At 39.4% G+C, this 144,179-nt stretch overlaps 2 protein-coding genes and 1 long non-coding RNA gene across 10 annotated transcripts in view; 2 read left to right on the top strand and 1 right to left on the bottom strand.

Annotated features, from left to right (window-relative positions):
- The window catches only part of DGKH (diacylglycerol kinase eta), a 265,194-nt gene extending 217,413 nt beyond the window's left edge, over positions 1–47,781 (top strand). For 2 of the 4 annotated variants that reach the window (XM_075128734.1, XM_048851305.2), the window contains exons 18-31: positions 3,213–3,347; positions 4,989–5,106; positions 5,886–5,996; positions 6,157–6,253; positions 9,239–9,346; positions 13,543–13,656; positions 13,943–14,077; positions 15,755–15,921; positions 23,844–23,949; positions 25,579–25,671; positions 29,915–30,034; positions 30,162–30,270; positions 31,737–31,867; positions 41,528–47,781. In XM_075128734.1, coding sequence (XP_074984835.1) covers positions 3,213–3,347; positions 4,989–5,106; positions 5,886–5,996; positions 6,157–6,253; positions 9,239–9,346; positions 13,543–13,656; positions 13,943–14,077; positions 15,755–15,921; positions 23,844–23,949; positions 25,579–25,671; positions 29,915–30,034; positions 30,162–30,270; positions 31,737–31,867; positions 41,528–41,617 — 1,634 coding nt within the window. In that variant the 3' untranslated portion in view covers positions 41,618–47,781. The remainder of the gene's footprint in view (positions 1–3,212; positions 3,348–4,988; positions 5,107–5,885; positions 5,997–6,156; positions 6,254–9,238; positions 9,347–13,542; positions 13,657–13,942; positions 14,078–15,754; positions 15,922–23,843; positions 23,950–25,578; positions 25,672–29,914; positions 30,035–30,161; positions 30,271–31,736; positions 31,868–41,527) is intronic. The other 2 variants (XM_075128731.1, XM_075128739.1) reach the window with 2 other exon arrangements.
- A 22,000-nt stretch (positions 47,782–69,781) lies between these two features.
- Positions 69,782–71,811, bottom strand: LOC125637147 (uncharacterized). Its single transcript, XR_007356842.2, has 2 exons — positions 71,246–71,811; positions 69,782–70,359 (listed from the first exon to the last, which is right to left on the bottom strand). It is a non-coding gene; the product is annotated as an uncharacterized LOC125637147 (long non-coding RNA).
- A 108-nt stretch (positions 71,812–71,919) lies between these two features.
- AKAP11 (A-kinase anchoring protein 11) lies at positions 71,920–137,288 on the top strand. Of its 5 annotated transcripts, XM_048851205.2 has the most exons (13): positions 71,923–72,008; positions 75,574–75,634; positions 77,302–77,409; positions 88,485–88,601; positions 96,342–96,389; positions 98,442–98,576; positions 100,348–100,612; positions 101,235–105,921; positions 108,717–108,872; positions 118,864–118,977; positions 119,697–119,743; positions 126,782–126,942; positions 132,854–137,288. In XM_048851205.2, exons 3-13 carry the CDS (start codon positions 77,350–77,352, stop codon positions 132,998–133,000), a joined length of 5,937 nt encoding a protein of 1,978 aa, XP_048707162.2. In that variant the 5' UTR covers positions 71,923–72,008; positions 75,574–75,634; positions 77,302–77,349; the 3' UTR covers positions 133,001–137,288. The 5 variants fall into 5 exon arrangements, 4 of the variants coding, with proteins under 4 accessions (XP_048707152.2, XP_048707193.2, XP_048707184.2 ...); XM_048851195.2 differs by lacking the exon at positions 75,574–75,634 and having other exon boundaries at positions 71,921–72,008; XM_048851227.2 differs by lacking the exon at positions 75,574–75,634 and having other exon boundaries at positions 71,922–72,008; positions 118,894–118,977.
- Positions 137,289–144,179: the final 6,891 nt, after the last annotated feature.

Genomic DNA, 144,179 nt, shown 5'->3' with positions numbered 1-144,179 from the left:
CGGCTGTGGGGCTCCATTATTATAATTCCCTCCTGGTATGATTTCCAGCAGTGGGCTTTTGTCATAGCTTACTAGTACAGAATGCTGCAGCGTGTTTCCTTAGTGATTTAAGAAGCCGTCACTGTGTAATACTCCCACCCTGCGTTCTTTATTTATACACTGACTGCCTGTAACGTTGTGGATGAATTTTAAACTGTCACTGTTAGAGCCTTTAATGTGAATTTCTACTCTGAAAATGACTATCTAAAATGGTATCTCTTTACTTATCTTTATCCCTTCTCTGTGGCATAGTGAGTATATCTGCTCACTTTAGCGACAATAATACATTTTTACTGCTGTTGCTCCTGCAGACACAACACAGCTGAGAGAGTCTGAGCTGGATTCTGTTTCCAGTTTGTGCATCATTAACAAAATTGTTTACTGAAGTCCAACTACCTGGCTAATCAGTCAGACCTATGTAATTCCATTGACGTTAAGAGGTTGCACAAGCATCACTGAAAGTATAGTCTGAAGACAGTGTGGTTACGCTGCTGATGAGCTTAGCTTTCAGATCCCATGCTGACTTTGCAAAGCTAGTAATTAGAAAACACCTTCCCCCATCTCTTTTACTTGTAAGTGGATCATGTTTGACCTAGATGTCATGTAGAGACAATAAATATAGACCCCCTACAAAGCCATTTTATTGAGTTGCTTGTCAGAGCAGGACCATATTTTTGACTGTAAGCCCAGCTAAGTTTGATCTCCCCTTTGAGTCTGCACCTAGAGCTGATGTCATGATCATGTGTTAGGTCCCAGTTCAGGAAAACACTTTAACTTTTAAGCACACGCTTCTGTCCCATTGAAGTTAATGGACATAAACACATACGTATATATTTTTGCTTAAATTCTTTCCTGAACCAGGGCCTCATGTTGACAGATAATCTGTCTCGAACTGTAGTCGGTTCTATGGTGTTTCCTCTTTCCGTTTGCCACAGCTCCTCCACTCCCTTCCTTTAAACACCAAGTAAAGACTTGCATTTATTCCCAGTTTTTTAAAAATGTGAAGTACTCTTACCCCTAATTATAGATTACTTGTTACCCCAACTATTAGAATGTTTTCCTTTCTCCTCCATTTTTCTTTAGTTTTATTAGGGCAGTTTTTATTAGATTTGTTTATAATTTATTATGAAATTATTATATAGCACTCCAAGAACTTTGGATGTGGGTTAGTGGCCTTATACATAATTCATATTACAGCAAATCTTTTAAACTTAGAATTAATTTTGCCTTTTTTTCCTTCTTAATTCTGCATTTTTTTTCAATGGGACATCCTATTACATTTATCAGAAATGAAGTGCAGTATTTAAGGTAATATTAAATTAGTGTTTTCCCTAATGAATTGAAGTGGAAGTTGGGAAGTCCAGAGGTCGTCTTCTATGTATCTTTGAGGATTTTCATTTGGGCAAATCACTTGAACTTCCTGCATCTGAGTTTCTCCATGAGTAAAATAAATGAAATAAATAAACAAATAAATGGGGATATTTCTGGTTAGAGACAATGCTTAGGCTGACCCTTTTGAGATCCTTTTCCAGTTCCACGCACCCTTGCAAGGCATGATTGTGCCTCCACTTCTCTTTGGGGTGGATATCCATGATCCAATCACCCCCGCTGATTGCCAGTTTGGACATCTAGCAGGCTCCATCGGCGTGGCACCTATCAGAGTTTCCCTTCGGCAGCCTGTGGACAGTAATAATATGCAGTGACACAGAAGCAGTTTCTTTAAAACAAGTTGTGATTTATTTGCCAAAGGTGCACAGCACTCCAAGAAGTGGATTTAAAATAACACATCTATATGCTGACTGTCTTAACTACGCTTGGCATTCCTTCTCAGCCCCTCAGTAGACATGACTTAGCTGTGGTGTCCTGCAGTCTCTTGGGGACCAAGTTACATTGTGCTTTCAGCAGACCCAGACTCTGTCAGTCTGTAGCAGCTGACAACCTTTTCTCCCCACTCCCTTTCTGCAGGGCAGATCTTTTAACAGATGTGTGTCTTTTGATCTCTAGATTCTCAGCCTTGGCAAAACAGCTACATCTTCACAGCTATATTCCTGGTTATTGTGTTTGAACATTTCCTGGGATGCTTCTTATCTAGGGCATTATTTCATCTTTCCTGCTTGGTTTCTTTAACAACTCCTTTTGATCTAACTCCATAGCAAGTAACCCATCACAAGCAAACACACAGAGGGACACACAATATTCATACAAAACAATACAGATATTTGCCGGTTCTCCAGAGATCTCAAAGAGAGTTAATAGGTTAGATCAGGGGTTCTCAAACTGGAGGTCGGGACCCCTCAGGGGGGTCAGGAGGTTATTACATGCGGGGGGTCGCGAGCTGTCAGCCTTCACCCCAAACCCCGCTTTGCCTTCAGCATTTATAATGGTGTTAAATATATAAAGAAAAGGAGTACTTGTGGCACCTTAGAGACTAACCAATTTATTTGAGCATAAGCTTTCGTGAGCTACAGCTCACTTCATCGGATGCATACTGTGGAAGCTGCAGAAGACATTATATACACAGAGACCATGAAACAATACCTCCTCCCGCCCCACTCTCCTGCTGGTAATATCTTATCTAAAGTGATCACTCTCCTTACAATGTGTATGATAATCAAGTTGGGCCATTTCCAGCACAAATCCAGGTTTTCTCACCCTCCGCCCCCCCCCGCCCAAACTTTGATTATCATACACATTGTAAGGAGAGTGATCACTTTAGATAAGCTATTACCAGCAGGAGAGTGGGGTGGGAGGAGGTATTGTTTCATGGTCTCTGTGTATATAATGTCTTCTGCAGTTTCCACAGTATGCATCCGATGAAGTGAGCTGTAGGTCACGAAAGCTTATGCTCAAATAAATTGGTTAGTCTCTAAGGTGCCACAAGTACTCCTTTTCTTTTTGCGAATACGGACTAATACGGCTGATACTCTGAAACCTTAAATATATAAAAAATTGTTTTTAATGTATAAGGGGGGTCACGCTCAGAGGCTTGCAATGTGAAAAGGGTTACCAGTGCAAAAGTCTGAGAACCCTTGGGTTAGATTAATAGTTCATGCTTATACAATATGTTGAGGCTCTGAACCTTAGATAAGCACATATGCAATTGTATCTACAATTCGTGTGTGAGTGTATATTTTATTCTAACTTTGTTATTTCTTCTTCTTTTTTTGGCATAGTTAAAACTGCACCAAAATCTCCAGATCGACATACAAGTCGGGGCATCCCCTCTCATACTGGCTCTTTCTCTGCCCCAGCTGTGGCAGCCAGCAAAGAAAACCTCCCTGTACTTAACACCAGGATAATCTGCCCAGGTAATGATAATTCTGAACTCTATTAGTCCTTTCAGTATCGTGCTATATGCCACAATTAGTTGTTAAATAATAATACATTGCACTTACATAGTGTCTTCCACCCAGAGATGTCAAAGACTTTACAAAAATGAGTCAATTTTTACACATAACCTCTTTGTGTGGTACAATTGAGAAAGTATGTTAGTTGAAAATGCTTCTGGTCACTGTCCTGAGCACCAGATATATTGCAAAAGCATTGCACTTGGTTTGGGAATGAGGAGCAGAAATGGGAGGGCTGTGTTCATCATCCATTACTGACTGATTAGTGGAGTCAAAGGAACCTTGATCCCCTAGTGGATGAAGGCTATGCTAGCCTAGTAAGAGACTAAGGGCCAGAGTTCGGTAAGAAATGATCTTTTGACTGAATTAAATGCAAGGGGACATACCTGTCAGTAAAAATATCATAAATTAAACTGTAAAAAGGTACTTTGCAACAATAGCAGTTAGGAAATCTGTACACATCCCAAATTAAAAATGTATACCAGAAAGCATTGCTAAAACACTGGCTTAATGAACTTTCATTATCAATATTAACAACATAGGTTGAAACTAAGCATGTATTGTTTGTAGATCACTTTAACTAAAAGTTTTTGAAAGCAAATTTCTATCTGCATTAATTAAACACAGCTGTGCATGTTACTTTGATATTAACCAAAATGGGCATGGCAGGGTTGCCAACTTTCCAGTAGGCAAAACTAATCAGGCTCTGACCCTTCCCATGGTAGAAACAAAAATTGTTTCGTAGCTCATTAGTCAAGTTCTCCCTGCCAGCCTCTCCTCTTCTGTCTTCCTTATTTATTTTCATTTAACTTGTATTTCTGTGTTTTTACACCTGTCTGTCTCTCTCTCTCTTTCCTCCCCATCCCTCTTCTTTCCAGCACTGTCTTTCTGTTCTCTATTCCCCTTGCCCTCATTTTCCACCCATACTTGTTTGTTCTGTCTCTTTGTCCTTCTCTCGTCTTCAACCCCTTCCTCCCTGTCTAAGAGATCAAAGTGCTGGCTTTACACATTTTGCAGGGAAGTTCTCTTGTGTAAAAGGGTGGCAAGGGAAGAACTCCCTGTTGAACATACATTTATCAAGCCGAATTAAGGAGTTAAGCATTTCTTAAAGATTCTAAATGTGATGACAGGCTGCATGAACAATGATCCTGCTCTGGAAGCCTGCGCGCCTCCCCATCCCCAACTCCTCCCAAAACCAACCCGAAGTAATGAAATAGTTTGGAGACTGGGTGACTGGACTAAGAGATGAAAAATATGGTAACCTTCAGTGGCATTAGGTGAGCCAGTTAATTACTGTGCAACCTGTCACCTCCGGAGTCTTGGATTGAAATCGTGACGTTTTTCTCCAGTGCTGGACAGTGAACCACCACAGAATTCAACTCAGTTGGCTTTCTGCTCAAGAGAGGCCAAGTCTGGAAGAACGAGGTAATGTAGGTAGAACTGAGGTGCAGTAGCAGAGCTGTCTGAGAAAGCGCACTTCCTGTCCATCCTGTGCTTGGCTATAGACAATACTATCTCTCAGGATTACATGAGTTACATTAAAAAAATATTGCTGTGACTCTGTTTTTTAATATTGTTTTGTTTCTGTGTTTTCTCCTTCAGGTTTAAGAGCTGGATTAGCTGCCTCCATTGCGGGGAGTTCTATTATCAGCAAAATGTTACTTGCAAACATTGATCCATTTGGTGCTACCCCATTTATTGACCCTGATCCAGATTCACTGTAAGAAAATCTCCTTGTTTTCTCAAATTGACTGTGTTGAGGTTCAGTCTTTTTTCCTTAATCATTTCTTTAGGAAATTGTACTTTGTAATTACTAGAATGAATAACGCAAGCCTTAAAGCACAATTTTTATAGATAATAATGCTCAATAAATTCAAAGAGCCAGATGGTGTCTTTTAGGCAGAGGCCCTGAGTTAAAAGCAATGCAGAGTCGCATTGCTACAGCAGGATCACTGGAAGGCGTTGTGGCCAGTGGAGCTCCTTGATACACACATGAAGCATGTTCTCTCTTCACCTTAGGAGCATGCAACTTCCTCCATCATGGGCAAGCTCCTCTAGGTAGGGTTGGGGAGGTAAAGCCCTGTCTCTTCTCTGATCCTTTTGAGGTGACTTACACTCCATGGTCCCTGTGACTGCTATAGAGCAGAAGGATGGTCCAGTGGTTATGGCACCAGCCTAGGACTTGGGAGATCTGGGCTCAATTTCCTGCTCCATCACCGACTTCCTGTGTGCCTCAGTTTGCCATCTGTAAAATAGGGATAATAGCACTTCCCTGTCTTCCAGGGGTGTTGAGAGTTTAAATACATTAAAGTTTGTGAGGTGTTCATATACTGAGTGATGGGGCCATATCAGTATCTAAGATCAATCAATCAAATGTTTTGCACCCTGCCTCGGTCATGGTCCTGTGCTAGGGCCAGCCACAATCTAGCTCAAAGCTCTAAAGTAATTGTTCAGATAACTTCATAACTGGATACTTACATATATGTATTCTTTTCACAGGGAAGGATATTCAGAAAAATGTGTCATGAACAACTACTTTGGAATTGGATTAGATGCAAAAATTTCATTAGAATTTAATAACAAGCGAGAGGAACACCCTGAAAAGTGCCGGTAATGGAGTTCTTAGTGATAAAGCAGAGGAGTTTAATTTTTTTAATGTTGTTATTCTGTTTGCTTTATTTTATATCCTTAACTTTTGCCTCTTTCCACAGCTTTGGTACATAACAAATTGCATGCTTCAGTATATGAATTTTTATTTACTTATTTCCAGAAGCCGGACAAAGAACATGATGTGGTATGGGGTGCTTGGTACCAAAGAATTACTGCAAAGAACCTATAAGAACTTAGAACAAAAAGTTCAGCTTGAGGTAATATTTATTTTATTTACAGATTAAATGAGTTTTTGCCATTAAAATTTACAGTGCAGAACATGGGGATCATCTTGAAATATCTCACTTGTTTTTTACCTAAGTTAGGTGAAACTATGAAAAATCTGTCCCTCATAAATGTAGTCTGTGAGATGCCATGGATGAGAAGTTCATCACAATGTGAATCCTTGGACACACAATAAGTATTCTGAAATCTGCAAAAGTATGGCGTCCAATGTTTCTGAATAACTTTTATCATTGTCACTCCTATTATTTTTTGTATAATTAAAGAGACAGTAGACTCTAAGTGATCTGTTTTCTCAATATGCAACTCCCACTGACACCAATAAGAGGTTTTGGGGGCACATTGAATGGAGAATAGATCTCAAGAACAACAATAAAAACATATATACGTTATGGAAAAAAAGATCATTAATCCTATCACGTTGGTTTAACCTGTATGGAAACTGACTAAATGTCTATACAAAGTACATAATAAACATCTTGGAAAAGAAGGCTTAAGAATCATTAAAAATGACTTCATGATAAATGACAGATGAATGTAGTACATAAAGAATGTAGTACATAAAGAACTAGGGCATTTAGAGAGACTTTCCTAATTCCAATATTGAGGGAGCTGTGTAGAAGTTGCAAGATATTGTGTCTTGCCACAACACAGATACATGTATAAATCAATTCAATCTGGCTAGTTCCTACTCTAGTTCTAAAACCAAATTTAAGCCTTTTTCAAAATACTGGGAACTTGAAAACATTAATGCTTAACAAGTTCAGATATGTAGCAAGAGATTAGCCATGATATAAGTCTGGGAAATCGTTACGTAAGTTTTCTTCCAAAGTGTGATGGGGAAGGAAAGAACATGCATTGTCTTTTTCTTTGTGTTAAATATTTTATCTGGAAGTTCGTTTTATTTATATGAAGATACCTGTTAACCTGAGGGCATAATTTTAATTTATTATAACTCTTTCTCTTGAGTGCACTTTAGAAGGTTTAGTCTTATAGAAGAAAGTTTCCATTATCGAAGGATTTAGCAATTATCTAGAAATTGTGCTGTAGTTAGTGAGATGATGATAGGAAAGAACATTATGTATGCTCCAGGTGGATTTCTAATTTAAGAACCTGCAAATGTAACATTTCTTTTGAATAAAATATATTTTAGCATTCAAATCTGACCTTTTCATAATTATTTCTTAATATTTTTGGAAGTAAAAAAGTCAGTGGAAGCTTCATATTTCGTATTGTCTTACAAAATGATCTGTGTTATGTGCGGTAATAAAATACACAGCATTGAAGAGTGAAATAAAATTAGTCATTTTCAAAAGATAGAACTAATCATATACTATAACTCACAGGTGGCAGTCACATCTATTAATTTCATGCCATACTTTGGATATTGTTATATTTTAAGTTTTTATATTTTGAATTGCTGCTAAGGTGGAATAATATGAAACCAGAGATCACAGGTGCTACTAAGCATATTTCTAATACATTTTGAGCCACTTTTTCAGAAGTGGGTTCAATATGTTGTACTTCCAAAACTGTTCTCTCACTGACTCCAGGGTTACTTTTCAGCAGCAGCCAGAGTTGTTTAAGTATTTTAGGTGATAGGGGATGTAGAAAGAGGGACTACTCCAGAGACTCTTTCCACGTTTGGAATTTCATGAGTATCTTCTGACTGGCTGTTTTTCTGTAAATTGTCAGAAGTGGACAATGCAGAGTACAGGGGAAATGGTGAAAGAAGTCTTTTCATCTTGGGATAGCAAATGGGCATGAACAGTTCAGGGCACTGAGGCAAATACAGAAGTGAAGCCAAGCATATAAGCACTAATTGGACTTTTGGTTAACTCCACCTTTCTCATTGTGCTTGTTCGTTAAATCCTTTCCCTCCATCTTTCACTGTTTGTCTGATTATATCCTAAGTATTTCAGAGTAGGAAATAGTCTTCTTGCATATTTAGGAAAGGATCTAGCATGCTTTGGATGCTAGATCCTAATAATAATAGTTTAGCAATACTATGAATACCTCTGCAGGGTGAGATTCTAATTATCCAGTGGCTTAATTATGCCTTTTTTGAAATAATGAGAGGTGAAGGTGGCAGCATCCAATGAAATCTCATGTTTAAAGTGAAATCTCACAATAAGTACTTTTTCTCATTTTTCATAGCAATTTTTTTCTAGATTTTATCCCAGAGTTAACAAGTAGATATGCTGCAATGGCTTCTGTCATTATGTGATTGACAAATGGAATGCTACAGTGTATTAGTTTATTTAAGAAAGTAGTTTTTCTCTTTTTATATATTCTTACATAGCTTTTTACATTTTATTAACATTTTATACATTGTTTAAACATTAATTTAATAATTTTTCATTTTATATTTATGCTTATAATATTTTGTATGCTCATTTGACCTCTTTGCGCTGCAGTAGTATAGTTATTTTTCTAGTGATGAGATCTAAATTGCAACTAAAAGATGCTATCTGCTGTTGGTAGTATTTCTGGTTAGAAGAGAGTAGACATGCTGGACCATATGCACCAAGATCAGTCCTGCTAGCCCAGTATCCTGTCATTGGCAGCAGCCAGCTCCATATGCTTCAGGAGAAGATGCAAAAAACCTCCAAATTCCTAGTAGTTAGAGATTGACATATAAATGCGGGAAGTTACTGCTGGGAACTTGAGCAAATTTCTATGAAGGGACAGAGAGAGTTACCTTTTGACGCTGTTGCAGATATTTGTAGCTCAAATATTTTGTAGTGTAAGAAGAAAAATCTTGATTAGTGTGTGAAGAATAGATTTATGTAGAGTTACTTCCCAGCCTAGGGAAAATAGACTCGTATAGAGCTACTAATGCAATATTGACTTTAGCTTCCATTGCTGGCTCTGTTGAAATGCTTTGTGAATTAGAAATGGTTGATTACTTTATCAGGTCATTTGTTTTACATTCTCACATAGGTTTTTATGCATTACAGTGTGATGGACAATACATCCCCCTCCCCAGTCTTCAAGGCATAGCTGTGCTAAACATTCCAAGCTATGCTGGTGGGACTAATTTCTGGGGTGGAACCAAAGAGGATGATGTAAGTAACATTAAAGAAAAGTAACCCTTTGAAGCAAAATTTACAAAAAGCACTTTGTACTATTGTTGTTCTCATTTAATTGTAATAGTACTGGTATATAGTTTGGATAACTATCAGGAAGCTGTTGTTCTGTAAGGTGATTTCAGTTCAGAAATATGTGCGCTCTTGCATTAAGTTTTTCCATTTTTACTGAAAATATGTCACTTTGATTTTCATTTATTTTTTCTTTCCTTTCCTTTCCCCTTAAAGTCACCAAAATTTCCAAATAGGGCTCAATACTCAAAGAATATATGGCTATAAAGATGAAATTTTTAGCCATGACTCGTTTTCAAACAATGATGAATGATAGCAATTCCTCTCCTTTTTTATGTACTAGTTTATGATCTGCTATAATCAAGGTTTCCCAGTGCACGCACTTTGTGTGCTATATCCAACAGAAAAGGAAGCTGGCCAGCTGCATCATTCCCACAGCTTATATCTTCATTTTGCGCCTATTCTTTAAAAAGCTGTAGGTGGATTGGTGAATCTTAAAATGGGGACTGAGAATAAATTAACTAAGGAGAGGATTAAAAATTGTAGAATCCTTTAATTACCTTTTTCTGTGTCTATATCTTGTATATATTGTTGCCAGTAAGCTTATGGACTGATCCAAAATGGTCCTTTTTTTTTCTTGACAGACCTTATACTGCACAGACACTTCACTACATACGCTACTGTTTCACTGCTTTGAGGGTATGCCAGATGGGATTCTTACTGTTGAAGTGTACTTTATGCACAAAAGATCTAGTATGATTGCTGTGGGATTACCATAATTTTTAATTTCCTGATTTAGTGTGTGTGAAGTCTGAATCACAGCATTGCTTTGACATGGTTTTGTACATTTAATTATCATGTAAAATTAGATTTATTAGTAAGATTGTGTTTTAACATAGACTATCCCTTACATTTTCCCCGAAGTGCTTAACTTTCTTACTGTTCACAATCCCACACCCTTTTCCCCCACCCTTCTTCATCAAAAACATTATTTCATATTCTTTGGAGTCTTTTTCCTATTCATACTACATGTCTTTTGAGCATGGCAGTCAGCTCAAGCTGCATTTGAGTGAAGATATCAAGCATTTTGGTGGCCTCCATATTCACATTTGCAGCATGGAAGTTTCCCTAACATTCATCTAGGTTACGTTCGGGAATTTCTGCTTTTATCCCCAGAGGGTCGAGAAAGAGAGGAAACTGTTCTAGCAATCATATTTGTATGCAACACACATGTATGTTTGGGAGCAATATTTTTGCTACTCATAATCAAACGTCAAAAAGGTGACACATTTATTCTGTGGGAGGTTAGGTGCACAACTCACTGCTCTTTGTGCTGTCTCAGGTGACTGGTCAACAGAGCAATACTAGTTGTAGTCTTTGAGAGGTTGCTGGTTCTGCTTATCTGGACAGAAGAAAGTCGTCATCTTGACAGCAATGTCTATTCCTAAAATATTGCTCAGTGAGCCTGGCGGGGTTTGCCACAACACTCTTACTGAATTTTGTATATGCGGAGTTATCCCAGGGAGTTTGTTAGTTTGGAAAGAACAGGGAGATTAGAAATAGAACCCAGGGGGAAAAAGGGGATATGCTAATCTTTGAATTTGATTTCTTAGAAGACTGTTATTTCTTTTTTGTTGTTGAAAAAAAGCATGCTACAGAAATTCTATGCAAGTAAATTATACATGCAGAGAAACCAGAATATAACAACACCCATCCCTGCACTAAAGATAAAACACAAGCTAAATGGGCTTTTGTAAGCAAGCAAGGGGAATGGAATTCATCCCAACTTGTGAGTAGGCTGTAATCCAGTCCCTGGGAGGATGGAAAAGTGGTATCCTGGAGTAATTTCAGATCCACTGGTTACAAGCAAAGTTTAAACCTTCTAAATGCAGGGGCATGCCATCTGTGTTACACTATGCAGGCATTGAATGCCTCAGAATTCAAATGTGGTCCAAAAAGTCAGGTGACACTGCATGGAGGATGCCATTTTGTGGAATGTCACTAAGAAGGCCTGGGGCATAGATCAGTGTTCATGTCACACTCCCCTTCAGTACCAGGCCCAAGCTTGGGAACCTAACGATCCAACCAGCAGACCACATTCAGTGATGAGTTCTGGTCATGTGCTACCTGAGGCATGTTGTGCTTATGCTAAGAAGGAGACTAAAAAGGCATGCAAGCACAGAATTGAATACCCAACATTTTCATGGGTATTTGCCATTATATAAGTAAAGAAGGGAACATCTCTCTTTGCATGACTCAGTGAGTCAGTAATTATTAATGAGACATCATGCCTTGGTACATTTCTGGCAGATCATTAGATTAACTGCGCTGTAGAGGTTTTAACAAACTGTACTTTTGGCCCTATCAGCTTTTCATCAACAAAAAGAACGTATGGAGTAAAGCAACATAAACAACCAATACAATGCCTACAAATCTCACAAGACAAGCCGGAAACACCTAGCAGCCTGTATCCTGGATTTGACAGCTGCTTTCAACTACCTAAAAGGGGGTTCCAAAGATGATGGATATAGACTGTTCTCAGTGGTAGCAGATGATAGAACGAGAAGTAGTGGTCTCAAGTTGCAGTGGGGGAGTTTTAGGTTGGATATTAGGAAAAACTTTTTCACTAGGAGGGTGGTGAAACACTGGAATGGGTTACCTAGGGAGGTGGTGGAATCTCCTTCCTTAGAGGTTTCTAAAGTCAGGCTTGACAAAGCCTGGCTGGGATGATTTAGTTGAGGATTGGTCCTGCTTTGAGCAGGGGATTGGACTAGATGACCTCCTGAGGTCCCTTCCAACCCTGACATTCTATGATCCAGTTTGGAACTTTTGGACAAGTTCGCACTGATCTTCAGTTGGATAAGCAACGGACAATTTATCTAGTCACCACCTATCAATTTAAATTTAAAAGGGAAAAAACAGAAACAAGACAGACTCATCCAGTTAAAGAGGAATCCAAAAAATTCACCAAATTAGTAAGTGTTAAAAAACATAAACAAAGTATCACATTAAATTATTCAGTATCTCCAAAAGATTGTTTCTTCAGTTAATTCATCGTATTTAATATCTGAATTTTTCTTTTAAAAAGTGGTAGGCTGGTCTGAATCATAGAGAAGAAAAGTTAAACCCTCATAGATAATTGTTCCATGCTTTGAAACAGCATAATCATTTCATCTCTGCTTTTTAAAGAATAATTTCAGGGATGAAAGAAATGCTTTCATTTTTTTCTTAAAGGCAAATAAGCTGAAGCTGGATATATCAAAAGTTACTTGAAATAGAAAAGGAAGGAGAAGCACCTGGGAAAGAATAATCTTTTTGTTCTATAGTCGTGTAAGACATTTGCATGCTCTTGATGATGAGGGTCATATAATATCCTAGAGAGAGAGAGACTTTATTTTAGGGAACTGCCAAGCTAACTTACAAAATGTGCTTTCAATGTTAGGTCCTGGTCCTGCAAACGCTTACTCATGTGCTTAACTTTTATGCTCTGTGATTAGTCCAATTGAAGTCAACGGACACGTACTTAAATACATGCTGGATTGGGGCATTATTTTGATACAAAAACAGAATGTTCAAGTAAAGTTTTCATTATTAAAACAGGTGAATTTTATGCTATAAAATGAGATTCTTCTTCAGCATTAAATGAAGTGGCATTGACACTTCATTTACTCGTATAGATTTTGAAGATGGTCTAAAGAGAATTCTGGACAAAGAAAGATAAACACTTTTGAGCTCTGTTAAAGTAAATAAATGTCTTCTTAATTACTCTTGGACTTCAGAAATATTGACCAGGTGAAGATTAGCATAGTAATGTTTGCCACATTAATCTTCAGTTGACTAACACTTCTCAGTATGTGCATTTAAACCTGCCACCAACCCTATATATGGATAATATACTGTGGCTTTCAACCCTATATATGGATAATATACTGTGGCCATTATAATCACCCTTGTTATGACAGTCCTTTGCTGTGTTCAAGTGATGGTATAATTTATATATACTTGAATCTAGAATTTTATTTTTCAAATACATTAGTTCTACTATTTAAATACCTAACGTGTGTTTGGAATTGCATCAGACACAAAAGGAGACAGAATCCCTGCACTGTGTAGATTGCAATAAGAGTTTAGAGTCTAATATTGATATTTTCTTTTCCCCTCAGATATTTGGAGCACCATCATTTGATGACAAAATCTTAGAAGTTGTTGCGGTATTTGGCAGCATGCAGATGGCAGTTTCAAGAGTCATCAAATTGCAGCACCACAGAATAGCTCAGGTATGTGTCTTGTTGGAAAGCAACCAAGATAGCTGGCATGCTGGGAGGCTGCAGAGAAAAGAGGTAGTCTAGACAACTACTGCATTATACATTAATAAAATGTTGACTTTGTTTTAATTGTAACAGGTAACAAGTCATCATAAATGATTAATGAAATACAACAGTGTTTCACCCTCAAGACAAACCTGGATAGAAGCCACAGCTCCTAACAACCAGTCTAATGCAGGTGGACTGTCAATTTCATTAATATATTACTCTGTGAAATAACATGTTTACTCTCTTTCAGTGTCGGTCAGTAAAGATCACCATACTTGGAGATGAAGGGGTTCCAGTGCAAGTAGACGGAGAGGCATGGATCCAGCCTCCAGGAGTTATTAAAATTGTGCATAAAAACAGAGCTCAGATGCTAACACGAGACAGAGTAAGTTACAGAAAGCATTTTATCTTTTATATGGGATGCTTCATTAGTGCCATTATTATAACAACTTGGTTCAGTTATAAAAAGAGAAAATAGCTTATGAAATAATAAATAAAAGGTTGGTACAGATATGTTCTTGTACACAAATAGCTTAACTCTCATCTTTTTTTGATAAGATGAAATCCTCAAACTTCCAGGAGGAAACGTTCTGATTATCTGTCTTTGCCTGTAGTACTATGTATACTTTTGTATAAACATAAAAGAGAATTAGTGACTATAATGTACTTTCTCTTTCAGACACTAGCTTTGTACTTTATCATAAATTGGAAGTTTTAGTTGCAGTTACGTACGTAGTAAGGTATACAACGTGCCTCCTTCATGACTGCCACAGCAAGATTGCATGCCCTCCCAAATAGTAACAGAACCTATTTCAAACCAGTTCGCCTCTTGGGGGCATGTGCGCTATTCTAGCACTCTAGAATCAAGGGTGTAAACCAGAGGTGGGCAAACTTTCTGGCTCAGGGGCCACATCTGCGTGGGGAAATTGTATGTAGGGCCCTGAATGTAGGACTGGGAAGGGGTTTGAGGTGTAGGAGGCGGTGCGGGGTGCAGCAGGGGTCTCAGGCAGGGGGTTGGGTGCAGGAGGGGGTGCGGAGTGTGGGAGGGGTCTCAGGCAGGGGGTTGGGGTGCAGGGTGCAGGAAGATTTCAGGGTGCAGGCTCTGGCCCAGCACCGTTTACCTCGAGCGGCTCCGGGGTGGCAGAAGCGCGCAGCGGGGCTAAGGCAAGCTCCCTACCTGCCCTGGCCCCACTCCACTCCTGGAAGTGGCCAGCATGTCCGGCAGTGGCTCGTGGGGTGGGGTAGGCGGCTCTGCTGTGTGCTGCCCTCGCCTATAGGTACCAACCCTGAAGCTCCCATCGGCCACGGTTCCCCATTCCCGGCCAATGGGAGCTGCGGGGGGCGGTGCCTGCAGGCAAGGGCAGCACACGGAGACCTCCCGCCCTCCTCCCCACCCCCCAGGGGCTGCAGGGACGTGGTGCGGCCACTTCCGGGAGCCACGCAGGGCTAGGGCAGGCAGGGAGCCTGCCTTAGTCCCGCTGCGCCACAGGGCTAGCAATCCTGCAGGACGGATTGAAAGCCCTGATGGGCTGAATCCAGCCCGTGGGACGTAGTTTGCCCTCCCCGGGGTAAACACTCTCAACTTCCCCATAGTTCCTCAGTCCGTTGGCCTGAGTGGATGCTAAATTCAGTCCTCTCCCTGCATCATGGCTTGTGTTATGGTAGCTGTTTTGTTGTTTAAAGAAAGTTTGTTAGGGCATTTTTTTTCCTTGTTTTCATGTTTGGACTCTGCATGACTGTTAGATTCCCACTGTGCTCAGCAGAAGGTTCAGAACATCTTGTCCTGACAAAGTATGCCTACAGTAATGTGTTCATGTAAATGTGTCTCTAACTAACAGCATATTTTACAGAGGACGGGGAGAGAGAGGTTACTCACAGAAGTAACTGTTGTTCTTTGAATTTAGTTTTAAAGTACTTTAGTTTTAAAGTAATTTCAAACACCATTTATAATGTGGAGTATTTGTAATATTTATGTAAAATGATGTACCAATCTGTGTGCCTAATAAGCTTAATTAAAAAACTGCAAGTACTGTCAGCTAATGTAGCATACCATTTTCATCAGGCTTTTGAAAATACCCTAAAGTCTTGGGAAGACAAACAGAAGTATGATTCCTGCAAACCTGTCCTCCGATCTCACTTGTACCCTCAACAGGCTGTTGAGTTGGCTACGGAAGAAGAAGTTGCACAGATCCAGCTGTGTTCACAAGCCGCAGAAGAACTTATTACCAGGTACAGTAGAACAAATGGGTTTAATGGAATAGTAGCATACTCCCCACGGTAAAATTATTTATAAAACTGAGGGTATTTCTATATTCTGACTGAAGATTTATTATCACAGTATCAGTATTTTTAAAAGTCTATTTTATATACTATAGCGCACTGGTTTTCAAAGCCGGTCTGCCGCTTGTTCAGAGAAAGCCTCTGGTGGGCCGGGCTGCTTTGTTTACCTGCTGCGTCCGCAGGTTCGGCCTATCGCGCCTCCCACTGGCTGAAGTTCGCCGCTCCAGGCCAGTGGGGCCTGTGGAAAGTGATGCGGGCCAAGGGATGTGCTGGCCGCCCTTCCCGCAGCCCCCATTGGCCTGGAGCGGCAAATCGCAGCCAGTGGGAGCCGTGATCGGCTGAACCTGCGGACGCGGCTGGTAAACAAACCAGCCCGGCCCGCCAGGGGCTTTCCCCGAACAAGTGGCGGACCATCTTTGAGAACCACTGCTATAGCAGATCAGCAAATATTGTTTTCTCCCATGAAAATTTTTGACTTTGTGTTGATAAATCAAACATTTTCTGCCAAAAACTGAATGTTTTCAGTGTTTGTCCAGAGCGTTTTTGATGAAAACTCAGCAGTTTTGCAGAAAGCAGACACGTTTCAGAAAAATACTAGTGTAGTCGAAAATATAATTTTATGTCAAAAAACAATTTTGACCAAAAATTGTTAATTTGGGCCTGTTGCATACATAAAACAATACACACTTTGATATTTTATTTTCTGATAATCAAAGTAGGTTTAGCCATATAACTTCTTCTTCAAATATCACTGTTTTAAACTCATAGCTGTACCATTTCTCAGAGATAGAAAGTACAATAAAAAGTGGTACTCATCTCTTTTCTTTATTTGGACTAGATGAGATCATAAGAACATAGCTTTAATATACAAACCCAATAGTTATCTAGTGGGTAACTGTGTTAAAATTAATGAGAGAGAGGTAACAAGTGATGGAAAAATTATAAATGCACAGAATCTATTCATGTTATATTTGGCTCCATATTTATGATCAGCAAATGAAAATGATTATCTTTCTTATGCCTAACTATTAATAATAAATAGGGCTGTCAAGCGATTAAAAAAATTAATCATGATTAATCGCGTGATAAAAAAATTCATTGTGATTAATCGTGCTGTTAACAATAGAATACCATTTATTTTAAATATTTTTGGATGTTTACTACATTTTCAAATATAATAATTTCAATTACAACACAGAATACAGAGTGTACAGTGCTCATTTTATATTTATTTTTATTACAAATATTTGCACTGTAAAAAACAAAAGAAATAGTATTTTTCAATTCACCTCATACAAGTGCTGTAGTGCAATCTATTCATCATGAAAGTTGAACTTACAAATGTAGAATTATGTAAAAAAAAAAACTGCATTCAAAAATAAAACAATGTAAAACTTTAGAGCCTACAAGTCCACTCAGTCCTTCTTCTTGGTCAGCCAATCACTCAGACAAACAAGGTTGGTTAAAATTTGCAGGAAATAATGCTGCCTGCTTCTTGTTTACAATGTCACCTGAAAATGAGAACGGGCATTCACATGGCACTGTTGTAGCTGGCGTTGCAAGATATTTACATACCAGATGTGCTAAAGATTCATATGTCCCTTCATGCTTCAGTCATCGTTCCAGAGGATATGCTTCCATGCTGATGACGAGTTCTGCTTGATAACGATCCAAAGCAGTATGGATTGATGCATGTTCATTTTCATCATCTGAGTCAGATGCCACCAGCCAGAAGGTTGATTTTCTTTATTGGTGGTTTGAGTTCTGTAGTTTCCGCATCATAGCGTTGCTCTTTTAAGACTTCTAAAAGCATGCTCCACACCTTGTCCCTCTCAGATTTTAGATGCACTTCAGATTCTTAAACCTTGGGTCGAGTGCTATAGCTATTTTTAGAAATCTCACATCGGTACCTTTTTTGCGTTTTGTCAAACCTGCTGTGAAAGTGTTCTTAAAACGAACATGTGCTGGGTCATCATCCGAGATTGCTATAACATGAAATATATGCAGAATGCAGGTAAAACCGAGCAGGAGACATACAGTTCTCCCCTCAAAGAGTACAGTCACACATTTCATTGTTATTTTTAACAAGCATCATCACATGGAAGCATGTCCTCTGGAATGGTGGCCGAAGCATGGAAGGGGCAAACGACATATGTGGCATGTAAATACCTTGCAACATCGGCTACAAAAGTGCCATGCAAATGCCTGTTCTCACTTTCAGGTGACATTGTAAATAAGAAGCAGGCAGCAGTATCTCCCGTCAATGTAAACAAACTTGTTTGTTTTAGAGATTGGCAGAATAAGAAGTAGGACTGACAGGTTTCAGAGTAACAGCCGTGTTAGTCTGTATTCGCAAAAAGAAAAAGAGTACTTGTGGCACCTTAGAGACTAACCAATTTATTTGAACATTAGCTTTCGTGAGCTACAGCGTATTTTCCACAGTATGCATCCGATGAAGTGAGCTGTCGCTCACGAAAGCTTATGCTCAAATAAATTGGTTAGTCTCTAAGGTGCCACAAGTACTCCTTTTCTTTTTAAGTAGGACTGAGTGGACTTGTAGGCTCTAAAGTTTTACACTGTTTTGTTTTTAAGTGCAGTTATGTAACCAAAAAAAAATCTGCAATTATAAGTTACACTTTCACGATAAAGAGACTGCACTTCCGCACTTGTATGAAGTGAATTGAAAAATACTATTTCTTTTGTTTATCCTTTTTTCAGTGCATATATTTGTAATAACAAATATTAATATAAAGTGAGAACTGTGCACTTTGTATTCTGTGTTATAATTGAAATCAATATTGAAAATGTGAAAAACATCCAAAAATATTTAATAAATTTCAATTATTTAAAAATATTTAATAAATTTCAAAATTTCAATTGGTATTCTATTGTTATAAGTGCGATTAATCACAATTAATTTTTTTAACCGTGATTACTTTTTTTAGTTAATCTCATGAGTTAACTGCGATTAATTGACAGCCCTAAGAATAAGTGATACATTAAAGTTAAAAATATACTATTGTTACTGGATTGAATTGGAGGTCACCAAAATGTTACATTTAAACCCAAAACACATCCTAACTGTGCATGTGAGAAATGTATAAAAATAAACACATACAGTGCATACGTGGAGGTGACATCGATGTGATAAACAGAACAATACATTAAACACATGCCAATAACCACCTCGTCTTAAAAAATCCACGATTTAAAAGAAAATCCACAAGCCGCAGAAAAGTTTCTTCCTTCTCCCCTCAGATGTGGAATTTCCCCCCGAAATTATGCCTGTCCTGGGAAAGAATTCAATCCTGAGCCAGTAACAGCCTCTTAGTGTGATCTCTGAATCTATGAACAGTTCTTCTGTGCATAAAATACAAAGGGTTTTAATCTCTGATATCTTGCGGCTCCTCATGTGTTCAATCCTTAACCTTAGACATGGGTGTTCAATCCTTAACATTTTTTCTCAGGTTTTTCCTCCATCCTTCCATCTACCAAACTTTTATTTCTATTGACTCCTATTCCTTACCCCATCACAAAAAAATTTGTGTTCCCCAATCACCCAATTATTTGCATTAATGAAAATGCACAGCACAGTTTCTGCTTTTATAAACAATTTTTTAACATAAGCACAGTCTTAACTCTTAAACTACTGAACAATTAAATATTTGCAGGAACAAAGTCTAAGCAAGTCTAATTGTCCGATAGACCCTTCTTACCTTTTTGTTTACATATTCATTGTTATGAGAGTTCACATTCTGCTGCAAGTCCCAAGGGTCTCTTGACTGTTGATCAGTTGAAGTTTTGCCCTTTAGGGGCTCATGTGTGGCTAAGGGTATGTCTTCACTACCCACCGGATCCGCGGGCAGCGATCGATCCAGCAGGGATTGATTTATCCCGTCTAGTCTAGATGCGATAAATCGACCCCCAAGCACTCTCCCATCGACTCCTGTACTCCAGCGCCGCGAGAGGTGCAGGCAGAGTAGACTCACCGTGGTAGAGACACCACAGTAAGTCGATCTAAGTACGTCGACTTCAGCTACATTATTCACATAGGTGAAGTTGCGTAATTTAGATAGATTCCCCCACCCCACCCCCCAGCGTAGACCAGGGTTTGATCTGCTGAAATCTTTTCTTCACTAGAACAGTGAAGAATTTCTAGTGGTTTGTATCATTTCAGCAAGGCTTTGCTGTTCCTTTCCCCATTCCAAATCAGCATAAAGTTCCAAATCAGTTACAAGCTGGAATGATTTGTTTCAGCTATTAATTTGAAAACTCCAAGCTGTATGAAACCAGTGTTGTATCCAGCAACATACTAAAGAAATCCACTTTGAATTTAAATTTTGGCTCATACGCTTTCCCATCCTTCTATTCATAATCAAACACAAACTAATCCCTTTTTGCTTTCTTGTCTCAGGAATTCAAATGATGCATCCAATTCTTTTGCCTTCTCAGGGCTCGTCTACTTGGGGCCACTGAGGAAAATTAATCTGAATTAACTAAAGGTGTGAATTTAAAGTAAATTAGTTAAACTGTATTAAAACATGGTGTGGATGCTCTTATTCAAAATGAAAGTTGCCTTAATTTGGTTCAGTGTAATTCACTTTGGAAGTGAATTAAGCTAAATTGAATTAAGGACACTTTAGTAAGAGCATCCACATGGATTTAATGTGGTTTAACTAATCCACATTAAAAGTTAATTAAGATTAACCTTCTGAGTGTCCCCAAGTAGACAAGCCCTCTGTGTCGCGCTCCAAATCATTTCCTCTATGTGGCAGAGGAATTCCATCCATTGAATCAACCAAGGTACACAAGAGCCACACTTTATTTAGAAGTGTGGTAATGTCAGTTTGGAGTTTGTTGGTTTCAATATTTTCCAAATCTTGAGTAATGCATCCAAAAAATTATTTTTGGCTGTTAGGGATATGCCTAACCGGAACTGATTCTGCTCTCCCACTCACCCCAGAAACCGTTTCCCCCTAAAATGCAAAAAAAATTTAAGAAGGTGAAAATTCAGTTTTCACAGAAATACCCCACTTTTTCAAAGAAAAGTATGTTTTTATTGAGTCACAAACATTTTTAAAAGCCACCAGCAAAGCTTATAAAACATTTTAATCCCCCAAATCACCACTCATCTTTTTCCAGGCAACTTGCAAAGCTCTTTTATTTTTACATGAGACACCCCTTGAAAAACAGCGAAAAGGCCCACTAAGAACTCCTTATGCTTTTTTTTAAAATAAAGGCCCTATGCTTTCAAAGAAGCAAATGTTTGTTTTTATAAAAGTATTTGTTTTGCGTGTACTGCAAGCAAAGCCACTCACTCATTTTTAAGTCAGTTTACTGAATGTTTCAGAGAAACATGGGACACAGATTGGAAGGGATCTCCTAGGTAATCAAGTCCAGTCCCTTGCTATCACAGCATGCCATCATACAATCTCATCCATAAATTTATCAAGCTCCATCTTAAAACTTCACTTCTTTGTTGGTTAGAAACCTTCTTCTGATTTCCAGCCTAAATTTATTCATGGCCCATTTGTTCTTATGCCAATGTTCTCCCTTAGTTTAAATAACTCTTCTTCCTCCCTGGTGTTTACCCTACTGATGTATTTATAAGGAGCAGTCATATCCCCCCTCAGCCTTCATTTTGCTAGACCAAACAAGCTATGGTCTTTTAGTCTCCTCTCTTAATTAGGCTTTCTATTCCCCTGATCAACCAAGTAGCTCTGTGCTGCTCCTGTTCCAGTTTCAATTTATCTTTCTTGAGCATGGATGATCAGAATTGTACACTATATTCCAAATGAAGTCTTAGAAGTGCCTTATACGATAGCCTTAATAATTCACTATCTCTACTAGAAATACCTCATCTGAATCATCCTAGATAGCATTTGCCTTTTTTATGTCTACATCACTTTGCTGGCTCCTAGTCATGTCTGATTGACAAATACACCCAGGTCTTTCTCTTCTTTCATTTCCCACTGCTGAGCCACCAGCTTGTAGCAGAAATTCTTGTTCTTAGTTCATTACCTTTCACTGGCTGTTTTCACTGCTTCAGCCTTGTCGTACCACTCCTGCATTTTCACTGGCTTTCTGTGTTGTAGGAAGAACTCTTGCCTAGAAAGGTGTAGAGAATATCTCTGAGTTCAGCACATGACTCCCCACAGACAGACCCCTGTGTTTCCAGTCCCTTCTTCATACTCCCCTCTGTTCCCCACAATGTGCACTGAGGACAGATGTCAGGCAATGTCCCTGCAGCTTCATCATTATTCCTTCCCTGGCATACAATGTGATGATGGTGGCCCCACCCTTCTCTCCATTTGCTGGGAGCTAGGCTGCTGCTTGGAGAAGCAGTCTGAAGACCTGACATCTCGGTCTTAGAGCCACCATTTTGCTGCTGCTGATAGGAAGCACAAAATAACTTTGTGAAAATATGTGGCAGTTGTAAAGCACTGTTCAACTGTAAATCACCATATGCTTTACAAAGATGAGCAGCATCCTCTCCATTTTACAGTTGGAAACTGAGGTACAGAAAAATAAGTGACTTGCACAAGGGCACACTCTGAGTCAAGTGATGGAGCTGGGAATAGAGTCCTTGTCCTCCTGACTTTGTCCGCTGCATCATGCTAAATCCTTTTAGAGCTGTGGTCCTAAATCAGACAGCCTCCAGCAACTTAAGGACACCTTCATGCTAAAATATTCCAGCACCCTCTCAAAATACTAACACAGATCAGCTTTTTGGTGGTCTTATATTTTAAATAAAAAATGTTTTATCACACACATGTAGACACACACACCGTTTTCAGACCTTCATAATTTTAGAACAGGGATTGTCTTCAAACTTGGATTGCTTTTCCTGGCTCAGCAATGTCTAGGATAGCACCACATTTGATGTTTCTAACTAGCGCCATCTGAGTTGTGTGAGCGCAAAATTTCAGTTGCAACAGGTGTGTGTGGAATTTTTACCCTCCCTCCTGTCAACCCATCAATCTCAACCTGAAAAATCGCCGAACCAGTCTTGTATATGTTTTTTAAACATTCACCTTTGGGCAGAGACAAACATAGATATTTTCAGTTTAAAAAATGTTTTTGAGACCATTATGAACAAGTGAAAATACCAGTTTACAGTGGACTGTATTATGGTGCTCACTGTCACAAATGCTATAATATAAAAATCATTTCATGCACCAGAGCAACTGTTTAACTGAACAAGTTTAGGACAGGAATTATAGAACAGCATATTCAGTTTAAATTGCAGGGATGATTCAGGTAGGCAGAAAGGGGGAATTTATGTAGGCATAATGAAATATAATTATCCAAAATGAAATGTAGCCAGGTCACAGGTTAATACCTTTACTGTTGTAAAAAATTGTACTTAGATTGTAAGTTGCACTGGAATTTTAATGATCACAAGTGGTCAAGTTCAGTTTTATGTTGCATGTATTATTACGCATCACTAACAGGGTATACAGACTGTCACATGACACCACCATAATAATTCTCTTCAGAATGTGTTTCTGGTATGAATTATGTGAATGAATATTCCTGGTTTAATCCGTATAATCTATATGTACCCATTGCTGGTCGGATGACATGCCAGTTAAGACAATAAACGTTCCTCAAGCCCTCATATCAGAGCAGATCTTCTGTATTAAGAATGTCATTTAGACAAGAGAGAAAAGTTCTTTGTTGTCTAAGGTGATACTTATATTTAAGCTTTAGATACAAAGCAATATGCTTAGTACAGCTGGTACAGCTTGTGTAAATGTTCTGTGAAATATTTCTTTTCCATCCGCCAATGTTTTTTAATTTCAATCACATTTTAACTGGATGTAAAAGAAAGTGGCAAAGTACCTTTCCTGTTTTTCATATTTTTGTAGAATCTGTGAAGCCGCAAAAATACACAACCTGTTGGAACAGGAGCTGGCTCATGCTGTCAATGCGTGTTCACATGCATTAAATAAAGCCAATCCAAGGTTTCCTGAGGTAAAGGAACAACAGAGCCTTATTTAATTATAAATCAACTGTAGCCCCTGTGTGCAGAAGTGTTTCTGGAGACACCGGAGTAGTCCTATAGTCCCAGTCACCATTTTCCAATGGCTAATATGTTAACTGCTGAGGTTATTGATATACAAGGCTCCTGATCCTGCAAACGTGCTTAACTTTAAGAGTGTGACATAGGCACAACCACCCAATGGGATGGGGAGGAAACCAACAATGCCTTTTCTCCTGCCCCTGCAGCAGCAGCCTCAGCGCCCCCTTCTTACGCTTGTTGGGCCACTTAATAGCTGATGGGCTCTGCTGAGACTCTACTGCAGTGAGTTTGAAAGGCCGAGGCAGCACCAGCAGGGGCAACCAAAGGGAAGAGGAAAGGGGAGAAAGACTCCCTTCCCCGCAGACCTGGAGCACATTGGAAGAGGTAGAGCAGGGCTCAGCAACCTGCGGCACGCAAGCTGATTTCTAGTGGCCAGTGGACGGAACCTCAGACTGGCAGCGGGCTGAGCGGCTCAGTGGGCTGCCAGTCTGGGGTTCTGTCGGGGGGGCCTTGTAAATGTAAAATTTATTACTGGAACGCGGAACCTTAAATTAATAAGACTTGGCACGCCACTTCTCAAAGGTTGCTGACCCCCTGAGGTAGAGGGTACTTGACAGCTCCCACTGGGGAGGAGGAAGGTACTGCTGGGTAGAAAAACATTCCCTTTTGTGGCGACTGGACCTAAGTGGGAGTGGGACATTACGTATATTGGAAATAGGGGTGTGTGTGAACGGGGCAAAGGAAGATACAGGGGCAAGGCAGAGCATCGCATTAAGGGCATGACTCAGAGTGTTGGGAGATGGACAAAGAACTACACCCAGGTACAGTCACATGGGCACACTCACACAGATGCGCACACACACCTTAATGGAGGACATGGTGCTAATGGGAGAATTTCAGCAGGAGCAGAACTGAGCTCCTTATCTCCTAGCCCAACCCCCACAATTTGAGCTTTTGCAAGATCTGGGCACTAATCTGATTTCATGGACATGAGTTTGTCGGTCTAATTTTGTCTAACCTAACCTAATCTATTTAAGCCCTCATCACCATAGTAACTATGCAGGCTAACCACTGCTTGTTAAAGTGTGGCAGCTTGCCTCCCTCAAGGGTGATGTGAACAACCCTCATTAACAATCCTTGTTAATAAAAGGCCCAGAGTTTCTCTAGTGGCCCTTAACCAGTCATAAAGAACATGCGGCTGGTCACTTGGTGCTCTAGTACATCTGAGACCTCAGTAAACCGAGTCAGGTGAAAACCAGCCAGCAAAGATACAGTACATTTCCCCCCGCCATTCCATTCTGGATGCTTACATAAACTAATACAGTCTGTTCTGCCCCTAAATAAACAGGTGGAATTCCCACAAGCTTCAGTGGTAGTTATACAGATGCATCTGAGATCAGATTTTGGCCTATGTACATTGCTCTATATCTTATTCCCTTTGGTCTGGTAGAATAAACTTGTCAAGCAGAGCTGAATCAAGCTGGTTCCTTTCGGAAAAACTGCCTAAGGTTGGGATTGTAAACTCAATGTACTTGTGCTCACAGTTTAACTTATTTGACTGTTCTGCTTCTATTCCCCAGAGTCTTACCAGAAATACTGCCATTGAAATAGCTGTCAATGTGAAGGCACTACATAATGAAACTGAATCTCTTCTAGTAGGAAGGGTTCCTTTGGTAAGAAGATAAAATAAATGTTTAATCTGTTTACTCATAAACATCTTGTGTAACTTGTCACTGTGTAAGAGCACCATAGGGTTATAGTGCAATGAAATACTATACCTCAGAACCTTTAAAAGGCTGGATCAGAGGATTTTATACTACACCTATTATCTGAGTTGAAATGGGTTATGAAATTGTTCTCCTAGTTCTCCATTCACCTGCAGCATGGCAGGCATTAGTTTCTCTTCCTAAACCCTTGTTAATTGGTGAGTGTCCAGTAGAGTTTTGTTGGCATTGAAAGTCATTGTATCTCTTCCCTTGGTTGCTTGTGTGTGGATCTAAAAGTAGTAAAGTTCTTCAATAATAACACATTGTGCTCTGGACATACAGTTAGAAATTGGTACATTTGATAGGGTTCCTCATGCTTTTCTATCAGTTGATACACTAAGTAGGAATGGTTGTGTCTGTTCCATGCCTTTAGTCTTCAGATTCAGGAGAAAATTTATTAATATTTTATTAATTACCCTAAGTGTGTGATAATTACAAATGGATATTGATTGGAATATTTTCCTGTAGAGGGACTTGAGTCTGAAAGGCATGATATTAAGATAAAGACCCTTTCACATCCTAAATAAATGGTACAAATCCACTCTATTTCCATAGTGACTAAAAGTCATTGCCATCTGAAGACTCTGTCAGCAGTTCACTTCTAGAAGTATTAACATGTTAGGCACATGCTCTGTTTTATTTAACTTTAGGAAGGGAACAAAGCTCTTTAGATAAATTTATCAAATATAGGGGAAGAAATCTGCTGAGATTTCAAATTCCTGTATGTTAATGTGAAGGCAAGAATGCAATATTTGGATTTAAAAATGTTTGGGGTAAGGAATTTCGTCGAACAGTCTTCAGATGATGATTGGGATGCTGTACTAAAAGTGTATCAAGGGATGATAGGACCTGATTAAATTAGGAAATCATACACACTGACACCCCTCATTTTTCAGCCAATAGAGGGAGCAACCTTACTCTTAGAGTATCTGTGCCAAACCATTTTTTTTTAAACAAGGCTGTTATCTGATATCAATATATCTTCTGTGTCAGTCCGCATGTTGACTTTAGAGATACCCAGAACTCTCATTTGTGAATCAGCAGTAAAACTTAGTCTTGGACAGTCTTGTTGGCTTGTACTTCCATCAGTGCTGAAACAACATGTAGGTTGGGCCGACCCATGGAGATGATGGATACAGCTGAAACGTTTGGTGTTACTTAAACTGCCAGTCACGCACCATACTCCAGTTTAACCGTCTCCCCTGACAAAGAAGCAGATCTCTTAATTTGCTCCTTCCTTATTTTTACCGCTTTTCATCTCTCCATTCCTTCCACACTCCCCTTTTCTGCGCCCAGTGCTCCTGACAGCCATGCAGTTGATGCCATCATTGCCTGTACTGCCTGTTGATCTTTTTTGGGAAGGGGAGGAGGCAGCTGGGGTTGTCTCCACCAGTGTTGCTCCTTCCATCTCAAACTTCTCATCTCCCTACTAAGAAGATCTAATTGACAAGTCCGACTCTAATTCGCTGGGCTAATCTTTCCATTAGAAACAGTGAGGTTCTAAGACTTCATGGTCTGTTCGACATGCAGAGAAGAGATCTTGCACTAAATTGGTCAATTCTCTTATCTCTGCTGGAGTTTCAACATTGATTTCAGTGGGAGCAGGATCAAGCCCTTAGTGCACTTTCTCACCATAAGTTCAGAATTAATTGATTTTCCACTGCCAAAATGTAATTCTCTGAGACTCTTTGTGAGACCGTAGATAGGTGCCATCTGAGGAAACACATACCATTTGGACTGGTCCACTTCTTTCATCTTCCCCTGAGAAGAATAAATCAAAAACAGAATAATCCAGAAAATGAAAACATTCTAAAGTGATGTCTTCCTCAGTGGAAAGAGAGAGGCTTCGTTGTTATCTATGCCCACACTCCAAACCTCTCCCAAACACCACTGTGCAGCTCAGAGAACCTCAAGTAGCCTGAGGGGGGGGAATTAAGGCTGCTGTGACTCTTGTATTTTCTCCATAAATCTTAGAAACTTCTTTAAAATATTCCCTTTAAAAAATCCCATAACAAGGGAAAACTAAGATTTCCAATGGCAGGAAGGAAGAAATGGCAGGAAGGAAGAAAGTATTTTACTATACCTGTAATTAAATTCTACCTTCCAAGATATCTCAAAAAAAAAAAAAAATTCTCCAGAACTAGAGATCAAAAGCCCTTTCAACAACCGTGTAAATCTTTGCTATCCAGCAGGTCCAACCCCACAGATAAAGTCTGCAGGAGCACCACTCTGGACTGTCTTGGCCACAGACAAATGGACTCTTGAAATCAAATCCAGGATACCATGTATTCTGTAACTCTGCAGAATTTGACACAGAATCCAACCTTTCGATGCAGAACTGTGCCCTCGAATCTATGCTTTCATTTCAATAGAAAATATAATGAACTTTCAAGTCCTCTGAATTATGAAAATTAAATTTGAAATTTTGAAAATGTAATGGCAGTTTAAACTGATGCCATGTGTCTGCTTGAGTCTGCTCCCAACCCTAAACTGTATCTCTGAGAAATGTGAATGGTCCCATCGATCTCAGTGGGGGTGTTTACCTTGAAACCTCATGATGGCAAATTAAAATTTCAACATGATGGCTCTTTTTAGCAGAAATATCCAGCTATTGTGCTTATCCCATACCACAAATGACCACTAACCCCTTTCCTGGTGCCAAAAGTCTCAGCTGATATTTCCAGCTTCCTCCATTACAACTTCTATGCAGTGCTACATTTCAGTACAAAACTCTATGGCATACTGAAGACTGAAAATGTGGAAGGAGTATAAAATAAATTATTAGTGGATATTACATTCATTTTCAAATGGGAGCAATTGTACTAATTTTGGTGGTCATTTTCAAAATAACCTGAATGTGGAATTCGGTATGGATTTTTTTTTGGTTTCAGCAAAACAAAGATGCCTTCTTGCACACCTCTTTTTTCCTTATTTGCAAAAGGGGATAACGATTTTTATCTTTCTTTTTTTTTTAGAGCAATTGATTAAGTGGGCTGTCAAAGGGCTAGTTACTATTTCTGACCCCAACATACCTACTTTTCCCCCTGCTCATTCCAGAGAGACAGTGTGAGTCACTGTGAGAGCTGGGATTAGAATTTGGGAATTCCTAGCTCAGAGGTCAGCAACCTGTGGCATGTGTGCCAAAGGCGGCATGCGAGCCGATTTTTACTGGCACTTTGCTGACAGCCAGGGTCCCAGCCATTGACCCCCGCTCAGCCCGCTGCCGGCCTGGGGTTCTGTTCACCTTGCTGCTAGTCTGGGGTTCCAGCCACCCAGACCCCTCCCAGCCGGGGTCCTGGCTGCCGGCCCCGCTCAGCCTGCTGCCAGTCTGGGGTTCCCTCGGGGGTTCCTGTAAATGTAAATTTTATTACTGGCACGCGAAACCTTGAATTAATGAAGACTTGGCACATTGCTTCTCAAAGGTTGCTGACCCCTGTCCTAGTTGTTAATTCTTTGCTTAGTCTATTAAAGGGACTTTGAAATCTTGGAAAGGCCTTCATGGCCTGGTTACTCCACCCATTCCATTTCTACCTCCTAACCAGAGAAGAGCTGTGCATCACATGAAAAAATTTGAGGAATGGCAACCTTGGGCTTCCTGACACTATAAGTTACACTTGTTTTCTCTGATACTGTTTTTTATCTAAGTTTTCTCCAGGCCACTGGCCTTTTTAAAATTCTTACCTCCATTGTTACGTGACATCATAGTCCAGCAATGAGAGCATACAACTATGAGCTTATAGCAGAATTGGGAAAAGCACAAAATATTAATATTTCTACATTTGGCACTGTGCTGATTACCAGTTGTGCTTCTGGACTGATAGAGGTAGAAGGCCACAAGACTAGGAATTTCTTACTGTACATTTGGATTCTCTGGGTTTGTACATCCATTAGTTTGGGAGACTCTCCCTTGTGCTTTAAATCTCCATTTATATTTCTGGAGTACGATGAGTGATGGCAGAAATAGATAGGTGGGCACACACCAAAGTTTTAGCTGTTTGTCATTCTTGTAGTTAGGACCAACCCAAATGCAGTCTCTAGAATGGTGAAATGCATGCGCAGGGAAATTAAATGGGGTAAGAAATCCCCCATTTGTTTACTTTCAGTATAAGGCAGCCATTTAACATTCTTTTTCTGGTTTGTTCATAAATAGCAATTGGATCCTCCCCATGAAGAGCTGCTGTCTGATGCATTACACAGTGTGGAGATTGAATTGAGAAAACTTGCTGAGATTCCATGGCTTTATTATGTTTTCCAGCCAAATGATGATGAGGTAGGTCAGGTGATTACTTCTAAGTGAACATAATTTTACTTCACTAGACAAGAGTAAATTAGAATTCCCCATCATCATGTGAGGCATTTTTAAAGTTTAGTGGTTGTTTTCCTCTTTTTCCATGCAGGATCCCCCTCTGGATTATTCTAAGAGAAACAACAGAAGTACAGTATTTCGCATAGTGCCAAAATTTAAAAAGGAAAAAGTCCAAAAGCATAAGAGCAGCCCTCAGCCTGGTATGTGTTTTGACATTGCAAGAAAGATCATAACTTTTGGAAGAAAACATGATTTCATATCTTTCATAACAGCTAAAATAATGTGCAACACCTAGAGGATAAAATCCTAGCTCCATTGAAGTCAGGAGGAGTTTTGCTGATTGATGACTTCAAAGGGAGGAGGATTTCATGCAGTACATTTAGCAGGTGTGTGTCAATAGGATCCCCAAACAACTAGGTGAATAGAAGAAGTAGTTTAAAAAATACTTCAGGAGCTACTGTTTTGCCATCTACTTTTGGGATAGAAGGTCCCATGTATCTGTTTGGGTGGTTTTGTTTAACTAACTCCATGCCAACACAAGTCATACATAAACCAGTTCTGTTTCTGTATAAAGCACTGATTCCAGTTTTTCAGGGTAGTCTGAGAGAGGCTGCACAATGGCTTTCATTAACACTTGTTTAATTGAACCAGTTGTCCCTTAACGTCCCAAATAAGTTTTCACTGCAGTTAATTTTGTACATCAAACAAAATCCTGCTCTCTTAATTAGTTAGTAGAAGTTGAACAAACTCCACTCTCCTCTCTCCCCACTGTTTTCTGTGAACATACTGCCTTGATATTATGCCTTGAAAATAACTGGTGTCACAATAGACCTAAAACTGCTCCCACGCCTTGGTCTTTTACAGCAGGCAGTGTGCTACACTGCCCTCAAATGCAAAACAAGCTCTCTACAGTTTTTAATCTGAATTTAGCTTTTCAGTTCTCTAATATGTTAAAATATAAAACATATTAGAGTACTTCAGCCTGAAGCTAATCAGCATTGAATGAAAGATAAACAAAGGTGCAAAAGAATAATAGTAACATAAACCTACTTTGAATAAACTTGGCCTATTAAGACTAATGTGGGCAACTAACCTTAGAGAACAATGTTGACAGAGAGCTTTTTAATGGCCTATGTAACCAGTATGGTTAATAGAATATTTGTTGCATTAATTAAGAACACTAGAAAAACTTGTAAAGTTGGGCTTGCATGCTGCGATCTCTATAGGAGTACAGTATATATGTTGATTTTACATTTTAGTTAGTATTTGAAGTGTGTGTTATTTCTGGATGCACTGAACCAATAAAGTGTCATTAGTATAAAGTGGAACAAACTTGGACCTTGCACCACTGGTCCTAAGATGATTAAAAGTGAATTTGTTGAAGTATATGAGGTTTGATGGCTTTATTGAGGAAACTGGAGTAAAGCTGAAAGCTCGGCTGCAAAGCAAAGAACCCCATCTTTGTTTAGATACCTTCTCATATTTATTGCTAACCTCTAACCTGCATGTAAAAAGAAACTCAGTTTTTGTGGAAATGACGCCTTTAACCTTTCCCTTTGCTAGCACGGCAGTTCTACTCTGTTTTCCACACTCTTTGGCCTAACCTTTGCTTGTAATGCATTTGAGCATGTAGAAATTAAGGGGGTTTTGCTCTTAACTTTGGTAGTTCAAAAATGGGGCACAGATGAAGTTGCTGCTTGGCTGGATCTGCTCAGTTTGGGAGAGTACAAAGAAATCTTCATCAGCCATGACATCCGAGGCTCTGAGCTTTTACATCTGGAAAGGCGAGATCTTAAGGTATTTCCTTTGTGCTACTTTTCTGCTCTTTAGAATTTTCTTTGACAAAAACAAAACAAAACCTTTCTACTGTCCTTGCTTCTGTTATGTGCTTGTAGCTTGGCTTATACTGTGCAAATATGCAGTAAATTACTACACGCTGTCCTGTGGCCTGAATTTCTTACATGTTGTCCTGTATTTTCAAGCCATGGATATTAGCAATATTGGAGATTATCTTTTCTCATGCTTCATATAGAATTATAGTATGTTTCATCAAGCTCAGTGAAAGCACTCCCATTGTCTTACTTACATCAATATATTACAGTGTTAACTTTAAAAAAACTCGGTTTTAACTAGATTTAGTAAAGAGGATCGGTGTGGAAGGTGAATTGTTCATAATCAATTTATTAGGCTAGTGATAATTATTTTAAATGTATCTAGTGCAAGGTCAGCAGGTAAAAGTTCATTTAAAATTATGAATACATTACTTCAGTAGTCAGTGTGTGGAAGATGGACAGTTTGATGATAGTCTTCAGCATTGGTCATTTGAAGGCTTATGAGTTTGTCTGTCAGGTGTCCAAATATATCCTTCAAAACAGCTTTTTGTTTTGTTTTTGGTCAGTTTTTAATTTTGTGAAAAAAATCAAGCCTTCTATCTTTCTGAGATCACTTATTTAAAAAATGAAAAATCATTCCTCCCTGTTCAGTTCAAATAAATAAGAACCATGTTTTGGGAGAAGAAATGTTAGTGCAGGGGTGGGCAAACTACGGCCCGCGGGCTGGATCCGGCCCCTCAGGGCTTTGGATCCGGCCCACAGGATTGCCCCCGTGGTGCTGCAGGCCCCGCGCCGTTCTCAGAAGCGGCCAGCACCACATCCATGTGGGGGTGGGGCAGAGGGCTCTGTGCATTGCCCTTGCCTTCAGGCACTGCCCCACCTCAGCTCCCATTGGCGGGAATGGGGAACCGCAGCCAATGGGAGCTTCGAGGGAGGTACCTGGAGGCATGGCAAGGGCAGCACACAGAGCCCTGTGCCCCCCGCTTCCTCAGGGGCTGTACAGGGACATGGTGCTGGCCGCTTCCCGGAGAGGCACGGCATGGGGCCAGGGCAGGCAGGCAGGGAGCCTACCCTGGCCCCGGTGTGCGCCGCTGCCAACCCTGAACCCTTCCTGCACCCCGCCCCCCAACTCCCTGCCTGCATCTTGCACCCTAACTCCCTGCCTTGAGCCCCCTGCTGCACCTCGCACCCCTCCTGAACCCCAACCCCCTGCTGCAGTCGGCACCCCTCCTCTGCCCCACTCCATTGCCCATAGTCCGTTCTTGCACACCGCACCCCCTCCCACACCCCGCACTCCCTCCTGCACCCCAACCCCCTGCCCCAGCCCTGTATACAATTTCCCCACCCAGATGTGGCCCTCGGCCCAAAAAGTTTTCCCACCCCTGTGTTAATGTATTGAAAAATATTAGCCTGGCAGATGATAGTTACTTTGCTCTTTGAAATGGTGGTGTTTGAGATTGCTGGTCTTTTTCTGGATCTACTTAAGTGTGTCCATTATATGTAATATGTCCATTATATGTAATTATATGTAATAGAGACGGTATCTTTGGGGATTCATTAAATTACTTTTTACTGAAACAGAAATCATGACCTTTTGATAATGTGTTTGAGAAATCTGCATGCAACAAATTGCAACTTCTCATACTGCATAAAACAAGAGGTTTCAATTTATACAGTATCCTAACATTTACATCTAAAACACAAGTCATTGTGTCCAGCCACATTTGAATACTGCTGCATGTCTAGGCTATTTTTCCATGTGGACATATATAAGGATGCTCCATTAAATTGTTTTAAAAATTGCTCCCATAGCCTGCAATACTTCCTGATAAGAGAGTGCTGACATTGTATATCTGCCATAGGAGGAATGTTGTTGGCATAGGTAGTTGTGTTCTTGTAATGTACTTAGTCTTGTTTGATACATGTCACTGGTCCTTCTGTTTTATCCTGCATCAGTGAGATCCCGGAGCCTCTTTGTCACTGAATTAAATGCTTCCATTGAGGCCTCACAGAGTCCAAACCTGCAAGAACCAAGAAACAGAAAATTATCCAAATAATACATCACAGACAACTTTCCAGTCTCTGGTGTAATTGCCCATTGTCCAGCTATACTGAAAGAAGGAAACTTTATATGGATTTAATGAGGCCACAGCTTTATTATTAGATGTCTGGGACTATCTGGCAGATAAAAGTATACAGTGCAGGCAACTCCATGTTCATTCAAATAACTATGTGGGGCTTCTATCAACCACGCTTCATTTTTCATCCAGGTCCCCCTGGCTTAGATATTAGCATCCACCCCCCACCTTGTAGGGGAGGGTTAACGTGGACTATAAGAAAGGGGGTTGGCTCTCTGCCATACCAATCATAGAAGCCCCGAACCTGCCCCACCCCCCATTCTCTTCCTTTAACTAGCACCTCCTTTTAAAGTCCTTTACCAGCCCATTTATCTGGTCACTGAATGCCTTCTCTATGGAGTACCTGCACTGGACATCCGCCCCACGCTTACAGAATAAGTTGCGACATACAGCCTAGCAACCTTTCCTCCTTACCATAATAGGTCCTCCCTGACACCCACTGTGGGGAAGGCGGAAAAACCCTACTCCACCGAAGCCAATTTGGTGGTGAGGGAAAATGTTCCTTCTCAGCCCCCCTAAAAAGGAGTGACTAGCGCTATGCCCACAGCAAGTCCTAACCCAACCTGATATTTGCATCTCGAGGGGAGGTGTCATAAATATAAAGGGAAGGGTAATCACTTTTCTGTATGCAGAACTATAAAATCCCTCCTGGCCAGAGGCAACATCCTGTTACCTGTAAGGAGTTAAGAAGCTCAACTAACCTGGCTGGCACCTGACCCAAAGGACCAATAAGGGAACAAGATACTTTCAAATCTTCGGGGTGGGGGGGGAAGGCTTTTGTTTCTGCTCTTTGTTTACATGGTTATTCTCTCTTGGAACTGAGAGAGGCCAGACAGAAATCCATCTTCTCCAACCCATCCTCATCCAAGTCTCCAATATTGCAACCAGGCAAAGTGGATTAGTTTATCTTTTGTTTTATGTGAATTTTCCCTGTGTTAAGAGGGAGGTTTATTCCTGTTTTCTGTAACTTTAAGGTTTTGCCCATAGGGGGATCCTCTGTGTTCTGAATCTGAATACCCTATAAAGTATTTTCCATCCTGATTTTACAGAGGTGATTCCTTTTACCTTTTCTTTAATTAAAATTATTCTTTCAAGAACCTGATTGATTTTTCATTGTTCATAAGATCCAAGGGTTTGGGTCTGTGTTCACCTGTACAGTTGGTGAGGATTATTATCAAGCCTTCCCCAGGAAAGGGGATGTATGGCTTGGGGGGATATTTTGGGGGGAAGACGTCTCCAAGTGGTCTCTTTCCCTGTTCTTTGTTTAAAACGGTTGGTGGTGGCAGCATACTGTTCAAGGCCAAGGCAAAGTTCGTACCTTGGGGAAGTTTTTATCCTAAGCTGGTAAGAATAAGCTTAGGGGGTCTTTCATGCAGGTCCCCACATCTGTACTCTAGAGTTCAGAATCAGGAAGGAACCCTGACAAGAGGAAAGGAGGGTGGGTGCTGCCTTGTCCGCTGCATGGAGAAAGGGCTTTTAATGCCTGAATCTGCCCCTTTTAAAGCCTTCCACACATAGGTAACCAGGGGATGAGTCAGCATTGCCATGCTGACTTCCACCCACCATTTTTAGATCAGCTTCTGACCTCCTTCCTTCCCCCACACCTGTAAAGCACTGCTACATTCCTCCCCCCAAGCTTCAGGTGCAGTGCAGTCATTCTCAACAGGGACTAGACGATTCAAAAGCTAGAGAGGAAACTTGGCACCCCAGGGCTGTGGCTTCCTTGAAAGGAAAAACCTAAGAGATTAAAATTATTGGAATGGACTGGTAGTAAACAGCATTACAGTAGGCAAGTAAAGTCCCTCTGGCCTTATTCAAGGATCATTTTGATTGTGTGATCAAACTGAAACTTAACCAAGTAGCTTTCTGCAACATGGCCATTAACTGACTCTCCTGGAAGCTAGGGCAAATGATGAATCAGACTGATTTTTAATTCCAGTGGTGCAGGGAAGCCCCTGTCCATTAACTAGAGGCTGGGTCGTGTGCAGTAACCACAGTGTCATGTTGGGAGTGTTTCATATTTTTGCCAGAATTGCTGTGGAACTTTCTCCAAAAGTGCTCATTAAATCCCAGCAGACCCTTTGGCCAAATGTTTGTGTTTTTTGTGTTATAGCAGCATATCTGAATAGTTGAGTGGAGCACTCAGCCTGTTTGTTGCAAACCATACGGGCATGAACTCTGAATTCAGCTTGCCAATTAGAGACAGTGCTCGGCACCTACCATTTTCTGACTGCTGAGTTGATCAAAGATATATCCCTGTGCTACAAGGACACTGGAAAACACATCCACAAATTTCCCCTATCATATTTTTCTCCCACATGACTACTGAAATGTGAAAACTTAATGGGTCTTCAATACACATGGAAGTTAGGATCCACGTACATCCTTTCCTCATTGCGATCCACATTTGTACAAGGCCTGTGCTTGTACTATGTGGCATGGTCTTTGATCCCTCACCTGTATGTAACCATCCTGTTCCCTAGACTGTCTGCAGTGGATTTACCTCTCATCTTGCCTGAGCTATGGGAAATGGCTTCTGTCTGTTGCCCATTATATCTGAGCCTGCTGGCCCACTTCTCTCCTCTACTATCTGAGGGTTACTGCAAAACTGTAGCACCAGGAAAGCCCTTTCATGAACCAGATCCCCAGTCCTGGAATGTGACCACTTCCTCCTCACCCCAGCATCCAAGTGGGTTGAAAGTAACTCAACAAGCTGAGGAGCCCCTGACACCAGTCTTTTTTCTGCCCTAGTTGGTGTGTCCTGGACTCAGTTTGTGCCTCTGTGGCACCTGTTCAAAACGGAGAACATCTGCCAGCAGTGCCAGACGTCCCTCAAGACTCTGCCTCTCTTGTCCCTTCATAATGCCCCTTCCCAAGCCCCAAGTAGCTGATCTTAGCAGGGACCTTCCATCCACAAGATCTCTCCCTTCCTTTGATGGTCGTGGGAATGAAACATTGAGTGTCAATGCCACAGAAGCTGCGGAAGGAGGGCTGACTGAGACCTCAGTTCCCTTTGTCTGCTCTGCAAGCAGACTCCCTCAGCATGTCCCAACGCTTTAATTCTATATTGTTAAGGCATTTAAAGTGCTTGTTTTCACATGGATTACTCAAAAACAGGAAAATTGTAGCTGAGTTCTTCTCCCTGAGAATTAACCTCTCTACTAATTTACAGAAAGAAATGTTAACAGTTACTAGCATTTTAAAACTGCTCCTGTGCATGAGAGCTGGTTGCTAATATTCCTAGCTGCAAGAGTATCTACTGGGCCACAGTGGTACTGTAGTTCTAATGTCTCTATCGAAAGATTTCAGCCCAGAAGTGCGTCCGATATTTGAAGATGCAGAATCTGGATGGTTGTATAATGAGAGTCAAACTGAAATGTATGGTGCGAGTTGTGTATTGTTTTCATCTTTAGTTTTTGTTTACTGAGTAATAGGAATTAAGTGTTTGTTGTATCTGTGTTGGTCCCAGGATATTAGACAGAGACAGTGGGTGAGATAATATCATTATCTCAATATCAATATCAACTTCCATTGGTGAGAGAGATGAGCTTTCGACCTTACACAGAGCCCTTCTTCAGGTCTGAGAAACGTACTCAGTGTCACAGGTAAATACAAGATGGAACGGATTGTTTAGCCTAATTAGTTAACATATATTTCAATGGACCATTCAAGATGAAGTGGCACTTTAACACACTCCAGTAAAGGAGGAGGGAAAAGGGGGAGCAGGGGAAAGACAGCTTGAGGGGAGGTGTTAGTGTGTTATAGATTTGTTGTAATAAGCTATAAAGCTGATGTCTCTATTCAGTCCATGATTTTTAGTGTCTAGAAAAGTTATGAATTTAAGCTCCCAATTCATAACTTTGCTAGAGTTATGGTGCAAATTTTTTACACCCATGAGCAATGTCGTTATACCAACCTAATTTCCTACAGTAGACTAGGCCTAAGTACATTTCCCAGACCTGAAGAAGAGCTCCGTGGCCTGATCTACACTAGAAAATTAAATCCATACCCCAGGGTGGTGTAGTTAAGCCGACCTGACCCCCCAGTCAATCTAGCTACTGCTTCCCGGGGAGGTGGCTTACCTGCGCTGAAAGGAGAACCCCTCCTGTCAGCATAGGTCGTGAACCTTGTGTCTCTCACCAACAGAAGTTGGTCGAATAAAAGCTGCTGCCTCACCCACCTTGTGTCTCTCATAGGAATTACAGTTTTCAAAAAAAGCTCCTTTAGAGAATATAAAAAAAATCCTTTGAGATTTGTTAGATTTTGGCCTTATTGGATGTCTTTGTTAAATTAGTAATACAGCTAGAAGAAATCTCTGATCTTAAAGATGTTAACAGAGAATTCTATATGTATTATTTGTTTGGAAATATTAGAATGGAACCCTTTTTGCCAAAGATTGAGTGGCAAACCTTTTTATTGGCCGGGGGGCAGGGGGCAAAGCTGGCTAGGCAGCCTACCGTCTCTAGCCTCACCTCCAGAGTATAGTACAGATGAAGATTCCCTGACAGCTGACAACAATTTAAGAAAAAAATTGTTGCAAGAACTTTCATCAGGTTCTTCTCCAGTTATTTTTCAAGGACCTCTTGAGTACTTACATCACTGGGCGGTAGAAACTGAGATGGGCTGGCAATGTAGCCTAGCAGTGTGGCATGGAAAGGATCGGGGTGGGGGGAGAAGGTCCTGCTCTGGAACTAGACTTGAAATTGTGCTGTGGGTCCTCCTTCCAACATATGTTAGCCTGCCGTCTTTGAAAACCCAGAGGATGGAACAAATGTTGGACAAATGGAAGTTCATTAATCAGATGTCAGTTAAATAGAGATATATGGTACCATATATAAGGTAATTAATGTATGCTTTTGGAGGGTGGGGTCTACTTTGTGAATGATTTGCAGTGTGTTGCTGTTCCAAATCCCTCCCTTTGTGTAGGGCAAAAGTCAGAATAAAAAAAATCCCTGCAAACGTTTTGGCATCTAGATGGCTTCCAAAGTTGTCATATGTGCTGTCTTCTCAACAGAATGATTTGGGAAGATCTCCACAAGTGAAAATTCAGAACTTTTTTACCTGTGTTTTTTTGTTTTCTTGAGGGTGGCAAACTTTAACTGAGGGGCCAGGAGAATTTGTAATGAGAGTCTGAGGCCTAGGGTTGGGAAAGAGCTGTTGATATGTTGGAAGTGTCATAACACGATCCTGTCCTCTTTCTAATCCCTGAAATCTGACAAAATCCTGCTACAATGCTCAACTACCAAAAAATCCTACGAATGAAAATCCTGGCAAAGCCTCATCAAATGCATGCCCAAGTTTGGTGGTGATGGTGAAAGATATATATTCTATTTTCATTATATTTTGTAGTGACTGTAATTTAGATGGAAACAGTAGATCCTGTGACAAATTGTTGCAAGGAGGTTTCTGAGTAGTTGCTTTGAACTTTTCTTTTCCTCATTAGAAAATTAACTTGAAGGCAAATAAGAAAATTTCTCCAACTTCGAATCTATAGCCTTATGCCAGTTCGTTCTCAGGAAAAAAGTTGCAGTAGTCATTATGGGCATTTAATAATTGTTGCATACATTAACTATTTTTCTTTCTTAGATGTTTTTGTTGAGTACTCAAGAAAGAGTGAGGTTGACAGCAGAGGATAGAGCAAAGTGCAGTACGGACAGATGTGCTACAAGTTTCTTCACATTAGTCTGTCAATCCAACTAAATGTGCAAAACCCTTGCAGTTTTAGTCTGGGGTCCATTCTGAGCAGGACCTTCTAACTATGCCAAATCATCATATATGATGATCTTGAGCTGTAGTGTAGATAATTGTCCATTAGGAAACAGGACTGATTTCTTTCCATTTCCAGCCTAACCTGAATTTGAACTCAAATCTTCAAAGGTGAAGAGAGGCCCATGTGTTCGGTTTGTACCCACTTAAATTTTATAGAGAGAAAGGGATTTCTTTCAATTTTATACCACACTCTCCTTGTCTCAGGTTGGTAAATGGAAATTAAATTGCATAATATCTTAATATCAGTGCTTATTTCCAGAGTTTTTGATAACTGCAGAAAACATATATATGAACTCTTTGTGGAAAGTGTGCATACCAGGATATATATTGTTACTACAGTTTTTACAGTACATTAAAATAATAAGAATTATTTTATGCTGCCCTTTCCCTCTTTATTATCCTTGATGTGGAAAATGTGTTCTCCTAAAGTGGAAGATATTATATTTCAGAAATATTTCATATGTTCATAATTATTCAAATAACTTTAATAATATTTATACCTTGTACTTACCTGGCATCATTAATCCAAGGAGATTTCAAGGTGTTTAACAAAGCTGGGTTTTGTATGTGGGGAAACTGAGACTCAGAAAGGTTAGGTAAACTGCTTGAAGTTACATGGTCAGTAGCAGAGTCAGGAATCCCATTCTGCTGCTCTGACCACTAGACCAATACCAATTAAACAAGGTTTGATTCCTTTTTTATTTCAACTACACACTGTTTACAAAAAAATAAAAAACCAATTTCATCAGCAACCGGGTTAAATAAAAGTATGATGGCTGTTGCAAAAAATGTAGACAAATTGTTGAAATAAAGTGAATGACAATGAGTAAGCTGAAACAAATAAATAATTCTTGCACAATGCCCTTGAAATTCTGCAAATTCACTGCCAAAGGGAATGAGTTCCAAAGGTGTGGGTGGGTGGGGAGAGGCAGCCTTTTCTTAAGAGGTCCTTGCTAGTGCCAGTCCTGAAAAGTTGGGTCCCAGAAAACAATATTGAGAACATTTCAGCTGATGTTAACTGCCACATTGATGTACACAGAGAAAGTTATACAATAGATTCAGATTTGTTTCATGTGTACTTTCCCATTTTCCTTCTGGATGTCTTTGTCATGTTTGTCAGAAACTTTCCTCTAATTACCAAGTATATCCATGTTAAGATACTTACCTTTCTGGACTGACAAATTCACTCTAGCCTTAGCTATTGTTCTCTGAAGGAAAGTTGTCCTACATACCTGTAGACCTACATCCACTTTCCCATGGGGATGTGCATATTTGCTGATTAAGATAGGCATGTTAGGGCCACAGATAAAATAAAAATCGATGGATGGAAGCTATGATCTATCACATCCTTTGAAGCCAACAACTGCTATGTTAGAGAGGAGAGGGAGATTGAGCAATTTCTGGAAATTTAAAAAACCTAATGGCTGTGCACAGAAGTCAGGAGAACACAAAAGTAAGGGTTTGTGTGAGGTACAGCGGTTATTGCAGGTAAGTAACTTTCTCTGTGCTGAATAGAAAGAGGTTCATGATAAGTTGTCTGTAATGTATATTTTTTGTAACGTTAGATAACACTTTGCTATTTCCACATTTAGAAATGTGTTTGCTGTTGCAAATTACTTACAATGAACTGTAAAGGATTCTGTATCTGCTGCATGGCTGAATCGTGTTGGGATTTTTCTCTTTTGTTAACAAAACCCTCCTCTCCTTTTCTTTTGTAGGACCTGGGGATAACGAAAGTGGGTCATATGAAGCGAATTCTCCAGGGAATTAAAGAGCTTGGCAAGAACGCTCCCTTGTCCGAAGTGTAACTATACTGGTGCTATCCTTGGAAGGAGGGAGAATTGCTAGTTAGCAAAGTGGAGGCACTTTACTGGTTTGTAGTTTACTATATGGTTGGATAAGCACTGGTGTACTATGCAGGTTAATATATCTGCATTCTTGTGTGGTGAAGAGCTTGATCTGAGAATCTGAATGGTTTTGTGCCAAAAAAAAAAAAAAAAAAAAAAAGTTATGTTCAGTGAAGACCTTTTCTTAGTGTGCAAACTTGGCAAGTTCAAGTGAGCACATTTTGGTAAAGAGGTTGGTATATAGTGAACTGCATTGCCTGGAAAATGTAATTAAGTAATGATCGCTTTCCTTACGTATGGCCCAGTACAGCTCTCTTACAATGCAGCAACGTATCACTGTAGAGCCTGAGGTTGCCTGGTTAACTTTCTGAAGCACAGCTTCCCTAAAACATTTTGTACAGAAGACTGAGAGATGGAATGTTCCTGGTTTTGCTCGCAAGACTGACATTGCCTCAGGTACTTAGCACTCATTGGCCAAGGAGTATGGTTACAGACAGCATGAATGCAAACTATAATGCATGGTGTACCTATCTGAATCGTCTGTCTTTCTGTTGCATGACATATCTGATACTTTGAACACTTGAACAATTTTTATATCGGTTTTAATAAGATTTAATTTATTACTACTTGTGTGTCTTTTATTTGGTTACAGGCACTTTTCTATTCTTCAGTGTTGTATTTTACCTGAACATGTTCTGTGGCAAAGACTTGTGGATGTGAACACTTAGCATCTGTGCCATATTTAGCAAATGATGTGCATTGTATATAATTGACACATTCTATAGTTCAGTTTTTAAATTACCCATGTTGAGTAGGTATATCAGGTAATTAACTCCTGAGTGTTTTGGAGTGACAGGTACCTCACAAAATTATCAATCAGCTTCCCAAATGGAAAATTATCAGAGAGCTTTCTTATGGCGCATTTTAATATAGCTAGTCAGTTACCTTGAATATCTGTTGCATATCTGAACTTTAGGCGTTACTCATTTTATTTGTTATGCAAAAAGAGGATTAAAAAGGTTAGTGAAATGTTTTTTTAAAAGCCAGAAGTAATTTAATGTTGTTTACTATGTGTATAAAATGTTTTAATGTTACAGCTGATTTGATTTTGTGAGGTAAACTTCCCCAGTCTGATATAAGAACTTAGCCATGTGCACCATTTTAATATTGTTTTTTAAAGATTCGTTAAATACCAAAACAATGTACGCATCTACTCCACATATCTATATTCAGTCTGTTTCTTACCAGTACTACTGCACTGGTAAATCATACATATTTAGTAAAAATGGTAATCCTTTCCCAAGTATTGTACACTATGCATGCTTAGGTAAATCACATGCAAAACAATAATACAGAGTGTAAACAGGTTCATTTAGAATTACTCCGATGCTAAACATTTCATTACGACAGGCTTTATGAAATTCAGTTGGGGTGCATCTAAACAAGAAATAGATTTATAATTAAGTGAGTTCCCAGATAATTTTTCATCAAGTATTTATCTAATGGGTAAAGAATTTAAATATCTCTGGAAGTAAAAACTACAGTAAAACTACTTAAATAATTAGGATATCTTGATGTTTCACAGCTTGGGTATAGTTACACGGTAAAGTCTTCTTTATACTGAAAACTTATATCAGCATAACTGTGTCTCTCAGGGATGTGCAAAATCCGCAGCCCTGCAAGACTTAGCTATGCCGACTTAATCCCTAGTGTAGACAGTGCTAGGCTGACGGAAGAATTCTTCTGTCAACCTAGCTATCGCCTCTCAGGGGGGTGGATTAACTATAGCAACAGAAGAACCACTCCTGTCACTGTAGGGAGGGTCTACACTGAAGTGCTACAGTAGCACCTGTAGCCTTTTAAGTGTAGACATACCCTAAATGAGCTTGTATAAAATGGATACCTCCTTGCCATTTGCAAGAATGCAGCATGCCAGCTAAAGAGGCAAGGCTTTTACTAATCATAGATCCTGCTTTTCAACAGCAGAGGCTTTGTCAACTCTTAATGGTTAAAGAGTAGGTTAATATATTATTCCTTTCTAATATTTGAACAGACTTTCATTTGGTTTAAAAAAGTTTGTTTCCCACATGTTTTAAAGGGAAAAGTGTCAAGTGTTAGGTCCTAACTTTGACCTATCTTTCTCATTTGGTAGGGGTTGTCCCCTGGAAGGTAAATGTCTTCTTTAAGTTTTTTTTCTAACATCCTTCACCACTCTTGCCAAGAAATTTTAATTAAAAAAAAAAAATAGCTCAAGTCTGTCTGTCTCAAGCGCCATGTGCTGTAGAGTAAATAAAAGGACGCAGTTCCGAGAATTGTGCTGACATAACTGATTATGCTGGTAAACAAACAAAAGAAAAAAGCTATGTTCCATTAGGTTTTCAGCAAAAACCAAACCAAAACAAAACCTGTTTGCCAAGTGCATTATTTTCAAGCTGTTGTCCTAAAAAGGTATGCAAACAATAGAGAGTTTTAAAAATGTACTTGACACTGACCCTTTAATTATGTTCAGATGACATCTGTTATGTCTCCATAAGCCATCTTTCCCTTCTCTCCCAGCTTCTCTGTAAGCTACAGTGTGTACATTTTAATGTGTGGCAGCATTCTAATTTGTGGGTGTTCTGATAGAATATATAATTAATCTTGCTAGTAAACTCAAGATTATAATTTCCTAGTCATAGGATGAATTATCTCTAACATACCCACTGTCTCACTAAACAATGCATAGAATTGGGCATATGCAGCAGAATTTCTTTAGTCTTCTTTCTCAATTTCTGTGTAGTCTTCAGTGACTGCCTCTGGAAAGGGTAAACTCCTTTTGGACGGGAAAATGTATTATTAATAATTCCTCTTTGTTATAACACTCCTAAAATTACCTCAGGATAGGGCAACTTTTCAGCTGTTGTCTTTCTATCAGTAATCCAGGTTTTTTAAATGACTGCCAAAGAATTTAACATCAGTTATGTAAGTGGAAGTTTTTTTAATGTACAAGTAGACTAAGTATTTCAGACTTTATTTATACTTTATTTGTCCAGGAGAGGTCCAGGAGAGCAAATTTTATAGGAAACTATGACTTAAAAATGTATTTCATATCAGTTCCAAATGCATTGATGAGTAGAACAAAAATAACTAAGGAATCTTTTTACTGAAGGCATAAGTCTATAATGTTGTTTACCTATGTCGATTTTCTGCAGGAAGTACTTTTTAAACACAATGTTACTAATTTATGATTTTATAGCAACTTTTGAAATATTTAGTGTTTTTTGTTAAAGCCCCAGCTCCTGGAGTCCTTTTTTTTAAGTGAATTTCAGGTCCTCATGGCTATGGAGAAAAGGTTGAAAACATGTACTCAAAGGGCTCAGAAAGCAGAAGGAAAATGAAGAGATTCCCCAAAACTATTATTTTTTAAAAACTCAATTTTTTTTACCAATATGATTTTGGGGGGATCTGACTCATGACAGTTGAAATCTTGTGTCAGGTAATACTATAACCAAAAAAGTAAAAATAAAACCCCACTGGAGGAAACAAAAACATGATTTAATACACTTAAGATGACTCTTCTGCTTCTAAATGTAGACAACTCTCTTCTGCCCCATTGCAAAATATGTGCAAGGCAAAACAGAGCAGTTGTTATTAAAATGGAAGTGAGAGTATTTGTTCAGATGACCTGGCTATACTACTTAGAAGGAGGAAAGGGAGACATGCATGTTAAAACGGTAGTAGATTGTCATGGGCAGATATATTATCTTAAAATCAGGGTTTGTTTTTTGTATAATGTTTTCTACTTTCTTGCATTCAACTATTGTAACAACCACTTTTTCAGATGGTACATGTGCTGCCTTTATAATACAAAATGCCTTCTTTAAAAAAGTCTGTTGAAATCACAAATGCAAATGGTATTCGTTTTTACGGTATTGTAAGGGGGGAAATATGTGCAAAAATGTGAAATTGTTATATTTTTTTCTTTTCACTATATTTTTGTGCATTTTCCCCTTTCTACTTTTTTCATGTAAAACCCTCCCCCTGCCCCCCATCTACTCCCCAGTACACTTCTGTTTAAAAGGAAAAGATTTTACACTTAAGGGGGAAGAGAAAATCAGTAATAAAAAAACCCCAGCTGAACTGTGTCTATTTCAACATAATAGTTCTCTCAGCCTCTTGTGCTCTGGAGAAGGAGTATCATTATAGCTAATGTGCACTAAAACGTATCATTTTAATGCAAACAAGAATTATTATTTTCAAATATAATGCTCCTATTCCATTTTTGTGGATTTCTCTGCATTCTCTGATATTTTGTCTATACAAATATGTAATCTGCCAGTTTATACTTTTTAACTGGATTAAATAATGCCAATTCACCTTATGAAAACTGCACACTACCCACATGAGACATGTACTTTTTTTCACAAGGTATCCTGGTAAAGATTGTCTGTGTTCTGTCATTGTATCATAGCCCTGCCTTCTGGCAGGTTGACAGATAACCAGTTTCACACTGAATGGTAAATTAATATATAAACCCAGACATAACAGAAAGTACAGTAGTGTTACTTTCAAAAATGTATTTAAGAAAATATATTGTACATAGATAATGCCAATTGGACATGAAAGACAAAAAGGAAAGAGAATCTATTTTGCTTGATTCCTAATGTTTATGATTGCACTATTAATGTTTACCACTGTTTATTCATAGCTATATCTGTACCTCTAAGTATTAGGCTCCTTCATTTGTTTGACAGTTCTGGTAACTAGTAACTAGTGGTGTAAAAAGTGTTGATATTTGTCAAAGTTTCAGTTATGTGAGATATATATATTGTTGAGGATAAATGAGTTGGAGTAATATATTTATCTTACAACCAGGGAATTAGCTGATCATTCATGGGTGAGTAATTCAAAGCCACAGAGAGTTATATGGAGTTTTTCTCCTTTCTCCCAAGTAGGATAAATATCTCACTACTGCATTATACTGTGTTACATTTATACAACAAGATCCTCCTTTTGCTGATTCTTTACTAACAGGTTATAAATTTGGGGGTATGATTTTTATATCAAAATGCTGCTCATTTAAGCTGCAAAGATTTTAATGTTTTCAGGAATTGTACATGACTATATTGTTGGCTTGAGTAAAATAATTAGCTGGTTTTTTTGGTGACTTGAGATAATTGAGGAGTTTGGGTAGGAATTAAAATTTGGCTGGTATACTTTTATAGATAAAAACCTGATACTGCTATCAGCAATGTTGATAATATTATAAAGTATCACTTGATAATCATCAATAGAAGGTCTTCACCGGTTGTATAAATTTGTGTATTTATCTATCTATGGGATATAGTGTGGAATTGGATATTTTATACAAAAATGCATTTTCTAGTTCTTTTCTACTGCTGTTGTGTTATGTTTAATAGCTCTGTTAATGGTTTGCTTATGTACTTGAAATGCTCATTTCTGCCATACAGAAGCCCAGTTTATTTCTCAGAAATTATATTGCACGTGGAAAGCTTCCCATCTTTACTCTCACAAAAGATTTTCTAGAATTCCCAGGTCCAACCCTGCAACCCACTGAAGTCAGTGACAAAACTCCCATTAATTTCAGTAGGAATAAGAAGAGGCTCCTATTCTTCTTTTGAATTATTGAATTACAGGCTGTAACAGTAGGCACTTAAGTACAAATTCATTTATTTTAAAAATGAATGTGGTAAAGGACAAAACAGCCAAAAAAGGAGAAGTAAAACCATCAGAAATGTAGGATTTTAATATTTCCAGCACTTACAGGCAGGTTTCACCAAGTCTTAAACTTTCATGTGTATTGCTATGCTAAATTTTACAACAAAAGATGTATTTCATCCATTCACAGCCCAGAAAAATAGAACATTATCACCCTCATCAATGACATTCAAACACTTAACATCCTTGGCTAAATTGGCAAAAATGCTGACTTTTGTGCACCTAAGTGATCGTGCAGTTGTGCTTTAATATTTCCAACAAGTAGGGTGCTTAAACACAATGGGCCAGATTTTCAAAAGTCCTGAGCTCCCGCTTAGGCTATGTCTACACTACCACGATAAGTCAACCTAGACTATGCAACTCCAGCTATGTGAATAACGAAATTCTCCTGTCGACCTACCTTACTCTTCTCTTCGGGGTAGAGTACAGGGGTCGATTGGAGAACGATCTGCTGTCGATTTGGCGGGTCTTCACTAGATCCACTAAATCAACAGCCGGTGGATCGATGTCAGAGCGTCGATCCCAGCTGTAGTGTAGATGTAGCCTTAGGAACCTAAATGAAGCAGATTGATTTTGCCTGTCAGCTTCCACTGAGCTGTCCAGCTATCTTAGAGACGAAATCCTGGCCCCATTGAAGACGGTGGGATTGGAACCAGGATTCCATCATAAGTGTCTAAGTAGAAGTTGAGCACTTTTAAATCTGGCCACTTATTTAGGTGCCTAAAAAAGAAGCTGTTTGGCAAAAATCTAGGCCAAATACTACTGCATACCCAAATGAGAACAGGGGCCTGGGAAGCTAAGTAATCGCAGAAGTGCACTTTCATTAAAACCAATGTTACCTGTATGTGACAACAGCTGAGTTAATGAAACGTACTGTGTATTATATGGTTGTACACAAATTCCCAGAGTGTATATTTGATTTGAAATTAGTTTACCATTAACTTTTTATAAATCTAAAAATAACACATAGCCCAAAGTGACAAATATAATTTTTAAAATAATAAAAATCTGTATAAAACAATATACAGTAGAATAATGTAACTCTGATCTGAAATTAGACCTGATCTTGAAACCCTGATTGATGTGAGCAGTCCTTATAAAAGCAGTCCTGTGGCTTTCTATGAGACTGTTTACGTAAGTATTACACATCTGAGTAAGGGCTGCAGGGGTTGGTTCATACTTATAATAATATAGGGGATCAAATTCTGCCCTTAGTTATACTTGCACAGACCCAACTGGGGATAGTTTTTGACCTGCTGCTCTTTAGACATGTCTGTTCCACCAGCAACTAACATTTCTCCCAATTGCAGCATATTTTTTAGAAAGAAACCCCTATGATCACTTATGGTGGTTTTTAAAGTACTGAAAACAATGACAGGTTTCAGAGTATCAGCCGTGTTAGTCTGTATCCGCAAAAAGAACAGGAGGACTTGTGGCACCTTAGAGACTAACACATTTATTAGAGCATAAGCTTTCATGGGCTACAGCCCCCTTCATCGGATGCATAGAATGGAACATATAGTAAGATATAGATAGACAGAGCCTCTCACAGTTTGTATGGTAACTTCCAACTTATCTGTGTGTGTGTGTATGTATATATATCTTACTATATGTTCCATCCGATGAAGGGGGTTGTAGCCTACGAAAGCTTATGCTCTCATAAATTTGTTAGTCTCTAAGGTGCCACAAGTCCTCCTGTTCTTTTTGTGAAAACAATGAGATGTTTTTACATTTCTAATAGGTAAAGTAGGTAAGGGTTAGTCTCTTAGGTCTTTTTCTGGAACAAATATTTCAGAGGTTAAAAACAAACTAATATCTGTAAGAAATTGGAATGGGCACACACAGGGTCAAAAATATTCTTTAAAATAAAATTAAAACAATATTTTACAAAACCTAAGACCAGTAGAAATGTTTCTATGGTTTTTTTTTTTTTATTCTGGTGGAAACAAATCCTTATTCAAAAGTAGTGTTTGCAACCCAAACATATCAGCTTTGGGCTAGAGCATGGGAACAGGAAAATGAACCTGACATGAAATGGACTAAAAGCAAAAGTGAAACTGATGAGTCTGTTTTCATTGTGAAAGCTGAGAGAAATGCAGAAATAAATAATGAATCTGAACAATAAGGAATAAATTAGAATGTTAAAATCCTTGTTGTTGTTTTTAGTATAATTATTATTCTATAGCATCCTTTTAATGGCAATTCAGAAGGAACAAATTATTAACATTTTAAGGTAAATAACATTTTCCTCTCAATATCTGTGGAAGTAGGGTTTGCTTGAGACTAATTTTCATTTTGGTTACAGAGGCAACTGCTTGTGTGAATGAGGGGGTTCAGGAAAACTCTTGGAGGCTGTTTACTGTGCCATGGTTCAGATGAAGAGATAAATTAAAGAGAATGTGTATGTTGGTGATCAGGGGTCTGGGGGTGATCAGTAGGCAATTGTGAGAATATATGCTTTTCTTTGGACATCTTGAAAAAAATGATATTTAGCATGTGTAAGGAAGTGTTCAGGCATGCAGGTGCACACACAAAACACTTATTTCCAGTTACCCTAGACTCTCAGAATTTTGTGTCTCTATATTTGTGTGTGCAACAGGCTTTACCTTCTAGTTATCTAGCTATCTTAGGGTTTTGTACTGGCACCCTTCATTGTAGTATCTGAAAAAAGAAAAGGAGTACTTGTGGCACCTTAGAGACTAACCAATTTATTTGAGCATGAGCTTTCGTGAGCTACAGCTCACTTCATCGGATGCATGCCGTGGAAACTGCAGCAGACTTTATTTATACACAGAGAATATGAAAAAATACCTCCTCCCACCCCACTGTCCTGCTGGTAATAGCTTATCTAAAGTGATCATCAGGTGGGCCATTTCCAGCACAAATCCAGGTTTTCTCACCCTACACCCCCCCGCACAAATTCACTCTCCTGCTGGTGATAGCCCATCCAAAGTGACAACTCTTTACACAATGTGCATGATAATAAAGTTGGGCCATTTCCTGCACAAATCCAGGTTCTCTCACATCCCCCCCACCCCCATACACACACAAACTCACTCTTGGATGAGCTATTACCAGCAGGAGAGTGAGTGCCACTCTCTAAGGTGCCACAAGTACTCCTTTTCTTTTTGCGAATACAGACTAACACGGCTGTTACTCTGAAACCTGTAGTATCTGAGTATTTCCTATGTCAAATTGGCTAAATGCTTAAAACACACACTTTGGAAAATTTGGCCATATATATGATAAAATCATCATTTTCCCAGACAAACGCTCCTCTCCCTCAAACAGTTGATCTGTGTCTGAACCTTGAAACAGTTACTTAGTTTATCCACACACACTCATATTATGTACTTAGAAGCCTGGGAAGGGTGGAACACTGAACCTTCCTAGAGCAGACAAACTATCTATCTGGTCATTTAGTTTGTTTGTAAGTTGGTGTGTTTAGCAGGGGTGAGGGGAGAGTTCTTGTCACACAGCAGAAATAATGTTTACGGCTGGGGATTATAGTCACAATAAATGGGATTTGCTGTTACGAAAACCTTAGCTTCATTTGAGCCTACGAGGCACTGAGTAACTTTTGAGAGGTGAGAAATGCCCACTCTTGGCAACTCTCAGGATTGAATTTGAAAAACCAGAAACATCAGCTTAATGCCTCTGTCTGATCTAGAACCAGAAGCCTCATGTCTTAATCCATAATGGCAGTCCACGAATCGGTTAAATAACGTGAGCAAAATGTTAAGTAAAAGCAGACATTTATTTAAAATTAATAGAACTAGGTGGCACAGTCCTAGCACAGGCAAACCTCCTGTTGAAGCCAAAGTTAGTTCTGCCGGTACAGGAAGTGTAGGACTAGGCCCCAAAACAGCACAAGGAGGTTTAGCTAAATTATTTAACAGCACTCATTGTTAAAATCCCAGACATCTTAATGTGTCACAGCCTCAGGAAAATAACTTGTTGATTAAAATATTGTCCTTCTCCTGAAGAGTTGAGTATACAGCTTGCTAACATTCTTAACTGTTGTATTCAGGTCCGTCCTAGGATTTATGAGTCCCTATGCAGTATTATAAAACTGGTGCCCCTATGCCCGACGGCAGCTCGGGCTCGCATGTGTATTTTAGATACGGGTAGCCTTTTGAAGGATTTATTTAAAAAACTATATGTCTGAAGATCCAAGCATTTAAGGCTAAAGATGAATACTCAGATTTGTGCATCTAAAAATCTATGCAAGGATTTTTTAGAGATGTGATTTTGTAATCTTCAACAACAAACTAATGAAATATTTTTAAAACAAATTTTAACATGTTTTGAGTAAATATTACAGTAATGCACAACTGTTTTTTATCAGTAAATTCAGAAACTGACAGTATATACCTGGGGCTTGGCAAATGCCTGTTAAATGGCTTCATTACCACTTGAATGGCTCTTTCAGTGTTGTGCTAATACGCAGGCTGGAAGGCTTTTTCACTTTTAAGTAAAAAGAAAAGGAGTACTTTTGGCACCTTAGAGACTAACCAATTTATTTGAGCATGAGCTTTCGTGAGCTACAGCTCACTTCAAGGGATGCATACTGTTGAATACAAAATACAGAAGATGTTTGTTTTTATACACACAAAACAATAAGCTATTACCAGCAGGAAAGTGGTGTGGGGGGAGAGAAAACCTTTTGTAGTGATAAACACCCATTTTTTCATGATTTGTGTGTATAAAAACAAACATCTTCTGTATTTTCCACAGTATGCATCCGATGAAGTGAGCTGTAGCTCACGAAAGCTTATGCTCAAATAAATTGGTTAGTCTCTAAGGTGCCACAAGTACTCCTTTTCTTTTTGCGAATACAGACTAACAAGGGTTACTCTGAAACCTCACTTTTAAGTACTAGATCCCCTCCGGAGGAAGACTCAGCAGGCTGCAGCAGCCAGCTGTGGTGGGTGCCCTACGCAGCCGCCCGCGTATGCCTAAGGACAGCAATGCAGTAAAGAGAATTAAGCAGTAAAGTTCACTCAGGACCAGATGATCTCTTAAATCACCCAGAGCACAAACCCTTCAACTAACTTTCATAGTACGCCTTGAGGAGAAGATACCGGTTTTTTTTTTTGGTTTTTTTTTAATGCTAGGCTGTAAATGTTTATCACAATTATATTCCCATTAAAACAACAAGGAGTCCGGTGGCACCTTAAACTTCTTCAGATGTCCCATTAAAGACATCTAATGTAGTAGAAATAGTTTAAAGAAAAGGAGTACTTGTGGCACCTTAGAGACTAACCAATTTACTTGAGCATAAGCTTTCGTGCTTAAAATGCATACGATGAAGTGAGCTGTAGCTCACGAAAGCTTATGCTGTAATAAATTTGTTAGTCTCTAAGGTGCCACAAGTCCTCCTCTTCTTTTTGCGGATACAGACTAACACAGCTGCTACTCTGAAACCTGTCAGTTTAGTTTCTGCATTTCATATTTGTTTTTTAATCAGATTGCTTTCTCTTGTTCCCACCTATATATACAGTGGCTACCAAAAAAGGTGATTGCCAAACAAAAATTGAGGAATAAATCATTAAAATTGTAGTAATCATGTTAATTTAAATCATCCTGATGATTTAAATATCACTATCAGATTCTGACTACATTTGAACACCATTGTTGTATTCCTTTCCCCACACAGCTGCTATTCAATATCTATTCATTGAAGTTGTTTGGACAGTTAGCATAGATTCTTTTATTATCCATACTGCAAACACAATAATAAAAACCACCACCCACCAAACAAATGTGCAAGTAGCGCCCAATCCTGCAACTGTCCTTAAAACTGGCAGTCCAAATGAAGTCTGTTCCTGTTGGCTTCAGCCTTTAATCGTGAAGTTATTCTGTTTTTATTTTTAGTAATGTTTGACTACTTGCATGAATAAGGACTACTAGTCCATACGTAAGAGTTGCAGGATAAATCCCATAGTTAATAAAATCTGCTAAAATGTTTTATGAAATCATCATATAGTTGAAATGCTTCTAGTTATATTAGAGATTGAAAGTATGACCTGACTTACAAATGAGGTGGAGGGAGTTGAATATATTAATTGGCAAGTAGAACAATCCAACTTGCTTTATGCTGTTTTATCCACAGATATATTGTGAATGTCCTGGACACTTTTGTTGAATCAAAGCTCTTTCAGAGATCTTATTGGTGTGAACATGCCAAACTGCTCTACAATTTGTTATATATAGGAAAATTCAATATCTTTGCAAACATCATGCAAAATGAGACTCTGAGTCTACAAATTCCTATGCATGTCCTTAGCTTTAAACTGAGACTGTTCATGTGTTTAAAGCTAAGCATTTACACAAGTCTTCACAGGATCAGGGTGTACCAGCTCAATGCAAATAGAAATCATTCCTCGAATAAAAATAGGTATCAAATTGGTGAACATTAGAGTCTGCAAACTTAAATTACATAGGCATATACATATTTATATTGTCCATGGTATGTGTATACATGTGGATAATATATAGTGTGTAAGCAAGAGTGTATGTTTACATACATACTGTGTGTGTGTGTGTGTGTGTGTAATGATTCTAACCCCTATGCAGGAAAACTTAAAATACACCTCTACCCCAATATAATGTGACCTGATATAACATGAATTTGGATATAATGCGGTAAATCAGCACTCCGGGGGGGTGGGCTGCGCGCTCTGGTGGATCAAAGCAAGTTCGATATAACGCAGTTTCACCTATAACGTGGTAAGATTTTTTGGCTCCCGAGGACAGCGTTCTATCGGGGTAGAGGTGTATATCCAATACTAAAGATGGATTTTTCATAGTAGTATTTTTAAATCAGATGAATTGCAGAAACTACTTAATGTTTGTTCAAGATGTTTACAGATGCTAATGAATATTTTAAATATGTATAATGTATATGATGCAATAGCAGGGTTTTTGGTTGTTGCCATCTAAAGAATCCTTAAAGATTCTGCGTGAAATCCTGGTCCTATTAAAGTTAATGGGAGTTTTGCCGTTGACTTGAATGGGGCCAGTATTTGACCTCCCCCGTTTGAAAGTTTTGTGCTTGAGCTGTTTTCCTCGTGTGATTTTTTTAATAAGTGAAATATATTTATTTTTCCCAATGTGAACTCTACAGTTATTTTTTGGATTTTTCTATCGAACCTGCAAAATACAGCACAGGTAGGAATGTATGCATTTTAGAGCATTCACGTTTTTTTATTGTTCTGTTCCTTTAATACACCTAAGAAAATTAATAATGAATTTTAATACATTTTTTCTAAAATGTGTAAAAATTAATGTAGGATCTGCATTTAAAAAGATCACATTTCTTCTTCTTCCCCCCACATATATGGCCTACTGGTGAGGGACACAGAAAAATTATTTTGTCTCATTAAATTTTCACACTCCCAGATATCATATAGTTCAGGTTGCTGTCTAAGTTGCCACTAGTACTCCTTTCTTTTTATAGTTCACTTTGTTTCTTGGCTTTTGTAGATTTTCAATTAGACACTTTAAAAACTTTTTTTGTGGGGGTCAAAAATACACTAATTTAAAATTATAACTAAGACGTGGGTTGTGTTAACCTCTTAGTCCTAGAGTGGCATTTTTTCTTTTCTCTTCAGATAAATAAAAATGTATTACATAAGTATGCAGTGGAGGGGCCAAATGCAGCAACCAATTAAAGTGAATGGAACTGCTAACATAACAACTGATGGATCAGGCCCTTGATATGCACTAGTAGAATAGAAATACAATAATGAAGTGCTTCCTGAATCCCTTCTAAGGGGATATATGAACTTGTGTATACTTTAGGTGGATGCCTCTCACTGCTTGCCATGAAAAGATGTTCTATTGTGAAACATCAACATAAAAATACCTTCCTACATTTAATACCTTAATCTAGACCTAAATATATTAATTTCAGATAAGAACTACATGCACTTTGGCATATGCACATCTGAAAAAGATCAGTGTCTGTCTGTCACAGATAATCACTGGTGAAGAACCTCCCAGGGATACAATAGGGTTCTTAAAATTATGACTCTGTACCAGTGTTATCAAAAGCTGAAGAACTGAGAAGCTAAACATTTTCCTTTGGCCGAGATATTCTAAAGGCATTTATACAGTATGTCACTTCTTCCCTGATGATTCTTTTCCAAGGGAAAATTATTTAGGTTCAGAGTTCTTTAGGTTTTTTGTTTGCACCCTTCCACCTCTTTGATAAAAATGATGTTGGAAAACGACCTGATCTGCCGCCCTGGTTGAGCGTCCTGGAAGTTTTGTCTGCTTGTTACTTGAAGGATCAGACCCCAAAAGACTAAACATAAAGGCCTTGATTCTGCAATCAGGCCTGCAAGGGCTGACCGCTAGGCTAGTGCAGAGACTTACTAAGGCTAGATTCGATCGTGCCCCCACTGTTGTCAATAGAAAAACTCCCATTTCCTTCAGTGGGAGCAGATTCTGGGCTAAGTGAGCAGATGACTCTCCTACACATCTTCCTTATCTTTCTGTAATTATACGTGGGAACTGAGAGTGCAGGGCTCCATACTCATTGTCCTAAAGCACATGACATAAATTAAATCTCAAACTAAGAATATATAGGGAATGAGGAAGTATAGTACAGTGGATAGAGCACCAGACTGGGAGTTGGGAGCCCTGTATTATATTCCTAGCTCTCTGCCATTGACTTCCTGTATAACCTTGGGCAAGTCACTTAACCACGCTGTGCCTCAGTTTCTCCTTCTGTAAAATGGGGATAATAATGCTTACCCACCTTTGTAAAGCACTCTGAGATCTGTGGATGGACGGTGTTATATAGGTGACTAAGTTTTATTGATGCTATAATATTTCATATAATTCAGTTACTTTTGTCCATAACACTACAAAAATTGCTTTTCTTAAGTTTCAGTTTTGACAATCTTGTTGATATTTAAGGACCTGCTACATTTCAAGTGGTCAGTTTTGAAACACAGTAATGCTGTAGTACTTATTTCTAAGAATAAGACACACAGTGGGCTCTGTTTGCTGCAGAAAAGAGTACAACTTTAAACTGCCTGAAAAACTTGCCAATGAAATATATCTAACAGAGCAGGGTTGTAACTTTTGGCTTTATTTCCTTTTAATAATGGTAAGGAACAGTGAGTTTTGTTTGTTTACATACTGTTTACAATGGCACAGTTTTATTTTTAATATATAAAACAGTTGAGGTATTTATTGCATATACTATTTTAAAGATGGTTTATGTGTTTTCACCTTTGGAATATATTGTTACATTTCCTTGTACAGATAATTCAGGTGGCTTTGTTAATATAGTTAGTAATTTTTATGACTACTAAGTGACCAGTTTTCTGTGCCTTTTTATTGTTGGATGCATGATTACATATTTATTATTGTATGGAAGTCACTGAGATGTGTATTTTTGTATTCTGCTGGAAGCAATGGTTGATTTTATTGTACATTATGAGAGATGCCTCCTGTAATGGGCACTCACTTGAGATCTTCCTTCTTAAATAAACAGAATGCATTCAATGTAATAAGTCTTTGGGTTCTTTGTATGTAGGGGATGTTGAACAAAGTCTTGGATAAAGTTGTAATTTCCTGAGTTTTAAATGTTAATGGGGATGCATTTTTAGTTGCTAAGCTGTGGAATTGAGAACTTGGGACCTTATCAATGCCATCACTTTTAAAGCAAGATTCCCCATTTAAATCAAGAGGACATTCTGCCTCAATCTGTTGGCACAACTGAGCCTTTGAAGTTTAAAAGAAAACTCTGTAAATTCAAATGGAATAAAATTTGGGGGTGTGGCTATCGTGCATCACCTCCTTGCAGTATGCCACTCAAAGCCCTAAAGTTGTAAATTACAGCATTTAAATGTGATTTTTTAAAAAAAAATCCTTCTTTATGCCTACGTGCAAGCCAGCGTGTAATTTCTAAGTAGGTCACTGTGTGTGTAGGTGTTTACTTTTTCAGGATCTTATGCTAGATGTTGCTGACATACAGAAAATTAAATGAAGGGGAAAAAAAGGATGCAAGTGTAAATCTAAAGTAACAGCTGACTTTAAATTTGAATATACAGCAGTGCCCATTTTTCCAAGGTAAGTGATAGTAGTACAGTTTTATTCTAGAGGTACGTATTGAACATCTGAGCGGCCATCCCAGCTAAACTGATGAATGACCTGATCTCTTGTCAAGATTCAGAGGCGACTTCAGCAGACAAGGACTAGCTTTTGTTCTCTGGGTCGGTAGGCTACTGGCCTCGTACTCACAGGGGACATGATGCAAAAGTAACTACACTGATCATGGTGTATGCAGAGGAGAGTCTACCCCCCCCCCCCCATGGAAGACCAGTGAAACAGTAACCCGATTTGGTTCTTGGACTTACGGGCCTGTTCCTGAGGTTCTGATCACTTGCAATGCCTATTTTCTCCAACCTGAGTGTCATTGCTGAACACAACTGCAAAGGTATGGAATCAGAAAGGCATTCTTCTAGTAACCCAGATCTTTTAAATGTCAGAGCTGGCAGCTTGAATGCAGTGGGAGCTCCATGTGCTCACCTCCTCTTGGGATCAGAGCCCGTACTTGGAATACTTTTAATTTATTTATTTTTGTGTATTATTTTTGAAGTGACCCAAAATGATTTGTTGTAATATTCAAAGCTTAACTTGAATCCCAATGAACAATTAGCCTGAAATGGCGATAATGAAAGAAAATAGAAGACATTAGATCCTAGGCAGCATAAGATAGAAAGATCATTGATAATCTAGCTCATTCCCCAGGATACTTTGGAGGCATCAGTAACAATAAGCCTTACTAACAGGTAGGTTTCACAAAAAAATCTCTCCATCACCTTCTTTTACGTGTGTCTGAATAAAAACCAAAAGAATGTGAATGTGATTAATAGTTTCGTTATAACACTCTTATCTTGGGATATGCAGCTAGATCTCTGCAATTTCCATTTAAAAGAATCTGGTTTAAATATATATGATTTTAAATTTAAACTGAAAACACTTTAAAAGATGTTTTTGTTTGTCTAATGATTTATTCCATTCTCATCATAATTGTATTGAATGCAGTAAATACCACTAAAGGACTTGAAATCATGCTAACATATAGTCTGACAACAAGATTCACCAAAATCCAAAAAAAACATGAATTGACAGACATTGAGGAGTTGGAACTAGAACTGTTGCAGAAATAGAACTTTAATGAGCAAATCTAAATATTCCCCCATTCTCGTTTGTGCTGGTTAGTGAAAAGGATGATGAGGCATCTGGTCTAAACAAGCTAAAACCAAACGGGGATGGTTGGAGTGGGGTAACAAAAATATAGTCGGAAGGGTAAAACTAATGGCACTACACAGGTCTTCATTTCACATTAATGTTATGAGTGGGTGTCATGCAAAAATGAAAAACAAAATTATATTAAAATGATGCCATTCGAACCACTGAAACAGAGTTCACCTGTGCGTCAGTTAAAAATCTACCACTGTTCTGGAAATAGACGTGGGAGTATTGTCTAGTTATACATTTAACTAGTTGTTTCCTTTGGAGCTATTACAGGCTATTTTCTAATTACATAATTGCAACTTTGAACATATATATATATATAGTACACTCTTAGAAACCAAAAGCAGTTAAGAAATAAATAGATGGGCTCAACTGCTGTGGCCATCTGATGGCAGTGCAGTGCCATGGCTCAGCATTTGTATTCTGAGCACATCAAGGTGTAAGGGACTTGGCATCTGTAAAGTCAGAATGTACAATGCTTGCGGGAAGGCAGCACATCATGGGACTCTGAAGCTGTAGACCTGGCATTTCTTGATTTTAGTAAGGCTATTGACACAGTTCCACATGACATTCTCAAAGCAAAGTAGGGAAGTGTGGTCTAGATTAAATTAGTACAGGCAGTCCTCTGACTTACGACATTTGACTTAAGCGTTGTAAGTGCCGTTCGACTTCTAGATTGACACCCTGATTCGACTTACAACTATAGGTTTCGAGTTTACGACGCTCATCCCGCAATGGAGTAGATTGCGGTTCCAAGTTACAACGTTTCAACTTACGACGCAATTGTAAGGAACCAATTGTGTCATAAATCCAAGGACTACCTGTATAAAGTGAATGCAAAACTGGATGTGCACTCAGTTACCAATGGTTTGTTGTCAAACTGGGGGGGAAAGTAGCTTTTGAGGTCCTGCAGTGGTCTGTCCTGGGTCCAGTTCTATTCAATATTTTCATTAATGACTTGGATAATGGAGTGTAGAGTATGCTTATAAAATTTACGGGTGACACCAAGCTGGGAAGTGTTGGCATTTTGGAGGTCAGGATTCAAATTAAAAATTATCTTGATAAATTGGAGAATTGCTCTGAAATCAATAAGATGAAATCCAATAAAGACAAGTGCAAAGTACAGCACTTAGGAAGGAAAAATCATATGCACAACTACAAAATGGGAAATAACTGGCTAGTCAATAGTACTGCTGTAAAGGATCTGGGGGTTATATTGGATCACAAATTGAATATGAGCCAATAATATGATGTAGTTGCAAAAAAGGGCTAATATCATTCTAGGGTGTATTTATAAGATGTGCTGTATGTAAGACATGGGAGGTAATTATTCTGCTCTGCTTGGCACTGGTGAGGCATCAGCTGGATTTTTATGTCCAGTTTTGGGTGCCACACTTTACGAAAGATGTGGATCAATTGGCGAGAGTCCAGAGGGAAGCAACACAAACGATAAAAGGTTTAGAAAACCTGACCTAAGAGGAAAGGTTAAAAAAATGGGGCATGTTTAATCTTGAGAAAAAATGATGGCTGATAAGTCTTTGAATATGTTAATGGCTGTTTTAAAGAGGACACTGATCAATTGTTCTCCATGTCCACTGAAAGTAGTTCAATGGCCTTACTCTGCAGCAAGGGAGATCTGAATTTCTTCATTGTTAATATTTTGAATATAATCACATCTCCCTGTGGCTGCTCCATCATAAAAACAATTACTTTGTAATTCCCAGAATACTGAGTCTGTTAAAATACTGATAGGAACACTAATTGTATCTCCTAAAACTACTGGAAGGGGTAGCCCAGCCAAATGAAACTAAATTCCTGAAAATCCAATAACCGTTAACTGTACAAAACCATTCAATAGTCAATTACTTCTCAGTCAAGAACTATATTTAATAACTGATTAAGTTCAACTAAAGCTTGATAAAGTGTTTGTTTTTTAAATAAAAGTTAAATTATTAAACCATATCCATTGACTAGGGAATCATCAACAATATGCCATAGATATTTGATTCACTTGATTCCCTTCTGAAAATACATAAACTACAAAAGGAAAATTAATTGCCCCACATTTTATTAGACAGTCAATTCAATTACAATTTAATCAAGATTTTCCTGTTGCTGGACTAATGGGAACCAGTTTGCAGAACAAAGCTCTTTGTTTCCTTTTTGTCTAACTATAACGTGGGTTGTGTGGTTTCTGCCATACACAAACATTCATATGCAAAACAAACCTAAAGATGAAGACTGCCTGGGTGAGCCGAAAGAAAAAGCAGTTGGATTCTCAACTAATGTAAATAGAGCTAATAGTCTCAATGAAGCTACACTGATTTATGCTAGCTGTGAATCTGCCTCTTAGTGTGTTTCTAGGCTGGGAGAAGGACATTGGAACATGTACTTGAGAGATGAGGATTTCCACTCTCCCAGCATTTTACTAATCTGTTGATGTCCTGGCTGCATGACTCAGTCAGATTCACTCCCAGGTCCCATTGTAAATATGAAAAGGTGAGCAAATGTGTGTCTCAGGGCCCCACAACTTTGTTGGATCCTGGCCCCAGATAACTTTAGTCCATCCTTGAGCACCATAAACGGTCACGGCACTAGAAACTCACTTCTGACCTGAGGTATGTAACAAAGCTGTTATAATCTTCTGTGTTAGAACTGCTTAATGTTTCATCAAAGGCTAGCTAACTTTCAATATGAAATGAATAGGCTCTATCGAGCTGTTCTAGGCTTTTTTACTGTACTTACCACTGTGGTATCTAAGTAAGTCATTAGTGTATTGTCCCCAAAACTAACTTGCATAGAATAAACATTTTTTTTCAGAACTGTATGAATGATGACATCTACCAGGCATTACCCTATGGTCTGCTCTGAAAGACATCCACAATCTCTTCCCATGTGTTGCCCTTCATTCCCTTCTTTTCAGTTTCCCTCTCCCCTCCCCTTTCCCTGTCCATGACTGAATATGGACAACAGTGAAAATGATGTGAATAACGAGACCAATGAATAAATCCAGTGAAAGTGTTGTTGAAAGCACCTGGTATTTCCTCAGTAATCTTATCATGTGATTTATGAAGTAGTTAAGCTATTTTGTCCAATGGTACCTACAATCCACCCCTCTTGCTTGCAGACAGGAATAGATGAGCTTTCTATATTCTTTTGAAAATGGGCCACCCAGTGGGTGCACAATTGTATCACCATGAAAATCCAAAACTACTCCCTCGTGTGCACTGTAGAAATTCATAGCTGCTGATTACTTCATAAATTATAGCCACTGTGACTCATGCTACAATATAAAGACTAGAACTTTTATAAATTAAAATACATTTAGGATAGAAACATTAATATGTACTGTACCAAGCCCAAAATGTCACTGAATGAAAAGGTAAACTTGAGGCACTCTTAGGAAAAAAACAAACAAAACCCTGTAGCAATAGTATTAGAATTCACGAACTAAACAGTCTGCACTTGGATGGGACATCTCTGAAGAAAACTGAAGTGGGCAGCCTGGAATGATGTTTCTGATGCAGTAGGTGTCACCATTTCCTCTGACTCAGTATGTAACCAATGCCCCAAGCAAGATGCTAGGGGCCACTTTTCTGCTGGAGAGTTTGTTTTTCTAAATAATGAACAGGATACCTGACAACTTGGGGTCATTAAAAATTCTATGGCACTTTTCCTAATACTGTGGATATTTAACCCCAGTGCCCTGATTTCCCTAGCTAAAGTCTCCCAGCAGTCTCAAGTGGATAGGATATTGTTTGTCACTTTCTGTCCTGCTGTTAAATAGCGACTGTATTTCAAACCCTGAGAGAGCTGCATTTCAATAATGAGTGAAGAGATCACTAACCAGCTCCATTTTTGCAAGGAGCTGAGTAACTCAAAGAGGTATTGTAAACCCTCAACTTCCATCAAAGCCAATGGGTGCTTAGAGGTTTGCAATTTCCAGCCCTGATTGCTTTGGAATCTTTCAGAATGAAAGGTACTGTATAAATATGTTAATTGTCATTATTTTATTATAATATCATGGAGGCATCATTAGCAGGTCCATAATTAAGAGTGCTGAGGTTTTTTCAATTAATGCAGAGATTTAAATCCCTTTGTTAAGGATGAATGATATTTCACCACCAAAATTACACCACTGACTCATTTTGTTGTTGTTACACATAAATCTGCTCAGTAGTTTAGAAATTGGAAAGTGTTAACAATGGACCCCTTTTGAAATGTTATGGATTTTGTCTAATGTTTTTCAGTTCCCACTAGTTTAAAAATAGATTTAACTATTGAAACTTTACATAGATCTGAGTAAAATCTCATCCATAGGCTAATTTTAAAATAAATAAAGTAAGACTAACAAATTTATTAGTAAAAAGAAAATGAGTACTTGTGGCACCAAATTTGTTAGTCTCTAAGGTGGCACAAGTACTCCTTTTTGTGGATACAGACTAATGCTGCTACTCTGAAGCCTAAATTTATTAGTATTATTCACCATACTGCTTCTATTTATGCCATGGAAGATGGGGATACTAATGTTAACCCAAAATTGACGAGCAACATTTTCAGTGTCAAATGCCAACGTATGTAATGTTCTACATCCAAATGCTGGCATTTCAGAGTTATGGATCAGTCCTTTGGCAAAGCTCAAAGCCTCAAAAGCTGGGTCTCTGCTCTGACTGAATTTAGGAGTTTTGCTAGTCAGTCACCTTTATAAGTTGTGGCTCTTTGTGAAGTCTGCACCCAAATATCACTTAGTAGCTCACAATGTCCTGAACAGCTAGAACGTGAACACTTTGAGATCAACAGGGCAATAGTCACCATGCCTTGCATTCTGCAGTGTTAGGGTTGCCAACCCTCCAGGATTGGCCTGCAGTCTCCAGGAATTAAAGATTAGTCTTTAATTAATGATTATGTCATGTGATATGTCACATTAATTAATTAATGATTTAATTAATGATTATGTCATGTGATTATGTCATGTGATAAATCTCCAGGAATACATCCAACCAAAACTGGCAACCCTATGCAGTGTCCCCTACCTCCCTAAAGTTAAGAAGTAATCAAGGGCATTGAGAACTAAGGAAGGAATAGCCAGGTAGCCTGTGATGCCTGGGTGATCTTAGAAACTCTTGAGTACACTGGGATTTAAGGGTACTAGCTTGATCCTCTTGAGCTACTTAAAATCTGCAACTCCTAAAAACAAGCTAGCTAGCTCTAAAGTGAGGCAAGTGCATTAGCACTTACAACTCTAGGACACGATTTTCCAAAATGGGTGCCAAAAATAGGACTGGAATACTTGTGACACCTTAGAGACTAACAAATTTATTTGAGCATAAGCTTTTGTGGGCTACAGCCCACTTCATCAGATGCATAGAATGGAACATATAGTAAGAAGATATATATACATACAGAGAACATGAAAAGGTGGAAGTTGCCATACCAACTCTAAGGGAGGAATAGCCAGGTAGCCTATGATGCCTGGGTGATCTTAGAAACTTAGATCTATGGCAACTTCCACCTTTTCATATTCTCTGTATGTATATATATATATTCTTACTATATGTTCCATTCTATGCATCCAATTAAGTGAGCTGTAGCTCACAAAAGCTTATGCTCAAATAAATTTGTTAGTCTCTAAAGTGCCACAAGTGGTCCTGTTCTTTTGGCAGATACAGGCTAACATAGCTGCTACTCTGAAAAATAGGATCTTAATTCCATTGTTAGGCATCTGGATTAGAAGCCTTGTTTTCAAAGAAGCTGAGCATCCTGGAGCTCTCACTGACTTAGGGGTGACTATAACTGTCCATGTGTGCAAATCAGGTCACAGAATTAAGGCTTTAAAAAGACAAAAGCAGCTGAAGAGCAGGGAAAAGTGATACAACATCCAAGCAAAGCGATCAGGATGATGATAGGAACATGTCATTCATTCCATGGTGGTTTCCTTTTAAGCTATGCGCAGGAAATTCCATTCCTCTCAACCTCTTTCCATCATGTAACCCTCCTGACATGCCTCACAGCAATTTCTAACTTCATATCCAGTGTCCTTATGTCCTTTCCTTTCAACATTAGATCCCAGCAGTGGTAAACAAAATGAAAAATAGTGTAGATAAGGTAAATCAGATGCTCCATTTACCCTTTTTCATAGTGAACAACGTGGCATTCATTGAAATTTAAAGAGATCATATTTAAAACTGATAAATTGGCATTGCTTTATACACAGCCCACACTTAGCATGTGAAACTCACTAGCATGAGATATTTAGATTAATCACTTGGCGCCTGATCCAATGCCCATTTAAGTCAATGGGACTTATTGGATCAGGCCTATATGAATAGCGAGAACATTCATAGTTGCATGAGATAGGATATCTTTTTCAAATAAAAGATATGTGCTCATGCTTTGGACACAAGATGATTGTGCTAATATCAGAGATATGAAATTTGCAATGGTGGTTTAGCCCTGTCGGTCCCAGAATATTAGAGAAAGTGGGTGAGGTAATATCTTTTATTGGACCGACTTCTGCTGCTGGAGCTTTTCCTCAGGTCTGCATAACTTGAAAGCTTGTTTCTCTCACCAACAGAAGTTGCTGAAATAAAAGACATTATCTCACCCACCTTGATTATCTAGAGATTATGAAGAAATTTCCCCTATGTTCTGATTATTCTTTAATTATTAGGTTTATTGCAGCTTTCTCTGTAGCAGCAGTAACTGGCCACTGTCAGGGACAAGTTACAGGAGTATATTATAGACGGATCCAATATGGCAATTCCTATGTTTCCTATGATGAGATGAGAGAAGGGAAAAGAGATGGATGGAATGAGACTCTTCCACAATAATTTTCCTGGGCTCCTCCATATTTTAAAGTCAGTCTTGCACTATGCAACAGTAAAATGACAAACTGTATTCCAAGGTAGAGGACTTCATGCTGCTCTGAATAATGTCTTCGTTATCAAGGAGCTATTTCAATAAAGATCTTTTATGTAAACCTGGTTGAATATTTTGTTATTTCTAATCAAATGATCCATACACACTTGAACACTTCTCCATGAGTTTGTTCAGAAAAGTCCTGTCAGTAAAATTTATAATCTCTCACTCCTCTTGAACTTTCCATAGTACAAGGATGTTTGATGAAATGGGATGCATGCGATCATTCCTGCGTCAATTCAGATTAAAGTGTTGGAGTTTTTATATGATGGATGCAGTCCAAAAGAACAGCACAATCTCCTTCATGTCTTATTTCAAAAAGTACTAATGTGTAATATATAAAGTCTCTCTCCACAATGAACCAAAACACATCTTAGAATTAGCCTTAGAGCAGTGCTTAGGGATTACTGTGCAGTACTATATCTTTGGAGGAATTATTTAATTATTTTTATCTCCACTCTCAGTGTGAGTTGTAATACTGAAGATACCAATAGATGGACCATCATCAAATGGCAGTCAAGCTGCTATCTACAAGGTGTTGGCATTTAAATTTGGAATTTAATTAGGATTCTAGGACAAAACAGATTCTGAAGAAGCTGGAAATTATAATTTTGGTAAAGTTCATGGTTTAAACCGAATCACAGTAAAATTTGATAGTCATGAAAATGGCAAACTGACCAGGTTAGTCTCTCTAGTTACCAACTGTGACAACTTTAATTAGCAGGGCTGAGATTATTTACTGCAGCCTATGATGGCTTTAAGTCAACCTTGTGCGCTCTTGATCCTGAGCTGCTCTGCAGGCTGGAGAGCTCTCTAGTGTAACTTGGCATAGGCCAGGGGCTTGTCTAAATTGCATCAGCCTCTTTACCCTGCCATACAGACTATAGTCCTGTCTCAGTGCTGGGGCTTGGACTAAATGCCCTATTAAGGTCCCTTCTACATTTCTATGTTTTTATAGCATTGTTCAGAATCTCCACAGTGCTGTGTACTGCAGTGCTTCCCCTGATAGTCTTCTCTTACCCACATCCCCACCCCAGCACAAACCCTACACAAGGGCTTGCAAGGGAATCTTTGCGAGTACCTGCATTGGGAAAATTCTCCCTTGATCAGATATGGGGCTTTCAGGTTGTCTGCGCAAAGGAGCTGAAAAAGGGAGGAGGATCTCAGTCCAGGATTTTGTAAATGTTTCAAATCTTGGTACCTCTGGTATCTTTGAGGAAAATCAAGGAAGATTGTGAGACAATCCCTCAGTTAGTAAGTTTCCAAACATTATTCTAGTGTGTTGGTAGTATCCCTTTAAATAGTTTGAGCGCCCTCTAGTGTGTGCAGTGTTGCATGCACCAAACCTGCCAGATCAGCAGTGTGTATATATGTAGTGTGACAGGGTCGGGCCAGATGGCTAAAGGACAGTTATAGAAGGCAGATCTATTAGCCCCAGGTTAAGTAGGTCCCTTTTCCCTGGGTAAGGGAACAGGGAAGGTTCCAGAACAATCAGGAACTTTCTGGAAACAATTAAGGCAGACAGGCTGATTAGAACACCTGCAGCCAATCAAGAAGCTGCTAGAATCAAATAAGGCAGGATAATCGGGGCACCTTGGTTTAAAAACATCACAAACATCACTTCAGTTTGTGGTGCGCATGTGAGGAGCTGGGAGCAAGAGGCAGTAGGACCTGAGAGTGAGAAGGCATACTGCTGGAGAAATGAGGAGTACAAGCATTATCAGACGCCAGGGGGAAGGTCCTATGGTGAGGATAAAGAAGGTGTTGGGAGGAGGCCATGGGGAAGTAGCCCAGGGAGTTGTAGCTGTCGCACAGCTGTTCCAGGAGGCACTCTAGACAGCTGCATTCCATAGGGCCCTGGGCTGGAACCCGGAGTAGAGGGCGGGCCTGGGTTCCCCCCAAACGTCCCAACTCCTGATCAGACACAGGAGGAGTTGACCTGGACTGTGGGTTCACGAAAACGGCCAAGCTGAGGGCTGCCGTGAATCTCCGAGGCGAGCAAATCCGCCAATAAGCACAAGACCCACCAAGGTAGAGGGGGAACGTTGTCACAGTAGGTAGGCTTTGCATACTCTGTAAAAAGGAAAAGACACAACAATTGGCAACGAGATCTTAATCCAGGAATACACTGAAATAGTGACCATGAGCTATAGTGAAACTGAAAAGGAACCTGCAGCCACCAGGACTGAATAAACTACTCATTTACAAAGTAAAGCGTTAAAAATGTCTGGTTGTTTGGGAAAACTGACTTGATAGCTTAGTAAAGGAATGGCTTATCTGTGTCAAGAGTCTGCAATGGTACATAACTACCAATTCAATTGTTGCAAAAAAGGTGGTGGTCTTATGGAGCATAATGGACTAAATTTATAAGACGCTGCATGGTATAACTGCTACTAAATCCACAGACAAAGCATTTGCTGAGATAGTGGAAATTCTACAAAATCACCTATCCTCAAAGCCACTGTTAATTGCAAAGTGAATTATATGCTGAATCAAAAAGCAAACGAATATGTGGGCAAATTAAGAAAATTAACAGAGCATTGCCAGTTTGGAGTTTAAATGACACATTAATTTAAAGGCCTGCTGGGTGTGCTATGCAAATGAAGCAATCCAAAAACAGCTATTGGCTAAGGCTGGTTTGATCCTAAAATGTGCACTAGAAATTATTGTATTAATGGAGACAGCTAGTAAAGATGGCAGGAGCTGCCACAAAACAGTAGTGGGTTTATGTAAGTAGGCCTTGCTTGATCTCTAAAGAGAAAGAGAGACAATTCTGAAATCTGAAACTATTTCCAACATGCATTTTAAGTCCTGTTACTCTACCTCAGAATTTTGTCCACATGGATTTACAAACTCTTTAGCAATAGTTAGCAAGGTAGCTGATACTTGGGCAGCGTAATACCCACCATATTGTGGTCTTAATCAGCCAGTCTTATTTATGTTAGGTTAGATACAAGTTTTGTTTGTCCTTTGTCCCTGTACGCCTGTATTTAAAATGAAAATGTGAATTGAATGTAAAAGGCAATTAACTATTTGCTGCCTTTCGGGTTGCTCTACTGCATCTAGGAATGGAAGATTCTAGAATATAAATAAAATTACCAACTTCTGAATTTTCAATCATTTGCAATGGATATGTTTGTATTCCCCCCCATGCATACATGAAAAATAAAACTAGATATATCCTATAGAACATCCAGCTTCGGGAGCCCAGAAACTGCTGCTGTGAGATGTTCTTTTCAGAGGCAACATAGAGAATAAGAAGTGTCCAATAACTAACCAATTTTCTTGTGTAATCACAAACGCAACATTTAGATCAGACTAAATATCAACATTTCAATACAGTCAATAATTTCCATTTCTAACACGATGTATGAAAACAATTTTCTGGGCAAACAATGGTGTACTGTAGGTTATGTTTTCATGGTTTACTGGTGGTTATAAATCCTGAATGTCAAAGATTTGGCAAAGTGCCATAAGAACTTATTATTTCTGAATAAAAGGAAAAAGATGTCACAGTTTATTTTTAAAGCTTCCTTTTAGTTCATATTTAGTTCCTGTTTTGTTCTGAAATGATTTTACTTTGAGTAAGTCTTGACATTCAGAAAAAGCCATTCTGATAGAGTTATTACTTTGATAGGGTGACCAGATAGCAAATGTGAAAATCGGGACGGGTTAGCAGGTAATAGGCGCCTATAAAATACAGTGCCCCAAATATAGGGACTGTCCCTATAAAATTGGGATATCTGGTCACCCTATTATCAATTGTCCTGAACACTGAAAGGTATTTTGAAACAAAGAGGAACTTTCCGTCATAAGCTTGTTAACTGGAGAACTGCAGAACTTTCGAAATTTATCTACTGTAGGGATGACAAGTATACAGAATATGTAAATGCTCCCTGGGAGCATTTTCTTAATGTATACTGTCAGGTCAAATTTGACTCCAAGTGTATTTGACTTCCTCCTTAGTCCTCAAGAGTGGTGGAGCTTGTTTGTCCCACCTCTGTGACCTCCTTGGGATCAGTGGGCTCCTGGTTCTTTATCCTCCAAGCCCCAGCAAATGCACAGATTGTAGCCCCTAACTTGCTAGATTTCCTGGACTATACAGATTAAGATGCAAGTGGTAGTAGTAGGGTAAATATATGCATGTGTAGCCTATATGACCTCATGATGCATCTGAGAACTACCAAATGATGATGGACTAAACAGCAGTAAGAAGAAACTAACACTTTATTAAGGGAAAGAATAGAGTGAAATTAGAAATGGTGTGTGTGGGAACAAGGAATGAAAGGGGAAAGTATGGAAATCAAGCACAAGGCTCAAGAGTGTTCAAGCTTGGTAGGAAGGCGGGGCACCTCTCACTGTGATATGGACAGGTGCTGCTTTGGGGTACCCTGGTACAAGGGAAGCCAAATGGCTGGCAGTTAATTCTTTCCTGGCTAGTAGAGCCACCGGTATCATCTTTGTGGCTGAGAGCAACTGAGGAATTCTCTTCTTTCTCTCAACTACTGCTTGTTCAGGCTCAGTGTGCATGTTTGGGTAGCCCCAACCATATGCAGGCGGTCTTGGGCCTGCAGTTGGTCAGATCCCTGGTTCTGTAGGTCCTTCTCCTCTCAGGCTACTTTGGCCCAGGAACATGGGTTAAGCCAACCTTTGGGGATCCTGGGGGCATTTTGAAGCATTCTCAGAGGATCCCTGCTCCAAGTTGTTACGCAATCATTGTGCTTCGTGTCATTTCTTCCTGCTGCTGCTTGTGTTCCGTCTGTGGGACAGCTCCTGCTTACAGGCTGCTAAAATGATAGGGGAGCCTCTATAAACTTTTTAATAAATCAACAGATGTTGCCATAAAATGAAGAATACATCCAACTGAAACACCATTTTTAATACAGATTAAAAAATAAGAAAAGAGAGCAAGAGCCCCTGCAGCATATACAAGTAAGTGTTATATTGTTGTAACAGTGCATGAGAACCTGCAAGAGATATTGACTGTAAACTTTGAATATGTCATCAGACTTGGAGTACAGGTTGGAGACACTCTTGCAGCGCTGAATTTAACAAATGGTTGGGGAGGAATGAAGAGAGACGTTCTCAGGGGCTAAATTAGAGAGAAGGGGTTGAGACTGTGCTGTCATTGCCTCAGTTTGAGCATCCCTCCAGACAGACTTCCCATGAACAGAATCTTCTGCTTCCTATTCTCCCGGTAATAGGGCCTGATTCAACTGTCATTGATATCAACAGGACTCTTTCTATTGAGTTCAGTACCAGCTGGGGCAGGCCCTAGCTGAAGAATCTGGAAAAGACGTCGGTTTTTAACTTTTGTGCTTACCTATCACTAAGGCCATCTAACCTCAGGAAGGGGGGGGGGGGAGAAGCTGAATGCAGCTCTCGGGAGATCAAAAGCTTGGCTAGAGCTGAAGAGAGTGTTTTTGTGGGAGTCCGTAGAGGTTCCCCTCTTCTGAATGCCCGATTGTTTGTGAAGCCTTTGAGAGTTTCGGTGTTGTCTGTGCACTGGTACGGGTTTATCAGAAGACGCGTGTTGGGCTGGCTTCGGGGGTTGCTTTTTGCTGGCCCGTGGCCATTTTTTTGCAGCCCTCTCATCAACTGGACTGGGAGCAGGATCTAGTCACACACAGACTTCCCCCCGCCTGAAGAGTGGGGCTGAAACAGTTAACCCACCTGGGCTGGTCACTGGAGTGCGGAGTAGCCTAAGGTTGGCAGGGCCGCTCCTGGCCCCCACGGCTGATGCACCAGCCAGCTACGGCTACAGCGTGCGGTGCAGGCCCGGTCAGCGCCGCTCCGGCTCCAACGACAGGAGAAGATCCCAGAGCTGCCGGAGAAGGTCACGCAGGCCCCACGAACGCGGCGACTGGGAACCAACAGCCGAGCAGCCCCTCGCTCGGCCGCTCAGGGACAAGGGCAGGACCCCTCCGCCCAGCCCCCCGGCTGCAGGGGGTGGGTGCCCGGCCGGCCCCCAGCCCGAGCCTCAGGCCCGCACGTGTCTCGCGGGGTGGGGGGGCCTTATAAGGCGCGCGCGCGCGCGCTGCCCCTTCTGCACCGCTTCTCCGAGTCCTCCCTCGCCCGCCAGCGGGCTCAGCCCCCACCCCCTCCACTGGTCACGGCCGCGCCAGGGCTCGGAGGCGCGCGCTAACCCCGCTCTCCCCTGTCCCTCCCCGTCTCGCTCAGTCTGGGGGGAGAGGGGCTCGCGCTGTCCCCTCGCCCAATAGGAGGCGAGGGCAACTCCCACACGACCTTTTCCTGACCGAGTGCGCGCGAGCGCGGCCCGGCGAACCTCGCGACGGTTGGCTGGAAGTCGCGCGAGAGCTGTGGAGGGGTGGGACGGAGCGGAGAGGGCGGTGGCGGCGGCTGGAGCGGGCCCGGCGGCGGTGTGCTGTGGAGGCGGGTGTGACATGGCTGCGGGTGCCGGACGCTGCGGAGTCAGGTACGGCCTTTCCCCCCCCCCGCCCTCCGCCGCCCCGAGGCGCCTCCCGCCCCGCTGCCAGTGACATACCCGGGCGGGCAGCGCAGGCGCTTGGAACGATCCGGGCTGGCTGCAGCGGGGGCGCTGGTCCCTCGCTCCCGGGTCCCGTGCTGGGAGGGATCCGGGGCCGCTTCCCCGCCCCGTCACCGCAAGGGGAGCATCGTTGTCGCCTCCCTGCGCGGAGCGCTCGGCAGAAATCCCCCCTCCCCGCCTGGGAGCTGACCCCGGTAGCGGCCCGGGTGCGTGTGTGTCGCAGCAGCGCTGGGCTCGCTCCCTGGGGCTTTCCAGCAGAGCCGGGGATGGCGAGCTGGTTTGCGGGACCCGTCAGCGAGTCCCAGGGGCAGGGCCAAGTGCGAGGGTGCGCCGCTGTCAAGTGCGAGGGTGCTGGGAGTCTGAGCAGAGACTGGTTTCAGAGTAGCAGCCGTGTTCGTCTGTATTCGCAAAAAGAAAAGGAGGACTTATGGCACCTTACAGACTGACCAATTTATTTATTTGAGCATAAATTTGTTAGTCTCTAAGATGCCACAAGTCCTCCTTTTCTTTGAGCAGATACTGTCCTCATCCCCCGCACCTGTTATAATCTTTACATCAGCTTCTGGCTTGTGGATGCTGAGTAAATATGAATTCTCTTCCCGCCCCCCCTTCCCCCTATTTGGCTGCTGTATAAGTGAAGGGCTTTCGTTTTTTGTTCTTTCCCCCTCTCTCCTGTCAGGTCTGGGCCTCCTGGCTGCGGGGAGAGAGAGCCTTCTATTTCACTCTCCTCCACTTTATTTTTGTGAGTTGATCCCTGTTCGTGGTAGTGTCTGCCTCATGGCTGCTGGAAACTTTCCCAAGCAGCCAATTTCACTTCTGCCCCAAAGTTCTGAATGGTTTCAGAGGAACAGCCGTGTTAGTCTGTATTCGCAAAAAGAAAAGGAGTACTTGTGGCACCTTAGAGACTAACCAATTTATTTGAGCATGAGCTTTCGTGAGCTACAGCTCACTTCATCAGATGTTTACCGTGGAAACTGCAGCAGACTTTATATAACATCTGAATAACATCTGTGCACCACACTAAGATCCTGACTGGAATTCTCCAGTATTATTGTAATACAAATAATAAAGTTTAAGCATAATAAAAATGACTAGTCATCTTAATTTCACTTTGCTGCTTCTTGGGAAAGATATGAATGGTACAGAATCATAGAATATCAGGGTTGGAAGGGACCTCAGGAGGTCATCTAGTCCAATCCCCTGCTCAAAGCAGGACAAAGTAGAGTAGAGGCATTGGAGCTGTCCATCTCAGATTCAGGAAGACAGCATTGCATGTGTTCACGTTTGAAAGATTCTTTCAGAGCCTTAAGGATTAGCACTTAGATATGCTAATGGAAATAGGTAGAAACTTGGTTTTGAGATCCTAAATTATATGTAAATTGGTGACATTGGACCTATTTGTCAGGGGAAGGTCTCCAGTCAATGTGAATGACTAGGCAAGTGGATTTTTCATGTCTTGTTTTTATGCCTAATTACATTGCTAACTATTCATGCTGATCCGCTTCATAAATTTCTTATGAAATTTCACTGCCCTGCACAAAATTTAAAAGTCCACTTTCACTTGATGATGAAAAAAATTAGTGATATTACTTACTCTTACTGTGGATGGACAGCAAAAGAAAATAGAATGCTTTTTTTCCCCAAAATGGTTCACTTGTAATGTCACAGTCCCTATTCTCTTGCTAAATTCTACTCATCCCGGGCAAATAAGATTTTTTTGATCAAGTAATAACTTTTAATTTTTATGCTGTTATTGTTGCAGCCACACTATTTGTCTCATTCTGTTGTATAATTTACCTTTTTATATAAAAAAGACAAATTACGCTAACGGACCATTTCGGTTCTACTGAATAATGTTTTCAGAAAGGTTTTATTTGTTAATTTGAAATTTCATATCCAGAAGCAACCCCACTCTCAACATTTCTGATGGTAATTATGACGTTTTCACAGATGGATCAAGTAAGGTTTGTTTACTTTAAGCAAACATTTGACTTTCCTTAAAATGGTTTAAAATGTATATTTTAGGGTAGGAAAAAATATTTACTTTTGCTTACATCTACCGTTTTACTTCAGGAAAACTGCAAAATAATGAAAAGTATTTTTGAGGGTTCTTCTGGTTCCTTTCCTAGTACTGCAGAAGAACATGATGGCCACACTTGGTCAGACCAGTGGTACATCTATCCTGGTATCCTGTCTTCTGACAGTGGCCAGTGCCAGATGTTCTGTTCTGTTCATTCCCTCTGAAGCAATTACCAAGCGAATCATCCTCTGTTGTCCAGTTCCAGCTTCTGGTAATCAGAGTGTTAGGGACATCCAGAGCATGGGGTTTCATCCTGATTATCTTGGCTAATATAATTGATGGACCTATCCTCCAGGAACTTAACTAATTCTTTTTTGAACCCCGTTATACTTCTGGCCTTCACAGCATCCCATGGTCATGAGTTCAACAGGTTGATAGTCTGTTGTATGAGGAAGTACTTTCTTTTTTGTTTTAAACCTGCTGCCTATCAATTTCATCAGGTGACCTCTGGTTCTTGGGTTATGAAAAGGGGTAAATAACACTTCCCTATTTACTTTCTCCACACCATTTATGATTTTTATATCCCCAATTAGTCATCTCTTTTCTAAGCTGAATAGTCCCATTCTTTTTAATCTCTCCTCAGGTGGAAGCTGATCCATCACCCCTAATCATTTGTGTTGCCCTTCTGTGTACCTTTTCCAAGTCTAATATATCTTTCTTGAGAAGGGGCGATGGGAACTGCATGCAGTATTCAAGGTGGATTTGTATAGTGGCATTATGATACTTTGTCTTATTATCTATTCCTTTCCTAATGGTTCCTAACATTGTTAGTTTTTTTTTTTAATTAAAGCAGTTTATGAATAAAGAGCACTGTACTATTTTTATGATTGTGATGCTATCATCTGTGTACACTACCAGGAAATAAACAAAAATAGCTATGTTAATTTTGACTCTGTCATTAACATGGGAAAAAGATGAGGACTTGGTGTTTACAATGGTGAAAGAAAGATTATTTTTAAAATTCTGAGAAGGCAGAAGAAGAGTAACTAAATTTAACATTTCCTCACAGGTAATTATGCAGCTGGAACATGCCCTAAAATGTTATATTTTGTGATAAAACATGAAAAAATAGACTGCAATTGCATTGGAGACAGTTTTCAAACTTAATTTTGTTAATTTTTTTAAATAGCAGAATGGTCAAGTCCAAATTATAGACTAAAGATTTTTAAGCGTTTTGTGTATTTATCCTCAGTTTTAATGTACTATGGGTGTGTGTTCTCTTTCTAAGAGAGATACTGCTTATTTGTAGTGTTGTCAAAAATACTGACTCTCCCAGCTTTCAGTTTATATACAAACAAATGGCTGTTTTCAATATGCAATTGATCTATTTTGACAATTCCATAATAGTAGTGTAATCAGCAAATAAGAGGAAAATAGTTTGTTCATTTGGGTTTATTTTGTTTTCTGTTTTAGAAGAAGTGATATTGAATCTGATAGCCAGAAGTTCATCTCTCTTTATGAACACTATACCATGGTATTAAGCTTACATTTCTACAACATATGTTTTAGGTTTTCTTCCTACAAATAAGCAAAGATGCAACTGTTGAATTGAAAATCATAATCTAATTTGAAAATGACCAGCTCATTTATATTCATAATTTAAATTGTTTATTTTTAATCTGTAATTATGGAAAAAAAATTTCTGTGCTGATTGTGTCATGGAAAATGGTGTCACTCTGAAACTGCAGTAGACTTTAAGTGTGGTATCTGTCTCATGTCATACTTTAGGTATGATGATGTGACACAACAAAGAATATAACAAAATTAAAATCAAAGCTAGCTTTTTTAAAATTATCATGAAAATGTACCAATCTATGGACAAAATCTGTTCACCCAACCTTTACCATGATTATGATTATAGTGGAGGCAATTTACAGACTTGTCCAAAAGAAATGACCATGTGTGAGCAGAATTTTTCTAGGCTCCCAGCTCTGCTATTTAAAGTGATAGAGGTCATATTAGACTTTGTAAAATCATTAGAAATTGGAGATGGAAAAGACCTTCTAGACTTTCTAGTCAACCCTATTGCCAATCCAGGATTTTTAAACTTGGTGTTATAGCATAAGATTGCAAACGAGTTTACGTTTTCTCCCTCCTTTCATAACTTTCTGAACAGCTCAATAATGAGATTGAAGTTTTTCATGCTTGGTCCCTGCCTAAGGGTGCATGTGAGCTGGAATCAGTCAGCCAAGTACCCGAGAGAGAGAATGTTTGGTGACACCTCAGAACCCTGGCGGTCTCTGTCCAGTGACTCATCTCCAGCTGTGACCATCCCTGATGCTTCAGAGGAGGGAGATTTAAAAAAACCTTCCAGAATACATTGGGGGCGGGTGGAAAAATCCCTTCTTGACTCTGGCAGGTGACTGGTTGAAACCTTGAAGTATGAGCTTTTAGGAACGTTAAGACATAAATGGGAAGTGAGCCCGTTGGCTGTTGAGCCCTGTCCCCTATCATCCTAAGCAACTCCATCATACAGTCACACTCAAAAATTTGTCCAGCTCTCTCTCAAAACTAAGTTGTTTGTCCCACAGCTCTTATTGAGAGGCTGCTCCAAATCCTCATTGCTCTCATGGTTGAGGACTAAAGTCTTTGCTTGGTTTGGAAAAAATGGTCTTGATTTAACAAAGATGTGTGCAGAATGCACAATCGAAAATGTCCTTACATTCTCTGGCGTGCATTTGAATATAGATATGTTAAGTATGTGTGCACAGCTAGTTAAATTGTAATTATTATTATTCTGCACCAATAATGACAGTGACACAATTCTGGTAAGTTTCATGGCCATTCATCTACAACAATTTGAAATGTTAAAAATGAAGTATTTATCGTTTTCATCAGGCACTGCTCACCAAGGGAACTTGTCCCACTCGCTATTGACTAGAAGGAAGTATATTGGTTTTAATTATAAGATTTTCAAACATTTTTTCTTTAAAAGAAACTAAATATAAACTTTAAAGGGGCAGTATCTTTTCTAAAAGGCAACATCTGCGTGGATAAAAAGTTTTAAAAATGTTCGGTTTTAAGGTATCTTTTATCACAAAATTGTGGAGTCATTACTTGTTTTATCAAAATTAGTTTTCTAAATATATGCTATGTAAATGGGAAGCACAAAATAATGACATGATAAATGTTTTTCTGTAGGTATTTTTGAGCTGACTTTCTTCCATGACTACTAAGATCAATTAAACCATGGATACTTATACCAGGGCCCGAAGCAGTCAAACAAAGCCTAAAGTGTCAGTGAAAAAGGTAAACAGCTATTTTGTGTGTTTTGGGGGGTTTTTTTTTAACCCTAATTCTTTGGGATCTGAATCTTGAGAGTTAGATTGAAGAAAATAAGCTGACAGGTCCAGTAAATTTTCATTTTTTGTTTTGTCTTAGTAGGCTAAAGATTTAAGGAGGCATGTGATTTTCAAATCGCTTTTGCTTTGGTACATTTGTAATCAGTTGAAGCACTATTATGTGACTAAATCTGGGAAACTGAGTAACTTAAACAATGGACAAAGTGGACTTACCTTTTGCTTCATGTTTTCTCTAGTTCTTATGAAATCTAGAAGGCTTTCAGAAAAATTGCAACGGTTAGATGATGATTACCTTATTTAGCAAACCTAAATATTTTATTTGTGAGTAATAGGTATTCATATTAGTATACGGTTTCCTACCACAAAAAAAAAAGCATAAATATGTTGTTTACAATCAAACCTTATTTTGTGACATTTGTATTAAGGATGTTATAATAAGACATACACTTCTACCCCGATATAACGCAGTCCTCAGGAGACAAAAAATCTCACTGCGTTATAGATGAGACCGCATTATATCGAACTTGCTTCCCCCCCCCCCCCCCGCAGCCCCCAACCCTTGTTCCCTGACTGCCCCCTCCAGAGATCTCCGTCCCTAATCACCCCCAGGACTCCACCCCCTACCCAACTCCCCTGCTCCCTGTCCCCTGACTGGTTCGACCCCTATCCACACCCCCTGACAAGCACTCACCGGCAGTGGCGGGAAGCGGAGCAATGCTGCCCAGCCCGCTCCACTCTGCCACCTCTCAGCCGTGGTGCTCCACTTCCCGCCGCCGTAAGTGCGGGAGGTCGGGGAAGGGACGCCCCCCGTACTCACCTGCGGTGGGAAGCGGAGTGACGCGTCCCCAGCCCGCTCTGCTTTCCTTGCCCTGGCCCCAGCCATGTCGCTAGGGGCGGGGGTTGGGGAAAGATCCCGCACTCACCTGCAGCGGGAAGCAGAGCGCGGCTGGGAGCTGGCGGAGTGGAGTGGGCTGGAGCCGGGCTGCTCTGCTTCTGCCGGTGAGTGCGGCGGGGGATCCCTTCCCCAAAGCCTCCTCCCCAGAGTGACACGACTGGGGCTGGGGTGAGGGAAGCAGAGCAGGCTGCTCCAAGCCCCCTGCTAATCTCCCGGGCCACACTGGGATTGCATGGCCCCCAAAAGTGCCCTCTCCCAGACCCTGGGCGGGGGAGCCCCTGACTGCCCCCGAGACCCTCTGCCCCTTATCCAACCCCTCGGGCCCGGCCCAGCACCCTTAACACTCTGCTCAGAGCAGCGTGTCGGAGCTTTATTGCGTTGTATGTGAATCCGCGTTATATCGGGTTGCGTTATATCAGGGTAGAGGTGTATCTACAAAAATTAATTCCACCCCAGGTTCTTGACTGGCTTATGCTCAAGTTCACGTGAACTTCTGCTGGGCAGTGCTTTTGGTGAAAAATAAAATCTGTCCTCCATTTGTTATGGAGGGTATTTATAACTGTTGTTGTTGTTTTGTTGTTTCATTTAGGGTATGATGTTTAGCAGCTTTAATAATCTTATATGCTTTTTTGAAATAAGTCATTTTAGACTGGGGAATATCGGAAGTCTTTTCTCAATGATTTTGTTTCTGTTTAAAGCTAGATTTTTCTTAGTGCTCTAAAATCTACAGTTACTCAAATAGCCTTGAAATTTGGTGTGCCTCATGGTGGTGCAGGGTTCTGATCAACAAGTTCCCAAAATACAGCTCCTGAAAAAAACAGCTTTTCTTAAAGTTGACAGATTCTAGCAGCCTGTTTTTGCTCACAGATAGAGATCAACCCAGGGCTCAGATCATTGCATCACAATTTCACATACTCAGTTACCCCCCAACAGAGTGCATGGCATCGACCAGCCCTTTGGGGAAAGTCAAATTCAAATTTTGACAAACGTCTTTGCATGCCTACTGGATTGTGTGGACAGAAGAGTTAACAGAATTGTTCGCCTTCAAAACTGCACACAAGCTGGATGTTCAAGGGAATATACAATAGTCCTTTGAACCTGACCCACCCCAAGCAACGTCCGTTCTAGTCGCACCTTGGGCAGGAATGTTTAAAAGGTTTGGCGGCATATCACTAAATTCTGTCTCTGTTAGGGCTTTGTTTTTATTTTGTAAATAAATATAATCTAAATATTTTTATAATATGAATGCTTACTGGCAGGATAAAGGCATTTTATGTTGTGGAGGTAATGTGTGAGAAGGATTTAGGGCTGCATCAGGGTGAGGGGGATAAATGGGGATCGGTGGTAGGGGACATGAGAGGGGTTGGAAAGCCTGTCAGCCCCAAATTCTCCCCTTCTCTCTGTGCTTGTCAGGATTGGGGGTGGGTCGGGGGAAGGTCTGAGCCCCTTTCTCTCCACTCCCCATGTGAGCTGAGATCCAGGGTTCCTGCCCCCAGAGGTGTCTGAACCTCATTCCCTGCTCCTCTCTGTGTGTGCCATGGTCTTGGGGGTCCCTGTCCATCTAGGAGGGTCTAGACCCCTCTTCCTGCCCCCCTCATGTGACCTGGGATATGGGGGAGGCATTGCTTCTTTGGGGGTAGGAACATCCCTCTCTTCCCTCCAGGTGTCTGTGGCAAGATCTGAGGGATCCCTTGCCTATCTATGGGGATGTGACCTCTTTCCATGTGCCCCCTCATATGAGCCAGGTTCTGGAGGGCTTCTCTTTGTGGATGGGTCTGAGCCCCTCTCCTTTCCCCATCTCATGTGAGCTGGGATCTGGGGGGGTCTCTTGTCACATGGGGTGTCTGAGCCCCACTCTCTGCCTCCTTTTGTGAGTGCCGGGATCTGGGGTTAGCCCTGCCCCACTGGGAGGGAAGCTGTTGTATTGATACTGATCTCAAAGGCCTAAAGAATTAAAGCTGTTTGTAAACTCTTTGACTGTCAACATTAAACAGATCAGTAAGTTAAACAGAGGCCTTGGTTTTACTCTATGCGGCAAACACCCAAAAGCATTAGTTCAAATTAAAAGTTTATTGATTAAACATAAGAGAGAACAAGAAATTAAAACAGGCATTTATATTGAAACTGTGGTTGAGTGATTATGCAAAACAAAGTTAGTCAAAATCTTTAATTTCTCTCTTTTTGGAGGCAAAATATGAGAGTCTTATTTTCAGCGCAACCTTTCTTTGATGAAAAAGGAAAGTGTATTTTTATTCTGTCCTGATGTGTAGAGGACATTTACTTATTCTGTTCTAGACAGACAGACAAGATGGAGAGACAGGACAGAAAAGAGGTGTGAAATACAGGTTTTTTTGGATGTTTTTGGAACACTGGATCACTGGTTAGTTACGAGCTGGTGCTTTGGCTGGCAAGTCAACTGCGACACTTGCTGCTTGGACCTTGGTTTACAGTCTGGTCAGGGATGTCATCTGATTATATCTTTTCTTCTTAGACAAGGGAAGCTTGGATGAATACAGCATAGTTGACTTCAGGATTTGATGAAAAGCCAAGAGAGTGAGAGAGAGGATAGGAGTAGTAGGGGTAGAAAATAACACAACAAGGGAAGAGAAACAATACAGGGTCTTATGTACCTCTGAAGTGCAGTCAATTAGATATCCCACCGATGGGCAGAGGATTGTATAATGTGATTTGCAGTGTTGTACCTGTGCTGGTCCCAGGATATTAGAGAGTTAAGGTGATGGAATATCTTTTATTGGACCAACTTTGGTTGGTGAGAGACAAGTTTTTGAGCTACACAGAGCTCACTGAAGCTTGTCGAAAGTTTGTCTCTTTCACCAACAGAAGTTGGTCCAATAAAAGATATTACCTCACCCGCCTTGTCTCCGTGATAGTGTACTTTGGCCAGACTGGACAGTCTCTACGTAAAAGAATAAATGGACACAAATCAGACGTCAAGAATTATAACATTCAAAAACTAGTCGGAGAACACTTCAATCTCTTTGGTCACTTGATTACAAACCTAAAAGTGGCAATTCTTCAACAAAAAAACTTCAGAAACAGACTCCAACGAGAGACTGCTGAATTGGAATTAATTTGCAAACTAGATACAATTAACTTAGGCTTGAATAAAGACTGGAAGTGGATGGGTCATTACACAAAGTAAAACTATTTCCCCATGTTTATCCCCCCCTCTACCCCCCGTTCCTTAGACGTTCTTGTCAACTGCTGGAAATGGCCCACCTTGGTTATCACTACAAAAGGTTTTTCCCCCCTGCTCTCCTGCTGGTAATAGCTCACCTTACCTGATCACTCTCATTACAGTGTGTATGGTAACACCCATTGTTTCATGTTCTCTGTGTATATAAATCTCTCCACTGTATTTTCCACTGAATGCATCCGATGAAGTGAGCTGTAGCTCAAGAAAGCTTATGCTCAAATAAACTTTTTAGTCTCTAAGGTACCACAAGTCCTCCTTTTCTTTCTTCAAACTAATGTCTGTTTGCTTTGCTCACAAATACACCTCAACCAACATGCCCCACCTACAGTCTCCAACATTCAAACCATTCAGTACAGCTACAACTCACACACTGAATGAAGTTGCTGTGCTTGTGGATAATTGCCAGTGGCTATTGCTGGCGGTGGTGGGGAGGGGGGAATGGCAAGGTTACACAAGCATATACCTTCAGTGAGTTTCCTGGTTTTCCGAAGTTTGAGTTTTGCTGCACCCGATGTTCTGAAATGACATGAACTATCACTGGAGACCTTTCATTTTGTATTTGTATTATCGTACCATCTAGGAACCCTAGTCATAGACCAGGAACACATTGTGTTAGGAGCTGTAGAAACAGAACAAAAAGCCAGTCCCTGCCCCCAAAGAGCTTGATGCTTTTATTGAGATACAAGGCATGGTTGTGTTTGTATTCTGTTGTAAATTTTTTAATAAGTTTTAAAACTGAATTTATGTTCCAGAATATGTATTGCTTTATGAGAAACTGGTAGTTTAGAAAGGGTTGTTGAACTATATTAACTTACTTGTTGCAGTTCTCAAGTTAGATGTCCAGTGAGTTTTAGGGGGCTTTGGCTACCGTTCCTTTATTGTCCTTTTACTAGAATTCTAGCCCTTATGGTTGTAGAGAGATCCTTGAAAATGTGAACAGATTGTGAACCAATGCAGTGATTCCTGCCTGAATCAATAGGTCTGAGAGGTATGAATTGTTATGCTTAGCTCAGTCAGGGTCCTGTGGACTCTGCGATTATGCATCATTGAATTTAGCACTTCAGACATGTCGTGAAATTCTGTTGTTTTTTTTTGTTTGTTTGTTTTTTAAAACCATGGAATTCTATATTTTCATGCAGCCAGGAACCCATCAAATTGTTTTCTGTCTCCTAAGCCTGCTGGGATCTGACTACAGCTCCCTCTTGTCCTCCACATTTCCCCAAAAGGACAGTTAATTGGATTATAGTGCATGCTCCTTGCTTTGTTACATGGAGCTAGCCAGCATGGTGATCATGATCCACCCTCTCTTTCCTCTCTTATTGAACCCCTCCTTGCAGTCTGGCTTTCCTTTTCTGCAGACTCAGACCAAAAGACGTAAGAGAATTTTTATCAACTACTGTGATACTTCAAAGGAGTTTTTAATTATCTGCCAAAGGATTCGAGTGCATGGATGTGGCCACGGGAGTGCTGTATCATTTGGAACCCAAGCAGCCATCTTTACAAAAGAAACTCATTGAATTCAAGTGAAAGCTTAAGAGTTTCCTAGATCGGAAGATTGTTTAATTAAGGGGCAACACTGTAAACATGAAAGCACTCCAATCATCATATTTGGTGTGTCTGCAAATAGTGAAACTCATAAGCCTAATATAATTGTAAATGTGTCTGATTTTGTTAGTTTTTATTATGGTTGGTATCTGCTGCAGCTAGTCAGTTAAATCAGTTCCCCTCTACAGTGACAATCACCTGATAAATTCATGACATGACTACAGATCTTCGGGAACAGCTTTTTAGAAGAGGTACTACAATGTGATGAAAGTACAGATGGCTTTTGTTCACTTTTTAACATTTGTTCAGTATGAGTGGGAAGCATTTTTACATGTGGATTTCCTGTTTTACGGTCTCCTGAGAGGATGCGGCAAAGTTTTGCATTGCTGCTTTAAGCTAGGAAAAGAAGTGACAAGGATTTTCCTTGCTGAATACAGTTTTTCCTTGCTGAATACAGTACTTCACTGGTCAGCACTGGTTTGCTCCAAATGGTTCTCAGGGTGAAATATGAACATCCTCAGTATAACTAATACGAGTGAAGCCTTTGTTGATCAGTTGCTGAAACTAGGACTCTTCACCAAACATCTCACAGATATCTGGTTGTCTGTGTGGGAGGAATAGGCAGAACTAGCAAGTGCAGCTTTGAGAATACTCATGTTTTGGGCCATAACATAACTAGGAATTGGAGTTATATGCATTGGTTGCTATTAAGAACAAATCCTGCTCCTGACTTGTGGATGAAGATGCTTTACTTCTACCTGAAACCTGAGTTCTCCTTCAAGTGGTTGTGCACGTATACATTCTACTGCAGGTGTAAGTATGCCCAGTGCACTTGAGTTGGAGACTTTTCCCCCCAGAAGTACAACTAGGTGGCACATGCAGCCCTCTTCTCTTTGTTTTATCAGATGAGGGCATAAAAGGGTCATGTCTGCCGCTTCCTTCTCAGTTCTTTCTCACCACCTATGGTGACAGCTGGAGCTCCCCATAGCATTTGCTTCATTTAGCCAGCTTTTCAGAACTCTTTTAGTGTATACAGTTAGTTAGTTTAGAAAGTATTTTTAATAGTTACCAGGAGAATTTATTATTAAAAAAAAAAAATCCTCAGGATTTAAGTAGCTTGCTGTGTGCAGGGCTGTTATCCCTGTCACAGATAGGCATAAGAGTGCTTGGTTTCTGACTGACCATTCGTATTAGCGGTTTCCACTACAGGAGTATCTAATAATAGACTTGTTCGCAACCAACCTGAACAACAGGTGCAGGAGATTTTGTTCCAGAAGGGTCTGCAACCCGGCTCAGTCAGAGATACCTTCCTTCTCTCTGGGTCCAGTCATTGTTTCTATGCTTTCCTGGCAGTTCCTCTCATTCCAAGGTTACTCAGAAACTGAAAAGAGACAAAGCAACATTTAATCCTTGTCACACCATCATGGTCAAGGCAGCATTGGTATTATCTCTCTGTCTGGTTGCCAATAACATTGCCCCTAGTCGAGGATCTCCTGTCTCAGAACCAGGGTAAGTCTCTACATCCCAACCACCAATGTCTCCACCTCATGGCATGGACAGTCTCTGTGGGGTAGATTGATTTAAATCATGACAGTTTAAATCATTGAGTTCAATCAGCTTTTCCATTTGTACCTCAGTTGTTTTCTAAAGAAAGGTGCATTCTCATTAGTTGATATAACCATTAAAACATGATGATTTACAACTAAATAGAGCCTTAACACTAGGTTTGGCACATTTTTTTTTGCTACCTAGGAGTATACACTTTAATATACATTTATTTAAGAAATTTTATAGCTTAACTATGGTCAAATTCTCATGAGAAATTGTGGTCCGGACAGGTTCAGATCATCTTGGTAAGCAGCAGAAAAGAATTCACTAGAGCCTCATATGGAGCATAGTGGAAGAGATTTTCAGTTTGAGTGCAGTCTCAACAGTTTTTGCCCCATCCCACAGAGATGACACACATGCTGGACTGTCTGATGCAGCTGAAGTCATTAGACCTTTCAGTTAGTTCTGTCAGAGTCTATTAGTTTCAGTTTCTGCACTGCCTCTATCAATAGAAGGATTTTCAATTTTCTCCAACCATCTTGCTTCCCAATTCTTGAAAGGTCTATTCAACATTTACCCTCCTGTGTGTGATCCTGTATCAGATCTCAATCTAGTCCTCTGCAAACTGTAAGGACCCCCTTCCTCCCCCTGCCCCACTCTCTCTTTGAATCTATGGCTACAACCTGACTATCTTTATTGACTATGAAGACAGCTTTTCTGGTGACAATCACTTCCACAAAGAGGGTTGCAGAACTTCAGGCTCTCCTGGCTAACAAGGTTTTCCTTAAGCCATGCCTTCAGGTCATTCCTAAGGTAAAGTTAGCTTTCTATCTGAACCAAACCCTTCATCTCCTGATGTTTTCTGCAAAATCTCATTCTTCCTGAGCTGCAGAAAGATTTCATACCTAGGATGTTTGTAGAGCTTTGGCATTGTACCTGGAATGCACTAGGTCCTTCAGAATCTCTCCAAGGCTTTTTATAGTCTATACAGAGAGAGTTAAGGATCAGTCAGTGTCTGCTCAGTGAATCTCACATTGGATTTCTGACTGTAAGGAAGACCATAGCAGAGCTTCAAAAGTCTCTCCTCCACCAAGAATAATGGCTCACTCCACCGGGCTCAGTCCACTTCATCAGTCTTTCTGAGCAATATCCCTCTAGCTGATATCTGCAAAGCAGCAACACGGGGGTCTGTACATACTTTGTCCAGCCATTATGCCATCACTCAAGCCTCCCATGACAATGCCAGGTTTGGGAAATCAGTGTTACAATCTCTGTTCAGATAATCCGAAGTCCCCCTACCTGTAAGTGAACTGCTAACGAGTCCTCTGCAGTGAAGTGTGTATGCGCACAGTTGTTCGATGGAGAAAAAATGGTTATATACCTGTGCAGTAACTGTTGTTCTTTGAGATGTGTTTCACAATCATCCTGTCTTCCCCAATACTTTGGACATTGCATACAGTGAAGTGAAGGAAAGGAGAGGGAGGCGTATGATACACTCCTTTTATGTCCTCGTCTGAGAGCCTGAGGAGAGCAGAGGGTCATGTGCCACATAGTGGTTCTGAGAACAAAAGTCTCTGACTTGAGTGCATTGGGTGCACATACACTTGCAGTAGAATATATGTGCACAATGCATCTTGAAGAACAAGTTACTACTTAGGAAAAAAACGGTTACTTACCTAAGCCTGAGGACTGTGACCACCCTGCCATTCCCATATTGCTAAATAAGGGAAAGTGATCCCAGCATGAGAAAGTTGAGATCCACTGTGTAATGTAATAGGCAATTTAGGAAGAATAATAGCTGGGAACCATCCTAAGTAGTTTTCAAACTGTGGACCACTGGTGATCTGCAAAGAATTGTCAGATCACATGGTGTTGGCTTTCCAGGTTTCCAACTGCTTCTTATTGACTAGTTAATGTAGAAACTGGAGATGAGGCCAGCCTAGTTTTCTTCGCTAAATGACTACTAGCCACCACCAACATTTTTAGGAGAGAAACTATAAGCTGTTATTGGGACTGGAGCTAACCATAGGTGAGGAATGTCCAGGGAGACGGGAACCAGCCAACATGTGCATGGGAGCAGGGGAAATGAAGAGACCAAGAAGGTGGACAGGATGTGGGAGGAAATTGCAACTGAACAGCATGTGGGGATAGCAGGATGGAGTAGGAAGATTAAATAGGAGTAGGAATATTAAATGAATAGCAAAATAAGACACTATGACTAATTTTTATCACATGGCCAAAACATTTACAGAATTAATTTCGTTTTAAAATATTTCACTTGCTTACTGTTACCTTTCTGTGTAAATAACTGTTTTAGTTGTTGGGATGTTGTACAATCTTCAGTGAGAGGGCAAGTGATCCAGGAGACGATCACTCTACCAAAATGTGTTCCACAACTTGAACAGTTTTAAGAATCCTTAATTTAGGCTTACATTTTCCTTTTGTCTGACAAGGAAAGATGCTACCTCAATCTCCAGTGTCAGAGAGTACAAAGATAATTGTGCTGCCCACTCTGGAATTATCAGGCATCTTATGGAGTGGCATGTTATACCACTTTTCTGCAGCCATATTTAAGATTAAATTGTAAGACATAAGACATAATTTTACCATAAAGTGATTATTTTTTCCTGATGGTATGTCGGCAGCTCAAACATTCCCTGATTAAATTAGTGTCTCTGCTACTTTTGCTGATCTTTCAGAAGCTGTTCAGGATTTAGGTAACTTTGTTGTTAATGTTGTACTTCAATGTTAGTAGGTTCAACTCATTTTTTCATTTACTTCATTTTTTGCACCACCGTTAGATCTGGCTGGCTAGTTTTGCAGACATGTTTTCTAATGACTGCTTAACTGCAGTTCTCTGTTTCAGGAGTTACCTTAGCATTTCTTACAGAAATAAAGGAGACCTAAGTTTTTTTTCAAACTGGTGGCCTTCTCCAAAGTACTTTCTTGCAGTAAAATGAGATGGCACCAAGTTTTTTTTTCCTGACCTGAGGAGCCAAGCAGTTTTGTTTATCTTTTTGTTCGGTATTACCAACCTTTTTTTCCTATAGATTTTAAATTCCAGGTATAATAAACAAGTTTTTGATTCTTTTGTTCTTTGTCTTAATTACAGAATTGTCAGATTCTACTGATGTTTAAGTACCTATTTCACAAACATCTGTCTGTAATGGTCTTCTATTCATGTGTGTGTCTCCTGTTAAATATTTGCACCAAGAAATGCATGCAGTGAACCCTGTTCTTTCATCATTCTTTCAGTGGCTACGTGGGAGACCGAGTGAATATATTACTTGTTAACTGCTGAAGCCTCCTCATTATTTTGTTTTTTGTTTTACCGTAGAAAGAACAATTTTAAATTGTTGCCTATGCAAAAGAAAAGTGTACAGGTTTCATTTGCAGGTACAGAGTGGTATAGGGGACCTTTCTTTGTATCTGTCTGGGTCTTTATTCCCTGCTCATCCTAAGAGTCCAGGTATTGCTTGAACTAATTAATGGCAAGCAGTTTTCTCTCTGCTGTTGCTATAGGCCTTTTCAGCTAGGACTTGGCATTTTTGGAAAGATTGTGGCTTTTTTTGCATTGGGGTATTCTTTTGATTGGAGAGAAGCGTAGGTCTGTTGGCAGTTTGAAAACTGCATGATCCCCCATAATCATAATCAGCATTTAAATATTGGAGCTGATGGCTGGTGGCCTGTACACACAATAGTTTGAAACAACGTTCAGGAAACAGTTGTATGTTTGTGGAAAAAATACCCTGCATTTAAAATTCTGCTCAACTTTTTAATTTGCTGTAGATTTATGTGTTTCTCCATTACCTTTCAGGATTTCACTGATGGTGTACTACGCTCTGTGAAATCATTGCTACAGAGCAGAAAAGAATTATGTAACGTGTCCACTGAAGAATCTTTAAAGCAGGAGGAACAGGACAATTTTATTGAGGTTTGACATGGCATGTCTACTTACCCTGTTTTATAAATATGAAGGATGCTTTTAGTTCACAACAGAATCAGAAGCTGCAGGATTGTATAATGTGCATTAGAACATGACTGTGAACTGCAACTACCCTCATACCTAATTAATTAGTTTTAGGTTCACCAGAAGAGTGAAGAATGGCGGAGTTGACCAAAAGAGTAAACATTTCCACTTTTTGAGAAATATCATGTGGTCTAAAGTCTAAGAAAAGAATGATGCAATAACTAATTTAATCCAAAAATGGATTGTGATGTCCTGGCTTTGTTTACATATACTACTATGAATTAACTTAATGAGGACCAATCATCAGATATTTCAAAGAAATGTAATGCAGCTTTCTGCAGATTAACCACTTCTAGTAAAAACAAAAATTATGTTTGGTCACAAACACTTTTTAAACTGGCCAGGTTAATTTAAATTATACGGTTTCATTTCTTTAACTAAGACAACTAAATTATGTTATTTAGAAATCAAATAGATTAAAACATTGTTGACTTTTTTAACTTCAATATAACTTTAAGTTGTCCTGATTATTTTATTGTAAAATACAGTAAATTTTCTTTACGTTAAAAAGTATTTCAGTCTGCATTCTGTCATGGTTAATACAGTATACAAAGTATTAAACTGTGTAATTAAAGATCAGACCATGAATGCATTTGAACAGGTTGTGTTTTTGTGATACTGTGATTGGCCCTGAAAGTGGAAGATACTCCTTACAGTACACTTGTAAGGACTTTGTCCAGTTTGGTTTTAAATTTCTCAGGATATAAATGGTGGGATTTCTGAGTATTTAACAAAATCTACTAAGATACAAGAGAGTAACCTCATTGTCAAGATCTTGCAGGACATATTAGGGATGATATCAGCCTTCATGAAATTTAAATTTGCCTGTAACCAAAACAGAGAAAACATTGGATTCATCGTAGAGATTAGTTCTCATCTGAAAAGTGACTTTTTGTAAAAATGGCATATTCTTGGTCAGTAGATCTGTGTTCATAGTCCTATCTGCTGACATTACTGACCATGTAAGTTTACGCCTGTTTCTGTAGGGGTAATACAGCGATGAGAGTTGGAGCTGGATTCTCTTCCGGCTCATGTATTATCAACAGAGTTGTTAAAGTCCTTTAATTGAAGGACCAAATTTTTGTCTCTATTATATTATGCAATCCTGGTGAATTCTAACACAGATGTTCCACAGATTTAAATGAGGGTATAATTTGAATAACATGGAGTTGCACAGGTATAACTAATAGCAGAATCTGGTCTGTATGAGAAGAAAAATATCCAGCTTGATTTTCAGAGCTTCAGGGTGAGTTTGCACTCGGCAGTTAGAGAAGCCATCTACTTTTACTTGCAAACTGAGCAGATTTTTTTTTTTTAAATCATGAAAACAATAAATGTGGTACCCCGCAAACCAATTAATAGATTTGTCAAAATAGAATTGCACTTCAAGTAAAACCCCAGAACAGTTTTCAAAAACAATGTCGGAAATTAGTTGATTCCCAAAATACAGAATTTGGGAAAGATTTAGCTCACAGAGATTAAAGTCTAAAAACATAAGCTTAGTTAAATCCTCTTCATACACAGTCCCCCCAGAGGCAAGATGATTTTACAGTTAGACGCTCCTTCTATTTTGCTTCTGTAGCTATAGAAGAGAACAGTGTTTGTGATCTTTGTAGTATTGGGGAGTGGGGTTTGTTTGTAAAGGGGTCGAGGGAAGAAACCACTTGTTACATTTGTAGGGCAGAGGGTCTGGGAATGGCTGAAATAGGCTGTTGACTCAAAGATGAGTCTAGCCATGGGGCATTTGTATTGTATCTTGGGCTAATGAAGTAAAATGCAAGTTAACTGCTAGAAAACTGCTTAGAAACCAATTGGATATTGTGTTGTACTGATGTTCAGTTAACACTAAACTGCTGATGGGACTGGGATAAAATGGGCACATGTGGGTGATAAATAAATTTCTTGAGAAGCATAATCTCGAGGATTGCGCACAGAACCGGAAATCTAGAAGTCCTGAGTTCTGATCCCAAATCTAGCTGCTCTGTGACTTCAGTCACATCACTTAACTTGTCTGCCTTAAATTTATGAACTGTAAAATGAAAATAATAATGCTATATCTCAAAAGTGTTGAGAATTCATTAATAAGTGTGTCATTCAGTGTTGTTTACATGCTCATAGCACTGGTACAACACCGTATAAGTAATAATGTCTTTTCCAATAAGATGACTATGGTATTGTACTGTGATGACATGTACTTTTTAATAGATAATGAAACCAAAACTGTTTGGCTGTTTGATAATATTTAACTAGTTAATCTAAAATAATAGCAAAGACATGAAATCTTTTGGCACATTATTTGCACCCAGTTTACCAAGTGATCCAGATCACTCTGTCCTGTCCTCATTATTTATCACTCCTCCAATTTTTGTGTCATCTGCAAACTTCATCAATGATGATTTTGTTTTCTTCCAGGTCATTGATAAGAATGTTAAGTAGCATATGGCCAAGAACTGATCCCTGCCCTTACAGTTACATTTTAAACCCTATCCGTTAGACAGTTTTTAATCCATTTAACACTTGCCATGTTAATTTTATATTATTCTATTTTTTTAATCGCAGTGTCGTGTGGTACTAAGACAAAGTATGTTATGTCCGTAGTAGGTATATTATCACAATTCCAAACCTGCAGAAACAGCGCAGAAATTTGCTGTTTTTGGCTTAATTGACTTGTGACTTGCTAGTTGGCTAGTTTTTGGCTTGTTTGTAGCTTGTTGCTTTTTTTTTGGATCGGCTCCAATGGGTGGCAAGGGGGGGAAAGAGGGGTGCACAGAGGGCCCACCACACTCCCAGACTGCACGCTGGGGGGATCTAGTCACATAGAGTGTTGGCTTGTTTTGGCCTTATTTTGAAATGGGATTAGTTTGATTTTTGGCATATTGTGGAAGTTGGGGTGCTTATTTACCACGTGAAGGTTGGCAACTGTGTATATTATATCGCTCAAACTTGTAATCTCATCAAAAAAAGATATTAAGGTAGTTTGACAGGATCTGTATTCTATAAACCCATGCTGATTTGCATTAATTACATTACCCTCCTTTAATTCTTTATTAGAGTCCCATATCAGTTGCTTCATTATCTAGCCCAGGATTGATGTCAGGCTGATGAAAATCAGCCAAGTCATTCTGTTCACCCTTTTAAAAAATTGGCACATTTAGCTTCCTTCCAGTCTACTGGAGCTTCCCTAGTGCTCCAAGATGTATTGAAAATCAACATTAATGTTCCAGCAAGCTCCTCAGCCAGATCTTTTAAAACTCTTGGATGCATGTTATATGGAGCTGCCAATTTAAAAATGTCTAACTTTAGTAACTTCTGTTTAACATTTCCCAGAGATACTAGTAGAAGGGAAAAGTGTTATCACTGTATGATGAGACTGTATCATCTGTTTTTCCTCAAATACAGAAAATTAATATTTATTGAATACTTCTGCCTTCTCTGCATTATTATTGATAATTCTGCCATTGTCAGGATTCTTTTTGTTCCTTATTGTCCTTGTCTCTGCTGGCTTTAGAGTTCTCCTGTGTCCCTTTGCTTCCCTTAGCAGTTTTCTACAGTTCTTAGCTTCTGTATGATCTATATTCATTACTATCAACTTCTGCTTTCTTCTATTTGTTATATATATTTTAATTAGGAAAAATATTTTAATTTTAAGGATAGTTAAATACTGGAACAGGTTACCAAGGAAGGTTGTGGAATTCCTGTCGTTGGAGGTTTATAGAACAAACACCTGACGGGGATGATCTAGATATTCTTAATCCTGCCTCAGTGTAAGGGGTTCGACTAGATGATTTCTTGAGGTCATTTCCAGCCCTACATTCTATTGTTCCCTGATGAGCAGGGTGATTAAAATGTTAATTTAATCTGTATGATTGCATTTCAACATAAGGTAAACTGAACAAGTTTGATTAAAAAACAACTTGTGCTGGATTCTTTTTTTTAGTATCTTTAGAACCTTTCAGTCCAAACTGCATTCATTCAAAACTATTTGAATTTTATAAATGCGATTTCTTCAAATATAGTATCCTGTTGTGAGTAACGGAGATAGAAAAGTTTCAGAGTAGCAGCCATGTTCGTCTGTATTCGCAAAATGAAAAGGAGTACTTGTGGCAAATTGGTTAGTCTCTAAGGTGCCACAAGTACTCCTTTTCTTTTTGGAGATAGAAAAATTGCAGTACAAATCTATGCATATTGGCTGAATTGAAGAGACATTATCAGCTTTAATGTTTTATGAAAATAGCACCTCATTTAGCAGATCTGCTTTTTGTATATATTCTGTCTGCTTATCTGACAGTCTTTTATTAGCTTTAACTCCTATTAGCACTGCATAACCAGTAGAATTATTAGAAAGTGAGATTCGAAAGTGAGCTGAATTCTCTTTTGACTTGATTATCAACATAATTATTAACCAAGGTCCAATTTCAGCATCTTTATTACTAGTGATGTGTGACAGAAAAATAATACCTTGACTTTCAGCATCCAGGTTGAGTTTGTTTATTATGTAAATACTTAAATATTTTCCTAGATTAAATTTGCATATTATAAACACACTGCATGTGGACAAATTGGAGAAAGTGCAGAGAAGAGCAACACAAATGATTAAAGGTCTAGAAAACATGACCTCTGAGGGAAGATAGAAAAAATTGGGTTTGTCTGGAGAAGACTGAGTGGGGGACATAAGTTTTCAAGTACATAAGAGATTGTTACAAGGAGGAGGGAGAAAAATTGTTCTTGTTAACCTCTGAAGGAGCAATGGATTTAAAACCACCCTTCCAGCAATTTAAGTTGGACATTAGGAAAAACTTCCTAACCATCAGGGTAGTTAAACAGTGGAATAAATTGCCTAGGGAGAGTGTGGAATCTCTGTCATTGGAGATTTTTGAGAGCAGATTAGACAAAACACTTGTCAGGAATGGTCTAGATAATACTTAATCCTGCCTTGAGCGCAGGGGACTGGACTGGATGACTTCTTGAGGTTTTATGATTCAAAGAGACTGGAGAAGGAGTATAGGACTGGCAGATAGCATGGAGGATAGATAGGACAGATAGGATGAATAGCCAAGAGAGGTAAACAGACTGTCTGAGCGAGGAGACTGGGTAAAGGGAGTTGTGGTGGGAGAGAGTGCAAGTGGGACTTTCTGAGCAAGGATATTAGGACTAGGCGTGGGGAGTGGGAGGGACTGGGAGTGAGGGAGATTGGGACTTGAACAGTGAGCCTGGAGGGACTGGCTAGACAAGGAGATTGGGATTGGGGTGTAAGCCTGAGGAGTGGAGATAGGACAAGGAGTCTGAAGTGGGGAAGAGACAGGACTGGGTCTGGGACAGGTTGATGGGAATGAGGCAGAAGGAGTTAAGCTTGTGGGGGATGGGCAAAATAGTCTGGGGCTCCTAAAGCACATTCCCTCCAGAGCCTGGAATAGAACCCCAAATTCCTGAGTGTCACTATTGCTCTGCTGTCACTGAATAGCTGTGAAGCCCACTGGCAAAGTGTGACTCATCTCTAATGCTGGTCCACAGAGGATCACAACCTACTACCGTTATCAGTTACTAAGTTAGCTCAAGTAATAGAGGTTTGTGTGGTGGATCTAAATTTTCCAGCTCTGCTGATGACCCATGTGGGCCCAGTATGAATGCCACATGATGGAATCTCTGGTGGCTTTTTTTAGTTAGCTTTTTAAAAAACCTAGGAAATTATCATAGAATCATAGAATATCAGGGTTGGAAGGGACCTCAGGAGGTCATCTAGTCCAACCCCCTGCTCAAAGCAGAACCAATCCCCGATTTTTGCCCCAGATCCCTAATTGGCCTCCTCAAGGATTGAACTCACAATCCTGGGTTTAGCAGGCCAATGCTCAAACCACTGTGCTATCCCTCCGCCCCCATTATATAACCTCCCCCCGCCCCGAAAAAAAACCCTCTCCCTCACATTATGGGAATATTAGATTGCAAAATCAAGCATTCCAAACTTAGAAATGCCAGAGTTAATGTTGCCTGTGCAACCTTAATTCAGCTGCCTTGTGCTTATGTGTTACAATGCCATCTTTAAATTACGTACTGTTTTTTTTCCACAGCATACTTTCTTGCCTCATTCAGTGCACAAGATGGACCTGTTCTGGGGATGAATCGAGATTGTGTAGTGAAGGAGGCTTTGTCTATAGGACTCCTGCCTCATATGTTCCAGAAGTTGGAAGGCATGGAGTGAATGAGGCAGGGGATTGCAGGAAGAGAAAGAATGGTCTCCTGGCTAAGGCAGTTGAATGCTACCCTGGAGACTCCTTTTCCATCTGTAAAATGGGGATAGTTATATCCCCTCATCTTACTCCTGTCCTCATTATTACTCTATAGGACTCCTGCCTCATATGTTCCAGAAGTTGGAAGGCATGGAGTGAATGAGGCAGGGGATTGCAGGAAGAGAAAGAATGGTCTCCTGGCTAAGGCAGTTGAATGCTACCCTGGAGACTCCTTTTCCATCTGTAAAATGGGGATAGTTATATCCCCTCATCTTACTCTGTGTGTGTGTGTGTGTAATTCATTAATGTTTGTGAAGCACTAAGATACTATAGTGATGAATGTCATAGAAGAGCCCATGAGGAAATGAATAGTTCTGTCTTCACAGCAGGGTTTGTAATAATAATATGTGGTAAATATAGAACAGTGAGACTAAAACAAAATATTAAATAGCTGCTAATTAAATGAGCACTGTCCTGTGCACTAAATGAGGCCTGGTCCTGTGGCTAAAATAGTATGTGATCATGTAATTAAAGATATCCTAATGCCTATACAACCTTAATTTTGCCTGCTGGTGCATATTCAACTGTAATTTTGGCATTTCTTAACTTTTTTGTTTATTTGACTTTACAACCTTAATAATCTTTGTAATGTAGATTTTGTAGCATCTGAGATGGTGGTAATATATTTGAAGTCTGAGTAGTGGTTACCAAGGTAAATAACATCAAATTCTGCAGATCTTGGATTTTTGCAGAATAGATGCCTGTATCACAGCTTTGAACTTTAATATTAAACTGATGTGTGACTCTTATTTTAGTAAATATTTTAGCATCACTTGTATTAAAATCTGTATAGTACATCCCCAAACAAAAAACTATGTTAAAATGGGATTAAGATTGAGATTGTGTCATGGTTACAGGCTAGCTATCCCCGTTGTGGTTGCTGAGTGCATACTCTGACTTTTACCTATCTTAGGATGGAATCTCATGATTTTTCCACTCCTAGACTGGGACATATTGGATACCAATTGCTTACACCCTGCAGCTGTGACTGGTTTTCAGGCACTTGAGTTTCTTTCCTTGGGGAATTAGTGACCATTGAGATTGACCAAGAGCCTTCCTGAAACAGTATTTTTATTTAGAATTTGGAACAAAACATTAGATGAGACTTTTTTCCTCTAATCTTATGATTCAAAACAAACTGTTAGATAGGCTTTCCTCGTAAATGATTGGAGCAAAACAGAATCAATGTATATTCTCCTAGCAAGGCCATTTCTTCTGATCTTGATGAGAACAGTATGAAGCTTTACTTTAAATAGAGTCATTACACTTTTCAGTTCTAAGCAGCTTTCTCTATAATTAGAAAGCCAGGAGACTCTTTCTGGATCCTGTATTTCATAATGTTTGTATGCTTGTTTTACAGATCACATTTCTAAGTTTTGCTGGAGAGACAGATGCTGCTCATATGCAGGTAATATATACACAGGATAATGACTTTGTCTCCAGCACTTGAATTATAACTGAGATATTTCATGTTTTTGGTGCAGGAGCCCTAATACTTATTTTACTTCAAGAATGTGTCTTGGAACATGCTTTTTAAAATTAATGGTGTGTTTTAAACATTGTAATTAACAGTTTTAAATTTTTTTATTTTCGTATGACCTCCAGTGTTTTGTATTCATTTGGAATATAGAACCCTGGAAAATCTTAAACCTCCGTTATCTCCTGAAAAGGTGTAACTTTTTTTTTTGTTAACTTGAGTGCCAGCCTTGGGTCTGTGCTTTTTGAAATACCCGTGGCCAGATCTTAAGACATTCTTGGGAGAGTTATATACACTCTTGTTTTAAAAACAAGAACTGCGTAACAAAAGTATGATGACTGTTTCATGCAACTTTAAAGAATATTAGGAATTTAACCCTCTCTCGTGTGTTTAGTCTCAGGCCTGGTTTAACTTTAGAAGTGAGGATAAATCAGTGCTACTTTGTATGTGAACACTCTTGTAAACGATAGGTGCAAGCTAAAGTGATATCAGACAAGTTTAAAACAACGCAAGAAACTCCAGGCACACAATTGTACTAGTTTAACTAAATCTGTTTAACAACTTACCTTTCATAAAATACATGCACGTTCTGTGTTGACAAGCCCTTAAACTACTTTGTAGTTCTCTCTCCTCTAGTTCTCCAGGTGTATAGATAGTATATTAAACTACTTTGCGATTCATGCTTTCCTCCTTCCCAGCATGTTCTAGGTCATATCAAAGTAGAACTTTTGACTACTGTGCAGTTAGTTTTACAAATAATTGAGAAATATGATTTTCTTGTAATTTGAAGTAGAGTGGTGTGAAATAAATATTAGAAGTATCACTGAGCTGTTGATTTTATTACTACATCATGGTTAATTTTTAAATTATTTTGGTTTCAGGGTGTCAGTATTTGCATTTAAGCATGTGCAATAAAGTGTAAAAGAAAATCAGGAGCCATAAAACTTATCTTGTGCCTTTTAGACATTTTACGCGTGTGTGTGTGTGTGTGTTTTCTTGTAATGGAAAATATAGATGTGTCTTAGAAAACCACACCAAAGAGGGTGCTGATGAGGTCATGAACCTCAAAATGACTTATCCCTTCGACAACTAATATAAAGCACGAGGTGTATGGTGGAAGGTGTTAGTCTTTAAATATAGAGGCTTTCCTAGTTAACGGTCCATTGGTATTTAAAAGCAAAAGGATAAATACTGTGAGTCAAATTGTGCTCAGACTAGCATTCAGTGACAAGTACGCTAAGGGTGATATGAAAATAATCACTTTACAGATATTGTTCTAAGTACACAGGTCCAAACCTTGGACTGTCTACTTGAGGTTGCACAAAGAATTCTGTTTACTAAGAGAAAGCTGGGCCCACTGTGTTCAGTAATTTATATTGGATTAAGCATAATATTAAAAATGTCTCCATATTTATATTATGTAAGAAGTAAGCAATATAATATTAAACACTCATTTTTTTGGGCATATTTATTTTAGGTAAACAAAATTCCATGTTGACCAAGATCCTAGTTAAACATAAACCTGAATTGATTATTTTTAAAAAATATTCTGCTCAGATACAAACCTGATAATGGTGAACATACAGCATGTGGAGATTACCAGATGGAAACCGTTGCATGCAAATATTCCCTCTCTGTGTTTACATACCTGCTGTGATGTTCTCTTGCTCTTTACTGCTCCCAAGACTCTCCTTGGTGCTTTTAAAGGTTTCCCTGAGTCTTGAGAGGCAGCAATATTCTATTTCTTCTGGTAGCGGTATCTTGAGATTTGAATTAGAACTCTGTTGTAAACTAGCCCTTAAAGCAGGATTCCAATTTGGTGTGGGAATATAATTGGAAAACTGAAGGGAAAGAGAGTGGTGATTTTGACAGACTTAGAGGCTGGCTATATTTATTTAACTTTCTAGTGCTCCAGATCAAAAAGTTTCCGTACCATTAACATATTAGTTTTTTGCTTAGTGTGTGAATTTGTGTTTGAATTAGGGATTGGCTGCTGTTTCTGTAGAGCTCCCCGATGTTTTGAAATCGCTCCATTTCTGCAGTCTAAATGAAAATGAAGTTATTTTTCTGAAGGATATAAATAAACCCATGGAAACCAGCAATGTCCCTAAACATCAGGTAATATTCCTAATCCTTTTTATATGCTACACAGAATATTAATGTTTTTTGCAGTTTCTTCATCTTTCAGATGTGTGTTACAAAGTAATCCTGGCAATAACCTTGCTGGGTATTGCTACTTTTTTAATGCGTTTTGAAACTGTGTGTGTTCTATAAGTGCTATGGTATTTTTAGTGTTGTAGCTGTGTTAGTCCCAGGATATTAAAGAGACAAGGTGAGTGAAGTAATATATTTTTTGTTGGACAAACTTCTGTTGGTGAAAGACACACGCCTTCGAGCTTACATAGAGTTTACACAGAGCTCACCCACCTTGTCTGACGGTATTTTTAATATTATTAATAGTGGTATAAATATTATACTGACTAAAGACATTCCTGCTGCAATTTATGAAATATTAAGACATGCAAGGTACTTTATCATAGGTTCTTTCCTCTCTCCTTCCTAGTCTAGGAAGATATTCTGCTGTGGAAGCCATAAGCACTGAACTAGGCAACAGCAAATTGTGTAGGAAAATGCTTCAAAAGATGCAGTAGTCAAATGTGCTAGGAACAAGTCCCTGTGGGGCCTTTTTTCCCTTCCTTTTCACCATTCAAAAGTCTGAGTCTTGGATGCCCAAGGGGGAAAAAAAATGGAGACGTCCCCAAAGTGAACCACAGCTGGCTGTGTTGAACATGGCTGAGCATCAGCAGACTTGCCTGACAGTGAGCATGCAGTGAAACCTGCTGAACTGCATGCTCAGCTGCCCTCTGTAAAATGCCTGTGTGCTCATCCAGTAGTCCACATGCCTCTGCTCCCCACACCATAGTCCCTTTGTACTGGCATTTGGAAGGAAGATGAAACTGGTTGAGTGAGGCCTGGTCTACTCTAGAGAGTTAGGTCGACGTAAGGCGTGTCATGTCAGCCTAATTCTGTAAGCGTATGCACTAAAATGTTGCTCCCGCCAATGTAAGTCATCCGCTGTGCTGACTTAATAACTCCACCTCTGAGAGGTGTAGTGTTTAAGTTGATGTAATTAGGTTGACTGCGGTGTCCTACTAGTGAGGATGCACACAACCGACAGAAGGAGCATAGGGTGGACATTAAAAATCTAATTAATTACTGTAGTGGCTGTATGTCGACCTATGTCGACTAAATTTTGTGGTGTAGACATGCCCTTAGTCTTCTCAGCTCCTCTCAGATGTAGTGCTATTCTTCTGTCAAACAACAGGGGAGAGAAGTTACAGGATAGGTTAGTTGTTCCCAACACTTAGTACTTCCCATTTCCTCTCTAAATGTCAGTGAAGATAGCTAGAATTAGTTAAAACTGTTTTGACTAATAATGTATAATGAAGTAATTGTATTACTTGCAGGAGAAAAACTACGTAGAACAAACCAGCAGGGTTTGTTTTTTTGGTTTTTTTAGTGTAGCGATTTATTCATTTTAAAGAACTCCTATATTCACAATGTACTTAGAGGATAAGAGTGGCCTCTAAACCCTCTCAAAACTTAGCTCTAGTGATGTAGGATAAATCACTTAACTTCTTTACTTCACTTTCCTCATCTGTAAAATGGAGTTTTGTTTGTAATATTCATTAAATACTTAAATTATTGTTATACCTTTTAAATTACAGTACTATTAACAAATGTCTTTAAAGAGACAATTTCACTACAGTTTATGTCCTTGACCTGTGCTCTTGTTGTTCTTGCCATTTTAAATGATTTCACGTTTACATTATAGATGAAAGTATGTTATTGAGAACACTCTTTTGTCATCTTGTTTTTCTTTCTCAAGATTCACCTTTCTGGAGTACTTTGTGTGATGAGATTGTCTCCTTCGTTGCCAAGGATCAAAGTTGATTCTGTATTTACCTTACTGAGCAAATATGCTACTGGTGTAAGATATACAATGGAAGTATACTCATTACAGAAACATGAAACGGAGATGTCCCATGCAGAGGATGATGACACTAATCAGTCAGTGTCTTCAATTGAGGATGATTTTGTCACTGCTTTTGAGCATTTAGATGAAGATGAGACTTCAAAGATACAAAATGCTGGTTAGTTTTCATGTCCTGTTGAAATAGATTGCAGAGCTCATTTGTGGCAATTTAGGCTAAAGAGGGATTTTCATGCTGTGGTAAACTACATGAAACCCATATCGAATTATTTTTTGCTAATTACTGTCATACAAGACCCCTTAAAAACCAAACAAACAAAAAAACCCAGAATAATTGGAGATTTCACAATTCTTTCCACAGCAGCAGAATGACATAAAGCAAAGGTTTTGACTCCGTGTCAGATCCAGAAAAAGTAGAATCTGTGATATGAAGGCAAGAGCTCTTAGTCCTATTCACTTCGCACTCCTCATCGGTACCCAGCCTGGGCTGGGGAAGCTAATGATCCAACCAGTGGACCAAATTCCGTGATGAATCCTGGCCATGTGCCACCTGAGGCACATTGCGCATTTGCTAAGAAGACGACCTGCAGTAGTAGGAGAACAATCATTGACATAATAAAATGCTTATGGAATACTTTATTCTTTAAAATTTTCTCTAATCTTAAAAGACCCTCTAACCTATTGTAATAATTACAAATCCCAGATATTGCTGTCAAAATCAATTACCTAGTTTGCTATTTTAGTCTCTTTTTATTTTTAAAGTATTTTCTTTTTCTTTTTAGGCACAACCTATACTACTCAGAACCACCGGGATGCTGCTTCACAGACCATCCCTGCTCATTGTTTAGAAGCTATTGACTCAAAGATCATTGTTAGCTCTGGGCATCGAAAATCATCTGCCAAATCTTCTGCTTCTCTGATAAATATCTTGGGACTTAAAGAACTGTCCTCATCTGTAAAGAATTCAGTCACAACCTCTATTTCTGATCCTTGGATACAGAGGAGTTTTTACAAGCCATGTAATTCTTCTGATCAACGTGTTAATGTTTTGCATAAAACATTGTTTTCTTCCTCTCCTGCTGAATCATCTGAATCAGATTGTTCCAGCCCTAGCCCTGTTATCTTCTTAGATGAAGAAGGGTATCAAAAAAGCTTGAAGGCAAAACTTCAGCTACCAAAAATTCCAGTAGTGAAAGATGGTATAGAGGACTCAGACTCAGAAGTAAGTGAATTTTTTGATAGTTTTGATCAGTTTGATGAACTGGAACAGACTCTGGAAAGTACTTGTAAACTTATAAGGGATCCCATCCTTGGTAATCAACCCCAGAAGAGAAAGATTGCCCTTGAACAGTTGTATTCTAAAACTACTACTAATAATTGTATTCTAAATCCTCAAAAATTCAAGTTTGATCGTCCCACTCTTCCAGCCAACGTAAGGAAGCCAACTCCTCGTAAACCAGAATCGCCCTATAGCAGCCTCTTTGATGTTCCAGACTCCCCTCGGCCAGTGAAAACAGGAGAAGACAATAGAGGTTTGTTCAGCCCTATAAGATCATCAGCTTTCAGCCCACTGGGGAGCTGTGCTTCAACTGAATGTCTTTGTCGGATGGATATCAATGGAGATGGGCTTAATCAAAATCATGATACACTTTATAGTGAATATTCAGATTATGGAAACAATGTTTCATTTGAAATACTGGGTTCTGTTTTTCATTCTCAGTCTACATCACTACAGAAACATGTTGAAAACATTTCCAGTCTTAATAGGATTGTCTCAAAAGAGGAAAAAGGTCAAATTGTAGAATTCCAGAGGAAAACTTCTGAAAAAGAGGTAGATAAGAAAGTTAAATCTAAACACAAATCACTAATGATTAAAGACAGCATACAAAAATTTGCAACAGAACTGGTTGAAAAAAGTTTTGGTAGTGCATTTAAAGACTTACAAAAAGGAGTTTCTTCATGCACCAATGCACTGTGTCACTTGGCTGCTAGATTGACTTCTTCAGTCTTTCAAATGGCTTTTTATGAGATTGGAAGGCGGCGAGCCTTATCACTGAAGGAACGTGCAATTAATGGGCTAGCAAGCTTTTTGGTCAGTGAAGCTATAACAAGTGCTTTAAAAGAACTGCGATATGTAAAGAAACAAATATTTACTAACACAGTTGCAAAATTTGCAGCAGATCTCACTGAGGAACTTATTTTTGAGGGAATCATGGAAGTTTGCCAGTTTTCACATCCATCAACACCAACGACTGCACAGGATTGGGCCTTTGATTATGAAGACAAAGTGGTGAGATCATATGCTAAAGATTTGTCTGAATCCGTCATTCAGGAAGCTTTCATTGAATTATCCCAGGTTGATGTGACCTTCACAACGCAAGCAGCAATTAGTGTTTCCATGGACAACATAAAATATGTAAGTGCAGAAAGTACACTGCAGTCAACACAGACTACCCCTGCTTTTCCTAATTTTCATGATAGTGCACTTTTAGCATTGAATCCAATACAAGAAACTGGAAAAGACTATACTGTACAACAAGCCTTGTTTTGTACTTCTGGTGTTGTAAGTTCAATACCAGTGCCCTTAGCTGGAACAGCATTTTGCCAACATCAGACTTCATCTGATGTTCATAAGGCAAAAGTATGGACTTGTCCGACAGCAGATGGCAGTCTGAAAGTGTACAAAGACTCTACACAGCCATATTTTACAACAAAAAAGAGAGAAGAGGAAGTGGCTTCTCTTAGAAATATTTACCTTACTGCAGATCACAGTGAAAGTACTGAAAATAGTGTGCAATGTTTTTGTAACCAGAATGATTTCACACCAACAAACAATAATCCTGGAGCGAATAATATTTCAGAATTAACAACTGGACCCACAAGCATCAACAGTTTCTCTGGAACAATGGTAGATATGATAGTAAATGAGGCTTATGAAGCAATAACTTCATCCAGGATTACCAGAACAGTGGAGGAATATACAGATTTTGTAACTAGAAAAACACCTCATTGGCAGTGTGTTAGTGGAGATATCCGTAAGAATACTTTTGCTGATCATTTGTCCAAGTATATTGTAAAACAGTCTGTAGATGAAACTAAATCTACATTCTCCCACACAAGTGAGACTGTAGAATGTAATGGAGGCTTACAGACGAACACAGATAACTGTAAAAAAGAACTGAGTAGTGCAGTAAAGAAACAAGAATCTGAGAAACACAGATTTGTTCCTATAATTGTGGAACCGCAACAGTTGCCTCTGAATAACCTACCTAAATTTCTTGTTACTTCAGATGACTCTGCTCAGTGTTTACTTTCAGTACCAACAGATTGTGTTCAGGAACGTAAAGGACATGAAGTACGTAGATTTTCTTCAAGCACTCCACCTCCTTGTCCCACTGTGACTCTTGCTAGGTGTAATGTAGAAGAGTTTACTGATTCAGGAAGCAGTTCAATAAAATCCCAAAGTAAACCATTGAAAACACATGATATGCAAAAAACAACACCAGGTCCTTCAGCTTTTGGGCAGGAGAGCTGTTTTCTACATGCAAGTAACCTTTCTTTGGTGATGTTTGGCTGTGAAGATTCTTTGCAGATGGAAGATAAATCAAGCGTCAGAGATGGAAATGTCTGTGCAGTACCTGATACACCACCACCAACTCCTTTAGTACCATCTCAGACTAGTTCTGAACGGAATCTAAGGAAGCTAACCAAGAAACTCAAGGGAGAATTAGCAAAGGAGTTTGCACCTATGACACCACCTTCTACACCTTATAACTCATCTGCTGCTGCCTTATCTGCAGCTGAACATGATTCCTTGGAAAAGGAAGAGTTTATGCTGAAACTCATGCGATCACTTTCTGAAGAAGTTGAAAGCAGTGAAGACGAAGAACACACTGAAATGCTCGTGGAGAAAACTGAACATTCAGAGCAAACAGTACAGTATGCTGATCATTTGGCTGGTCATATCATTTCTGTGGCAACTGAAATAGCTGCTTCCCATTTAGATGATAAAACAATTAAAAGAGAAGCTGACAGACACTACCAGTTAAATGCACAAAACAAAATATGTGGGTATACTGCCTTTATAAATATCCCAGAAGAAACTTTACATTCGTTGTGGAATTATGCAGGTGATATGGCTGGAAAGGTTATCAATGAGGCTAAGAAGATGATAAAATCAAGGCATTGCAAGCTGCTGAGGTTGAAGAGGGTTAACTGTCATGTAGATTGTCTTTCTCTCAGAAAAGATGATAGAGACTGTAGATCAAAAGAGAGCTGGTGTCCGGTAGTAAACCAGTGGTCCAGAGAGGTAGATTCATCCGTACTTCCTTTACCTCAGAGTTTAGGAACAACAGGTCTGACTTCCAGGTATCCAAGCTGCGAGAGTGTGACCGATGAATATGCAGATCACATCATTCGAGTTCTGAAAAGGGAAGGTGGCAACAGTGAGTTAATAATGGATCAGTATGCTAGTAGACTTGCTTACAGATCTATAAAATCAGGCTTACAACAAGCTGCCAGGAAAATCAGACTGACATACAACAGAAGAATATTTCCTGTACAGAAAACACAGGTAAATGGTAGGCATGAGCTGTTCAAAATATTGAACAAAGATATGGATACAAAATGGCAAATGAAAAGTAGTGTTCATAGGTGTGGTGGCCAAGCCTGTGAAATAAACAATGTACACAGAACTGAAGGTACAGAGTTGTTACATTTTTCTGAATCCCTTGCTCATCATATAACATGTGATGTCAGAAGAAAACTGAAAATGTCAGCCATTTGCTTGCCAAAATCCTTAACAGATTCCTGTCTGTATAGAAAATCTAAATTTGATGAAGCCTCAGGGGACCTCCTTAAAACAACACTTTCTAAAACAGTTCTTCCTTTCTCACAAAAACATAAACTATATCATAGTACAGGCAGTTTAAATGAATATGGCTACCGAGAAGGCATCATTCAAGCTATAGAAGAGTATGCCAGAAAAGTAGTGGATGACACCTTAGAAATGAGTTTGGAGTCTGCTGTTCTCCAGCCTGCTGAAAACAGGAAAAATGGGGATAGATTCACTTACACAGAAAAGTTGTCTCCATTTTCTGGAACAGCCTGCAGATACTGTAGTATGAAGGAATATCAATGTTGTACTGGAAGTTCATCTCCTCACCTGCCTGGACAAGAGCCCCTCCCTAGAATCAGGCAGATCCCCAATTCAGGGTTGGGTGGTGTCTGTCAAAAATCAAGAATTTTTCATCTTGATATTCCTAAAATTCACATTGACATGGAACAGAAGACAGTATTTTCTGAGAAGGTGGTTGGTTCAGCTATTGAGAAAGCAGAGAGAGAGCTGAGTAACACAAGTCTTACAGCTGATAGTGGTATTGGACACGGTGGAGTCAGCTTTGCAGAAAGCCTCACTACAGAAATAATGACTTCAGCTATGACTAATATTGGTCAGGCTGTTAACATAAGGTAACATTACATTCTCTCCCTCTTATTCTCTTTCTGTTGTTACCAGAAAACAGCACCCACTTTGCTTAATTCATTAATCTAAACATTTATATGGTCAGAAGCACTGTTTGCCACAATTACATTCTGAAAATATAATTTTAAATTCGGAATTATGTTTGGAATTTTTTAATAATAATCTTGTCAGTTACAGGAGCTCAGTGCAAACCAGTTTATAGCCTACTTTAGAATATACCTATGCTCTGATGGGTGACTCTGGTAAATGGGATTCCGTAATTTTTCTCTAATGTCCTGATCATAGTGTTTTATCAGTGATATAAATTACTGGAATTTAGTTGACAATTCAGTTGATCTGTGAGCCACAGTATAATCAAACTGTGTCTATAGCTGCATTAGCTCTGAAGTACTGACTTACAGAATCTGTGACTTGCAGTGCACACCAAGAGCAAATGTATTACATTAAGTAGGTGTTGTCTTTTACATAGTCTATTTTGATTGTAATTGCACTTTAACACTGTGTTAATTTCTGGAAGAGAAAAAACTGTGTATATTTGAAAATAGAAATATGAAATAAATATTAAATAAAAATGATTTTATTTTTATATATGATTTTAGTTGATAAAGGATTATTAAAGCAGACAGACTAGAAACTGGTTTGCAGGCTCTTGCTACATTGCTGATAAGGACTAATGTATTAAAAGTCCTTAAACTATACCATATTTTTAGGTATATTCAAAGAAATGAATATCTTTAAATATCTTGATAGAAGATGGCATAGAATGTGGTTGAATTAGTAAATGAGAAGGTACATTAACAACTAGTTCTTAATGAAAATAGACTTTACAAAGATCAGAGTGACTTCAAATAACACCATTTTCATGTCCAAGTGCAAGACCTACCTAGCTCTTCAGCGTAGTTTTTCACTGAGTAATAATAGCAATGTATTTCTCTCATCATAGCCTTGGAGTGGGATCTCCTTGGTAATAAACTGTTTTATTTGCTTGACTCTAGATTGTGTGGTAATGTATAATGTAAATACCTGGATATGTTAACATAGTGTGGTGGTGCCTAATGGCTCCAACCAGGTTACTCCCAGTTTTTCAAGGCAAAATTATGTGTATAAACACATAATAAATTGTGGTCTCTGCCCTGAAGCGCTTATATTCTAAAAGAGAGATCTTTAATTCTCTCACAGAACTGCTACCAAAACTCAAGGAAATTTTCCTCTCCTTTTTTTGATTGCCTTCTAGTATAAACCTTCCACTAAAAGTTCCCTGTAGCATATAAAGATAGAAGACTGAGAATTCACATTACTTGGCCCTTGTACTTACGTTGTTTGGAATCCTTATTCAGAATATATGTAATATTAAATGAGAATATATCTTATAAATAAAGTGCTCTTGAGTTCTTATACTGTTGATGTCAGAAATGTCAGTTTTCAGCAAGAGGTTCAGAAATGCAGCATTTTAATCAAAACTTCATGTAAAGCTTCAAGTTTAATTATGGTGCTGAGAGTCGAAGGGAATGATGGATTGGGGAAGCAGCTGTGCACCAGTCCAGCAGTGTCAGAGGGAGACATTATGGCTCTATAAGATATACAGACTCCAAAGTTGCTGTGAGAAGCATATTCATCATTTGTACTTACTACACGGTATAAAAAGTGTGTCAGACACACACTTTTTATACCGTGTAGTAAGTACAAATGATGAATATGCTTCTCACAGCAACCTTTTGCCTCCTAGCACTCACCTAATGGTACTAGCTAATGTTGTGGAAAAGGACTCTTGCTACACCTCAGAACCACATACCCCATTTAAAATGTGAAGTGTTGCCTGTAGTACAATCGTGGTCATCTTTGTACTTTGTGAACACAGCAGCCGTATTACAACTTTTCCTTGGAAGGAGTAGTGAGCAGACAGGACTTTCTGTACCCTCTAGCCATAGCACAGCTGCACATGGGCAGCCACAATATGTCCCTAAGAGTAGTTTATGTGCACTTGCCAGGCAAATTTTCAGACTGAACCACTTTGCAAAATGACCACAGTTTTCTTTTGTGTTGTTAGAATGGACCTGATGAAGGGTTTTAGAAATACCTTTAGTGCAAATGAAGCCTGCTCACTTGATTTGGTTCTAGGTATTGAAAGTCTAGATTTTTCAGGTTTCTTGTGCAGAGGGGAAAAGTCTATAAATAAATGGATATGCCTATTTTTTCTGAAACAGGGAGACAATGCTAGGACATTTTTTTCTAATTAGAGAGGGCTATAGGTGGCATTTTAAGCATCATGTTGTCTACCCTTGTGCAGTTCTGTATGACAGGGTGATTAAAATGCCAGTGACTGTGTTAGCCCTGATGGAGCTGAATTGGTCAGAGCAACACTGGGAAATTTTAGCTATCATTTTGTATTGCAGACAAGCCCAAAGATGCCAGGTCCTCCCTGTGTAGGTGTAGTCACTGTAGTAAATGTGAGGTCTACAAGACTGAACTGCTATGTCAATGCTGGAATGCTACAAACTAGTTTTTCAAATTAGGGTTTGTGTCCATGCTACTACCCAACTTCCCAAGTGAAAGATGGTCCTAAGTGGTGCTCCCAGACTTGAATCTGTGTAATATATAGTCTCTGAGAATTGTAAATCCAAATTGTAAATCCAAAAGGGAATAGTTGAGTCAGCTGACAAATGTTCCCTGCTTTGCAGGAGACTTAATACCTCTGAAGAATCATTAAATTAGGCTAAGTGAATTTTTGCAGAACAATGTGAAATATACCACCAGTAATGCTGTCATCTTAATTTTTGTTTAGTTCTATGGGAAGAGAAGGATTTCACTCAGCTGAATCTGTAGTTAGCCAGCAGATGAGTCTCAGTATTGGTGATGATAGCACTGGCAGCTGGTCCAATCTAAGCTTTGAAGATGAACATCCCGATGAGAGCAGCAGTTTTCTTCACCTCAGTGACAGGTAACTGTAAACACTTTTATCTGCTTACACAATCACCTCAATGTATGTTGAGCTGGTTTAGCTTTCTCTCTTTCATCAGAAAGCTTTATTTTCCATTGAACAGAAAGATGCGTTTTCACTAAAATTGGCTTCAGCATTATTATGTTTAAATCAGTGTTGCCCTTCAGAAGGGGATTTTTCTAGTGTGAATTCACATTCATACCTATACAAATTGTATATTAATAGTTACGGTATGAATTTTAAACTCTCTCATGGCAAGAAATCAGGTTACCGTTTTTATAATAATGTTGACACGCCATGAGTGTAATCTAAGTATTGTATGTATTTAATGACAGTATATTAATATACTAATTTTAAAAGCAACACAGGAGTGCTAAATGCAATGTATATCTAACATGGCATGGATAACATGAATACAGTAACTTTTTTATTTTCTTAATTTTTAATGCTTAAGTTCTTGATCATCAAGATTTTGTATTTTAATTTGCCTGTTTTTACCAAAAATAAATAAATAACCAGCCCCAAAACAGAAGAAACCAAACAAAAAACCCAAGAAAAATTCAGAGCATGTAAGGCTTGAAGAGCTTACACATCCATTGGATTTGTTGATGGAATTTATAAATTCTTTCAAAGGAAAATTATTGAGCTTGGAGAGCTTATAACCTTTGTTGCTTGTAAGCTCTGTTGCTCAGTTATAAAACTGACCCTTACACTGATTTATAAACTCTTCAGGATAGAGGCTCCCTCCTGCAGAGCTCATTTGCTCCACAGGAGAATTAAGATTTCAGTAGAGAATCCATTTTATCTGCAAAGATACTAATTACTATGTTAATGTAGAGCTTCAGTTAGTATAGTAGCTCCAACATTAGTAAAAATGTCCACTGTACATGTATTGTGACGGGGCAAGGCCAGATGGCTATAGAAAGGTAGTGGGAGATAGATATATTAGCTCCAGGCTAAACAAATCCCTGGTACCAGGTTAAGTGAAATGGAAGCTGCTCCAGGTCAATTAAGACACCTGGGGCCAATTAAGAACTTTCCAGAAGGCAGGGAGAATCCTAGGTTGATCGGGACACCTGAAGCCAATCAGGGGCTGGCTGAAACTAGTTAAAAAGCCTCCCAGTCAGTCAGGTGGGGGTGCATGTCAGGAGCTGTGGAAGGAAGTTGCGCTGTTGGAGAGGCTGAATAGTACACACCATATCAGGTACAAGGAAGGAGGCCCTGAGGTAAGGGTGAAATGGAGCTTGAGGAAGTGAGGGCTGCTGTGGGAGAAGTAGCCCAGGGAATTGTACATGTCATGTTTCTAAAAGGTCAGCTACCATAGCTGATACTATTAGGGTCCCTGGGCTGGAGCCCGGAGTAGAGGGTGGGCCCGGGCTCCCCCCTCCCACCTTTGCCCCATGATTAATCACTGAGACTGGGAGACAACAGAGACTGTGCAAGGAAGGATAACTTCTCCTCACCTCCCTTGCTGGCTTATGATGAAAGTGGCTCAGTAGACTGTGACCCTTGTCTCTAGAGAGAGAAGGGTTACGTGGAGGGTCACAGTGAGCCTCTGAGGCTAGCGAAATCCGCCAGGAAACGCGGGATCCACGGAGGCAAGGACAGAGCTTTGTCACAGTATATAATTGACTTAATTTTTTTAACAATAACGTAAGGGTTTCATCCTTACTGAGGACTAGTTAACATGAACATTTCAGATCATAGTTTTATCTGTTTTTTTGTTTTGTTTTGTTTTAGTTGTAAGAGCAAAAGTATATCTCAGGGTACTTAAATTTGGGGAAAGTATGAGGTTTTTTTCACCTTTCATAAAGTATAAGAAGGGGAACTTTTTTTTTTTTTCTTTTCCTCTTCAAACTTTCCTTAGAACTCCATCTGTAGGTTGGGGCTAACCTATGCATGTAAAATTTCAGCTGGAAAGAAATATTTTCCAGAAAGTTGTGAGCTTCTGAAAACAGATAATAATTTACTACTTCCCACGCCTGTGGAGTCCCACTGGAACTCTGCGTTGACCTCCCATGGTTCGGCAAATTCTCTAGTTTGGCACTGGTCAGGTCCCGAGGGTGCTGGACTAGAGAGGTTCAACCTATATAATACATTAGAGCACCAAACTCATAATTATATCTCAGAAGCTTGGTGGAATGAGGATAATCAATGGGACACAGTAATACCAGGGTACAAAATATATCGGAAGGACAGAACAGGTGCTGGTGGGGGAGTGGCACTCTATGTGAAAGAAAGCATAGAATCAAATGAAGTAAAAATCTTCAATGAACCAAACTGCACCATAGAATCTCTATGGATAGTAATTCCATGATCGAATAATAAGAATATGGGAGTAGGGATATATTACCGACCACTGACCAGGATGGTGATAGTGACTATGAAATGCTCAGGGAGATTAGAGAGGCTATTAAAATAAATAACTCAATAATAATAATAAGCTTATGCTCAAATAAATTGGTTAGTCTCTAAGGTGCCACAAGTACTCCTTTTCTTTTTGCGAATACAGACTAACACGGCTGTTACTCTGAAACCTGTCATTAATAAGACTGGGGCTTTTCAGCTTGGAAAAGAGACGACTAAGGGGGGAATATGATAGAGGTCTATAAAATCATGACTGGTGTGGAGAAAGTAAATAAGGAAGTGTTATTTACTTCTTCTCATAACACAAGAACTAGGGATGCCCAAATGAAATTAATAGGCAGCGGGTTTAAAACAAACAAAAGCAAGTATTTCTTCACACAACGCACAGTCAGCCAGTGGAACTCCTTTCCAGAGGATGTTGTGAAGGCCAAGACTATAACAGAGTTCAAAAAAGAACTAGATAAATTCATGGAGGATAGGTCCATCAGTGGCTCTTAGCCAGGATGGGCAGGGATGATGTCCCTAATCTCTGTTTGCCAGAAGCTGGGAATGAGTGACAGGGGTTGGATCACTTGATGATTACCTGTTCTGTTCATTCCTTCTGGGGCACCTAGCATTGGTCACTGTCGGAAGACAGGATACTGGGCTAGATGGACCTTTGGTCTGACCCAGCATGGCCGTTCTTACGTTAATTCATTTTTCAGGGAGGATTTGGTAATTTTGTTACTGACAGATTTAGTTCCTCATAATTAATATTTTGAAAAGATTACTCTGTTTATGTTCAGTTGGGGCATGCATGTTGGGTGCATTGCTGACTGTGAATCTTATCTGTAGTGAAGAGGAAATAGAACAGGCTAAAAAATCATACTTTTCCCCCATTGTTGAAGATTGTGTTGAGATTTGCTGTTCTAACTTTTGCAAACAGTAGGTTAAAGAATGAGGAGTTTGACTTGTCAATCATACAGAATGAATTCAGTGCTATGCTCCTGTCGTAGGTACAGATATGTTCTGGAAATATATCTTTGCAACTTATGCTTTAAACATAACGAAGAATAGAGTTAAATGTATTTTAGAAATTGGTTCAAATGATCTAGAATTAATACACTTTCTGCTACGAAAATATTATGAGCACCATATTTATGTACTAAAGTGAAACATCTCACTTAAACTTTTGAAGTATTTTCTTGCATTTGCTTTACATTATGTTTCTGGATCAGTGTGTTAATTCAGTAACAAAGTCTGCCCTAAGTGATAGTTATGCAATACCATGTAATTCTCTGAGAATGCATGGGTGGAACTAAAAGCAGAATTTGGATGTTTAAGTGTGTGAAGTCAAAATACAAAGAAACAAATATTCAGGGAGTTGGAAATAAAGAGTAAAAGCAACATTTTAAAGTATTTTGTTTTCTAGTAGCATCTAATTCATATGCTCCTAACATTTGCTTATAGGTGATTGTTTCTTGCAGTCAGTTTTCAGTTAGCATGGAAGGCGATGGACAATATTAATATTTATTGAACTAGTCAAAATAATTGATGGTTTTTCATAGTGTAGAATAGGTTAAAGTTTATTTTTGAAGAGCAGAACATTTGGTTACATACCTTTTCGTAACTGTTGTTCTTCAAGATGTGTTGCTCTTGTCCATTCCATTACCCACCCTCCTGTCCCTCTGTCAGAGTTGCCGGTAAGAAGGAGCTGAGAGGGCGCAGGGCCAGCGGTGCCTGATATACCAACTCATGAGCACGGGACTCCAGGGGGCATTACAGCTGACCCTACGCTACGGCAAAAATCTCTGACGACTGTGCACGTGGGCGCGCACACACCTAGAATGGTATGGACATGAGCAACACATCTCGAAGAACAGCAGTTACAAAAAGGTTTTTGTATTTTGTAAACTGTTTTTTCATTGGTCCACATGATGGCAAAATATACACCACACTGATGTTTTTGTAGCTGCTATATTGTTTTGAGTAAGGAGCTGAATTGATTAGCCTGAGGCGCGTAGCACTAAAGTTAATTCTGCATATTTACATATTAGTTTTGCATCAAATATCTGTTTTTCGTGTTGAAACAGAAAGATTACTTTGAATAACAGAGAGTGCTTTAATCATTCTTAATAGTCTTTGCTGCAGTAGTTTTTGTAAAGTTTTAGTAAACAGGTTTCATTGGATTCCATTTCCTCTATCTTGCTTCTAAGCTCCCCTGTGAAACATTTTATAGACAGACAGCCCTCCATCAATTAAGTGTAAGGTCATGCATTTAGGGATTAATAACAAGAATTTTAGTTATAAGCTAGGGACGCATCAACTAGAAGTAACGGAGGAGGAAAAGGACCTTGGAGTATTGGTTGATCATAGGATGACTATGAGCTGCCAATGTGATATGGCTGTGAAAAAAGCTAATGTCATCTTGGGATGCATCAGGAGAGGTATTTCCAGTAGGGATAAGGAGGTTTTAGTACCGTTATATAAGGCACTGGTGAGACCTCACCTGGAATACTGTGTGCAGTTCTGGTCTCCCATGTTTAAGAAGGATGAATTCAAACTGGAACAGGTACAGAGAAGGGCTACTGGGATGATCCGAGGAATGGAAAACTTGTCTTATGAAAGGAGACTCAGGGAGCTTGGCTTGTTTAGCCTAACTAAAAGAAGGTTGAGGGGAGATATGATTGCTCTCTATAAATATATCAGAGGGATAAATACCAGAGAGGGAGAGGAATTATTTAAACTCAGTACCAATGTGGACACAAGAACAAATGGATATAAACTGGCCACTAGGAAATTTAGATTAGAAATTAGACGAAGGTTTCTAACCATCAGAGGAGTGAAGTTTTGGAATAGCCTTCCGAGGGAAGTAGTGGGGGCAAAAGATCTATCTTGCTTTAAGATTAAACTCGATAAGTTTATGGAGGAGATGGTATGATGGGATAACATGGTTTTGGTAATTAAATATTCATGGTAAATAGGCCCAATGGCCTGTGATGGGTTTTTAGATGGGGTAAGATCCAAGTTACCCGGAAAAGAATTTTCTGTAGTATCTGGCTGATGAATCTTGCCCATATGCTCAGGGTTTAGCTGATCGCCATATTTGGGGTTGGGAAGGAATTTTCCTCCAGGGCAGATTGGAAGGCCCTGGAGGTTTTTCGCCTTCCTCTGTAGCATGGGGCACGGGTCACTTGCTGGAGGATTCTCTGCTCCTTGAGGTCTTCAAACTACAATTTGAGGACTTCAATAGCAAAGATATAGGTGTGAGGTCTTTTTTAGGAGTGGTGGGTGAAATTCTGTGGCCTGCATTGTGCAGGAGGTCAGACTAGATGATCATAATGGTCCCTTCTGGCCTTAATATCTATGAATCTATGAATCTATGAATTAAGTCACGTCCCATCATCCCCAAATATCTCCTAAATAGAAGTGGTAAGTGACTTTCCTTTGCTCTGAATTTATTTATCTAAATATGCATCTATTCTCCCCCTTCGTCCCCCGCCCACCGATGTGGTAAGATGGACTGGTTGGGTCTACTTTTATTTAGACTTGATTTTTCATACATTCTCTATTCAAAATACACTGAAATAAAAGCCCTTTTGTGGCAGCAGCATTCTGTAGCTCCCTCTCTTTCAGAGCTCTGAATTCTTCACTCTGCCACTGAAAGGATTAACAGATGCAGGGCCGGCTCCAGGCACCGGCTAAGCAAGCATGTGCCTGGGGCGGCACCTGTGAAGGGGCGGCATTTCGGCCAATATTGGGGTAGCACTTTGGCGGTTCTCTGGCCGCCGTTTTTGGTCGTTGTTGTTGTTTTGTTTTTTTTTTGCTTGGGGCAGCAAAGAAGCTCGAGCCGGCCCTGAACAGATGTATGGCTAGGGAGATCTACTTTACAGACAGAGCAAGTCACTCCTTTTTCTGTTTCATCATTGAAGCCACCTGTTAAAAACCTCTGTATTGGTCATATATAGACCACATCACTTCAGGACATTCAGACCTAGTGCTAAACTGCTTTTTCTTTTATAGCTACTTGCTGTACCAGTAAGTCACACATCATCAAAGATTATGTGTGGTAGTCTGGCTGACACTATCTTTGGCATTGTAGGTACTTGTAGAACTGATTTCTATCCATAGTGCTGATATAGTACGGTTCAGTAGCACTGTGAACAGTTATCAGTATTACTAATATTCATCCAAATTTAAAAAGACCCCAGTATATAACTTTTATCATTGATCTTCTAAAGAAGCAATAGACCTGTTTCCCAGCACATTCAGAAAGCAAAGCACAACCATAAATAGAGGCTATCTCCATACTACCTTACTTAAAATGTGTTTTCCTTTTGACGTTTCTAAACTGTGTTCCAGTGCCAAGAGTTTTTATCCATTCAGTTGGGTGGTTCATACGTTTTGCTTTGTGACTTGTGATTAGATTTCAATTCTAAAAGGTAGCCATCCTGCCGCAAAAAAACTTCAGGACCAGACTTCAAAGAGAAACTGCTGAGCTTCAGTTCATTTGCAAATTTGACACCATCAGCTGAGGATTAAACAAAGACTGTGAATGGCTAGCCAACTACAAAAGCAGTTTCTCCTCCCTTGGTGTTCACACCTCAACTGCTAAAAGAGGGCCTCATCCTCCCTGATTGAACTAACCTCGTTATCCCTAGTCTGATTCTTGCTTGCATATTTATACCTGCCTCTGGAAATTTCCACTACATGTGTCCGACGAAGTGGGTATTCACCCACGAAAGCTTATGCTCCAATACGTCTGTTAGTCTATAAGGTGCCACAGGACTCTTTGCCAGTTCTTATACGAACATTCAATCAGTTCTGAAACTGAACTGGAAGTAGACGTTCGGACATAATCTTCCGTGTGGAAGAAATGGATAGATGTCAGGCTGTCTACAGAACTGAGTAGACAGCATCAATGCACAGGTTACATTTAGTTAGACTTGGCAAAACTCAATTTTTATTTTTATTTTTTTTTTTTTTGCCATTTCAGTAAGTAATATCAGTTTTATTTTTATTTTTTTCCAATTTTGACTATTACTCACTGTTGGGGAAATTATGTCAGGTAGTGTTGGGGTTAGGTTTCGGGCAGAGCTTTAGGGCATGCCCAGCACTGACAGCAGAGCTGCTGGGGGCTCCCTGTACAGTTGAGGGGCCCAAGTCCCTGGGGTACAAGGTGCAGAGGAGGCTGTGTCCTGGCCCGGTACAGCAGAGACTCCCTGGCCAGGTCTGTAAGGAGGAGGACGAGCTGTTCAGGTTGCTGCTGAACAGTTCCTGTCTGGCAACAATGTCACGCTCCTTGCTAGAGGGTGAGCAGGGCCATGACTGCGGAGCTGCAGAGGGCTCTCTGTGCTGCTGCAGGGCTGATGACTCTCAGTTCCTGCAGCACCAGGTACACTGGGGAGGCTGCACTCACTGTGACTGTTACCAATGGATATTTTTCATCAATTTCAGTATTTTAGCTGAAGTTGATGTTTACAGACATCTGTTGATTTATATTGAATCCTGCCAAGCCTATATTTAGTTATCGTCGTAACTGTAAGAGCTAGACTCATAATTTTTATTGGTTTAGATACTGATGCAGAGAATGAATTCCCCAGAGTAAAGCATCTGCACCTCAAGCTGTTGCAGTCCTGTCCAGCGTGTCTTGCTTTCCTCTTAAATATTTTCCATGAGAAGAGTATATTCTATGTAGTGACTCTTAAACAATCTTCTGACAGTATATATACTTATCTTGATGGGATTTAGAGAGGTTTGTTCAGCTTTTGGATTGAAGAGAGATTGGAATAATGCAGATCCTGTGAAGATGCAAGAATGGGCATCCAGCTTTAGGAGACATGATGCCTTGAAAGAGTAGTAATTGATTACAAAGCCTTATATCTCCAATTTACTGTAGCAAACATGACCCGGGATAATTCTAATGCAATAGCCTTTGTAAAGGTGGTTGGTAGCTTTTAGTTCAGCGTCTACATGTACATAATACAAAAGACACTTACTTGACAGACCAGCAAGTTTTACTTATTCCATGGGTTTCTCTATCCGTCATGGTGAGGGCAGTGTGCAGAAACCTTATAATAATCCTTTCTGTTCACTGCATATTCTGTGGATAGATGACTTCATTCTCCAGGGATCTAGCATCTAGCAACAACACAAAATTCACTTTACAAGAAAACGGATACTTTGCTACTATACAGTCTAGCCAAGTGGCTGAGTATCTAGTCTGAGTAATTCAAACATTAGTGTGGCTCATTGAAAATATGTAAAGCTGCTGCATAATCAGAGCAGTATTATGTACAAGATAATTCTATTAGATTCCAAGCATCATACTTTTTTTCTTTTACAATCTGACTGAGAACCTAGTAACTTTTTACTGATCTCTTTTAGTTTCTGTGTTTGTCTTTTAGTTACACTTCAGAATTTCTAGATGAAAGGTGCTATATGTATGTGTAAAGCAGTCATCTGAATAAACTATATTTAATGTTTGTGCTGTGGAATACTATATTTGTAATTCAGAACTAAAAACTTCATTTTTTTTGTATATATAGAAATGAAAATGTTCACATAGTATATAGCACACTGCTGCTTGAGAAATATTTTCACAACTGCCTGTATAATAATTAGTTTGTGTGGTATTGTAATTATCCATGTTATTGTAGTAATTGCATATTGAATACTTCTGTGAATTTGAGAATTTTTTTTAAAGCTGTGCCATTTTATTTGGTTTGCTGCAATTTTAGAACTTAATTGCTTTCTTTGTAGACTCTAGAAATCGCTGCTTTTGTTTTTCTTTATTGGAATAGTGAACAGACATACTAAAACACAGCATGTTCTAGTTAAATGCACCAAACTGGCTGAATCAGAGGTCTGCAACATTTTTTAAAAATATATTGGAGGGCTCCAGGCATTCAGTTAAATTAGCATTCACCTCTTTGTTTTAGGGTGGTGATTTACCCAATTTAGCCCTGTCCTGCGTAGAAACATAAAAATAAATTCAATCTGTCTGTGGAATGGATCTCCAACTACTAGTGAAATAGAACCTTGCAGCAAAGCAAGAAGTCATGTTTTAGAAGTGTTCTAAAGAATAAAGAGCAATTTTTTAAAAAGTCACCTGTAAAGAATTTTATAGTTCTGATGAAATAAAATATTTTCTGCATATTTAATTATTTTTCAGTTCTAAACTTTTCCTGCTAATCAGACCTGTTGTAGATCACTGCTGGGGTTTTGGAATGAGATTTACGAAATATTTTTATTGTGAAGCCTTCTTCACAGTGTATACTTGTACAAGCTCTTGCCTAATATTTTATATGCATATGCTTACATTGTGACCTGTGAGTAGTCCTGTTGAAATCAATGAGACTATTTGCACAAATAAAGATCTGTAGATTTGGGCCCAAGGACAGAATTACTGTAAACAGTGACTTGGAAAATGAGTGTGATTATAAATTAATCTTGTCACCTGTTTATAGCGCTCACCAGATTTCATGATTGTGCAGTTTACTATTCTGAACAGTCCTGATGGTCATGCTTATATTCTGTTCCAGCAAACCTACTTAGGAAATTGCAATGCTCGTACATCAAATATCTTGACAAAGCAGCTTTGAGGAAAATAAAGGTTCTAGTTTGAGCTATTGTTCTTTTCTAGTTCAGCTCTGTTCTCTTCTTCCCCTGCCAGTAATGGTAACAGCAGTAGCTGGAGCAGTCTTGGTTTAGAAGGAGATATGTATGAGGAGAATTTATCCTTTCCAACATCAGACAGGTTGGTCGAGTCCAGAAATTTAAACAGATAGGTTCCTCATAATTAATGCATGAAATCATCACTTTTGAAGACAAAGGATACAATTTATGTGCTAATCTTATACATTATCAACATGCTTTTTTCACTTAATCATGACAGTGAGTTCATACTGAATGGATAAATTCTGCTGTGCTAAAATGCAAATGTCTAATTGCAAAACGAAAAATACCTTTTGTGCATGTTCTGCTTTGCTAGTCTATAAGTCGTTCATTTACTTTGTCATGCAAACGACAGCTTGCTTCCTACAGGATTTCTGTTTTGTTTTTTCTTTTGCTTCAGCTTATGAAAACTTTTTAAATTGTTTTATAGTGGGGTCTTTAATATGAATAATATAAACTGAAAGAATGCAATGAGCTTTTTTTTTCTTTTTTTTTTGTAATGAAGCTAAAATAAAGTTTCTGGCTTAAAAGTAGCAACATGTTTTTTTCCTTTTTAAAATCCCTTAGAATATTTTTTCATGTTAAGATAGGATTTCTTTTAGTTGTTTTTTTTTTTTAAACCTTGGGAACTTGTTAACAAACCCAATTACAACATGAAATGGTGTAAGAAGCAAAGATGCTTTTTCATGATTATGTTCCTTTTCTCTTTAACACTCATCACTGATTCTTAGGATTGGCTCCATCCATCGTGAATGTACTGGGTATCTATTAATTCTTTGATATTTTATTTTTAAAATCCAGCGATGGAACAGAAGATAAGGATGAAGACCCTAGGGATTCTGTAGAAGGTAATGATGATTTCGGTACAGGTTGCTGTAACTGACTTTTGTAATTTACATGGGTTATTTTTAATAATTATTTTGCTTTGGTAGTACATACACACACACACCAGTGTGACAACCCTGTTATACAAAGAGGTTTACATAGCACACATCATGTAAGTGTGAAGGGATATTGTTAATCTAGAACCATTTAGGGTATATCTACCCTGCATCTCGGAGGGAGCCTCCAAGCGTGACTCCACAAACTTGCAATAGTGGGGCTTAGCAGGCTAAAACAGCTGTGTAGATGTTGCTTTGATGTTGCTACTCAGGCTGGATCTTGGGGGGGCTTGAGAGCCTGAATGACAGCCTGATTTGTAACATCAAACCATGTGTACACAGCTATTTTTAGTATGGTAGCAAAGCCCTGCTAGTGTGAGTTTGTGGACCCGGACTGGGAGGCTCCCTCCCAGATGCAGTGTAGATATACCTATAAACACTTTCTAATGCCCTTTAAATTATGGTATATGGAAAATTATAATATGTACCTTTATTCACATAAGCCATTGAACTCTGTGTCTAGCTCATTGGAAGTGTAAATTCATGTGTCTGTCATCATTCTGTGGAAGATATTAAATACAGGTGATTTTAACATTTCTACAAGGACTGTGTTGAGTGCACATTGACCCAAATTCTCTGCTGTGCTGTTTCCTTTTATTGAAGCACAGAACAGGGTCTGTCGGGAACTTGTTATAGCTCATTAATTCTGAGGGTAAATTTGCACCAGCTCCAGTGTAGATGTGAGCTGCCAAAGGATTTTACACTAGCAGAGGATAGCCAGAATACACTGTGCTCTGGGCATGCTCCTTCCCTGTCCCTGAGAAGGGCTACTAGGATGATCAGAGGAATGGAAAAGTACTTTGAGAGGAAACTCAAGGAACTTGGCTTGTTTAGCCTAACCAAATGAAGGCTGCGGGGAGATATGACTGCTCTATAAATACATTAGAGGGATAAATACCAGGGAGGGAGAGGAGTTATTTAAGTTAAGTGCCAATGTTGACACAAGAACAAACGGATATAAACTGCCATCAATAAGTTTAGGCTTGAAATTAGACAAAGGGGGAGTGAAGTTCGAAAACAGCCTTCCAAGGGGAGCAATGGGACCAAAAAACCCAAGTTTCAAAACTGTGCTTGGTAAGTTTATGGAGGGATGAGCCTGCCTACAGTGACATGTGGCCCATCTGTGACTGCTAGTAGCAAATATCCGCAACAACCAGAGACAGGACACTAGATGGGGAGGGCTCTGGGTTACTACATGGAATTCTTTCCCAGGTGTCTGGCTGGTTGGTCTTGCCGACATGCCCAGGGTCCAGCTGATCACCATGTTTGGGATTGGGAAAGAATTTTCCCCATGGTCAGATTGGCAGAGACCCTGTGGGATTTTGCCTTCCTCTGCAGCCTGGGGTACTGGTCTCTTGCCGATTTAAGCTAGAGTATATGGTGGCTTCTCTGTAACAGGAAGTCTTCAAATCATTTTGAGAACTTCAGTAACTCAACTATGGGTCTATTACAGCAGTCGGTGGGTAAGATTCTGTGATGTACAGGAGATTAGACGAGATGACGATGTCCGTCTCTTCTGGCCCTAAATTCTATAGGTCTGTGAGCCCATGGCCAGATGAAGGGGGTCTTGTGTTAGAGCTGGTTATGACACCTCTGTGCCAGCTGAGTCTCCCATATATTGAGAAGATGTTTTAGATGGGACCACAAGGAGTTTGCTGACTGACAAGGCCACTGAAGTGTGACAGAATAAACCTCTAGTTAACTCTTTCAACTAGGGAGTGAATTTTGCTGCACAATTTCAGTGACTTGATGTGGAGAAACATACTTTCTGATGTGGAATACAACCACAGTCTTTTGAAAAAATAAATTAGTAGCTGTTAAGGAAAAGTAAAGAAAGTTTGGCTTGCCATTAAGCATCTGAAAGAATCAGAGGGAGATGACTGACTAAATTAATCCTGCTTCTGTCTTTATCCACACAATTATCTTTTTAATAGCTAATACCCTTTGTGTAATGTCATCAAATTGTATTCTGCTCTGAAGGTATACTGCAGTGCCTTCAATATTAAATTGTTAGCTTTCCTTGTGTTTCCTATTTGATTGAAAGAGCCTTAAATTGTAGCAGAGTAGCAGCCGTGTTAGTCTGTATCCGCAAAAAGAAAAGGAGGACTTGTGGCACCTTAGAGACTAACAAATTTATTAGAGCATAAGCTTTCGTGAGCTACAGCTCACTTCATCGGATGCATTCAGTGGAAAATACAGTGGGGAGATTTATATACACAGAGAATATGAAACAATGGGTGTTACCATACACACTGTAACCAGAGTGATCAGGTACGGTGAGCTATTACCAGCAGGAGGGCGGAGGAGGGTGGGGGGGGAACCTTTTATAGTGATAATCAAGGTGGGCCATTTCCGGCAGTTGACAAGAACATCTGAGGAACAGTAGGGGGGAATAAACATGGGGAAATAGTTTTATTTTGTGTAATGACCCATCCACTCCCAGTCTTTATTCAAGCCTAAGTTAATTGTATCCAGTTTTCAAATTAATTCCAATTCAGCAGTCTCTCATTGGAGTCTATTTTTGAAGTTTTTTTGTTGAAGAATTGCCACTTTTAGGTCTGCAGTCGAGTGACCAAAGAGATTGAAGTGTTCTCCGACTGGTTTTTGAATGTACTCTTAGCCCAGCAGAAGAATCTGTCTTATCTCAGGGCCTCTCCTTCTGCCCCTCCACCTCCATGAACATGATACAGTTCTGTGGTGACCTAGAATCCTATTTTCGACGTCTCTGACTCAAGGAATATTTCCAACACACCTCTGAACAACATACTAACCCACAGAGACCTTCCTACCAAGATTACAAAAAGGATTCTGGGTGGACTGCTCCTGAAGATCGAAACAACAGCCTGGACTTCTACATAGAGTGCTTCCGCCGACGTGCATGGGCTTAAATTGTGGAAAAGCAGCATCACTTGCCCCATAACCTCAGCTGTACAGAACACAATGCCATCCACAGCCTCAGAAACATCTCTGACATCATAATCAAAAAGGCTGACAAAGGAGGTGCTGTCGTCATCATGAATAGGTCGGAATATGAACAAGAGGCTGCTAGGCAGCTCTCCAACACCACTTTCTACAAGCCATTACCCTCTGATCCCACTGAGGGTTACCAAAAGAAACTACAGCATTTGCTCAAGAAACTCCCTGAAAAAGCACAAGAACAAATCCGCACAGACACACCCCTGGAGCCCCGACCAGGGGTATTCTGTCTGCTACCCAAGATCCATAAACCTGGAAATCCTGGACGCCCCATCATCTCAGACATTGGCACCCTGACAGCAGGATTTTCTGGCTATGTAGACTCCCTCTTCAGGCCCTATGCTACCAGCACTCCCAGCTATCTTCCAGACACCACTGACTTCCTGAGGAAACTACAATCCATCGGTGATCTTCCTGAAAACACCATCCTAGCCACTATGGATGTAGAAGCCTCTACACCAACATTCCACACAAAGATGGACTATAAGCAGTCAGGAACAGTGTCCCCGATAATGTCCCAGCAAACCTGGTGGATGAACTTTGTGACTTTGTCCTCACCCATAACTATTTCACATTTGGGGACAATGTATACCTTCAAATCAGCGGCACTGCTGTGGGTACCCGCATGGCCCCACAGTATGCCAACATTTTTATGGCTGACTTAGAACAACGCTTCCTCAGCTCTCGTCTCCTAATGCCCCTACTCTACTTGTGCTACATTGATGACATCATCATCATCTGGACCCATGGAAAAGAAGCCCTTGAGGAATTCCACCATGATTTCAACAATTTCCATCCCACCATCCATCTCAGCCTGAACCAGTCCATGCAAGAGATCCACTTCCTGGACACTACGGTGCTAATAAGCCGATGGTCACATAAACACCACCCTATACCGGAAACCTACTGACCGCTATGCCTACCTACATGCCTCTAGCTTTCATCCAGACCACACCACAGGATCCATTGTCTACAGCCAAGCTCTGCGATACAACCGCATTTGCTCCAACCCCTCAGACAGAGACAGACACCTACAAGATCTCTATCAAGCGTTCCTACAACTACAGTATCCACCTGCTGAAGTCAAGAAACTGATTGACAGAGCCAGAAGAGTACCCAGAAGTTACCTACGGCAGGACAGGCCCAACAAAGAAAATAACAGAACGCCACTAGCCATCACCGTTAGCCCCCAACTAAAACCTCTCCAACACATCATCAAGGATTTACAGCCTATCCTGAAGGACGACCCATCACTCTCACAGATCTTGGGAGACAGGCCAGACCTTGCTTACAGACAGCTCCCAAACCTGAAGCAAATACTCACCAGCAACCGCACACCACACAACAGAACCACTAACCCAGGAACCTATCCTTGCAACAAAAAAAAATATATATATAATAAATATATTATATATTTATATTTATATAATATATAAATCTCCCCACTGTATTTTCCACTGCACGCATCCGATGAAGTGAGCTGTAGCTCACGAAAGCTTATGCTCAAATAAATTGGTTAGGACTTGTGGCACCTTGAGACTCCTTTTCTTTTTAAATTGTAGCATCCATCAAGTGGATTATAAGTAAAACAGTTCTTGATCTTTAACTTTTTACACAATTTCAAAATGTTTTCTAGAGTTTAATATATTACTCTTTTATTATGGAATTTTGTGGTCCATTTTTCTAGTGCAGCTATTTCAGTTTTACCAAGTTATCCACTCATCATTCAATTTAGAGAATTGTTGTTTCTTATCATTTTATTGCTTGCGTTATGGTATCACCACAATCAGGATTGCGACCCTTTGTGCGTGCTGAGCAAACACACCTGCCCTGAAGAACATTAGAGTATGTCACAGTGTGTATCATGTCAGTCGCTAGTTCTGTCTTCTCTAAACTAAGAGATGGGTGAGGTAATATCTTTTATTGGACCAACTTCTGTTTGATGAAAGAGATGAGCTTTCAAGCTCATGCAGAGCTGCTCTTCTGGTCAGAACTCTGTGTTCGCTCGAAAGGTTGTCTCTCTCACCAACAGAAGTTCAATTAAAAAATATCACCTCACCCACAGGCACTGACTTTCCAATGTGCCAGGGGGTGCTCGACCCCAGGCCTCACCCCCACTCCTGCCCTTCCCCCAAAGCCCCACCTCTTTCCACCCCAACTCCACCCCCACCCACTTCTTCCCACGACATCCCACCTCTTCCTCTCTCATGCCCCGCCTTCCCCCCTCCCCGAGCCTCCTGCAGGCTGCAAAACAGCTGATTGCAGCGGGCGGGAGACACAGGGAGGGATGAGGAGGCGCTGATCGGCGGGGCTCGCCGGTGGGCAGGAGGCACTGAGGGGGGGGGAGATTCCAATGGGGGGCTGCCGGTGGGTGCTCAACAACACCATTTTTCCCCATGGGTGCTCCAGCCCCAGAGCACCCACAGAGTTGGCGCCTATGACCTCATCCACTATGTCTCTTTAATATCCTGGGACCAGCACAGCCACAACAACACTGCGAACGTTCTCTAAGCTAATTTTATTTGAGGTACCTTTCTAGCTACAGGATTGAGAATTCAATTTCTTCAGTGAATAATTAGCATATGAAACCGAAAAGCATGTAATCACTGGGCAAGTCCCATATGTAGACATGTTACCACATCGCTTTCAATCCACTTGAGTATCAGGGATTTTCTGAAATTAGCATTTTCCTCCTATGGCATGTCAAGCATCCAGGCATATAGCCAATCATCTTCCCATTGCTTGCCAAATGTGTACCTACTATTAACTGTTGGTTCCCCCATTGCCAGTTACACTCCTTTCTTTTTTTTTTTTTTTTTCCTCCCAGAGGGCAGGCAGTCCTCCTCTTCATTACAGGATCTCTCTTCCTCCTTGCTGAGCTTTACCACATTGGTGTGAATTTCAATTAAATTGTGTGCTACAATAGAATTATATAAATTATAGGTTTTCACGGAATAGAAGCTAAACTGATGTAAGCTATGTAATACAGGCATTTAATACATTCTTTGTTCCCAGATATATGACTATTTGTAAGCCATACTTAGAGGAAGGGGGACTGTATTTTGGAAAGCCGTGACTCCAAAAAGGACTCAGTGATCATCACAGATAGCAAAGTAAATATGAGCTGCCTTTGTGATGCTGTGGCAGAAAGGGCTAACATGTTTAGTTTTATTAATAGCAGAACATCAAGCAGGAGTAGGGAGGTGGCTGTTGCCTCTCTGTCTAGCATTGTTGAGACGACGACTAGAATAGTGCGTCTAGTTCTGGTACCCATACTTTAAAAAGGATGTTGAAAAATTGGAGATGACTCAGAAAAGAGTAGTAAGTATGGTTTGAGTTCTGGAAAAATGTCTCACAGTGAAATGTTAAAGGAGCTCAGTCAACTTAGTGTTTTGTATAGAAGGTTAAGAGGCAGTTTGATCAGAGTGTAATTTGTACAGAGAGAAGTTATACTAAAGTGCTATTTAATCTGGCAGTTGAGGGTTTAACAACAGCCAGTGGTTGGAAGTTGAAGTTAGCAAATTTCAGACTGGAAGCAAAATGAAGATTTTTAAGGATAATTAAGGATTATTTGGTTTATAGCTTAGTTTAATATTTTGATTGTACAAATTATTATTATGAGGATAATTAATCATTTAAACATATTAATAGGGGATGTAGTAAATTTTCCATCCTTTGGACTCTTTAAATCACGATTAGATTTCTTTCTGCCTTCAGGTATGTTTTAGTTCAGCCATAAATTGTGGAGCTAGTAGTGCTTTCCCTTCCCAACCCATATAGGAGAATAGGACGCTTTCAAGCCAGTGTGTTTTCTAATCTCTGCTACTTGATCAAAATATGTTTGTTAAAATGAGAGTTAAAAATGATGTATTTAATATATGCATTTTCATTAAATATCTAGTTCAGCTGTCTCTAGAGTCTGCGGTTGACTTGCAGATTTGATCATTTGTGTTTTATTTTTAATATTAGGTGTGGGACAGGTAGGAAGGGCATTGCTAATAGTGAATGTTGACATGGAACCACATATGGTGGACCCCCAGTTGAGAACGACCCTGCAGTGGCTGGCAGCTTCCGAAACAGAGGTCTCCGAGCTTCGTTTTCATGACACTGTTACGAAGGAATTCATTCTTGTGAGTACTGTGGTGTTGCCATGTGATTGCAAAGTGTGATTAGATTTTTTATGATATTTATTATCTGTTTCTACTGCACTTGCCAAGGAAGTATGAGGTATTCAGAAAAATTACTTAATTATTTTAAGCCTTAGAGAGAATGAGAGCCTGTTTGTCTCTGAACATAGCATATACAGAATTGTATCAGGTGCTCAGTTAACCATATATTTTAATGAGTTACTTCATTTAAATTTAATGAAAAGCAGGTAAAATATAAAAGCTTCCCTTTAACTGAATAGACTGTATTTTCTAGCATTATTTTTGCAGTATTTGTTTCAATTACCAAAAAATTGACCCTTGCCATTGCCAATACCTTGTCCACACAAGTGAACTTAAATTGCAATTATTTGGTTTATAGCTTAGTTTAATATTTTGATTGTACAAATCTTATTACAGTTGTGAATGTACATTTATTAGCAACAGAGGAAAAAGTTTAACATCTAATTAAACTTGATTTTAAGTGTATTTTCATTCCAGAGACTATTACAAAGCAAATAGTTAGTTTGAAGAAAAAGACTTTACAATAAATTATCCACATTTTCCTATTTAAACAGTTTTTTGAGTGTGTGTTTGTACACCATGCATTTATTATGTAACGAAGAATGAAGGAAGGCTTAAAGAAGTCCAACTGATTTCAGGGTTTTGCATGTGCCTTTGGGGAGAGCCAAAGTATTGTAATGGAGACTGACCTGGGGATCCCTCCACTTCTGATGTGCTTTGAAAACGTGTTCCTCTTGTGGTCCTGTCCTCAAAGATTATGCAGTAACAATCACTCCTATTCATGATTAAATAGTGTATTAAATATAAAAAATGTTAAATTACAGTCTTTTGAGTCACCTTTGAGAAGACAGCTACCTTTGGGAAATAGTGGCTTTTAGCAGGTTTGGGAAATGTAATCACAAAATCAGTATGCTATAACAAGTGAATCATTTAATGAAAGGATGGACTTCTTTTGTTTCCAAGTCGTGAGATTGATAAGAATGGTGTCCTGTCAGGTGTTCTACTTTTCATGCTGTTGACATGTAAAGAGAGAGATTACCCCTTAACATAGTGTCATGCATCTTAGAATGAAGATCTTGGCAGGATAATTTGTGATAAGTGTATTTATATCTCAGAAAGCATGACTACTGTATTTTGGATCATTTCGATTGTTTGATGTATTGACGTTTCAGCTTATTTGGTGCTTTGTGAAGTTCAAGCAGCTAAAGCAGTTGTTTTGTATTGTCCCATGAAAAACCAGATTTATTTCTAAACTCTTCGTGTGAAAAAACTCATGTACTGATTCAAAGAAGTCCAGAAGATTGCAGAATAAATAATGGGAATATTGAAAAATGTGTGTTCAGTATTCCATTTCTTGAAGATAGATAAAAATAATTTAAAAGACAACATAAAACTCATATTTCTAATGAAAATCAAAATATTAGGAGTAACAGTGAATTTTATGTCTACTTTTTATGTCTAATTTTATGTGAACTTGGAAAGGGATCTTATCAAGAGGATTTATCTTCTGCATTCTGTTTGCCTCCATTAGCTGTGGAGACATTCTACAAATTTCATTTCATTTTCCCGTGGTGTTTGTCAGTTTTGTAAGTGCTTTGGGGATAGTTTTCCACTGCTCAATTGTCATATGCATGATTCAAAGCCCGTTCAAGTTCTGTGATATTCTTTGCATTGACTAGAATGGGTTTTGGATCAGACTCTGTATTCCTGCTTGGGAATCTGTTTTGTTTCATCTATCATTCTTTCCCCTCCTTTCATACTTGTTTTATTATTACTTGTTATTTCAAGCATTTATATAGCACCCACGGCATGGTGATGGGAACCATATAAATGCCTGTATTTATAGTAATACTACTTGTACTCAGTGAACACGAGAGTCAGGAAAAGATCAGCTGAATGAGAGAAGCCTCTGCATACTTAGCACATCTCTCTTCTAGCCTCATCCCTTTACCTACTCTGATTTCTTTAGGTGTCAGACTTGGGGTACTAACACTTGAATTCTCACAGGAAGGGATCTAGAGTTAGGGTTAGATGCAGTTTTCAGCCAACATTTATTCTGTCTTTAGATACCTCTTGTATTTAGAGGAACCCTCTGGAAAAGAGGTGAATATACACCCCTAAAGATTCAGGAGAGAGGCAAGACAGTACATATGGCTTATCCATACAACACTGCCACTTCTCAACTTTAAGATTGACACATCCAGATGCAACATACAACTTGCAGGTGTTACACTCCCACTTACACAGTCTCAGTAGAGCACACCATACTCTCCTGGGACCACACCTTGCTTCCTAATTGTGTAATCATTAATTAATCTCTTTAGCAGAGCTCCAAACCCTTAAAGGGATAGCGCAATAGATTTAAGGGACAGGGCTCGGGTAAACACCATCCTAGCATGCTATTATGAGTGCTACATTGGGAGGTAGTGGTCACGCTATCCAGAAAGCATCAGAATATGAATCTTCTTCTGTTTTGGAGCAAGGTTATCAGTGTCATTTCTGGATAACTCAAAAAACTGTCACCAGAGGATTGAAGATTTGGAGGATGAAAGATTTTTCTAAAGTGATTCTTAAAATTTCATTTGTTCTTATTCATTTGGGCTTCATTCCTGTTATAGTTCCAGTGTGGACAGTTTATCCAGAGCCCCACTTAAGAATCATGGTGTTATTCATAATTTCCGGGTTTCCTTTAAAAAAAAAAAAAAAAACCAACCAAAATAAAAACCTTGATTCCTATGCACAGTTTCTTCATCTGTAAAATGGGAAAATGCTGCTTCTCAAAGCACTTTATGTAGTACTGTATAAATGCTAATTGTTGTTGTTTATTATTTATTAACATTATTTCTTCCAGATATGACGATAACCTTCCATAAAAACATTTTAACATTCCCAACAATCAGATATATCAACCAGTAAACACCAGGCACATTGGTCCTAATTCTTGGACCTAGAGTAACTCCTTTGATTTCAGTTCTTTCAGTGAATTCAAAACAGCAAACTTCCAAACTCTGTACATTTCACTTCTTTATTTTTTATTTATTCTATTTGCTTCATTTGTGCATATGAACAAGCCCCATTGTGCTAAGCTCAATACAGTAGTAATAGAGTAGTAGCATGCAGTGTAGTAGACCGTTCCTGCCCTGAAGATGATGTAAATAAGATTTAAAAGTAAACAGGACAGTGTTTTAACCCCTCAAGGTCTTTTTATAAAGAATATGTAATTGTTTAAATCAGTATTTCGGGAGATGGGGAGTGGGTTGGGGTTGGGGGTTGGGCATACAAGCTGATTTTCAAAAATGGGTACCTAAAATTTTATGCCTCTAAATCCTTATTTAGATACTTAAGTTACCTAATATTCTGAAGCACACAGCACTGCCCCAACTGGCCATAACTTGAATCCCAATATATAAATAGAAGTACCTCTGAAATAGCTGCCAGGTGAGATACCACTACTTTGAAATTGACAATCCTTGACACCAAGAGAACAGAACAACTCCTACTAAAAGATCTCATAAAATCTGAACATATGACCTATATCCTTCCCCTTTTGGACTTACTGTCGTGGGGCCTGTCCAAGTGAATTTAATACACATTGGATCAGGCCCTTAGCTAGTTTAAAAAACGGAAAAAAAATAATCAGTTCTTAAACAGGCAGCTAGTTTTTTAACCAAATGATAACTCACTTAACTCTCATCTCTGTATCATGCACACTTAATAAAGCTACCATATCCCTTTTCTGTAAGCCCAACAAAGAATCCATTATTCTTAACGCTTGCCACCATTCATCAAATGCAGTAACAGGAAGCTCAAGAGAGTTCTGGAAAGTGCACGATTTAAAAAAAAACAGTGAGCAATATAAATAGTTTTTAGAAAGATGACGGTCATTTATAGAGGGAAAAATAATTACAACTGCTGACTCAAAGGAACAAAACTGGACCTAACTATTATAGGCGTCCTGGCCTCCATCCAGCCATTTAAAAATTCCCCATTTCTACTTGAGTAAACTGAAATATATAGCTGTTCTGATGACAGTAGGAAACAGACCAGTCTGATGAAGAAAGTATGGGCTTGACCTTTGAACCCTGAATTGAAACTATAAGATTTAGAAGAGCCAGATGCTGTCTTTGCATCTTTGTTTTATTATATTTTTCATATACTTTCCCAGTATATGAATTACAAAAACTGATAAAAGTGTTTTACAATATATTTACTTAGCCACTAGAAAATAATCCTGTTTAAGAACATCTGCCAAATTTATGTTTGGATTATGACAAATGAGCGCCTCACTTCTGGAATCTTCATGAAATAGTTATGCTATAGAATATAAACTTGGTTTGGTCACTCTGCGTTATTTTAAATCTGATACCCAGATATTTTCTAGATAGTTTAGTCAGTTTTTGCATGTATACGTGCATCAGAGTTGTGTCCTTGTGGTAGGATTGTATAGGATATAATAAAAAACCTATACAATTAAATAATTATACAGATTTAAATAGTAATTTCTGTAGAATTCTGTTGGCTTCATTCCTATTGAATTCTGTAGGAATTTTACATGAGGAATTTCACTCAGGTTAGTGCATTGAAGACTAGAGCACTTCCTGCTAGCACAAGTAGTTGATTTTTGTATTTGTTTTTGTTTTGGGGGTTGAAATGGAAAAAAAAATCAGTTTGGTTTGAACCAGAACTGAATTTTTTCAGTTTTCTTACAAAAATTAAAAACTGAAATATATTTTGGTTTGGGTCAAATGAACCGTTTTGTTTGATCATTGAATTTTTGTGTTGTTTTCCGTATCTGGCTGTTTTTATGTGGTTTTCAGGCTTTTGTTTGTTTTGGGGTTGTTTTTTTAACTGAGCTAAATGAAATGCTGTTTCAAAGTGAAAAGTCAAAAAATTTGTTGTGACTTTTTTGATTTTTTTTTTTTTGGTTGGCCATAATTTGACATCATTTGCTAATAGTTTCTGTGCCTCAAAAAATTAAATTTAGTATTTGCCAGTTTTTTAATATTTGCCCAGGTCTACTCTCCTCATTTAGACAAGAGTGGTAGATGTGTTATAAATCTATTTCTTTTGCATTTTACTTCCTCTTGATGTGGAATATTTGTTAGAGAGGGGATTCAACCTGGACTAACAGCCTTCAGTTACTGAAGACAACCATGGATGAGCTAAATGTAAAGAAAAACAATGGGCGCAGTGGTGGAAGAAATTTTAGCCAGAATAAAAGGTTGTGAAACTCAGGGCTGGAAAAATGTGTTCATTTGTCACTGTCTCCCAGTGCTTAGTATATATCTAATATATGAGGATTCCTGGTTCAGACCTCTGAGGGAAAAGTAGTTTCCAACTACACTGACTCTGCTTGTAAGTGGAAGTTTAACTTATTCTTGTTTTTTTGTTTTGTTTTCTTTGGAGACAGTGAAATTTCCTAACTGGAGACTGTGTTTCCGTTGAGGGTAGAGTGTATATATACCAGCCAAACCACACTATATGTTATGAAAGGAAAATCCACATCCTTACATTAATCCTTACTTTTGTCTTTTACAGTATTGCATGTGTACTATTGGGGGGGTGTGGCAAATGCATTAATCTGATGTTCAGAATTTCCTGTTTCTGCAACCCCCATGAACCACAGACCACATAGCTGTGGGACCATATCACTTGAAAATGTAACTTCCTTGAGAAGAAATTTTTATGGAAACTAACTTAAAAAAATGTTTGGTCCTTGAGGAAGTTTTGTTTTTATAGCTGTGGAATAATGTTTAACTCTTCACAGCTGGTTTTCTAATGAGACCTGATGTTTCAAGGAGAATTTTCTTAATTGTTAATCATTCAAGCTATTTATTTCACTAGCTTAAATATTTTATTATTGTTTCTCTAGCTTACAAAAAGACTGAGAGAGAGGGACTGGAAAGTGGGAGATCTCTTGCAAGCAGTGCTGAAATACTGTGAAATGATGGAGAAGACTTCTGATGGGGACAGACTTCTGAATAAACCTTTATTTGGCTGGCTTCTGGAAAATGTCTGAAAAATCCAGTGACCCAATATTCTTCCTTTCATTTCTTCCTTTAGAAAGAGACATGAAGGACAAAGATGTATAGTGTTAAAATTTAACTGATGAATGGTCTATTAACTATCAGCATTTTAAGAGACTTTGGGGTGAAAGTAAATATAGCTGTTCTGTAAGTATTTTGTGACACTGTACACGGTATGATTATCCAGTGCATATCTTCATAATTGATATTAGAGTATTGTGTCCATCCACGCATATTTGTATATACTGCTGTGTTCAGACTATAGAATGTGTATGAAGAAAGATCTTGTCCATGGACAATAGTTGACAGTTGATAAAACAGGATATATAGGGATTCCGACTGAATTGGTATAGTTGTTTGTAATTGGAGGCATACTATATTAATAGCATTATTAAGTTTCAATTGCTAAAGAAACATGTTTCAATTTTACTTGCCACCATTTTTATTGCAAATTCTTTGTTTTGAAGCATTTTCATATATGTTGGTATGACATATTAATGTGTTAGAAATAGTAAATACTTGTTGGAGATTTTCCTCTTGGAATTTTGCCATCTTTTCAGAAAAATAGTTCCTTATTCCTGATCCTTCACATATCAATGATTTTTGTGGCACAAACTGATCTTCTGGAACACTTTAAAATAGTAAATTTTCTTAAAATATAAAACAAGAAAAGTTTGCAAATTGGTTGTCATTTTTCTTAAATACCTTTTGCTAAAATCCTTGTTTTAAAGGAAGCCATTCAATCAAGTCTTTTAACAAATGGAATTGTGAGGTTGGTTACTAATGCTGTCTCCTTGTCCTGTGGTGGAAGGGTTTGTCTTTGTCTGTACATGCCTTTTGGTTTGTAAGTGCTAGTAGTTCATCATCTTCTTTTGTTTTACAGACCCTTTAGGGGATAAAGTGCTCCCTGATAAATATCAGGATGCTATCTCAAAACTGATGTCACTGTAAGAGAATCATAGGGCCTTATCTGTTTTGGAACTTAAACAGCCAGCTGACTTCAAAGGACTGTCGCTGTTTAAATCACCAAATTTAGAACCAGATCCTGAGAAGTTGAGAACTTACAATGGAAATTGCGTATGCTCAGCAACGCTCACAATTTCATCTTTGGTTACAGATAAAGGGTCCATGCATAGAGCTGGTGAACCCTGGTGAACCCACCAGCACTTTCCTTGCAGTGCCATTGTGCTTTGAAAAAGTATGCGAGTGCTCATCTTTTAGCCATTACAGTAATCTGTCTTTAAAAAGACCACCCACCCTCCCCCCTCCACCCCCCAACATTAGAATATGGTTAAGATACGGGTCTTTCTTCACACCAAACTGAAAGATTACTTAACTTTTAATGGGAGACCTCTTTTGTGTGTGTGAGGTACTCTGTGTGTGTATGTATGTGTATAATATATATATATAAAATTAATGTATATAACCTAGACCACTGACACCAGTTTAAATTTCCAGTTTCTGATGTCTGCTCGGGTACTGTTACCAGAGTTTAATTTCATGTCACTGTATCATCTCATTAATTGAAAAAACAATTGGTGCCTCATGGCAAAATTTAAAAAAAAAAAATCTATTTAGAGATAATTTTGTTTCATATGGGCAATTTGGTCTAGTTGATTTAAGCATAGCACAAGGAGACAGTTCTAATCCTAGCATTGCTTCTGATTTGCTGTGTGCCCTTGCCCAAATTACTTAACTTTTTTGTTTTATCTCCCCCAATGTGTATAATGCAACTAATGACAATTGTTTTTACAGGGCTTTGAAAATATGAATTAAGGTTTGTTGTTTTGTCATCCTCCCCGAGCCCGACCCCACTCCCTCCCCCAAAAATATATTTTTCAGGGGCTTATGTTTTCCTGGTATGTGTGCATGTGCATAGTTGTTTGGTCGTCTTTTTTGTTTTCTTGAGAACATTGGATCTTTCTGCTTAGTCCTCATTTGAAACCAAGCTCTGTTTGTGACCTCTCCTGTTTGGCAGAGCAATCAATAGAATTATCACAAATAGAAAATTGACTTTAAGTGGTAAGCAACAAGAGCCAAATGAATCTTAAAAACAATTCCACTGTGCTAAATTCTTTTCTGATTTACAGTCTTTGCAATCCCTTTAGTGATATTTCAAGGGTTGAAGGACAGCACAGAATATTGGTCCAGGGTTTCCAAGTCCCCATTAGTATCCCAAATTAAAACAGGGATGAGAAATCCAAAAAATAATGTAAATACTCCACTGTCTGGAAAAAAGACAAACAAAAAAACAATTTTCCAAAAATTTCCATGCAACATCAACAGATTAACAAACTTGTAGAATATGATGAGTTTCTAAAAAGTTGGTTAACAGATTATCACTTTTTTATGAGGTTGGTTTTCTACAAAAGGTAGACAGATGAGCAGGTTCTTGACATTTATTAAGGTTTAAACAATAGTTAAGCAGGAAATAGTTCATTTACGTTAAAATGTTAGTATAACTTCTTAAAAGTGATTCTTGCTTGGAGACTTTGGCCCCAAATATATATCCACGGTTTAACTGCATTGACTTAACTGGTACATCAGGAATGAATTTGACCCATTAGCTTTTTCTCTAAGTAACATATAGCATAGATTTCAAATATGTGTGTAGGTTTTTGATGGAAAATACTTAATTTTTACTTTAAAGTAGATAATATTTTTATAGATCTTCTTTAAACTTATGTTAAGGCATTGTCATATGGCTTCAGGACTCTTTTCAATTACCAGTTGGATATTAAAAATAGGAGACAAGTTTACTGATTTAACTTTCATACAGTTGTGTCATTAAATAAACAAAACTATAACATTTCGTGGGAATCCTTATCCTGGACAAATCTGATTGACATAATCTGTCCTGTTAATAAGAAAATTGTCTTCTATTCTAAAGTGAATCAAAGGTTATTCAATAAACTAGTTTATTTAAACCATTCCCTTCAGAGTACAAGTGTAATGAGAAGAAAATTCACTGTGAACGAGACAGTGGGCCACATGATGATCTCTCAGACCAGAGCAAATCTCGGAGTCTTCAGGATTTAGACTAGATTAATAGAGCAGAATTTATCCCATTATATGTATTGTGTGTATGTATTGGCATACTAAAATTAGGGAAACTTGTTTTGGCTATTCTTTAATTTTAGATTGATAGAAATATATGAAATAGTTACACTGTTCCAGAATACCATTTAGTAACCAAATTATAAATTATATCTTTGGTATTTTGAAAATTGGTAATGTTTTGATATATTTTGTAAGATTCTGTAGTTAAAGCACGTTAAGAAGGGTCCCTCTATAAAATAGCAGTGAAAATGACAATGTTAAAACAAATATATTTTCTCTTCAAATTTGTAAAACAAGATGCAAACAAAAGCCTTAATATTAGGATTTTTTAAAAGCATTTCTAACAAGCCCATATGGTAAAATGCCATCAGCAAGATCTAGTATTTCTCTTTCAAAATGAGAACACAAAATAACTCAAGCCTAGGCACTTATTTAAAAGTCATATAAATAGTACATATATCCTTGGTGCTCTTTGAGCTAAAAAATCACCATTCCAGAACTTAGGTCTCTCAAAGATGTATCAGATTTTGAATGTGTGTATATGTATGTATATGGGACCTCTTCTGTAAAGAGATGCTCAGACTTGGGAAGGTGGGAACGCAGTAAGTAGTAAACATTGTCACCAGCAGAAGAGGAGCTAGTATTTGCATTCACTATTTACAAAGCATTATTTGAAGGAATAAAATATTGGTTTCAGAAATTTGTGTTGTTTTTGGTTTAGTTTAGCAATTTCAGCTTTTCAGCAAGAGCCACTACTGTCAAGCTTATACTGTACTTGAGCTTTGAAGAGGCAAGTACAGTGTCTGACCACTGTAGTCACTTTATTTTGTACCATCTTTGTACATTCCTGTTGTATAGCTGGAGTTGTAGTTCTAGAGGGTCACTGTTCTTTGTAGCGTCTGAATAGTATTTAACTGTAACTGCTGCTTATTTGGTTACTTGTGCATTCTTATGATAATTCACAGCCCAGTTTAGTGACTCAATTGTATACCAGAAGCAGTTTGAATAACTTTAAATGTTTATGTAACTATACTAAATGATTACAATATGAAGGTCTTGTACTGTAAAAAAAAAAAAAAAAAAAAGTGACATCTTTTGCCATTTTAGTAATTTGATGATGTATTCACTTACCAGATTATGAACTTCAGGTTGCACTAAATTTGTCCTTGTTTTTAGCAGTGGCTTCAAATAAAACAGACACATCTTGTGTGTTGTAATGCTTTCGAGAGGACTGTCATTTATTATAAACTCTTAGAATTTTCTTTTCTTTTCAGCTCTCACAAACTAAGTAGGATTGGTCTTGGTTATGTGAAAGAACTCAAAGGATGGGACAGTAAATAGTGCTAGTGTGAGAGTAGATGTCCTTCTAACTAAGCACTAAATCAGTGTCCCAGCAGGATGTTAAAAAACATTGTCGTGCTCTCCTTGGCATGAGAGGTGAAAACCAGGGTTCTGACCACTTGTAGTAAAGCTCTCATGGTCCTTTTTATGAAAGTTAGAGAAGTTAATCCTGGTTTTCTGCCAAATTCCAAGTTGAGAATTGCATCCTGCCCACCTAAGTTTCCCCTACACTTGTCAGTTCAATACAGTGTTCTTCACTTCTTGTTCTAAACAGTAGTATAGTGTTGTGTGCTTAGCAGCTCCCTAAAGTGTTGACAGTTCAGTGCTGGGTGAAGTGATGCCTGTATAGATTGTGCAGTGTTTGAGGAATCCTTCAGGATGAAAGACCGCTATGGAGTCTTCAGGATAAATGCAATGAGATATTGTGGTAATGAAAATATATGCATATGTATATTGATTAAAAATACTTAACTGATCTGGTATTATATGAACTAATTCTGGTTTGCTTAACTTGTCAGATAAGGAATTGCTTTATTGTAAACTACATCAAAGTGACTGGACTGTGCTAAGTCCAAAGACTCTCAATGTGGAGAATGAGTCAAATACTCAAGGAAGAAGTAAATTACATTGACATTTTTGTTGCTATACTAACACATTGAAAACAGTTGTTTTGAGGAGCAAGAAGTTGGGGAGGTTGATTTCACAATTTTAAAAAATATATAATTTTAGCAAAAAAAAAAAAAAACCAACCCCAAATGGTCTTTATGGATATTGAGTAGGATATTTTTGTATGTACTTGATTGTTTCATTTGGTAACATTCTTTGCTTCATTAAGAAATCCATTAGCAGGGAGACTTTTATGCTTTTGATTGTCTCATGTTCAACTGAATGGAAATCTCTACTGAATGGCTTGAAAATATATTGTATACACTCTTGCTACATTATATGGTAAAAAATAAACAGGACAAAAAGGAAGTTTGGTGGGGATGAGTAGGGAAGATTACATCAAGTCAGTCTGGCAAGGTCTGTTTAATCCAGATATACTAAAACTTCTGTGTTGTCCTCAGTTGTACTCCATACCATTCCCCTAGCACATACCCTGCTCCTGCTCCTTACACCTCCCTTGTTTCCTTGCTGGCTTCTCCTCAGTCCATAGCTTGAGCTCCCAATGTAACTGACTTCCATCCTGAGGATCAGATTGAGAGGTGGCCAGGGAAGCATAATGCTAGGACTGCAGGCTGAGATTGAAGGACGACGCTCTGATTGCTACCTTGGGTAGCTATCAAATGCCTGGTAGCCTGTCTCCTTCCCCACCCCACATCAAGGCAAGTTGCAAAGTCTGTGATCCTCAGAAACGAGGGAACTATCTGTGACAAGTGTGAGACCAGTGTGAGTGGTAACAAGAGCCTTCTTAGTGATTGGTCCATGATTCTGGAGCTCCTTTCCACAAGAGTTAAGGAGGACCATGAATCGGGGCCTTCAGGAGAAAATATCAGATAGTCTCTTCAGCATTGTTTTCAAGAAAAATAATAATAAAGAGTCTTGTTCCTGTTTGTGGAAAAGGTGGCAGAGATGGGATTATCTGTTTAATCCATGTTTTGGATGTATATAGTTGTATAACTACCGAGATGGGTATGCTTCTTCTGTCTTTCTTATCCCTGTGGTATCTTCTCTCACATCAACTCCTCTATCCACCACCACACTTCCCAGGCTCACCTTCAAAAAACCCTTTGGCCAGAACACCTCAGTTGTCCACAAGGGTACCTCCTTGTTCACACCTACTTCATTTATGTCATCTGATCAGCACTGCTGTCTTCACCCTGTGTTTTTTTCCTGACTGCAGCCTGTTGTCCTGATGTGACTCCTACGCTGCTGATTCTTGGCCAGTGGGAGTGGTTAAAAACCGACAACTGGGGAGACTGTTCAGTTGGGAGGGTAAGCCATGGAAGGAGGTCACCTCCCAGAAACCATCAGGCAGCAAAGCAGAAGAACCAACCTCAATTACAGCTTTTTCCCCCCACTTTAAAAAAAAAAAAATCTGGTTGTTTAGGTTTGGAATCTGTTTCATTACTGTCAAAACTCTGAACTTTTATGCTGACCAGTAAGCATGGCTAAGTGGAGACAGAAATGGAATGTAAATTTAACATACTGTATTGTTTGCACAGACAAAGCATATTTTCTGTGCTGTATGGAAGCTGCTACCCTGTATAGACACAAGACCAGACTCACCCTACTATTAGCAGGCACAATTCCAGCAAAATCAGTAGAATTGCTTACATTGTCTGTTTGGACCATAATATTTAATAACAAACTGGATATGATTTTCGATTTACTTGTGCTTGAAAAAGGGTATGTTTTCACGATTATCACCTCTTCACCTTGTGCTGTCAGCAGACATTACAGCCAGATTGGTTAACCACACAAAATCAGTCATGCTTTTCCTTCTCCTCCAAGAATGTTAGTGTAATATGAACAGAAATACAGTGAAGGGCTAACTGACCATCTTGTCACCATGGAAACCCTAGATACACAGGAGATAAATCATGTTTCCTTTGAAGAGTGGAATATAAAAGAAATGACCAAGCAAGAAACTCCATGGAAAATAAACTGAGGAAGAAGCTAATTGTAACATAATTGTCTGGGGAAATCACTTCTGGAGACATAGTAATGTTTGTTAACTGCTACCTTAAACTGAACTCTTTTACATTTATTCTATTATGTAACATACCCATTAATTATTAAAACTAGTTACTTTGAATTAACATGTAATAAATTCATTTCAGTTTTAAAGGAAGCGCCTCCATAGCAACACAAGGGTGCACATTTCAGACCCTATTGATTTAGGAGCTAACTGAATCAACATCTCAATTTAAAGTTGAAATCCGGAGAGCAGAAAAAGTTTGGTTGCTCTGCCATTGGGGTGGGGTGGTTGGAGTAGTGAAAGGGTTAAAATGGAACATCTTGACTGGCCTAATAAATGTTGGCATCTTCAGTAAAACCTCTCTTCCTGTAATGGCCTGAGAAAATAAAGAGGTGGGTGTTGGAAATTCCCGACAGAGTCTGGAGGGGCCTCCTTAATGTGATCAAAGAGCTTTTGAGAAGCTATTTGTAAGGCTTCTTATAGACCTAGCTTTAGAAGAGAACTAATCGTTTTTGGTTAAAGATACTTTTTCCTTCTTACACTATGTTTGAGTGTGCTGTTTAGTGTGCATGCTTAACTTGTAGTTCTGGTTTGCTTAGAGTTAAACTTGTTTTATATTTTCCCTCAATGTAGTAGCTTTCTATAATTAGAGTAAAGGAAGCATTCCTATGCTAGTCACCCACAGAACATGCTGCCCTAATATCGATGAATTGGCAGATAACCCTTAGCCCTCTGTACTCCTGTTAACAAAATAAGGGCTGGTTGGTAGCATCATTCTTTTTTCATTTTCTATTTTAAAACCTGAACACCAGATTCCCTAATTAAGATGAGGTTTCAATCATCCTACCAAAAATGTATGTATTATCTACTCAATTTAGAGAGCAAGGGCTTTACTCCTTATATTACCCAAAAAGAAAAGGAGGACTTGTGGCACCTTAGAGACTAACCAATTTATTTGAGCATAAGCTTTCATGAGCTACATGCATCCGATGAAGTGAGCTGTAGCTCACGAAAGCTTATGCTCAAATAAATTGGTTAGTCTCTAAGGTGCCACGAGTCCTCCTTTTCTTTTTGCGAATACAGACTAACACCGCTGCTACTCTGAAACCTATATTATCCTAATGATCCAGGCATCTCAGTTCATTTAAAGGTAGATTAATTTCCTCACAAGTGTCCTGTGTTTGCAACTCCCAACTGTGAACACACAGTCATATAATAAATCCAGTATCTGTAGCAGGGTGACTAATCTCCTGGCAATCAAGGGGATGGGTGCTGTGTGTCTCAAGCCGTTCTAAAGCTAGCTGCCATCATGATGTGCCAGAAAGAACAACTGAAAAGCCTGAGGTTTCTTCATGGCTACCTTACGCGCCAACATTGCACTTTATGGCTGAGCGTCTCTGTCATTATTGGAAGGGAAGAGAGAAACGTAAATCCAACCTCATTTTTAATTATATTGTAATGGGTTTCCTTTAGCTAGGTTGCAGGCAGGCCTTTGGTTTGAGAGAGGCTGGAGGATGTGTGTGTGCGGGGGCGAAGAGGTGCATACACATTCATATGTTCCATACTACAAAAACGAATCCAGATTCCTAGGTAGAAGGAGAGAGAAGCCAGGGACTGATGGAGGTTGGAGAGCTGCTTAATTTTCATTGTGTCTGAACAACATGAGCATTGCCAACTCTTGCAAGTCCCACAATGAGATGTTCTTCTTTAACCCCCAACTTTTGTAACCTCGCTTTTTTTTTTTTAAATGAAATTTCTCGCCATCATGGTTGTGGAGAACAGCTTGAAAATGTAAACCCAGTGCGCATAAAAACCAAAAGCGCAAAGGAAGAACACAAAATGTACTATTTTTAAAAATCTCATGGTTTTAAAGCCAGTCATGACTTTTTTTTTTTTTGTGTGTGTGTGTCCTGACTCATAATTTTTGAACGCATAGGTTTGGCAGTAATAATCCAGCATATCTCTTCCTCCTGGATTATGTACAGTCACCTTCATTGTTGTAGCACCCATGACCTTAGTACCAACAGCGGCTGCATTGTTAAAAGTCTGGAGATTTTTCACAGAAGTCTTGAGAAATTTCCTAAAAGCCCAAGGTCCCATATTGACCCTTTCCCAGCATGCACCGTTCTCCCAAAGACATCTGTGTTATATTCAAAGCCTGGCAGGTACTATATAACCTGTAATCTTGTTTATATCTAAAACACAGGGCTGGTCTCTATATGTATCCCACATGTGAGTACTCATGTGCACCATACACTTGAGACCAGAATATATTGCATATTGGTCCACACCTATGCCCTGAATCTCCTCCTGCTCCACACTGAAGGTATAAGGGAAGTGTGGACTGACCACCTCCATTTCCTCCTTTCCACTGCATGCTCTGAGTCAAAATGCACAGTGGCTGGAGCTATCCTTGCATTGTCTTCATCTTGTAACTATAATTGTATATGGTTTGTTAATGTTTTATAGTATTCTATAGAGTTATCATAGGTTAGTTCTTCTTCGAGTGCTTGTTCACGTCCATTCCACATTAGGTGTGCATGCACCACGTGCACGAGCGTCAGAAACTTTTTCAATTAGCGACTCCTGGTGGGGCCCCCCAAGTGGTACCACTGGGCCGTGCATATATACCCCTGCCGGCCCGACCCCCTGCAGTTCCTTCTTACCATCCGTGGTGGCGTTGGAACAACCTCTTTCTCTCTCTCCCGTAGAAGAGCAGTCCCTTAGCCTTCAGAGTAGCTGTTATCAGTTAGTTAACATACCTTTATTGTGGACACTTAAGTGATTAGGTGCTTGGAGGCGTCCAGCACCCGCCCTGGGCTGCAGGACATGCCTCAGGCCCACGGCTTCCAGGCTTGCGCCATGTGCCTCAAACCTATGCCAGTTAGTGACCCCCACGACTCATGTCTACATTGCCTGAGGGACGGACATCAAACTGAATGGTGTAGGATTTGCAAGGCATTTAAGCCAAGAACAAGGAAAGAAAAAGACTTTCATTTAAAGCAGCTATTGATGGAGGCCGCATTGCAGCCACCGGGCCCGGAGTGCCCAACGCCGGCTCAGGCTTCCTTGGTGCGTAGTGCCCCGGAGCCGTCGACAGACCCAGCACCGGCTAAGCACCGTAAACTCTCATCCCCAGAGCGCCAGACTAGGCCCCGGCACCGCTCGTCCTCCCTGGTGCAGCCCGCCGGCGCAGCCGAAAGGAAGGCGCGGTCGTTCCCCACACAGGAGGCCGGCGCCTCCCAAGGCCCCGAGCGCCGACAAGAGTGGGAAGGCCGCGGTACTGGCGCTGACCCCGGCGGTCCTGGCAGCACAAGCCTCACCGAGCCCAGACCTAAGTGAGCTCAGTGCGGACGATGGGCTCGGGGGCATAACGGATCAGCCCTCCACGCCTGGCACCTTTGAGGCTGCAAAGGACCTCATCGAGCTGTTGGCGGCGAGCCCCCTCCTGTATGAGGAGAACCCTCTGGCACCCATGCCTCAGGTGCCATCGAGGGGTAAGCCAGCAGTGGTGTGCCGCTCGAGGACACCATCCCGGCACCGCTCTGTTAAGGAAAAGTTAGCACATGTGACTCCATTTTGGTTTGGGGCCCACCATTGTTTAAATGCCAGCACATCATACACCAGGAGGAGTAATCCTTAGATATTGAATCCCTGTGAAAATCCTCCTCCTTGTCTCCAGCCTGCCTTGACTCCCAGTATCTGGTTTTTGTCAGTCTCTAACTCCCTGTCTCTTGGCCTTGATGTGAGGCCTCCCATCCTGATGATAAAAGTTACTGATGCATGGCTTTAGGACCATGCTGTGTAATTAACATACTGGTATAGCACAAGGAATGCACCAAGCAGGGATAGGTGGTAGATAAGACAAGGGTTTGTTTATTGGCTAAGGTTTCCGATGCACGAGGGCAACATGCTTTGCTAAAAGGTATATAACCTTTGTATAATCTGCATTCAGGGTCCCCTCCTGGCTAGCAGGGGGGCACCACGCTCGAGCGTAATAAACTTACTGTCTTTTGGGAACTCTGCAGTTGTGGACTTTGTTTCTGTGCCTCAGCCTAGATTCGAACTGTGCGTGACCTATCGGGTATAATTCGCAGCACTGGTGTGCGTGTCCTATCAGGTATAATTCG

This window comes from Caretta caretta, chromosome 1, assembly GCF_965140235.1.
Source record: "Caretta caretta isolate rCarCar2 chromosome 1, rCarCar1.hap1, whole genome shotgun sequence".
In the NCBI taxonomy this organism is placed as follows: Eukaryota; Metazoa; Chordata; order Testudines; family Cheloniidae; genus Caretta; species Caretta caretta.
Note: the sequence above shows the minus strand (reverse complement) of the source record. Positions and strands in the feature narration are given on the sequence as shown.

Coding starts and splice junctions, on each gene's coding strand:
- AKAP11 (XM_048851195.2), top strand. CDS start 77,350: ATGGATACTTATACCAGGGCCCGAAGCAGTCAAACAAAGCCTAAAGTG. Junction 77,410..88,484: donor CTAAAGTGTCAGTGAAAAAG/GTAAACAGCTAT, acceptor ATTACCTTTCAG/GATTTCACTGATGGTGTACT. Junction 118,978..119,696: donor TCCTTTCCAACATCAGACAG/GTTGGTCGAGTC, acceptor TTTAAAATCCAG/CGATGGAACAGAAGATAAGG.